This window comes from Sipha flava, unplaced genomic scaffold (assembly GCF_003268045.1).
Source record: "Sipha flava isolate LNK unplaced genomic scaffold, YSA_version1 330_pilon_pilon, whole genome shotgun sequence".
Taxonomy (NCBI): domain Eukaryota; kingdom Metazoa; phylum Arthropoda; class Insecta; order Hemiptera; family Aphididae; genus Sipha; species Sipha flava.
Genome location: NW_020273020.1, coordinates 437,772 through 581,950, shown reverse-complemented (window position 1 = coordinate 581,950; position 144,179 = coordinate 437,772). Strand labels below are relative to the sequence as shown.

General features: G+C 29.6%; 7 protein-coding genes across 15 annotated transcripts in view; 3 read left to right on the top strand and 4 right to left on the bottom strand.

The window, feature by feature from the left end:
• Nucleotides 1-10,695: 10,695 nt before the first annotated feature.
• On the bottom strand, nt 10,696-25,602 carry LOC112687095 (trichohyalin-like). Its single transcript, XM_025559643.1, has 9 exons — nt 25,432-25,602; nt 25,127-25,359; nt 22,824-22,967; nt 22,601-22,766; nt 14,435-14,615; nt 12,926-13,104; nt 12,683-12,859; nt 12,391-12,600; nt 10,696-11,477 (listed from the first exon to the last, which is right to left on the bottom strand). Exons 1-9 carry the CDS (start codon nt 25,468-25,470, stop codon nt 11,376-11,378), a joined length of 1,431 nt encoding a protein of 476 aa, XP_025415428.1. The 5' UTR covers nt 25,471-25,602; the 3' UTR covers nt 10,696-11,375.
• A 14,232-nt stretch (nt 25,603-39,834) lies between these two features.
• On the top strand, nt 39,835-40,811 carry LOC112687086. The gene is made up of 2 exons (XM_025559627.1): nt 39,835-40,004; nt 40,619-40,811. The coding sequence occupies exons 1-2, from the start codon at nt 39,835-39,837 to the stop codon at nt 40,797-40,799; spliced, it is 351 nt and encodes a 116-aa protein (XP_025415412.1). The 3' UTR covers nt 40,800-40,811.
• Nucleotides 40,812-43,249: 2,438 nt separating this feature from the next.
• Nucleotides 43,250-45,182, bottom strand: LOC112687093 (2-(3-amino-3-carboxypropyl)histidine synthase subunit 2). Its single transcript, XM_025559642.1, has 7 exons — nt 44,930-45,182; nt 44,744-44,856; nt 44,453-44,673; nt 44,181-44,393; nt 43,851-44,110; nt 43,661-43,781; nt 43,250-43,575 (listed from the first exon to the last, which is right to left on the bottom strand). Exons 1-7 carry the CDS (start codon nt 44,993-44,995, stop codon nt 43,331-43,333), a joined length of 1,239 nt encoding a protein of 412 aa, XP_025415427.1. The 5' UTR covers nt 44,996-45,182; the 3' UTR covers nt 43,250-43,330.
• Nucleotides 45,183-47,509: 2,327 nt separating this feature from the next.
• On the bottom strand, nt 47,510-74,548 carry LOC112687085 (trimethylguanosine synthase-like). The gene is made up of 4 exons (XM_025559626.1): nt 74,282-74,548; nt 73,368-73,455; nt 72,965-73,269; nt 47,510-47,672 (listed from the first exon to the last, which is right to left on the bottom strand). Exons 1-4 carry the CDS (start codon nt 74,546-74,548, stop codon nt 47,640-47,642), a joined length of 693 nt encoding a protein of 230 aa, XP_025415411.1. The 3' UTR covers nt 47,510-47,639.
• Nucleotides 74,549-75,677: 1,129 nt separating this feature from the next.
• Nucleotides 75,678-76,913, top strand: LOC112687084. The gene has a single exon (XM_025559625.1). It carries the CDS (start codon nt 75,678-75,680, stop codon nt 76,911-76,913), a length of 1,236 nt encoding a protein of 411 aa, XP_025415410.1.
• Nucleotides 76,914-100,695: 23,782 nt separating this feature from the next.
• Nucleotides 100,696-144,179, top strand: part of LOC112687089 (gamma-aminobutyric acid type B receptor subunit 2) — a 466,487-nt gene continuing 423,003 nt past the window's right edge. For 2 of the 3 annotated variants that reach the window (XM_025559633.1, XM_025559632.1), the window contains exon 1: nt 101,212-101,282. Coding sequence is in view for 1 of the 3 variants with exons in the window: in XM_025559630.1 (XP_025415415.1) it covers nt 101,130-101,282 (153 nt within the window). In the remaining 2 variants the exon portion in view is untranslated. Of the gene's footprint in view, nt 101,283-144,179 lie in introns of all 3 variants that reach the window. The other variant, XM_025559630.1, reaches the window with a different exon arrangement.
• Nucleotides 116,893-144,179, bottom strand: part of LOC112687091 (UDP-glucuronosyltransferase 2B9-like) — a 48,002-nt gene continuing 20,715 nt past the window's right edge. For 6 of the 7 annotated variants that reach the window (XM_025559640.1, XM_025559638.1, XM_025559639.1 and 3 more), the window contains 5 exons: nt 140,265-140,504; nt 139,687-139,866; nt 132,688-132,919; nt 120,536-120,755; nt 116,893-117,514 (listed from right to left, as the gene is read on the bottom strand). In XM_025559640.1, the coding sequence (XP_025415425.1) occupies nt 117,262-117,514; nt 120,536-120,755; nt 132,688-132,919; nt 139,687-139,866; nt 140,265-140,504 (1,125 nt within the window). In that variant the 3' untranslated portion in view covers nt 116,893-117,261. Of the gene's footprint in view, nt 117,515-120,529; nt 120,756-132,687; nt 132,920-139,686; nt 139,867-140,264; nt 140,505-144,179 lie in introns of all 7 variants that reach the window. The other variant, XM_025559641.1, reaches the window with a different exon arrangement.

The window sequence follows — 144,179 nt, the reverse complement described above, 5'->3', positions numbered from 1 at the left end:
TCAATATTTGGTTTGTTTTATATTGCAAGGGCATTAAAATCGTTTATTATATTGTGAATCAAGTCTATAATTTGTTTTTATTACCACTAATGCAGAAAACTCTGTTTCACATAAATAAGTGGTTGGATATGGTAATAAGACTTTATTTGCTTCTCTTCATATAATCGATATAATATTTTTGAGTTGAGTTCAAAACTCTACCAGACTCATCATAGAAAAATCGTCTTTTAAAGTTTTATTGAACTGAAGATCAAAGTCTTCCTCCTGAAATCCATTTATGTCACCATCAACTTCATGAAAATTAACATTAATTGGATTTCTTACCCAACTATATTTACATTGTTCAACGTTTTTAGGTATATAATGGTTGAGTTCTTGTTGTAATTTAGCCATTTAGTATGATAATTAGTATTTTCAGTGTGCAATTTGTCAATTATTAAAATTATATTTTATTATACGAAAAATTAAAAAAAAAGATAAAAATATGTAAATTATTAATTTTTTGGCCACCTACCGTAAAAACTTCCGCGATCCTGTTTTCAGTTTCGATCCCAAGTTTGGGAACCACCGGTTTATGGTGACAAACAATCCGACAATAAAATAACCGGAGTTTATTATCATAGGGGTTTTTATATAAAAACAACATACGAAATCATAAATAATATGAAAGGACACAAATTAAGGCGAATACCAACTGGGTTATTCGTTATTCGTTCAATAACCGTCGAGTGCAGACTTTTTGATAAATCTACATTTTTATTAAGATACAATTGTATATCCGAGCAGTCGCGTAAAAGTATCGATATAATAATTCGTACTGAATATTTTTATTATTATGTCTTTATTTTACACGGTGATTTTGTAAATCTCCTACTATTGTTATTGCGATGTTAATACGTTTTTTGGAACTAAATGTTTTTTTTAAGTTCCATTAACCGTTTCGCTTCTTGAAAATATTACATTCAAGCGCGAATCAAGTGTTGTAAAACCTGGTCGTAAAATTCTATCGTTGTACTTTGAAATTTAAAAATACATATTAAAAATTAATTTCGTTCGATTTCATGGATAAAATTTCGTTTGTGTAAATCGGCTGGGTTCGAACACATTTTTAAAACGACTCCCAGTGAAGGTCGGTGCATACGAATTGCATGATATGTTATGTTTATAACCTAACCTAACCTGATATCAGAGGCCAACCGTATAAAGGTAATATATATAATATTATTTACCATCGTGGCGTAATACGTAAACAGTAATATTATTGAATAATAATGTAGCGACAAAAACAATATCAACATCAATTCAACAACAACAACAAAATATAACGGTTAAATGATTTCACCTAATTTCAATCATACGCACGTTCAGTTATATAAATATAACCATCCATTAATAATTAACTAATTTAATTTTAAAATTGTATAGGTTAGTGTATGCTCTTGTATACCTACTGGCCTATTCTGTACTTTTATTTCCAGTGGCGCCGCCAGGGACGAGCTAGGTTGAGCCATGACCCTACCTAAAAATGCCTGCCCCCCCAGTTACCCTACCATTGGTCTGACCTTAATAATAATAACATACATATAGTCATTTTTTACAAGCAAAATTATTTTAAAGTAGTTTTTTTTCATAGTTCATTTAGCATTTTAAAATATAATAATAAGCAATCATATTAATTATTACTATTTTTTTTTTTTTGTGGAAATCTTATTTTTTGTGACTACCCTATAATTGCTGGATTCTTTTTGGCCCTACCTTAAAAAAATTTTAACGCCGCCCACTGCACGCGTCCCTGTATCCATATGCAAGACCGGACTCCGTGCTTGGCATAAATGGGTCACCGAGACTCGAAAGATCGCGGTTGGTGTGTGTGATGTAAGTAAGTAGGACGTGAGTAGGTATAATCATTGGTTTCGCTAATGTTCAGAGACATAATGTTGTTGAAATGTCAATAATGATGATGATAATATTATATGAAACGTACTTCATACTCCTCTGTGAAAGCATTCTGCGCAATGGCAGTGAGCGTTTTTATTCGGTAGCCAATAAATCTATCGCCCAGTCCATATATTTAATGTTATAGCACCAACGCGATCACTTATTACACATTAGGAGAGCTCAATTTAAATGATCAGCCACATCTTGGCGTCAGTCCTGTACAATCGAGAAAGATAATAAGTATAAAGGGATCTCGACTACATTTCGATAACAACAGCCTACACACAGCTTACGATACCTGGTCACTGGATTTTCTTATATGATTATCCTAACCTAATCTGAGTATTCCCAATCTCTAGTTCTTCCGGTCGTATCGACATACCTGCACTGTATTCAGACCCGTCGCTACGGCACAAGTGAATCAAAGTGTTGTTCTAGAACGGTATATAATTTTAAAGAAATCGAAGCGGCAAAATTAGATAAATATCGACAACAGACGACAATAATTACTGTTATGCGTCTTTACTATTATCTTATTAGTCCCACTAGCTCGCTGTGACTGTGAATGGTTACAGAATATTATAATTCTTACAATGTCTTTAATAAAGAGTGAAAATTTAATTTTAGCTTCAGGGCGAAAAAATCTCACGGCAGGTATCATTGAACTATATTTTATCTTTTATGCATCTGTTTAGTAGTTGTTTGATAGTATTGTTTGTAGTTGTTTAATTAAGCGTTGTGTAATATATACATCTCACATACCTTCCCTCCACACGATTCAGAACGCACGTGCGACGGGTTACGATACAATAAAGGTTATAGCTGGTTAGGATATTTGTTAAATTAAATATAATTAAAAATGTATTACGAAATATCGTCCGTGACGTGTAAGAATAATAATAATCATGGTAATAATACGATTTCCTGCAGCGTAACCGATGTGCTTTTGATGCATTTCTGACTCCCGTTGAATACTAAATTTATTTTTCGATTCAATGATCAGTGTTTTTTTTCGGACACTTATCCAGGGGGGAGCTGAGACCCCAAGGAAAATTTCCAAAGTCTCTTCCCCGTTTAAAAATGTTAAGAATATTAAAGAAATATAAAATATTAGAAAAATGTAATTTTAATATCATTGCGAATGACCCACAACCATCAAATACGAATCATCAATATACTTTATTTATTAAATTATTTTTCCCGGAGGAAATCAGTGATCAGTAATCGCATAGACAATATTTTTGGGCAATAAACAAAACGGTAGATTATTCACTTCCAAAAAAAAAATTCCGAATTAGGTTTCTTTAGAAAAGGTAGAAATAAAAATGAGGTTAAAAGATTATGTTTTTGATTAGTTTTGTTTAATGTACATTTAATACTAGTTGACTGACTAGTTGATTATAACAATTGCAATTTCATATTTTCTACATAAACAGTTGATAATGCGCGTACAATTGAATAAAATATATATACTCGTTTACCATTATTATTACTTTGGATCCAATATGTAATGGATTATATTACAATCGCAGTTAAATTATGTAGGTACACGTATGTTTTGGAATTTTCATTTTTCTTTTAATTTTCTACGAGAGATGCGTACCTATACGGTATTTATTACCGAACGAATGTTGTACCGATAGACGACGCGGTGGGAAACGGTGAAAAAACTGAGTATAGAAAAAAAATGACAGTGAATTTTATCAAAACGGTCAAACAACAAAAGTTGCCTCACGCAGGACCGCGTCGACATTCGATGTACACAACGGTATATAATGCACGTATCGATTAAATAAGAAACATATTGCGTGCAGTCAGTGCCGTATTTAGAAATTTTGCGCCGTGACGCAAAAAAAAAAAAAAAAAATGGCGCCCCTCTAAGAGGCCTGCCCACGGAAAATATAAGAGATAGATCCTCATGAACTTTTAAGTATTCTAAAATCTATGCTATTTTTATGTAGTAGGCATGCCACCGCATGCCGAACGCGATACCATAATACGCCGTATTGTTATAAATAACTTATGTTTATTGACATTATCACAACAAATTTGGGAACTAATATTAGGTATATTGCTATAAACACATTAATAATATTTAATTAAGAAATTGAATACATTAAAATTAATTTGTGATACTGTTTTTAAAAACAAAAAAAATAATAATTTCTAAATAATTTTAAAAGTTCAATAATTCACAAGTGAGCAAATTTCCGACCACAAAATTTTGGCACCCCCAAAAAACTTGCGTCCGGGGCAGTTATAGCCAGTGCCCCCCCCCTGTAAATGCGGCCCTGCGTGCAGTGCGTTTTATAATCTACATATACTATTGCAGCATTTTGTTGGCAGCGCTGTTCGCTGTTGTGCGCGTACGCAAGCACGCAAGTGCGCCCAAAGGATAAAATACCACCCGAGACAAGATTAATATTCTAAGGGCCAACGTGTATTTAAAAATACATGAGAACAAAATCAAATACCATAGAAATCGGTACTCGGGAGAATTCATAGTTTTAAGCGATATGCAGTCATGTGTAAACATTGTAAACTAATAAATACGTTCGAGATACATTTATCTAAAAATATTATGAATTTTACTAAACCGCATAGATGGATCTCAGGAAAATTATGTTATAATTAATATGTGTGGTATTAAATGAACAATAGTTTTGAAACAAAAATTCCCAGTAGTGATAATGTAAGTGACGAACGTGTTTTTTAAATCGTTTCAAAAGCGTACACTCAAAGTCTGGTTTTGTCGACGTACGATTGCAAAACGTAAGCATTTATTTTACCACGCGATCGTTCGCTGTGCACGTAACTACTGCCTGCGGTGAGCGAATGCGACCTCCGAAAATGGAATCAAACAATAAAGATTAGATGCATACGCTACGAATGACTGTTTCGGTATGATTTTCTTTCGATCCTCAGCACTGGTAACGAATTCGTTCAATTCCGATTCGAATGCATTCAGTGGTGTTCGCGTAAGATATACGGTGTACCGTATACTGCATACCGCATACCGTATTCAATCGACATTCTTTTGAAAACTCACGGGTATATTTTACGAGTATATTATATATCAAGAGTCGAGAGTTTCGCGGTTAAGTATTAAATGTAATACGTTTTACCGGTTTTGATTTGGGGCTTATTTCGTAATTGACCTTTTCCTAGAAAAACTAGCGTGTTTACTATGCATCTATGATGGTATCATTTTGTTTAAACAATTTTAATTTCTATTTCTGTAATAAATAAAAGACACTTTTCCATCACCACCATCTAAAATATTCAGTTATTCATCGGCGTGATGGTATACAATCCTAACGAAATCGATGGGAACTTTACCGAATACAATATATTATCATACACATATGTTTGCATTTTAGTCATATTTTTTTTCTACAACGTTTTTGTAAATTTATTTGATTACATTTTTATACAATTGCACGTGCCTTCCTGTGGCTACAACGCTGTATCGAGTTGCATACAATAGGTCAGATACCGTATAACGCGTTATAATGCCTTTAAAAATGTACTACACCAACATAATCACAACATTATTTCCGCAGAGCTCGTTTAATGAGATCATTAAAATATATTACGCAGTGGCTTTAATAAATCGTTAGTATCATTATTGCGAAATGAGATAGGTACGTATCGAATGTAAGTATGTTTTTTTATCCTATTATTGGTGTTGCGAAATATTATACGTTCAGAAACGGACTCTGTACAGTAATTGTACGTCTGTTATTCAACCAATGGATCAAGGAGAAATAAAATGTATGAAAACTTATTTTCGAAAAAGTTTGGTGCTAAAAATGATCAATAATATTGAAACAAATATTAGTGTATTAAATGGTATATAACTGATTTTTAAAGGGAAAAACTCTTGGGAAAAAGTATCAGAGATTACAATTCATAATTGTTTTCGTCATGCTGGTTTCAATAATGCAATACTACAAAAAGCGATCCAAGAAGAACAAGAAGAAAACATAAGTTTCTTAGACATAAATAAATATGTTAACTTTGATAATTATGTACTAACTGCAGAACAATAACTTATTTCTTCATTCATTAACAAACGCGAAGAACACTAGGAAAATGATAATAATGAAGAAGCTGATACTTCCGATGAAGATTTATCTATCAGTGCAGTGTTATATGGCTCTGAATAACGTAAATCCAAAAATAAATTTTGAAGAAGTAGAAAAAACAATAAAGCGTGATTTTTATACATATATCTTCAATCTAAAATAACATTTTTTTTAAAACAATGATGTAAATTAAATCCTAAAATAATAATTAAATTCATTAATTTAAATACATAGATAATTAAATGTTTTTATCTTTACTTTTTTTCTATATCAAATATATATGTAATAATATATGTATTTTTTCTATATTGAAATTAGCAATTTTTTTCGTTATTTTGGTTATAATGACAACCGGTTATTATGACCTAATTTCTTTGATCCCTTGAACGTCATTATAAACGTTTTCTGCTGTATGTGATTTGTCTTTTCGTCAGTAGATAACGGTGGATTTATTCGGTGAACATATTAACAGCGTATTTAGAACAAATTCGGGGACTTAACCTTGCATCAATATATTCCCCGGAACAGTAGATGTTTGAAAAATGTATCGTGACCCATGGTTTATAATTCGCATACGCCACTGCATGAATATAGAATACATCGTAAACATGTTTTATAGGTTTTTATAAAATATTTTCCAGAATTTACATGTATATGTTTATTTGTAAAGGACAATTTTATTTTCGTAGTATTCATTAATGGTGGCGGTGACGGTGGTGATTAAAAATCTTTCAGTGTTCTGAGGTCATATGGTGATAAGGAATATGATGCGTTTTGCAATTATTAAAATGCGTTCTTGTATAAAGGATAGCAAATTAAATCATTAAAAACCTGTATAATTCATATAGTCGTAGTGCACTGCGTAAAAAGAGTGTCTTGTTAGAAATTTTTAGGAACTACTACTGGAAAAAAAAAAATTAAAAATGATGTGTCTATAATTAATAATTATACATAAAAATTAGTTACGTTATAAATTAGCATAACACAATAAAGTTTCACTATTTTTATTTAAAAGTATAAAAATGAAATCAGGATAAAAATGAGATGCATTTTCAATGGAAAATAAGAGTTCAAAATTGTTCGAATCAACGTCTATTTTTTGCACTAACAACTTCGTTTGTCTTACATTGAGATCGGCAGAATCATACTGGGTGAGAGGAAAATGTCAGAAAATATTTTAGTAAAATATATTCAAGTAGAGATTGATGGTTTTATTTATAATTTTTTTGTTTCGTAAGCTATTATTACTAGATGATGTCCAATTTTGGATTTAAAAATATGTGATGATAATGATGGTATTTATTTTAAACTGCCATCGTAGTTTTTTTTTTTTTTTTTAATTTGTTTACTGTCCATGGTCCATATGTGGCTGAATAACAAAGTTACAATAGTTACTGCTATGTCCGTCGAGGGTTAATAAAGTGAGTGTATGTCTTTGTTAAAAAATGCTAGAAAATATCGTTCTGTCATTATAATTCGTTCATAATCTTTTTAATTATAATTGCATAGGGGCAAGACATGTATTATGAGTATTTATACGAAATTCGCCAAATATACTTAAGCGTCATTTTCGTTTTAACTGAGATAATTCATGAACAAAATGTCTTGTTTGAAATAATACTTTCAACTTATACAATATTATTTCCGGTATAGATGCATATATATATATATAAATAGGTATGGGAAATCATTTACGTTGAACAAGATTCCTTTCTCATTTATCAAACCCATAGTAAATTACATAGTAGGTACTTGATTTTGTTTACAATCAAAACCGGTATATACTTCAAACACGAACAAATTGATGACCTACATAAATGGAAGGTAAGAAGACATACACGCATGTACATTATATGTATTCACTTAAAATCAACGTTATTTTCTTAAGTTTATTTTGTCGCAATATAATTTTTTTTTTTTAATCTCAACTCAATGAAATTTAATCTTATTGAAGAAAATAATAGTAAAAAATACAGGTAGGTACACGTATAACGATAGTCAATGAAATCTAACGAATGCTTTCATCGATGATTTGAGGATATTCTTAACGATTAATGGTTCCAGTGATTTGTAGATTTATTATTTTATATTTACGTACAGTAAACAACTATTAATAGAATAAAAGATGAACAGAATAACTCTTAAGTCAAATTTTGTCAACGTGCTCAAGGATGCTAAATCTTAGAGTTTAACAACAGTTGTGTGCATGTGCATATGCATCATATTGATATTTGGACATGTGGATCGATTATTAGAATAATAGTTTATTTTAAGACTGTAGTGCATATGAAAGGCACTATTGGTAAGGATTATAGTCGCAGTAAACGGTAAGTGATTCAATGTATAATATACATTATATATTATTTTATAGTATAAAACTGCACAACTCGACTTTGATCTTTGAATATATATCTATATTGATAAATAAATTCGCATTGGCGTGCATTTAAATTTACTAAATTATTTACTATTATACTATTATTGGGTTTTGCTATTTATTATGTGAAATATTTCAATTATCGAGTTTGGTAAATGTTTGTTAAATGTTTTTAGTTTGGAAACTTTTTTGTCGTTTTCTCACCGACTACGTTTTTCTCATTAGTCATAAGTGAAAATATAAATATAAATATAAAGAAGATTTTTAAAATAAAATTGAGTGTTTAGTAAATAGTCAATATCAATGAATTTATTTAGTTACTAAATGATACCAAATACCTAAAATTAATATAAAAAAAATTAAATGTTAATTATTTTCATTCTTTAATAATTAATATTTTTTCGTAATTTTCAGTTTAATATACTAGAAAACCATACTATTAGAATAAAACAGTCAAACTAATATACGAGTATATATATAGGTATATATAAATCAGACTTCATAATCGGACTATTCGTATTAAACAGTCGAAAGTCTTCGCCGACAAGTCAGTCTAGGTAGGTCACACAGCTTCGAGACAATCGTTCGACGGTAATCGCACGGTTATCTAAATGTTTAATAATGTAATTAATTAAAAAAATATTGATTATCAATGGTAGTACTTAGCGATATCATATTTAAGTGGATGCGTTCTCTGTGATACAACAGAAAAAAAGTCATGTTATTATTATTTATTAATCTCTTTTCATTTACATTAAACTTGTAGAGTAATAATTGTTGTAATTGTTTTTTCTTTATACTTTGCTAATAATTAGCTTATGCCATTATTTTAAATATGTTTATTATGTAAATATCGCTGAAAAAAATAATATAAGAAGTATTATGTTCAATGTTTAGTAGTTGGGTGTGGAAAATGTGTTAAATTGAATGTTAGAAGTTAAAAAGCATAATAGGTGAATAACATTAATATTAATATATTTGGTTGTTTATAATTATACATTTGAGATTATAATAAGTATACAAAGATTTTTATGTGACTAAAAAAAAAGCATTTATTGGCATAGAAAAGTGACATCCATCGAAATATTTTTTCTATAAATGATTATTAGGTATATCAATCGTTGTTCTTAGTTGACTACACGCTGTATCCAATCTCATGTTTTTATCACATTAATATTTACACAGAATAAAAGTCGAAAAAACTCACAGTATCTCTTAAGGGAGCACTACGTACAAAACATGAATCTTTTCGATGGGAAAAATTTTCTTCTTTCACTTTTATTTTATGATATTTTAGTAAAAACATAAATCATATTATAGTAGTTATATTATTTTATCACAACGGTAGAACACGAAACTTCTAACCAGGAGTTATCACTAACCGACACATGTACAATAAAAAATATTTTGTATCTACCTTTTTTTATCAAAGGCGCAGTAGACACATTTCTTCTCGAAATTATTTTATACTATATCTCTTAATTTTTTTGAGTTTTGACACTTTTAAACTGTAATACTAAACAGTTTAAGAAAAATTTCCTTAGAAAATTGACTATTATCATTTTCCCCGTAGTTCTTCAATCGTTTTCAAGTGTGCTAATACCATAAGTTGAAGTATTTCAATAACAATAAATATTTTAATCATCATAATTTATAACGTAAAATTTAAATTTATGTTCCATTGTATTTATATAGGTATATAATATACGACAGGTATAGTATATGACAAATCTGTAAAACTAATTAACGTTAAAACTAAAAAAAGAAAAGTAAAACCACGTCAGAGTTTACACCGTAAGAATACTGTTCTAGAGTGGAGTCTATATTTAATTTTTAGTTTTCCCTTAATGTTGTCAGTAGACTTGAGGCAAATAAGTGATAGGTAAAGCGTTTCTTAAGTACCGTTTTACTATGATAATTATAATATTATATTCATTTTATAGTATTGTGTATTTATCAGTACTTTCTGTATGTACGATTTCGTTTGGATGCCGACCGTGCAATCGATAAATTTGCGAATGCGAATACCAAAATGGTTGTAAAAATTATAGAGTTTATTCTGGGAAGTTTATGCTTCATACATTTCAGCGTGTTGAATAAATAATAATATTTATACATGAAGGAACAAATGTGTTTTATTTAAGATAAATATTAAAAATTTACTACTATGTAACATACTATTGTATCATACAAACAAAATTAAAATCAACGAAATACAAATATTAATGGTTATAAAAATACGAAAACAAAATAAAAAAATAAAAAATAATTTTAAATACATAAAGCCGATCGTAATAAAAAAAAAAAAAACTTTAAATGCTAATTTTTTTTTTCGTGGTAATTTGGTGCGAAATGTAATATTATAATGGATGTAACTACAATTGGTGTTGTACTAGAGAAGTACGGAACCATTTGAAAATATTGCATCGCTGGGGGTGCAGTGATCCACTTTTTGAGATTTTCTGGGTGCAGATTAAAATTCTGTTTTGAAATAAGTTTTGGTCAATATCGATGACGACGCTCATAGAGACTTAAGTTTTGGTATCAAGTTCATCAAATGTATATTGTGACACACGAAAAAATTTAAAAAAAAATTCACTTTATATGTTCTTTGACTGTTGTAATGATAGTAAAACGAACTATTCAATATTCGTTCTCGGTTTTTATGATGAACCCAACATTTTTGTTGCACTCATTTTTTCTTTTGCTATAGTGTACATAATAAAACCAATGTATATATTGTCCATATTTTAAGACCAAAAGAGAATAATTAAATGTATGTAGCTTATTTTATATAAATGTCGTTTATGTTAAGGCTCGTGTGACTAGGCTGATAACGTCCATTTTTTCAACACTTGTGTTGACTAATCTATTCATAATTGATGTAAATTACCAAACATATTTTGGAATCCCTGACAAAAGAAAAAAACTCTACATTCGCCAACCGATATTAGTATTAGCTAATCGTGAGCCTAAACTTGTTTTAATAATTTTTGAAGTAGTTCTTCTTGTTCAGCTAATTCCATCATATGTTTTCGATGATTTTCCATTTCGGTGATTTTTTGTTTTTTCCTGTGAACATTAATTAAATATTAAAAAACAATAAATATATTTCCAAGAGGAATAATATGTAAATTATATGAGTATAATTAATTTCAATATATATTTTAATAAAGTAATCATGTATGAAATATGACGATGCGATTATATTTTACACAAACGGTCAAGTATTCGTAGAATATTCAAAATGTATACATTTCAAAATAAGAAATTGGCATTCGTGGATTACGCACAGCAATATAAACGTGCTTACAGTGGGTACGAATATTGTTGGCATTTATAATACAATCGAATTGCTATAACTCGAAGTTGAAAGGGCTGAAATTGGCTTCGATATATCTAAGTCAAATTTATCAAAATTATGTCAAGATTTTGATTTATGTAATGAAATTTAATTTTAAAATTGTATGATAAAAAATCGTGATGATAATTATATATACAAGTATTTTCATATTTATTTAAAATAATTTGTTATTAGTTTTTAGTTCTTCAGCTGTTTATTCACTAAGTCTTCTAATTTACCTACGACTTTGAATATTGAAGTATCCACACCTTCGACAGATGCAACAATCGTCTAACAGTTTAAAATGATAACATTGCTTGGTTTGCCGTAATCATATTTAATGTTCTTTGAGAATCATAATTTCGGAATCACTATTGAAATTATATGATTTCATTAACCAGTAAATACTTATGTTATTGTGTATTTGCTAATAATTAGTTTCTATCTACTCGTTTACTATTATAATTTTACAATAGAGAAAATATAATATTTTTATATAAATACTTCGATAAGTTATGTGTCACAATTTTATATTCGAGACTTAAACAATACATTGAGTGTTATGAGAATTTCTACAGTAATAAAAAAAATATTGAGTTATCACGATTTGACTGTATATCTTTCACCATTATGGCACTTACCATTATCTTTTTTCTGGTGTTAATTTGATCGTTTAAATATTTTCTAATCTGCCATTTGTTTTGTTTTCTCTTTTCGGACAGTTCCTTCATCTCATTTAAATATTTTTCGCGATCTATCATCGACTCTTCGTACGTCATGCGATTTATTTGTTTTTGTTGTTCGATCAATGCTTCGCGTATTTTCAATTGTTCCATTAGTATTTTGTTCCCTTCCTATTAACATAATCATATTAATGTTATTCTGACACAAGGTAACTTTTCGCTCTACAAAGCTTCTAAAAAAGCAAATTCGAACCTCTACGCGTTTCCGTCGTGATTCATAATTTTTGCGTTCAATGGATAATTTCAGATCATCTATTTCCTTCATTTGTTTCATCAATATGTTCGACATTTCATTGTTTTGCTTTCTGCGTTCTTCTTTGATCATCGCGTCGTGCTTCATAAACATCTCGTTTTCACGTCGCAACTGAATCTATAATAATATTATGGAACATTGCATTTTTATTTAAATTTAATAATTTGGGTTGCGGTTTGAAACCTTTGCTTCACAGTCATCTGTAGTGTTCTTAGTAAAATTATCCGGATTTGTGGTTGCAAACGTATCGTTTAAAGTTGATATCGTCTCGTTCGGTTTTGAAAATAATTTCATTCGTTCTTCGATGAACTGTTCGATTTCTTCTTTGTTCCGTTTCCGGTTTTTTATTCGTTCCAGTTTTTCTGCAATAAAATCGACACTATAATTTAGATATATGTATTCGGACATAGTATTAAACTTAAGCATATATTATTTAGCTTAGCCCTCTCAAATATTTTAATATTTCAAAATCGAAACTTTGTTAGATATGTTATTCGCTGTTTTTATAATTATCTGTTCATTTTTTTTGAAAATCGTAAAATAAGAAATAATAAAAATCTATTTATAATACCATTAACAATACCAATTAGTTCGACTACTTGTGAAAGAAGTTTCACTGCAATGAAAAAAAATAAAAATGTGGCTAAGGTTCAACGAATTTTCAATACTATATATTGAAAAAAATATATCGAAAAATATAAAAAGCGATGATATTTTGAATATCTTTGCTGATACAAATAGATATGGGCGCTTGTAAATTGCACCCACATCAAGTAGGTAGTAAAAATACTATAGTTAATTGCGCCCATAGCATCTGCCAAGTAACCTCATATTTATAATTTTATGGATAAAATATTAGATTTACAATCTGAAATTTATATAAAAATTAATAGTATAAATGAATCTTATAGGTTCATATATTACATTTGTTTCTACATTTCAAAACACCAAATCAAAAAAAAATTTAAAAAAATGGAAAAAATTATTCAACAGTACAATGAAAACACTATTATGAGGGCTGAATATGTGAAGATGATGTCTCATTACTATGCAGATAACTTATAACTGTATTTTTTATTTTTCACCTAACAAAAAATATTTAAAAAACTATAGTTAATAGGATAATATTTAAAAAAAAAAATTAATTTTCTTATTTTTATTAATTATTTTTTTCATTTCAAGTAAACAAAAAAAAAAAAAAACATTTTTGGAGGACAGTGATAGTCGCCTTTTCGTGGTGTCCTCTGGGTAATGCTATATAAAAATTATATTTCTGTTAGGCGCAATTTACTATACAAAAATTTGTACCTGAAAAATACCAGGCGTAATTTACTACACAAAAATATATACCTGAAAAATACCGAGCGCAATTTATAATTGTTTCTCTTCGTTGAGCGCAATTTACGTTTGCCCATAGATATTTGTCATTAAAATAAAGTATTCATTATTTTTAAATATGCGTTATTTAGTGTTTTTTTAATACAATTTAAACATATCTATATTTTTAATAGTAATAAGTTTTACTTGTGCATGGAAAGGGATTGTGAGGGAAGTCCCTGCGGGTTATTTTACATTAAATTATTATAACCCCCCAAAAATTTAACCAAATGTTCGCCTATTATTTATATGTTACAAGTGGTGTTAGTTAGGTGTTTTTATTACAAGTATGTTAAACATACTTTTCCTACTCACCAAGTTCTTCCTCTTCAACTAATTGTTTCTTTAACATTATTAAATCATTACGTTCGATATTTTTCAACTCTTTTTCTTGTTCCCGTATAATTTCTTTTTCTTGTAATTGTTTATGTAATTCATTTCGAAATTGTTCTTTTTGTTCCAAAATTTTGCGTTTTTCTTGTTCTTTTTGGTGAATCTAAATAAAACAATATTACGATGCAGTTTTATTTATTTATAAAATACATTTTCAAATTTAAAATTTAGTATGATATTGTAACTAATATTTTCAATAGTACGTAAAATTAACAACAATTGCATACAAATTTTCTTAAAAACTATTGGAAATAAAAAAAATATATACAACATAAAAAATATAATATAATAAATTCTAATATCAATAATATTATTTTATGAAGTTTGAATGATGAATTTGTTTGTATCGTAGTGGCCTTGATACCCGAGTATCCGGGACTACCCGGGTACCCGAGTACTCTAGTTTTACGGGTATTACCCGATTTACAAAATTTCGGGTACCCGTTATGGTTTGTATACTCATTACCATCTAGATAATTGTGTAATGTATAATTTAATACTGATTACCTCTTCGGAGTTAAGACTTAGCTAAACCGTTTACGTATATCAAAAACTTTCGGGTAACCGAAAATTTTGGGAAATGGGTACCCACTACCCGAAAACGTTCACTGCCCTCAAAATCGGGTATTACCTACATCAAATCAAGAGAACCAGTACATACGTATAATATAATATGCAGCATTACAATTTGTATGATTTACTTATATATTAGCATTATTAGCACAATAATTAATAGCCTAAGAAATAACGTATGATATTATCTCGAATACTTCATATTATCTCATATGAGAAGTGACAGTTTTGTGTTCAGTGGAAAGGGAGGTTAAGGGATAAGACTCAATTATTTTCCTTTTAAATGTGTTCATAATACAACTATAATTTATCAAAAATTTTATAAATAGTAATTTTATGAGTTAAAAGCAATTTGAATGGCTTAACCATTTAAGTCGCCCTGTAAAGTTTTTTGCTTCATATCACAATCACTTAATTATATTATTACTTTTAACATCCCTAACCTCTCATTGAAAAATCCTGGGCATTACATATTTTATGTCGACACTTTGTAACAAATTTTATTTATATACATATGAGTATACAACCTATTGGGTATCAACATTATCGTAAACACTTTCATACGTTTCTCAACAGAAGATTTAGTTGTTGGTACATGACATTAATTTTTGGAAGATTTTACTCCTTCGCATTTAAAATATTAATCTTTCAGCTTTTGATTGGTATGTTGAAAACAAAATTACAACATGTACACAATTATTTTTATTGGCTACTAACCATAACGAGTTTCTATGACGTATTAAATTAAATTTTTTAACTAACAATAGTTCGTATTTTGTCACATCAACAGTGGAGTCGAGAGTGAAAACATACAAATTCCTTCTAATATTTCTTGAAGTCATCAGAAGTTTCATTAATACTTAAAGCTTCAAGTTTAAGCGATTTTAAATTGTCAGTTAACTATTTTCTCCATATCACTGATCAGTGGTCGATTTGTCGAATTTTGAAATAGCGGATTCGCCAGTCATTGGAGATAGTTTATGCAGACATATGTCGAGCAGATATTTCTACAAGGTAAGGTCGTTTAATCTTATTTCAACCCTTTTAAACCTAAATTATTAAATATTTAATAAAATAATTATTTTTAAAAACATTTTAGTATGTATTTAATGGTCAATTTTTAACACTTTAAGATTTTAAAGATTTTGAAGATTTTTGGGTCAAATGAAAACAAACAATTATTTTTGTAATTTTTGAAAAATTTAAGTTGTATAAACCTCAAGTATTAATTTATTTACTAAATAAAAAAATTGTTTTATTATAGTATACTATACTCATAAGCGAAGGAGACCTGTATTTAAGGGAGTGCCTACTATACTTTTGGACTTTATATTTACAAAACATGTAGGTATATTTAATAAATTATTATGTATAAATAGTTAAATAAACATAAATCAAATTTTTTATTCAATATTGTGATAATTAGTCCCTTGAATATGTTTTATTTGAATCTAGTACATTTTTCTAAGAAAGCTATAATTATTTATGATTTGTACTCTTGTAGTCAATTTTAATTGAAATAATAAGTTTTTGCACTAAAATTTAGTTTTAGTATTTCTATTAAAAAACATAATTTATTTTTTTACGAATATATAAGAATATATAATATTTAGTCTATGCAAAAACAGTTAAAATAAGAAACACTTACACTCACTTTTAGACTTACATCTTAGGGTTCCAGTTTACTACATTTCGGGAGATGCTCGGGTACATATATGACTACAAGGAAAACTATCTAAAGCGGACCCTGAATAAAATAAAAAACTATTCAATACGGAATTTTTCTATGGTTTTGGCACGTTCTATAGTTTTATATAGACGCTGAACATTAATAAAACGTAACCTTCTTAACGCGGGAACGGAACGATTTTGTAAGTCCCATGCAAGTAAAAACCTTGCATAAACCGGAAAAATGACGCATGTGTGTACTATAAACCAAATATAAGGTATAAAATATAGATATGTACATCGTTGCATGTTTATCGTTAAATAGTGATAAATAAAGAAGATAAAATTGTTCTATACATATTCGTACAATATATGTACATCAGGCCCGTATTTAAAAATTTAGTACCCTCGGGCATATAATTTATGTCCCCCCCTCCCAAATAAATAATAATAATATAACACTTATTATTTCGTCCATAATCGAGATTCTTTATTATTAAAATATAACTTATAAATGAAAATCGTTTAATACTTTTTTTAATTAACAATTTATAATATAATAAAAATACAATTTTTTTTTTTTAATTTACAAATTATAACATAATAAAACATACTATTTTCTTTTTTTATTGTTTTTTTTTTTCATTAGTTACATCATTTTTAAAATTAATTTTGTTAAAATATTTTGCCACCCATGAGACTTGACGCCCCCGGGCATGTGCCTACCCGTGCCCCCCCTAAATACGGACCGGATACAACATACAATGCATATTATCGCATAAACGATTCGAACCAGGGGCGGATCTGAAGCTTGGTTTAGGGGGTGGCGAATAGGAATATTATGAGTGATATATATAAAACACAATGAATACTTTACCGTAATTTCAGCAATTTAAGGAAAAATAAGTACAACGTTTATATTCACTGTAGGTATATCTTTACTTATAATTATAAAAATTTTAATACTGAAAAATATTTATTACAATAATAATTTAACATTTCTTTTTTTTTTCATTTGCAAATCTATTAATATCATTTTCTACCTTTACAAGTCAGTCGACTTTGCCTATCCGTGATCTTAACAATGTTTTTAATCTAAAAATTAATAATAGTAGAAATAAGCAAACATGCAAATCCTCATAGACACCCGCGATATATTATAATACTGTGGGATTGCTCGGTCGTCGGTGCAATAAGCACGCGACGATCACCGAATAGCGTACATAGAAAATACTAAAATACTAATAATAATATCACAGGTACACAACTTAATGTTTGATGCTTTAGTTAATGATTATAGGCTATAGACATGAATTAATTTAATATTATTATTAGTCTTCATGGTTATGGCTAATATAGTAAACTATTATTTAATATCATGATACTTTCTGCTATGGTCACGAACTAAAATAGTATCTATAGCTACTTAAACAATGATAAACATAATTATAATTATATTTTATTTATTTTTATTATGTATATAAAAATACTAAATAAATCTGTAATAAAAAAAACCCAGGGGGGGGTGAACGCCACGTCGCCCCCCCCCCATAAATCCGCCCCTGATTCGAACTTTCTTCTTTGTAACTGAGAAACAGTCATACACCAATAGTCGTACGTACACTTTTAATTTTATCTTCCGTTCATCATATTAAATATAAAAATGAAAATATAAGTGTCTATGAAAAATATCAATTGATCTATATGAGTATAAAAGAATAATTGAATAATTCGGAATTTTTCCGTTTTATTGAATAAAGCGGAAAACTGCTTAAGCGGAATTTTTGGTTGGTCCCATGCGATTTCGTTTTAGACAGTTTTCACTGTATACTCCGATAACTGATAATTTTGATTTTGCAAGTAGTAATTGGCTTAAATTTTGTCTATGATTATACAAAAATAGTTAAAGCTATAATAAAATGTAATTAGTTTTTTTTTTATTTTGAAAAATACAATCTGAATAGTTTATATACAATAAGAATTTATTGATATTATTATTTGTTATTATTTTATTTGATGTTATATTTTTATTATTTAATAAGTTAAAAATCAATTTAGGAACTTCAATTAATTCAAGTCTTTAATAATTTTATATCGAATTTAACAAGAGTTGAAGTATATTAGCATTTATAAATCAAAGAGAGTGAGATGTGTACGTAATAAATTATCTTAATACATTATAAATATATTTCATAATAAATTTATGAGATAGTCTTTCGCAATCACCCCTTATAGAGGTATAGAAAAAAAAATATAGTCTTTCCAGTCTGGTTCGTAGGGCTGGGTATGTTTTTTGTCTGGCGTCACGACTTGACTAACCCTTCCACGAGGACCCACCTTGACGTGGTGGGGGGGGGGCTTGCATCCCTCAACAGTTCTGAGAACTATGCCAACGGTAGCTTACTACTAACAGGGTCTTCCATGACAAACTGAGGGTTGACAAAGCGGTTCTCAATAAAGGGTAGGGCGGGCTCTCAGCCTCGGGTAGCACCCGTCCTAGAGGAAGGAAAATCTTAATCAAAAATCCCCTGGCAGTAGGGTTAAAATGTGTTGAAGGAAATCACTCGAAAAATCACAATATGAGTTACTATTAGTCAAGTATTGTTACCACCTCAGGGATTTCGGAACCCCAGAAGTCGGCAGTAGTGGGTGGTTCCGGTGTCAAAATCGGTTCCAACGTAGCGGGTCCATTTCGGTCGTCATTAAACGACCGCGAGGGTACGGGGATGACCAACCAGGCCCCCGTCACTTTACCCATTACTGGTGCGAAGAAGAATTGCGGGCCACGTCGACGGCAGCGAGCAGCGAACTGGTCACCAGACGTGACCTTCATATCGATCACTGTCTGAAAAACACATGCCACCACCCGGGGTGGGTATTCCCAAACAGAGCGTCCATTTTTCGGTGACCAAGAAACCGAATCTTCGAGGACCAAGATACTGGGTGAGAACAAGTACGCGGACGTCGGCATTCTGACGCCGCCCCGAGAATTTGGAACATTAAAGCACTGGCTGAGAATCGTAAGAGACCATATGACGCGTGCTAAGACCGCTTCCACCTACAGTTTCTCCAGTACGTTTCCATCGGGAGCCCCTTTGATGGTTCCACCGCATTGAAGTTGCCGAAACCGTCGACCACCACTCAAGGACACCAGAACCCGGGGCCCCTCGACGCCGAAGCGAAACAAGCCGCTTGGCGGTTCCAGTGACGACCTGTTGCCGACAAGGTGCATTTCTCGGTGTCCACGTGCCCGAACGTGTTGGCCGCGCACGTGGCCCTGAGGTGCGTTTTTGGCACGGTCGTCGACCCGTTCTGCAGCGTCGGCCGCCTGGCCGTTCGGCTGGCGCGCACGTGCCAAAAGGTGATCGCCGTGGACAATGACCCGGCCAAAATACGGTTGGCCCGCCGGAAGACCGCGGAGCTTGGAGTCACCCACCGGATTGAGTTTCGGGTCCGTGACAGCTTTGCGGTGTTGTTCGGAGTAATATTCAACGTTACTTCGCCGCCGTGAGATCGAAACCGGCAGTTCAGTGCCGAGGATTTGTGCAGTCACCAGAAGGGCGGACTATCCGGCATTCTCGAGATCACCCCCGTTGTCGTTCTCGACGTGCCCAAAACCCTTCACTTGTCTCAGACTGTGGAAGTTTCGAGAGACCATGGTTTTGGGTGCGTGGAGATCGAACACGTCAGCGTTGAGGGATGGAAGAACTCCTCAAACGTCGTTCTGTACCTATAGAGGTTGAGCAAGGGCGGGGGAGCGATCCAACCGACCGTCTCAGAAGTGCTGTTAAATCCGAAATCGGTAGAAACGCTACAGAGACCATATGCGTAATCGCATGTTTAATCGACAATAGATGGAAGACATCGTGATCCAGAATATTTTTTTTTATCATCAAAACATTCATAATTCTAGTACTGTTTACTTATTTTTATTTTTTTTTCCAGCGACACACGTACAGACATATCCAACCGGTAGTCTCGGGGGTGAAATTAGACCAGAAATCTATTTCGCCACCGAGACTATATGCTTAGTTGGCTCTTTTTTCTTATTTTATACATTTTTTTATACCTTTTGTTGTATGGTACTACTTTTTCAACTACTTAATTTAATTCGTCAATTTTTTGGTTTTTACCCTTCACAGGGTTTTTCTTCTTTTATACAATTTTTATAACATATTTATTTTTTCATATTACTAAGTTTTTTTTTTTTTTTATAACAATTTTCACTTTTTTTTTATATTTTCATAATTTTTACTACATTGCCTTTTATCTGTGTAGAAATTTTATACTTTTATGATGTTAAAATAAATGTTTAAAACTACTGTTATGATAAAAATTGAGTATAATTGTTATTTTGCTATGATGGTCGAATCGAATCGTGTTGTCTCTTAATTTAATTTTTTTTTTCAGTTTTATTATTGTAAAACTTTTAAATGTATGCCAAGCTTATGGACCTGAAGTTGGCTCCCCGCCTATATCGAATCAAATCCGGAACTATCCCCAAATTTAATAACCTTTTAGTAATTACTTGTAACTACCTAATGGTCTTGATTTTCGAGATTACTCAATTTACAAAATGTTGGGTAACCGTTATCGATCGGGTGCCCGTTAAGGTTTTGGTTTTTACCATCTAGATAACAATTAAAATCTGGCCTTTTATTCCAAATGGTTTGGATTTTAATCGTTCAATGTTAATTTAAACATTTTTTATTTATGATACAAACTTTAATAGTTTATTTTTAACATTATAATAAATGTTATCCTTGAAATTTTAATTATTTAACTATATATATAGTATAGTGTATATATATATAGTATAACTATATATAAATTTCTTATTAATAACTGGCTTATGTAATCTAACCCGGGTACCCAGGGGTATTACCCACATCAAATCAAGAATACTATTGTATCGTCTTTACCACGTACAACATTAACCAATATACGAGTACTCCTAGTGTTGGATTTAAGAAATTTAACGACTGGGGCTAATAAAAATATAGCATTCTTACGTCGGTGGACGTACGAGGTATGTTCATGACTTTTTTATTTTTCATAAACTTAAAGAGACCCTTATACTTAACTGTGTCTTGAACAAGCATACTCACTTGCCCCTCCCCCATATCCTATACTGTCTACATATACCTTATGTACAAGAGTATGTACTAAATATTAGTTTATTATTCATGAATGATTTTTGGTAAACTATACAATTAAACACGTTAAGATTTGTATTTTTACTACCTACTCTTGGTTTTATATTCAAATTTATATTTTTATATTAAGTAACCGTTATTAACTTTTATTAATTTAATATTTTTAACCACAAATACATTTAATAATCTACATTACTTGGATAGCAAGACCAAAGCATAAAAACAAAAAGGTATATTTTAATATTAATACTGTGTTCCTTAACTAATTTATTAATTTAATATTTATAATATATAATTTCACACGTTTAGTATGTAAAAGTATCAAATACAAATTATTAGTTAATTATTATTACATGTATCGAACAACATTATTTTGAATTAACCAATGTTCTTATTATTTAATATATTTTTTATTGAAACTTTGTGAAAGCCATTAAATTAATCCCTATGGTTAAAAATATTGGAAAAGAGTACCTAAGTAGTCCAGAATCAAAATTTAAATTTTGCCTCCCTATTTATAACAATTACTTTTGTTTTACTATAACCCCCTTTATAGTTTCAAATATTATAATAATTATAAAATATATACCTAAGTATTATTAATACACAGAAAAAAAATTGAGAAATAACGTTATTCTATTTTCTCATAGTTTTTTAATAGTATTAAGAAACATAATTAACTAGAGCATACCTGAAATTTAAGTGATTCTGTGTTCTCTAAATTAGCCAGCTCCCTTTTTTTCACTTTTTGTTCTTTTGCGATCATTTCTTTTTCCTGAATAATTTTATAGTTAAATTCAGCTATTTCTTTTTTACGTTTAGCAATAGCTGCAACTCTCAATTCGTCAGAATTTACTCTAAAAAAACCTTGCTCGTTTAGATGAATGAATATAATTTGTATTGTTTATACAAACATGAAATGCTGTAAACGTTTTTCTTCCACTATTTTACGTTCTATTTCATCTTTTTTTGTTTTTGACTCATCAATTATTTCCTGTAATTCTTCTGTGGATATTTTAGAAAGCTCTGGTTCCTTCTCATCTTCTATTAAATCTTGTCTAAAATATTAAACAATTACTTATTATTTCAGGACTGAGATTTTAATGCCCAAAAGTGCCATGTAATATTCATGCTATAAATATTAGCAAAATATTCAACAAAAACATACATTTTAGTTAAAAAAAAACAAATATGTTTTTTGGGAATGTATGTAAGGTAAACTTTTAACTGTTTAATTCATTTTACAACTTTTTTTTTGACTTGAAAATATTGCCGGAAATTCCTACCGCAAGTATAATGCATAAAATAAATACCGTATAGTAATCATTAAGGCCCGGATTTTTATGTAATAAAAAAGTCAAAATATGTAAATATTTATGTTTTTATTTTTGCTAAAATATGTATTAAAAACGTAAAATATTTAACAAAAAAAAATCGGTATTTTCCATTAATTTTTAATTATTAATTAATAATTATTCATTTAATCATCTTCATTTTGTCTTCTTCCGAACAATTGGATAATACGTACATTTAAAGATTTTCAAATTTTAATGTATGGCGGTTAGTTTTCAAAGTCAACTCGTAACGGCTGAGGCTGCATTCAACATTAACCGAGATTAATGGGGCATATTTCATACCACATACATCGGATGGTGTTACTTCAATATAATTTGACATATTTTCATTTATATTAGTAAGATTATACCTAATAATTTAATTTTTTTTTGTAAACCAACGTATTACCCAGTACGTAGTTTAAATATTTTTTATTATAACTCCGGATTCTCCTTGAACTTAATTTCATTGAATTTCTGCATTTTTCACTATCGCGAGACTTTCAATTATTGTTAGATTCAATGTTTATAATATTTTATTATTTTAACCAAGAAAAAATTTTTTTTTGAAAATATATGCTAAATTATTTTGCAAGTTATTAATTTACGTAATATCAGAAGTAATAGCAATTTTAGTATCTGAATCAAGATTTGAAATATCTTTTTTCATTTAATTCCAATATAATAATTGTAAATTAAATAAAAACTAAATTGAAATGATATGAAAATGTGAAATATTTACAAAATATGTGAAAATATGTAAAATAAAAAAAATAAATATATTATACAACATTCTATTAGAATCTATCAAAAATCTAAATGGAAAATATATATAATATTAAAAATAAAAATTGTATTATCTTTTCTTTTTTTTTATCTTTTTGATACTCGTACACTTAATGAATAAATTTGTTTCAGAAGTTTCAGATTTAAAATAAATTAATGACAAAGACGTACATTATACGCAGTTCATAAAGGCTCAAGAATAGTTTTAAGTAGTACTTATTATTATTTTTATTTACTTTTTTTTCAATTATGACATGAAAAATAAAATATAGCTATAAAAAAATATGAATAAATAATCCATGTTATTTCAAAAATTATTCATGATTTTTTTAAGTAAGCGTTTTTAAGCGCATAATTTTAGATATTTTGTGCATATAAATGTATATTTTTTGACTTTTTAAAGTATATTTCAAAGTATATTTTGTCAATTTTAAGTGCATAAATGCATGCTTATTTAGGTATTTTTTAGAGCATGTAATTATGAACCCTGGTAATCATGTTTTATACTTGATAAAATAATTTAATTTAATTTTTAATATCTACGTTTATTAAGTATTAAACATATGTATATAGCTATTATAGTTTAATTTTGTTGTACTTTACTTACGTTCTTCACTAATTGTTTCACATTGTTAATTATCATCAGTAATTATTATTATAATACTTATTATGTTTTATCTAACAACTCGTATTATTATCTTCACTGTATTAAATGAACATTTCATTGTTAAGGTTCACTAACGTTACACGGCAAAATCGAAATGTACATTTTGAACGAGAAATAAACGTTATACGTGCAATAAAAATATAAAATCAAAGTGAACAATTTAAATTTCGAACTATTGAAATATTTACCAAGTACTTTAGTAGGTAACAGTTGAATTGTATGGGTTACGGGTGTCTATAACTTTTAAAGAACATGAAAAAGACAGAAAGGCTTCAGCACCCCTAGTTTTTTCTTTGAAATTGCGTTCCTGAGTAAACTATCAAAAATAGTGTAATAAGATCATGGATGAATTAAATTATTAAATTAAACCTAAACCTTGTTTATTTGAATATTGTGTTTGAATTTTATTTGAATAAGTAATCGTACATACTTCGGACAGTCTTCTATAAACAAATGTTCATTGGCTTTCATTTCATCATCAACCATTTTTTTTATTAGATTATAGACACATTTCTTATCAGCCATGTCGATCATTTGGATGTGTTGAGTATGTCTTTTTATGCTTTTAAAATGATCTTCAGTTCCCATTTGATGTCTTTCAAGACGCATTCGTTCCATGTCACGAATTCGAAATTTGTAATCGCTTATCGGTTTTTTGGCTAACTATGATAATTATGAATATTACACAAATGTTTTACTTCGATGTTAAAAATATAGTTGCGCATAGGTACTTACTAATCCGTATGTATAAGCCTCAGGTCTATGAAATTCCATTGTTTGTGTTCTACAATTATTGACCGGAGTGGCGAATTTTTAAGGTTTTCCTTCGCATACCATTGTAATTTAGTTTTGTGTGATGTAAGTTTTTATGATAACATTTTAAATATTCTTCTTATTTTATTCTATTCTCACATTTGAGAACAATGTTGTTTGTTAGATATTTAAATAGTTGCCATACCAATTAAGGTTTGTATATTCAGTTACAAAAAGCTACCCATAGCAACATAATAGAGTGCATATACTCGATGTTTAAATCAATGATAAAAAAACTCAACTAGTACAACGAAAATAAGCTTTTACAGTAATTAACGTTCAAAGCAATAACTTTTTTTAAATCAATATCCCCAGACTAAAATGGAAGGATGCCAATGATAAATAAAATATCATAAATTTATTAATATTTAGTATACTTTCTCGCATCAGTTTCATTTTTTATAATATTTGGAAATCATTGTCCAAAATGGAAACCAAAATATATTATAAAACCTCAATTCAATTATTAAGAGAATAGAAAATTCACCTAGATATGGTTGACTTTTGATACTCAGTGGAATATAACATATTTACTTATATTTTTATGCAGTATAGAAACTATGACTATTTTTTAATACAAATTATAAAAATTTATCAATTAAAATGTTCAGCTAACTAATCGATTTACAACTACAATATAAAATAGTAATTCTTGTATTAAAACCATAAATTTGAAATAAATTTCCTAAAAAATTTTAAAAATATTAAGTCCTATTTTTTTAAAATGTGTTTGAATTTTAAATTATAAAAAAACTGAATGAAAATCACGAGAAGCGGCAATATTTTTTTAATCATTCATATATATTTAATTTTTAATTTCAATATACAAGGCTTTAAAACTAAATAAAAAATTCTAATTTTTCTTTTTAATTAATGAAAAAAATTACACAAAAAGTTACAAAAAAAAGTTTGTAAGCATTAGAATAATAATATTCAATTTAGCGGAAGTTGGATAATTCATCGAAATTCGTTGGGTTATTCGAATATTGATACGAATTTCGATTAAACGACTTAAGTTTTTTTGTGATCTAAAAATATATTTGTTGGTGGTTATTACATGAACATGAACAGAATGGTTCAAGGTATTTTCCCCGAATGACGTTTTTTTTACTAATACATGTTATTATATTATATGTATGAGGAATCTTCATGAAATGATCAATACAATCATAACAATTAAAGCCTGTCAAGTAATGTAAAGAAGAATAAAAATACAAAAAAATTCTGTTTTTTTTTTTTTTGTATTTTCACTCTTCTTTTTTTACATTTTCAAAGAACTTTTAAACAAGAAATTACTTTTTGTTTTCACCATATCAAAGAGCATCTAAAATTCCATCCTTTTTAAAAAAAAAAAAAGTGAAAACATGATTTTTGACAACTAAGCCCCCTTTTCATAGACACATATAGACAAGTATTTTTATGTCATCTGTAAGGAAAAATCTGTGAAGAAACTTGTATTTGATATTAAGCCTTTAGTGTATAAGTAAGTTAAAAAAACCATTTAAACAGAGAATACATGAAATCATGCATTCATAATAAATTCTACAACCCTTTTAGCATGAGGAAATTAAGATTTTATAATTTAATTATGAATAACACAAAACGAATTTTGACCGAATCCAATAACATGCAAAAGTATTTAATTCACAGACAAGCATTAAGCATGAATTAATTGCATTATACAGAAAGCAATGATACCACAAATGTTTTACTGGATATAATTGAAGTTATATAAAAATAATTATCGATATAATCATTCAATTAGAGTCTAAAACAGTGCCGTAAAAACCAGCTGTGCAGAATGTATATTGTAAATAGGCCCCGGCATTATACTTCATTATGAGGCCTACAACTGGTTACGACTGGATTTATAGGTTCGACTGGCATGAACATATCAATATTATTTTATATGAACGAAAACAACGTTAATTTCTAAATCTAGTTGTATCCCTTGCCCCGCATCCTTTTAGGTAATGCATATTATGTTTCCATTTTTAAATCATATCGTAAATATTATAAAAAACATATTATGAAAATAAAATGTAATAGTTGTAATAGTTTTCAAAATAAATTTTTATATATTTACATATAAAATATTTATTTATTTTTTCTTGTATAACATGTTTTTAACGATTACACGTCTTAATAAACTTTTATTTTTTGCTCCATAGCATACCCTAAGTATTATGTATAATAATATACGTAGAATATAAACAAGGCCGTATCTAGAAATTGTTTTCGGGAGGGGTCCAAAACATGTATATTGTAATTTTATTGAATTTAGATTTTAACTTTTGATATTTAGTTAATAATAAGACAGAAAAAGATTTAATCTTCTTCTTTTATTAAAATAATATCAAATTTTCATATGATATTATGATATAAAATTAAAAGCAATCAATTAACGATTAATTGAAGCTAAAGTCATTTTTGACTGAAAATATTTATGTTGATATTAAAAATAAGTAAGTATTTTAAACATTTGTAAAATATTGAAGAAATTTAGGGGGGGTCCAGACACCTTGGACCATTGCACAACTTTATTATATTTAAATATAATAAAAATAACGGTACTGGTATATAGGAACAATATTTAATTGTTTGACAAAAGTAAAGTTAATTAAATTCCAATTGATGCTCTGACAGAGGTTCTGCTCGTTAACACTGATACAACAACATTGCATACTTATTAAAATGCGTCGTCCAGCCGAGGGCTCGCTACACTCCAATATTGGTTCGGCTGTATTTTGTAATATATACATAAATATATGTAGGTACGTGATTTGAAATTCTCTACCTAGTACTACTAAAATCTCGTTTTTCATTGTAATATGAGATCGTTGCTTTCTGCATAGTGCCATTTTTTGTATATATTCAATAAGAATCAATAAGTATTATTTTATAAACTTTCCATTGGTACTTGATTAAGACTTGTGCTTGTAACAAAGTCCGATGAATCATTCCACTGCAACCTACTCATCATCGGAATACATTCATACTGGAATTTTATTCTTATGATACCGATGATGACATCTTATTCGCCAGTTACTGCATCCGATGTGCGAGTACATAATTCTGAAAATTAAATTTAATATTTTGCGTTCATGAAAAAAACCAAAAATTTCAGAGAACAACAAGTGATGAAAACATCCCGATCAAAAATCAATCAAGATCTAATAAAAACATTTGGCTCGTTGTATCGGATCGGTTGATATCGACTACGAGAAACTTAAATCCAAAAGAAAAAAAAACATTTAATGTTTTAGACGTTGAAGTTTTCTTTCCCGAAGGAAATTGCGATCGCGTAATGCTTTGTTTTAGAAAAATTGTACAACTCCTCCAAAGGACGAATTTTGTTCAACGGTATTTGAAATGTATATGCGCGCGTTTTACGATTCGTTAAGCTAAAAATCTTCTTTTAAGGTAGGCATATACTCAGGGCCGCGTTTAGGGGGGAGGCACTGGTTACAATTGCTCCGGGCGCCAGTTTTTTTGGGGGCGCCAAAATTTTGTGGTCGAAAATTTGCTCACTTGTGAATTATCGAATTTTTAAAATTATTTTGAAATTATTATTTTTTTTTATTTTTAATAACAGTATCATAAATTAATATTAATATATTTAATTTATTAATATATATTATTAATGTGTTTATAGCAATATAGCTATCAGCGAACCAGAATATTATTAATATACCTAATATTAGTTCCCAAATTTATTGTGATAATGTCAATAAACATAAGTTATTTTTAATAATACGGCGTATTATGGTATCGCGTTCGGCGTGCAGTAGCATGCCTACTACACAAAAATAGCATTGATTTTAGAGTATTTAAAAGGTTCATGAGGATCTATTTCCTATATTTTCCGTGGGCAGGCCCTTTAGAAGGGTGCCAATTTTTTTTTTTGCACAAGGGGCGCAAAATGTCTAAATGGGGTACTGCATACACTATGCATTTTAAATGACACTCAAGACCAAGACCGGATTAAGCACCTATTAGGCTCTGACACTGAAATTTTATATTGGCCCTTTTGACAAAACATGTTTTATAAAGCTGCCGCTATGCTCGCAGAACTATACACTTTTTGTAACTATTTTATAAATTGTCAATTGCATTATACAATAATAAAATTAATAGGTATATACAATTTATGTCTATAAAACTACTAATTTTAGTTTGATAAAAAATGTGTATCAGTTTAAAATTGTTTGGGTCCCTTTCACTTGGGTACCCGAGAGGGCCCCGGAGCTACTGCCCAGGCTAGACCTCCCCTTAATCCGGCCTTGGTCAAGACTGACAATGTATTGGTAAGAATGTTGTAGATTGACAGTCAAATTTTTTGACGGACGAATTTCATTCATGTTTGATTTTTTTCTGTCATTCGAGTAATATTCCTGAATGATAAGGCATAGGATTGATTGATGATTTATTGGTCAAAAACCTGTACACCAATAATCACGTACACGTGCGAATGTGTGACGCCGTGAAGTGCGATTTTTAATTTTTATTTATTTTTATCTTTCTAAAATGTCGAATGGTAAAAACGATCAAGACTTTAGGCACGATTTCATACATTTACATAGAAGTTTACCAGCTGTGTGGAAAAATAATTAAATTTCAAATTGGTGAAATCAACAAATAAATTGATTAGAACAATTAAACTGTGCAGAAAGAATATACACACAAAGACTGCGTTGAATAAAAATAAGAACCGTCTATTTTGATTGACCATAGATTAGTTGTATGACAATCATTAGACATCAGTCGAATTGTCATTCAAGACGATTGTCGTTCATTGATTCGTAGCATATTCCCGGCTTAACGTAAATATGGGGAGTAACCGAATTAGTTCCCATTTGGCCGAATTGGTTCCCGTTTAAAAATAGTATTTTATTAGGTAGAGCCTAATTGGTTCCCGTTTGTGTACAGGTAAAATAATTTTAATTTTCAACACAATTTACCTACACTATTAAAAATTAAAATCCAGCGGGCAAGTGCATAGAGAGCAAAAAACAAAATTTTAAAAGCTATTTGTATGAAATATAGACACAATTATTATATCGATAAGATGGAGTATAGAAATATAATGGACTATAAATTACTAGAGGCTAGCAAATTACTAGCAAACAGGAAAGAAATAACAAATACTTGGAAAATTGTATGACTGAGTACATTAATGAGAAGGTTACGAAAATTGAACATTTAAAGAAAGTTAGCTTCAAAATTGCAAATCAGTGGTTTTAAATTGTATTTATTATATATTATTATTTGTATTTAGTACATCTAAGTGATGACTAGTTGAATTCCCACTCAACGATTTAAAATTGTACATATTTTATAATTTTTTTTTTTTTTAACACACATTAATGCATATTGTTAACCAAGCCTACTTTAAAGTTGACAATCCTAAGCCTGTACAATTGAGACGGAAAATGTGCGTAATTAAACGGAAATCAATTATATATACCTAATAGATATATACCCATATATATATATTAGGTATATATATATTATATACCTAATAGAATACCTTTTTCAAACGGGAACCAGTTCGGCTAAATCTAATAAAATACGTTTTTCAAACGGAAACCAATTCGGCACGTGGGGTTGGAGCTCGGGAACCAATTCGGTACCAGCCTAATGATGAACTTACACGTTAGACCACTGCGCGAAGTTGCCGTCGGCTGTACACGTGCACGCCGAGCTCGAGGCGGTCGTTCCCACGGTGCTGCTACGACCGTTCGGCCCTGGTACGGCGGTGCACCTCAACTTGGCCGTGGAAGATTCGACTGAACCGGTCGCCGTGGGCCGGACACCGATCGCGGTCGAACACGGCTTTCCGCGAGTCGTACGATCGCAGTTGCACCGGCAACGGCACGGCGACATTTTCCGCGTCGTCGGTCTCTCACGCAGCGTCTTGCTGCGCTCGGTCGGTGCTGTCGAGCTGCGCAACAGAACACGGTCATCAATACATGACGCACACGTTAGACGGTATTTTTTACGCGCCGAAACGTGTACGAGTGCAAACGTAGAAATCATCCCCCATTTTTAACTCGGTGGCGTGGCCAAATTGGTGGGGGGGGGGGGGGTCTATGGGAATCGCTAAAAAATTTAAAAATTTAAAACTTTACAGCTATCTATATGTGGTGGTAGGTATTCAATACCTATAATACTGTGCATCGGTCGCGAATTCAACTTCAGAGTCAAGACTTGTCGGACTCACATTATTATCTATTCATAGAGACATTGAAATTTCGGATGATCGAATAATTGATACATATGTTAACAGCGGAAATACTTAAATGTTATAATTGTCACTTAAATTGTTTGTTATTTAATAATAAAATCAATTAAAAATTTTAAAAATTAAATAGGTATTGTTATTTTTATTCATCATATTATTTTCATGTTTATTAAGTAGGGGTTTGTTTTATTATATAAAATGTTTGTCTATTATATTGTGTCCTATAAAAAAAAAAAAATGAATGCTATTTTTTTTTAATTTTTTTTTAATAAGTGTAAAATAATTTATTTTATATTACTATAAAATACAATATCCAAAGTATTTAAAGTATATAAGAGTATTATTAAATCAATATAAGTTAAGGGTTATAGAAACCAAAATCTAAAATATAACTTTGCCATCCACATGTTAAACTTATAGAAGAACCTATCTAAACCACCACTGTGTAAAAATTGATCAGTCCTTCCTCCCCTCTCCCAGAAGAAAAATCCTGGCTACGTCATTGGTTAAACTCAGTAGAAAAAACATTTTAAGGTACGTTTTCCTCGGTGCGACTTCCGAGATGATCGTGTAATGATCAAAATGTTCGACTATAGTCGTTCCTATTTTGCTCGGAGCATCTGCGATTTATCGATTGTTCACCAGTTAGATGTTTTTATTCGATTTTATGTCGTTGTAAAAGAACGCTGTTTTTTTTAAAAAAATTCAGAATGTGTTTGAAGTAGTCGTAAAAGATTACTTAAATATCTTTTGATTGAGGAGATGGACGACGATGACAGAATACTTCTTCATACGTATATCGTGAAAACAACCAAAAAACACTATATATTCGGACTCTAAAATGAAGAGGGACTATTTCAAAAATTGATCAGTACTCACCTGTATGAAGACAATAAAAAGTTCTCCGAATTTTTCCGTCTCTCTAATTAACAGTTTGATTTCGTACTGGGATCAATGAAAGACGATATTTACAAAGAATCTTACAACCGAATGTGTGTACTCAGTGACACCCGATTTTTGTATGTAACTTATCTTTTAATCTCTAAAATCTCATCTCTTGTTTAATTATTTTCGAGAGGAATTTCATCGTCGGCATTAAAAAATGAAAGAGCCATGATACACGTGGTTTTCCAAGTGACATATTACTCACAAGTCACAACAAACAGTAATAAACGTTAACGATTGAAGATTATACATCCTTCTTCCAAACGACTATTCAAGACGTACAATCGTAGTTAACGACTTTAGTGACAGTCGCTCGAAGCAAAATAGCTATATACGATATATGCATATAAATAGTGCGCAACGACCATCGCTGACTGATTATCGTGATAATCACACCGAGGAAAACGTACCCTTAGATTTTTAGTCTTGGATTGATGGTTAAAAAGATGTATGTTGTTACCGGATCGTAGTCATGGAGTGTTCATTCGTCGTGGCAGAGTGTTTTTCCGTCGCACTCGGCACCGTCATTGAACACTCTTCCGTGATAGTCAAGGAATCTTTACACGTTACGAATGTGTCGTCTGGTATCTGAATAATTTCTTTTTCCTCGGTTTTTTCCGTTATTTTCTGTTTTGCTTTTGATCAAGCTGCAATTACACGGAAAAATCATGCGGTGAACGATGTATCATTTGAATACTGTTGTACGCCACAAAAATAAAGTCAAGCGCAAACAGAAATGACAAAAAATTCGGATTCCTCCAGAGTTAAGTACCTTTCACGAACAATGGCTGCCATTTTCCTTTTTGGGCCGAAATGGGTCCACGTGTCGACCAAACCTCTTCTGACTTTATTCCTATTTCCAACATAACCGATTGGAAAGCAGTAACATAGTTCAAATGTGCAAAGAAAGATTAACATAATGGTGAAAACTTGAACCAACATGTTAAACGATATTGCCGTACGATTGTTATATATATATATAAGTATTATTATTAATCGTACAGCTAATATTGAAAATATGTCAAACGGAATTCTAAATGAAACGTAAATGTTTATACGATTACTTTGCTTAGAAGAAAAATAAATCGAACAGCTAATATTATCAAATGCGGATTTCAAATGAAATTAAAAGTATTTTAAAAACCGTTACCATTTATGGTCGCTGTTTATTTTATTCGAAATAGATTTTGGATAGCAACCGTGCAATTGGCCAGTTATTACATACATAAACAATGTTATTTATGTAAATTAGATGAAATATAGGTAATATAGCGTACATTTAATTGAAATTTGTACATGGTCTAATTGTTTACTTTGAACAGCGGATAAGAACTCTTTTCTTTTACCCTTAAGCAAACTTTTTATTAGTTCCAAATTGATTGTCACATGTCGGTGTGTTAAATTAACCATATGTCAGAGAGTAGTTTCAAATACTTATTATTAATATTTCTTACATTATTATTATTTACTTTTTAATATCTTTAAATATTATTAACAAGTCAAACAGGAGGAATTGTGTTTTATTATATTATATGATCATTTTTTCTACTTAAATTTAAAAAAAAATAATGATGTGTACTTATATAAATTATAATAATTATAACTGGGTCTGTCCTACATTTTGATCCTGGGCGCGCCTCTGATGCATTTGATTCAAAGCACTTAACACTAAATTCCGATGGCCATACACATATTCTACAGCATAATTACTACTACTTGTAAGCGCTACAGGCCATAGGTTAATCTAACTTTGGCTTCCAAAACAATTCCTCTCCACTCATCCCTATCTTTAGCAATATTTATCTAGTTCCTTATACCCATTTGTTGTAGGTCTTTCTTTACTTCGTCTATCCATCTACTCCTTGGTCGTCCTTGTTTTCTGGTTCGTTCCATTCTTGCCAACATTACGCATTTGGGTATTTTTTTCCTCATCCATTCTTTCCACATGGCCCAACCATCTGATCCTGCCTAACTTTATAAATTTTACTATTTTTTCGTCTTCTAGAATCCGCTCTATTTCATTGTTGCTCTGTATCCTCCATCTTCTCTATTCATTCACTGCTCCATGTATTTTTCTTTCGAATATCTTTAACTTGTTGGAATCTGTTTTTGACATTGTCCAAGTCAGCTCCATAGCAGACTACAGGTCGAATAAGTGTTTTATATAGCTTCATCTAAGTAATTTTCGTTAGCAGTTTTGATTTGAGGAGTTCGATATTCGCAAAGTATACTCGGTTGCCAGCTATAATTCTTCTTTTAATCTCTTCCGACATGTTGTGACTGTTATTAAGGGAGGATCCAAGATACACGAACTCTTTTACACCCTCAAAATTATAATGACCAATTGTAATGTTCTGTACTCTACGGCGCGCCTTCACTGCGGATAATCTCATGTACAAGGTCTTCTTTTCGTTAATTTTTAAACCCATCATTTGTTCTTTATATTCAATATCATGGTAAGCTTCTCGCATGCCATTCTCGTTTCTTGCCATTATTACTTAATCATCTGCATAGGCGCAGATTTGCCATGACTTGTTTATAATGCTTCTTGTTTTAATCGTATCATTTACAGCCTCATGTATAACATTATTGAACAGTGTTGCTGATAAGGTGTCACCTTGTCTAACTACTGAATCTATATTAAATGAGTCGCTCATTGATCCTCCTATCTTTACTTTTGCCGTTTCATTTTCTAGGGTCATAGTCGTAACATAATTATACTCCAATAATTTTATAGAACACCGTCTGCACTAAAATTTTAATTTCTTTTTCCGACTAAAATATTAAACTGTTACAGTCCGTTTTTATTAAAAAATCTATATCAATCAAGTAAACACGGAATATGGAACAGCAAACGAGGTCAGACTGGTGGTCTATAATTATTAATTATCATTTGTGTATATTAATAATTTGTAAGGTGCTGAGGCACAACCCGTAATCGAGAAGTGTGGTATCTGTATTGTGTATATTTTATATTGTATGCATCATCAATAAACAATGGTAGCAGCGGATAAGCTTTATTCACATAGAGCCTGTCGGTTAAAAAAATAATATTAAATATCAAAAATAATAAAAAAATAAATAAATAAGAAAATAAACAATAAAAACTATGAATTATTCGTATCAGTTCATTTCAAATGTTGTATTACATTAAATTATTTCTGATTTCAATACCTACAGCCAATGTTGGGATTTATCTAGATAATTTATCTCGATAGATTTTTTGTCATTTTTTATCTTATCTAGATAAATAGCGCTGTTATCTTATAACTTATCTAAGATAAAATTTTTACTTATTTAGAGAATTTTATCTAGATAATTGTCTGAATTCTTGCCAAGATTAGAGTTATTTTTATTCTTGTACGGAGACAAATTCAATAATTAGAAATCATCAAAATCGGTCCAGCCATTCTTGAATTATAAATTCTGTAACTAACCCGAATTTATTTTATATATATAGATTTTGTATTCATAATTATAATTCATGTATTATTAAAATAAGTAATTATTATTTCTTGGTATGTAATTTTGTTTGTATTTTCATGTCGGGAAAATATTTTTGGTATTTTTAAACTTCATTTCTTATTTTCCCATGGAAGTTCCAAACATAGTAGGTATTTGATTTTATTATACATACGTAACTCATACGCTGAATAGTCAATACTTCACTCTTGGAACTTATAGAGTCGCAACTACTTATAGAATAATAAAAATCATCAAATTAAGATTATATGGAAAACAATATTGTTAACTTAAAACAATCTCTTATGTATTCTGTATTAATTCTGATAATTACAAAACAATTTTTATTTATTTATTTATTTTTTTTGTGTCACATTTTAGTAATTAACTATCATTAAATATTGTATATTATATATAAATACTGTTTAATGATACACTACATTACTACAATAAACATTAAACACTTAAGTACCTACTGATAATAATATGATTATAATTGAGTCTTCATAGATATTATTACAAATATGAAATATTGACCAAAAAATAACATTTTTTGAAAATATATTTTTTTTATCTAAATAAAAATTAAATTATCTTTTATCTTTATCTAGATATTTTAATTTTTTTATCTATTATCTTTAACTAGATGAATTTGGACATATTATCTTTCATCTTCATCTAGATAAATTTTGCATTATCTATTCCCAACACTGCCTACAGCACATAATATCACAATGAAAACAGTGTTTTAGAATATATTTTTCGATTATCAAATCAGCTTCTTATTTTAATTTGATTCAATTTGACACAAAACATTTATTGAGGACGCCACACCCTCATGTATTGTCTCCGTCTGATTAGCATTTCCAAGATTTCTACTTCTGATATATTCCAGGAATTAATGTTAAGATTAAAATTATTAGGAAGGTCGAAGTTAAAGTAATTGGTGTTTAAATTTGAATCAATAAAGACAGATGAGAAGTAACTGGCAAATAAATTTAAAGTTTCTTCAATAGTATTCGATTTGTCATTATCAAGGAAAACTGTTGCAGGAATATTATTTGAATTTGATCTAATTGATTTAATGTACTTCCAAAATTATTTTATGTTGTAATTCATGTTAAGCTCTAAAATAGAAATGAATTGATTATGAGCTAGTACCGACAAGTTTTTACATTTTTTACGCAGATCAGAAAAGGTGTCATAATCAATAATAGAGTTAGTTAATTTATATTTTTTGTGGGCTAATTTTTTCAATTTTTTTAAATTTCTTAACGATTTATTTGACCAGATAATATTTTGTACAGAGTTGGAATTCAATTAAATTTTTGGAACAAAAACATCAAAAGAATGAGGTATCATTTCATGAAATTTTAGAACAGATGAATCCAAATCAATTGAATTAAGATTCGACATAAAATCTAAGTCATCAAGAAAAGAATAAATATTATCAAAGTTATAGGATTTAAAATTATAAATGATAAGATTGGTTGAGATTGAGATTTAGTATTAGTATTAGTATTAGTATTAGTATTTACCATTAGTAGTACGAGCCTCAAAAATTCAATCAAGTATTGGGTATCAATTATTAAGTATTTGTAAATTTGAAAATATCAAATCAAGAGATTCATTTCGAAAATTAAGTACATTATTATATTGTTTAAGATCCAAATAATTGACGAAGCCGTTTTTAATAATATTGATAGCTAGGTTATCAGATAATTTCTTATCTTGGGAAGTGAAGTTCGATAAATTAAAATCAACTATAAGTAAAATATTAGTATTAAGATATAAATGCATAGTATTTTCCACAGGTTCACAGAATTGAGCATAAATATTATAAGGAGAATTTGGAGGGATTTAAACACAGCATAATAGGAACTTTGTATTTCTAAAAATTAATAAGACAAAAATATGTTTAATATTTGGAACATCATCCGTGAGAATTAGCTCACATTTACAACTGCTAACAAAACTTCACCTCCTCTTACAGAGTAGTCAGTCAATCTATCAGATCTGAAAATGTTATAATTAATGAAACCTAATCCATTATCACTTATACAACTATTTAACCAGGTTTCAGATAAGAATAAAACATCGGAATTACAATGGTAAACTGAGTTACGAAAAAAGTTTAATTTAGTCCTAAGGCCTCTTACATTTTGATAAATGACGTGCTACTTTAAAAATGTCTTTTTAAATTTTTTTCTTTTACTAAAATTTTGGGAACTCCTCTAATAAATTTAATAGTTAAATCAGGCTCACTTGGAAGACATTGATTAAGTTCATTACGTAATTTATTCATGGAGTCCCTTTGAAGTTGAGTACGGTCCGAACTGATAGCAATTTGAGATGGCGAATTTTGACGTGAAAGCTTATGCTTACACTTGATAACATCGAACGCATCAGCAGGCGAGGAGAAGATTATTTTTAATGGTCGTGGCTTATTATCATTACGATAACGCCCGAGATGAATGAACTTCACTGGCATCGGTCTAGCATCAGCTTCAGAGATAATTGAACGAATACAATTATTTACTTGTTCTAGATCGTGAGTAATACGGACTTCGACCTGGTTAGATTCATTTTCAGTAACATAATAAAAGATTAGATTGGAGACTCGAGTGATTTGATTAGCAATTTCATTAATTATAAAATCATTGTCAAATTATGTGGTCGTATCTGTCGGCTGGAACTTAACTTTCAAATCTTCAACATCAGTGAGAAGCTTTTTTATAAGTTGTTTTAGATCGGGAAATTCTTTCAAACCTTGATCACATGAAATACAAAAATATTTTGAATTTCTGTTCTTGAGTGCAAGACACTTTATTTCGGTCACAGAAAGGCCAGTGCATTTGTTATAAGCAGGTTGAAAGCAGCTGTCATAGTAAATTGGACAATCCAAATCAGCGAAACAAGAATTATACACAAAACAAGTTAAGGTAGGAGCCATTAAGTGAAATATTAAACAGAACACAATAAAATGAATAAAACAAATTTAGAACAAATTTGGAAAAAGATACGGAAAGATAAGAGACCGAAAATTTCAACATAGGTCTACACTAAACAAAGGTCAACGAGTAACTTTTACATACTCATAACACGCTTAAAAATGTAAATAACGGAAAAAACCGACCAAAAAAAAACACTGATAATGTTTTTCCCTTAAAGTTTGATTATAGGCCAGTTTACTCTAATATTAAAGCTAACATCATTACATTTGAATCACTGAACGCAAATTTGCTATGTTGTACGTATGTCAAACGGAGATAACATATGCGAGTGTGACGCTCTCTTAAAAGTTAAAATAGTAAGAAATATTCTGAAAACCATTAGAAAGAGATAAGAATATTTAAAATGTTTACATGGGACTAATCTACATACAATCTGGCTATTATAACGGTTGCTACACGAAATAGTTTTTAAATAAAATTACGAAGATAATCAATGGTCCTAAATCGAGCGAATCGTGTTCTTTTAAAATACATTTAATTTGTTTTGACGATATTAGTTGTTCGACGTCACTCTTTTATTTCTTCGCAGTTATCGTACGGTGAAATACGTTTCATTTATAATTTCATCCGATATCCTTAAATAGTTTATGCTATTAGCTATTCGATTTGTTGATCATATTAAAGGCGTATTTTAATCGTACTGCAACAATATCGTTGAATATGTTGTTTCCCGTGTTCGCTTTAGTGTTCATTACTCTCCAAGTACTTGCACCATTTTGCTGCAATCCAATTGGCTATAACAGTGATAGCGATGAAGTACAAAGAAGTTTGGCCAATACGCAGACCTATCCCGGTGATAACAGAATAATAGCAGTCGATCAACACAAAAGGTAACTCTGGAATAATAAGATTTTTTTTTTTGGAAATCGAGAGGCCGTGTGAAAACGGAAAACTGTATTTTTTTTTTTAATAATACCTGTAATTTATTTACGAATTTATGGGACAAAAGTCATTACGAAATATAATATTAAGTTTTAGGTGTCATATGCAGTAATAATAATAAAATTATTTTGAAAAAAATAGAAATAATATAATAATGAATTAATTTTCCATCGGCCATCTTTTGAACGATTGTGTAGCTAAGAGGGGGAAACGAGATTTTAGCAATGGCTCGATCGTCATTCTACATGCGCAAAACTGGCACTTTATCTCGCTGGACACGCTGAAATTATGATTTCTACAAATGACGTTTAGAATTATAGTACGAATCAAGAAAATCTATAATTAATATTCATATATGTATTATAAGGTAATAATGTTTTTTTTCTTCCAAACTTAAAGATCGTATTTTCTTTCCCTTATGGTAACCCATAAATAGTATCGCATTTGTATATTTGTTTTGTGTACAACTTGCTAAATAAGTCTGGACACGCCTATGGTCGAGTGCCTATTCAAAAAGGCACCATTAACATTAATTCTTAATGACTTTTTCGTATACTTGCAGTAGAATGTTCAAAACCCAAATAAGAAAAGACGAACAAAATCGACAAGAAGACATTATTCAGATACCAGATGATGCATTCGTAACTTGTAGAGGTGGGTGTCCGACTGAAGAAATATGCTCTATAACGAAACCTAGTGCGACAGAAAAATACTCCAAGGAAAAATTTTCTACAACCCATTGAGGATATAATACGTTAGCGCATATTGTCGCATGTATTTACAAACATTTTATACGATAATAAAATAATGTGTAATAACTAAAGATTTATAATAACGGATTTATATGCACAATAAGTCTTCAAAATATGCTACAAAATATGCATTTATTTTTAAATATACACTTATAATTACAGTGGCGCACACAGGATTTTTTTTTTCGGAGGGGGTCAAGGTAAAAATATAACACATTTTACAATTAACAAAATTATGGAAATCCTTAATATATTTTGACTATTTATATAGTTTAAAAATATTTTTATCCTCATCTACGTAACTTTGTTAGCGGTTCCTAATTAGCTCCTAATTTACTTTAGGCGTTATAAAGTTATGAACGAATAATAAAAAAAAAATCACTAGACACAAAAACTGGGACAGTTTTACACTTAAGAATTATACTTATAATTGGATGACAATGACTGATCGATTTCCATAATTCCGTCAAGTTCAAGTGTTCAACTCTATCATATGAACTTATTATTGTTAATATATTAATATAATTTATAAATATATATACATATATTTCATATAAGTATTTTATTTTATTTTTGGCGATAACGACCGGTCTTCATTTTATCTTTATCATGTGGATGTGAACGTGAAAATATAAAGCAAAATACTACTGTAGAAAGGTTATTTTCGACATTGTGACGTTTGAAAACTTATCTCAGAAATATCATGGCAGAGAATCGTTTAAACGGATTAGTAATATTCACAGGACAATTGAAGTTAACCCAATATAATATATATTATGTATTTTATTAATAATGTTTAATATTTTGTAGGTATTTGTTTAAACACAATAAATTGATTAATTTCATTGTTTCAACATATGCTATATTTTTACAAAGAATAAGTTTAAATTTGCTGAACCCCCCTCCTATAAAAATTTCCTGGATACATGCCTGATGTAAACTTGTAGGAATAAGCTGAGCTGGCGGAAACAAACCAAACTGCTGAGATCCGTCTCTGTTGATGGAAGCTGACAGCTATCGCATTGAAACGGGAGTCGAAAAGGTTGACCTTTGGTACCTGTTGTTTCATTTAAAATAATTGTTGTTGTTTATTAGAATAGTTACAAGATGTGTTATTGTTAATTCTTGTCATGAAATCAAAAATAATGTCATATTAATTAATTATTATTAATTCATGATATAATAACTTATAAGTCATAGTTCAAACAATAATTTTAGGTTTTTAGGAAATTTTTTTTTTACTCGAGGGTAAAATTCTGCCTTTGCCCCCCTTAAACCTAGGTACGGAAATAATTACCTTCGCTTCCACCATGGAGTTAGTGCCTATGTATGGCGATATGTTGGTAATTTGATCACTAATCTAATTTAGAACCATCTGTTTGATCAACCACTGTATAAAACAAATAGTATATAACAATATTCAAAAATAAACTAATGAAATTATTTGAAGTTATCAAATTATTGATTTCTACTTCTATAGTTATCCAATTAATTTATAAAAAATATTTATGTACACATATGTTAATTAAATATATTAATTTATACTTTATCTTTTATGGTAGTATTTTTAATTCTTGATTTCTATAGTTTAAGTTGAATAATATGTAAACATTTTTACTATACATATCTTAATTGTCATGGGCGATAAAAATTTTAATTATACAAAAATATTCAAAATATAATTTAAAGCTTTATTTTATAAAATACAATTAAAACAATTTTGTTGAAAAAAACATTTAAACTATACAAATAAATATAAAGTTTACTATTAAGCATTTTTAAAAACCAAGCTGAGATTATTCAGTATAATTTATTTTCAACTATACGTTCTTGGACTGAAATACATTCTTAATATAATTCCTTTAGATATATTAAACCAAGTTTAAAATATATTTGTGTAAGTTCCATTCATAATCTATTATACTTGTACAGATTCATGATAAAATGTCATTAAATCAAAATTATAGTGCAAGACAAATATTATGATTGTCTTATCATCTAAATATAAATGAAATCAGTATTATGTTTAAATCTTTAAATATTGGGTCCATGAGAATACATGCTATGAGAATTATTAGCATATTCCAAAACTGAATAATATTTAAAGACTCCACAAAATTGGAAAGAAGTAATTGTGTAATTCACCTTTACAGTTTTCAAATTGTTTTCATAGAGATCCAAAAATATTTTTAAGACAATCATAGCTAACTAATTATAATACCGTTCCCTTTAAATTTGACTTCAATGTACTATCAACTATTATAGTAATTTGTATTCTGCATCTAACCATGGATAGTAATTAGTAATTAATATAGTATAATATGGTTCGGGGAGTATAAGATTCGAATATTGAACACAAGAATTTATTAATACTTTAATACAAACAATAATTATTTAAATAGAAAATCCTATACCAAAATTAACATAATATTTGAACACATCGTTTTATATTGAATTATAATATAAAATAAAAATTATACTCCAATGAGTATCAATAAAAATTTTTTTTCTTTAAAAAGCTCTTAGCTACGATGATCCGTATCAGAAGTAGTATAACCAGAACTTGGTGTTCCTTTTCTTCCTTCTGCAGCTATTGAAACTGGTGGTCGTGTATCGTGTGGATTGAGACCCATCCATGTTCTATTTTGAGTAACAGTCGATAAAGACATATCAGTTCTGATATTTAATTCTAAAGAGGAATTGCTTTCTTCATTAATCACCGAGACATTTCTTAATTTGTTAGTGACTAAGGATAAATCAGGTATATCTAAAATGAAAATAAATAAATATATTTTAATAATATTAATATAAATTAATAACTATTAATAGATAAAATAAAATATTGAACTGACTATTTGAATTATCACTCTCTAAAGCCATTTCAATGTCATCAATATTAACTATAGGTTGCATATATTCTTTTTGATTTTCTATTACTCCTTCTGCGCATGTTATGTTCACAAAGATTTCAATCTACATTTGTTTATAAATGGTTATTATATTATTGTTAATAATTAATCATTATGAACATAGTATTATTACCTCAGGAAAATTGGCCAACTTAGCAACATTGGGACGACCGACAGAAATAATATAACATTTTTTATTTGCTTTTTTACATAGACGCTTAACTTTGTTGATACGCTCAAGTAAATCCTGTATACTCAAACTACATATAAGTATTCCAATGTGAGTGGCATCTTTAATCTTTTCTTTGATGTAATGTCTTTTCTTTATCACCGATGTTAATGTCCGCTTTATTAATTCATTACAACTGCTTTGGCAGGTATATACATCACACTCTGTAAAACGCATTTCTTTGAATTTAACTCCACAATTATTGTTTTATACTTGAATTAATGTGTTTCTCACCATTATTCTTCAATATAAATCTATCAACATTATTCATGTAATCATCGTGAATGATATAAATAATATTTTTGTAATTTAAGTTATTAAACCGTCTACCGAATAATGTTGTGTATTCATTATCGGACATATTGTTGGCAACATTTTTATTTTCTGGTAAATCCAGATCAGACAATATAATTGATTTCATAGATGATAAATGTTCAGCCAAAGAGTCTAAAATGAACAAAACTTTGTAAACTCTAAGACAATAAGCAACACAATTTTTGATTAACCTCGAAGATGGTGATAAGCCACATCATAGAGCAACAGAATTGGTTCTTCGCACGTTCTAAAAGTCTCAGAAATCAGACTTACACACTTGACAAGGTCTAGCGGTTGTCTTGGTAGAACATGGTACACGGGAAGGTGATTGTTCGGCGTTAGACATGTACGTCCAAAATGAACGATACAGTCAGCGGCTACGTGTTGAGCAGCCGTTTCATCGACACAACAACTATAAATTATAAAACATTAGGATATCATTAGTAACACGAACGACTAACATAATGAAGTTCAAGGGGTACCTGCCGTACGACGTGTCGCCGAGTATGTAAACACGGTAACCCAACAGCCGTTCGAATTCCGACGATATCGATACGCTCCGTTGCAACATGTAGTCCGGCAACTGAACGCATACCTGCCGGGCAAGCATAACGAGTAGGTAAAAATGAATATCAATACCGGCTATCCGGTCGAGGCGGAGGACTCACCCTTTCGAATTTTCCGTTTTTGATCCACTCGGAGCACAGACGGATTTCCGCCGAATCGGATTCCATCGCACGCCGCGGTTCTCACTGATTTGCTTCCCGATCAGATTGTTCCCGTCGCGGTCTCCGAACAATATCGTAACGATTCCGCCAACGTCAATCTAACATTTACATTCCCATCGGTTTCCCGTTTACGGCGATCGACACACGTAAGCGGTGTCCGCCGTCGCAGAAGCACATTTCACGTCCTGATAACAGCTCGCCGATGCCGTACGTGCGTTATCACGTTTCAACGCATAGATAACGGTTATCTGGTGTCGAAATCAGCCGTGCGAACGAATACCGATTTAACGCGCCGTTGCGAACGAGTTTGAAAAACAGAAAATTAAGGTAAAGGCGCACTGCAATTATCATTTAAGTTCATGTACAAGGCAGTGCCGCAAAAACCGCAGGGGCAGCAGGGGAAATGCCCCTGTAAAGAAGCCTCTTGTGGTTGGTTTCGGGGCCCCACTTGCCTCTAAATAATTTCATTATAATAAATTACATAAAAATTATTTAATTCATTTATTCTTATAATTATACGATTGTATATTTTTCTTATTTTTATTAATTACAATTTTATCAGAACGGGGCCCTCCGGATCGCACATTGAAATACTATAAGCTATAGTATTGTTATTAATATAGTAATTAATATTGCTATAATATAGTGTTATGCAATGAGTTATTTTTATACATACCATTGGGACCCCCAAAATAATTATTGTAATCGCCGTTCGTGGCATATTCATATAGGCATGTAGCGAGCTAGACCCCGTCCCCCATCATTGCTTGGCCGATTGTTTGATTGTTTAACGATATTCTCATAGTCTCATCGTTTTTACGTCTTAAAGATATTATACCTAATTAGTTATTAGCAAGGCTAAAAAGTTCCAAAAAAATGCTTTAAAAAACATCAAAATATGCGGTATAATGTGCATTAAAAAATTGGAAAATAATTGCTTAAAAAATAATAAACTGACTTCTGACTAGTGTACACTGTACAATGAAGTCGCATGCATGCAGATGTATGCAGTATTATAACGAACAGAAATAATATTGTGTATAAGCTGATAACCTAATGGTTAAACATATTTTTTTTACGAATAACATGTGGTTATACAATTTCTTTATGTCATGTTACAAAATATTAATACAGTGGTAAATTTGTATAAAAATAAGCACGAGCCGGCGGTGGTCATTATTACGAGTCTACAAGTTGTATACAACGTTTATACAAATTATACTGTAACTAAGTTTGCAATCTGGTGAAATCAGGGACGGCTCCAGAACCTTGGTTGGGGGGGGGGGGCAAGTTATAATTTTACAAAATCTTATAACAAAAAGAAAATAATTTTTACAACACAAATTCAAGTCCTCTATTTTTAAAATTGGCAAAAATATCAATAATATGATCTATTTGATCTAGAATATCTACTTTATGATATATATTAATTAGACATAATGCTGATAGTCTATCTTCAATCATCCTTGAACGAAGCCAGGTTTTTAGTCTCCGAAGTGTGGAGAAATTCCTTTCAACCGTCACCCTATGGCTCTATCTACATACTTGTGTGTGTCGTATGATAGCCCATATTATAATATGTATTTTTTGTTAACAATTTACATTTTTTTATAAATATGGTATGGGCTTAGGAAGGGAGCCGTGGCACCTAGGGCCCCTTTTGGAATCGCCCCTGGTGTTGTTCATTAAGTATATTTTTAAATGTATGCACACGTCAATTTTTTTAATCTTATTTTATAATCTTTAATTATAACTTATGAGGTAAATACAAAAAAAAAAAAAAATAACCCGATACATTAAAAATATTCACGTAGAATTGGATTGTTAAAAAAAAATTAATTAATTAAAACTAATGTTTGATTAAAAAAAATGTGTCATTAGGTTCTGATCTCTTGAAGTCAATTGCACTCAGCTATCGAAAAGTCGATAAGCAGATTGCAAACTAATTGTAGGGAAATTTCACTGATTTTTAAATGCCTAGTCCGGCACTCCGTTGTTGAAAGAACCCGATATTAAATCGCAAACAACCTTAATACTATTGATTTTCATCATATTTATTATACATAATGCGGAAACTGAACATGAACCCATGAATATAATAAATACAATGAAAGTCAATAACATAAAGGTTAGGTTAGAAAAAAAATTTAAAAAATTAAAAAAAAAAATTGTGGCGACGGTGGTGGTGGTTGTGATTGTGAGTGCCGTATAGTATACATGCTCATACGCAGTAGCGCCAAACTTTTAAAATTATACTAAAGCAAAATAAAAATACAACGGTCTCAAGCATCCCAGTGGTTACAAGCCTACACTTTTATTATGCATAGAAAAATAATTTGCGCTTTCAAATAACAAGCATTAAGCATGATTCATACTAGTCAGGCACATACCGTACTGTTACGTAAAATAATTTATTATGTATTTTAATTTAGGAGTTCACATTTGAAAGATTCCGTTCTGTTCATATACGTACCGATCCGACAGAGTTCGTCCGGCATTCCTCGTGATATTTCTCGCGATGTCAGAATATTGCAAACAACAGATTGGCCCCTCAGATCCCCGGCCTGACTTATGCGTAGGATTCGGCGCTTCTACATGCATAAACGGATCCAGGAAAGGGGAAAAAATTACAGCTGTCGTACCCTGAACTTCACAATAGATCACCGCTCATCGCCTGACTCGACTAGACAAAGATTAATCGGTGATATAGATGCCGGTGATGATAATAATTACTCCTATATACAATTTTCCTTTATTTATAACTATTTGCATGCAACACATATCTAAATTCAAATAAAATTCGAACAAATATAATTCTTAAACATTTTCAATCCTCTTATAAATAATATGAAATTACGTATTTTTAATTAAGAATATATACTTCAAATTCTACATAATAAATCTACATTTCCAAGATCAAATATAAATGTTTATTCTTCGTACTAAATCTATACTGTCAAGATTGTATACATCAGCGGTTCTCAAACTGTACTCCGCCGAATCCTAGGGCTCCGCGAGAAAAGTCTAGGGGCTCCGTGGGCATATATTAATTAATTGAATTTAAATATTATTATATTTCTTAGTTATTGAGGAAAAACACTGGTATGATTACCTGAATTGCGCAACGAGTTATACGTTTTAGTAACACCAATTTTATTTACAACTAAGACTTTTGATAAAATTTGGTTGCTATAACTTCAAAACATGGCTGATATTTTCACAAAATTAAATTAAGTAAATTTATCAGTAAAACGTAAAATGATAATTTTCACAGCTAATGACAAAATCTGAACTTAAAAAAAAATTAAATTTTGAACTGTGTGTTTTCCTCAATATGAAATATTAATAATTATTGTTGTCTTGAATATAAATTCCTGATTTTCGGGATGCCGTAAATTTTTTTGAAAACATAAGGGCTCCGTGGACAAAAAAGTTTGAGAACCACTGTAATAACTTGTATAAACATGTTTTCAAATCTTCCGAGGGTCGCCCGTGACGCTTTCCGATTTTATTTTCTTACACCACGTCTGTACAACTTACATTAAACATAATTACAGCAAAAACTGTCTCTAAAACGTATCCCAAATAAGCGGAAGCCTTTCTGCAAATGAAATTATATTTTCCTCACTGATTATATTGCGAATATTAACGCGTAAGATATGCGGGGACTCTGTACATGTTATATGCAATGATATTAATATTTATTCATTACGCCGTAAGACCTTATGTTTTCGTGCAGATGATATTATTCAAAGTCGTATCCATGCTTCTGCTTTTGCGGAAAAATATCGTATGCTCGTTCAACATTTTTTGAGCAAACGAAACGAAAAACTGTATCGGACTGATGCCAGGCGCAGGTCTTTTTGTATTGTACCGGTATGCAACAATATACGTTTCAAAAAATTCGATTCAAGCCGTCACCTGAAAGTGGTGTAAACGGGAACAGAACTTTTAATAAAAGAAATAAAAATCAATTCGCATATTGTTCAGGCGACTAATTCCTAGGCTTAACGTATACTATGTATATAGTAAATACGTTGCTGCAGCGAAAGACCGAATACTACACAGGTTGTCATCAATCATCGGTGAATATCTGTTGACGTTCGACAAGCCGGTTTTTGAACGTCTGGGTAATTAATTCATAATACATATTTTTAATAATTTGGCATGACCCTATGATTTTATCAATTAAATCAATTATTATCAATGCCTATTATTAAACAACATAATGTTGGCGAATGTTGGCTTATGAATGGAAGACAAAAAAACATGATTTATGTTTAATAATAATCATTTTTATTTATTAAAAATATAAAACACTATGCACATTCCTATGCACATTATGTCATTAGGATATCAATATATGTATGTATATACAATGTATATTTTACATACATATAAACTTTACATAAAAAGTAGTGTAAAGGAATCACTCAGTGGTAACAACTACGATTTATAATGACTTACAATAGTAAATGTCGATCCCAATTCCGTTTAAGTTTGCGAGGAAGGTTATCGGGTACCTATATACGTTACCATGTTTCGAATAAGTAGATTTTTAATTTATCTGAGTTTTGCATTAAATCAGTTATAACAATTTACCGAAATCGATGATAATTTAAATTTTCAAATATTTATGTAGTTTTAGTTCAAAAGTAATAGTGTTTGTTTTTTGTTTTTTAAAGTATTGAGTGGAATGAATGTGTGAAGGTTTGGCAAGCTTTCAAATTTGTATGACATTTGACCAGACGGTATTATTGAATAATATCATTAAAACTTTAAGATTAAATTTTAACCAAAAGTATTTGGTTTTATTAAGGACAGGTATATTTTGATTTCTTGGTTTAATGGTCGGGTATTTCCAAAATGAAGCCAAAAAGTGATTTGTAAAGGGTTACTTTTGTTTATTTTAATCTTACAGCTCTTGCACCAGATATCAATAAGATTTAGATGTTCTTGAAGATGTTGTGCTGGCGTATTAATGTCTTTGTCGGTTGATAAAATAGTTGTGTCATCAATAAATAAAGCTAATAGTATGTTATTAGTCTTGGGATATCAGCGGTAAAAATGTTACATAAGCCAGATGAAAAGTCTTTGCCTCGTGGGACTCCTGCTTTGATATAGTAGAGGAGATTAATAGCATTTCCGTATTTAACCTTGAACTTTTTTTTTTCTAAATAAGCTTTGAGCATTAAATATATTAGTGTTGACAACAATTATTTTAATTTTTTTTAACAATTATTAAGATAAAATAAAAATGGTAAGAAAAAATACCTAATAATAATATCGAAAAAATAAACTGTATGGATCTGTTTAAAACATATAGTATTTTTATAGAATCATTTGTATATCATTATATTATACAATTTTTATCATATTAAACATACCACATTATGCTATACATGACTTGTGTGGTTTCAGATGGATTAGTAAGTTTCTTTAAGACTTCTTTAATAGACAAGAAAATTATACCATGGCAATGTAACGTGCCGTATTAACTTCCTGGATCCTCAAAAAGAAATGTTTAATAAATGTATCGAAACACAATTTTTCTAAAAAAAAAAAAAACACTAAAATTAAAATTGTAATTTTAAAATAAAAAACATAATAAATGTCAGTTAACTTTCCCTATATGAAACCAATAAACGTATTTAAAATATCGTTACACTAAAAAAAATATAATTACAACAAAATTCCATAAAAATATAAAAGTTCAAAGAAAGTGTGATTTTTCAATTAAACAGATGAAGTAGTGCATTTGTATAACTGTACATAATCCGCATCGTTATACGTCAAATTTATCATAATACAGGCTTGTTTTCGTGTGACGAGCAGAGAGTGAAATCGGCCGAGCATTATGTCACGTATGAACTCAAAGATAATATACTCAATATACTCAGCCCGGTAATCAGATGAGTAAAATTATCGGGCGAGTGTATAGAAACTGTTTCTATTCGCTGGGCCGAGTGACTATTCCAATACCAAAATGTACAGCAATCTGAACCACCAACCGAACGAATTAGTTGTGTGAATTCAGTGACATCATAACCTGTGGTTACTGCGGTGTTCTATAAATGCAGTATATTAATTTGTATGATTGAGTTGTATTGTATTTAGTGCTAATCCACTACAGCCAATCTTGATGTACTTATTCGCTTGTAAACATATATGTTATAACATATATATTTCACAATGAAACTAAAACGTACAGTGCTACAACAGCCGTCTTTACCTCAATGCATTCAATTAGAAAATACACTAGTTGAAGACTTTTACCTTAGCGATGCAGTTGCTACTGCCGGTTTCACAAAATAATAAAATTATTCGGACTAAATAGTGAATTATTACCAATAGATCTTTCCTCGTTCATTTAAATCATGTCATTCTTATATTTAGATAACAGTCATTACCGATTTTAGTTTAAAATACTTATATAAATTATTGTAAAATATTTCATGAAACGTTAACGTTTGCTGCACCGAAAATAGATTCGTAAAAATCCTCACTAATCGTTCAAACACTTTTTAACCATTCTTAAGAATGAAAGATATAATTATATCTAAATAGCTTTAACCATTCATGTGGAGCTGATTATTTTTCCATATGATGTCATGTTCTCAGAATATTTTCATGAAAAGGGATATAAAAAAATTTGAAAATTACAATAGGTACTATATTAGATATACATTCTAAATTCTTGTAATTATTGTTACTCTTTCTTTTTAACCAATAAAAATTATTTATACTAATATTCACATATTTAAAGCTACATATACATTTTTCTGTATTTTTGAGATCAACAGAAATTTTTCCATGACTGATCTTTAAGACAGTTATAAAAAAATAATCTTAAACATTGAAAAATTATAATAGTTATAATAAATTTAGTATTTACTTTAGTCATTGTGTTCCTCATGCAGATTTAAAGCCTTTTCATTTAAGAAAATTTATAATTATTAGTTAGAGATTGACTAAGGGTAAAAATTTGAATTAGGTAATTAGAAAAATTAAAGAACTACATAAACGTAATATCTACTGCTACCGTAGGAAATCATTTACTTTTAATTATGACTGCCATATTCTGAATTCAGGAAAAACAGTTTAAACATCCATGTTAACGTAAAATTTAACAAGTTTTTTAAATTATTCATGTTCAATTTTATTAGAAAATAAATAATAAAAACATAAATAAAAAATGAATCCAATGATGAATTATGGTCATATTTCCATACAAATATATAATTCTTATTTAATATTGTTTTATTTAAAAATTGTACAAATGTAATTTAACTCGTTAGATACCTAATTATTATTTTTAATGTATGTTCTCGTATAACACATGAAAAAAGTAACAACATTATTAATTTCGATAAATCTTTTTGTCCATCGTATAGGGTTTAGGTCACTATTAGCAAAAGTTACATAAATAATTTCATTCTTGGCAATAGATTAACACTCAAGTATAAAGAGAATAAGTGCAAAATAAACCTTAGCTGGAAAAAGGAAAAGTAATAATAAATACATAATAAAAATAAAACCCTAAATATTGAATAATGTATATTGTACACTGTATAATATAATATAATCACAACGGATATTATACGGAATACGATACAAGTGTATATATTCCGTAAAGTCATTCGGCAACTGTTTTCATTGCCGCACTGAGAACCACTCCTTGACTTTTTTGAATGTTTCAGGATCAACGAAATTATAAATGTGATTAACCGGAATTATGTTCAATATCCTTCTTACTCCGTAAATTTGTATAATCTCTAAAAATAATCTGACAAAATTATCAATCCGGGCGACTGGATCGGATCTTATACACTTTTTCGTACGACAACAATGTTTTTATAAATCAGACATACCTACTTAAATTAGGTTTTTTTTTTGCCAACATTGCTGTTTCTCTATACAACCAGAATTATTTTTTCCAAGTTTCGTTATTTTTACAAAATAAACCGTTTTCAAGTCAAACGTGGAATTTTCAATGATCTTTGCCGTGTTTTTCTTTAATACATTTTTAATATTTTAATACATAAACGTCGGAAAATTCATGCTATGTGTTATTTATAAGTAATTCTTATTTAGAAATCACCATTTTTTCTGCGTTCACGTTACTTTTACAATTGCATCTATTTATAATACATGGATTTGGAGTGCTTCTTATTACATATTTCTAACTAATACGTCTAGAAGAAAAATAAATACACACATTACCTATTCCTCTTGGTTATTATTTTTAAACTTTAGTTCTTTTGCAAGTAGTTAATACAGTGTGTTCAACGATAAAGGTAACACAAATATATTATTCTTGTATGTATATTAATCTTGTATGCAATTCGGATTTTCTGTAATGCATAAAGGACATAAACTAGCTCCGTTACGCTGGCACCCGCATATTAAAAATTTGACCCGAAATTTGCGTCAACGATTGTTATATCATTAACATTTTTGTAATGGATTTTGTAGAATTTGGGAGGTTGCACAAATTAAAATTTTGTAGTTACAAACCTGTACAAATGATATAACAATCGTTGACGCAAATTTCGAGTCCAATTTTTAATATACGGGTGCCAGCGTAACGGAGCTATACAAACTGACATTTATTTTCGATAAATTTTAATTTAAAAAAAAAAAAAATCCACGCATGCACAACAAAATAATTTTTTTTTAAATGGCGCCCCCCATTTTTTTAGTTCAAATTTGAATTATGTGAATTTTTTCAAGCAATTTTGACCTTTAAAGTTTTTCTCTATCTTAAAAATCGACTGATTGGGAACGAGTTCAATTTTCAATTTATTACATTTGTATTTATCGTATTTTTCAATAGTCTACTTAGAGTTTTACAAATTTATAAGTGATTTCGTATGAATTTTTCTTAAAAATTAAGTGTACTATCATAAGTACAAGTAATTTGCATTATTTCTACAGAAATTTTAATTCAAATTTCTTGTAAATTGTATAATTTTGGTTAATTAAAACTAACACATATTCTATTATTTTAATTCAGTTTTAAAACAAAATTAGGATTTTATTGAACAATTAAATTATATACAGGTGAGTTTTGATTAAATTTTACAATTCATCTTAAAAATTGCTCGAAGTTATTACGATTATTTGCATGCTTCACACCGTCGCAATACTTCTCTGTGTGTCGCAGAAAGTATTTGTTCTTCGGTTTACTATCCACACGCAATAATTATTTTATTTTTCAAATCTGGAAGATCATTTGATGGGTAAGTATAGATAACCGTCTTCAAATGTCTGCATAAAAAAAAATTCAAAGATGTCAAATCTGGTGATCTTGGCGGCCATTAAACTGGCCCACGAGTGTCTATCCATCTATGATTAAAAGTTCTCTCTAAATATTCGCGAACAATTAATGCGTTATGCGCAGGTGATTTAAAATTTCTGTAGAAGTAATGCAAATTACTTGTAATTTTGATAGTACACTTAATTTTTAAGAAAAATTCATATGAAATCACTTATAAATTTGTTAAACTCTAAGTAGACTATTGAAAAATACGATAAATACAAATGTTATAAATCGAAAATTTAACTCATTCTCAATCAGTAAATTTTGAAGATACTTAGAGCAAAACATTAAAGGTCAAAATTTCTTGAAAATATTCACATAATTCAAATTTGAACTAAAAAAATGGGGGGGTGCCATTTAAAAAAAATTATTTTGTTGTGTGTGCGTGGATTTTTTTTTTTAAAAATAAAAATTTATCGAAAATAAATGTAATTTTACAAAAAAATCAGAATTGCATACAAGGTCATGCGTTCGAAATATTACCCTTATCATTGAACACACTATATTAACTCTCCCGAAAAAGTAATGACTTCTTATGTACTATACACCCAACGTGCTGATTAATATTAAGGTATGTTATTTTCGATTTTTATTTAAAAAAATACATTACATCTTAAATGTACACGCCCACGTGGCATCGTCTTCTTACAGAATTCGTTTTTATCGAGCATAAAAAATAAACAAATCTCAATTAACTTTATTTATGAAATTTTTAATCAAAATTTGTTTTTGAATAAATTGTTTGGTTTTAATCTTATTAAATTATCATAAATATTAGAGTGAGAACATTAAAAAATAATTTATAATTTAATTATTTTTATAAAATTATAATATGATTTTTTTAAAGAGTTTATTTTTTGAAAATGGTGATTGTTTAACTCATTATTTTTTTTGACTATATGATTTTAATATTTTTCTTGATTAACAAAAAAATGTAAATCGGGTTGAAATTCCTGGAGAATTAAAATTATAAGCAGTAAACTTAAGTATACATGCAGATAATATTATATTTGAGATACGTACGCAGGTTACAGTCTTAGAATCATGAGTATCCTAGGTCAGATTGTAGAGAACGTTAAAAAAAACATTTTCGTCCGATGAGTTTAATTAACTTTGCGTGTGCCTACAGAATTAAATTGAAAGGAGTTTGCCGTGCGGCCAACGATCCTGTAAAATAAATGCATTCCAACGGTGTGCTCCACGGATTCCATATCTAGGTCTCGTGCAGTGCGAAGAATCGTCGGCCGTATACGTATTGTACTGTAAGTAATGCAGGACGCACAAAAAATTTTCTCTTTCCACCCCGAATCCGACGGATCGAGTGACACATAATTGAAAAAAAATAAAATAAATAACTGGCGTCCTGCCCGTTTGCAGACTTAGGAGTACCTACACTCCGATGTGCATCCTCACATACTAGGGGATAGCGAAGAATCTCTTACGAAACTGTGCGATCGTGTATATCGGAGACGTAAAAATCATCACTTGTAGTAACCTACATAATATGTAACATTTTACATTACAATATTATGTAATAAATGATATTTAAGGTTCGATAAATATTATAGTTTATTGTTACCGTCAAATGGAAAAGGTGTAAGTGTAGTGTTATTCAACCTTTTTAAAGCTACTACCTGAGAAAATTTTTTTTTCAACACACCTCCTTTTCTTGAAAATAAAAATAAAAAACGGTATGTTAAATAATAAATATGAAACAAGTGATATTGTTAAAACTGTTATACTTGGAATAAGGCCATTAGGTTTTAATATAAATACTCGTGAATGAACATTTCCATCACTAAAAACTTGCTCATTGCCCAACTACAACCTTAAAACATTTCCATGTTCCTCATAATATCTTCACCGCTAACCGAAGGGAACGTTGGGTTAGGTTTACGTGGGATATTGTCTTGAAACTGAGAATCACTGCGACCTAGCCTAAATTAATTTTATCATCACTCCACGCACCACTGCTTTGTATTAAAATTTTGATAAGTGAGTCACGAACTATGGCTTAGAAATAGAGTTCGGCAAACTAATACCTAGACCAGAGGTCTGAATCATGAAGGGTTAACGCCTGCTTCAGAGGTGGAGAAATATATTTCTCTAATATTAAACTTATACTTAAGCAATTATAAGCTGCATATCCCCAGTCCCCCCCCCCCCCCACCACGGACTTTCGACTTCAAATTTTTACAGTCGTTTGTGTTTCGTTTGTGCTTGTTTGTGCTTTTATTCCCGTCGTTTGTGCTTAACCCGTTTCTGAGATGTTAAACATTGAAGGAGGGAGGGGCCTAAGGACATGCTTAATAAATTAAAAGTATATTTAAACACACTTTTAGTGTATATTGTTTTATCAACACATTTTATAAAGTTAACTTAGTATATGTAAGTAACCAATTTTTTATTTATTATCGATCTGTTCATTTATTCCAAGTTTGTGCAGATTTGTGATCAAATTTTGGCAGAAAATTCTGATTTGCTTGGGTTTTTTTTCATATTTTAAGTAATGACCCACATAATTTTTTTAAAAATGAGTTTGCATACAAAATAATAAGATCTTTTCTCTTTGTTTATATTTGAGAAAATCAAAACAATACGTTCATTATTGAAGGATATCTATTTTCCAATTTATAAATGCCAATCACCTTTTTTAAATTAAATAACATTCAAACAATTATTATTATATTATTACCTTTTTACACAGCATATATTTTTATATATATATTTATATAATAAAATATTTTTCATATGACAAATTTTCTTAGGTATACATTTTAAAAAAGTTTTAAATTAAAATTACAAAAAATATTTTATTAATAATAACAAATTTGATATAGGTATAAGAACATTTTAACATTAATTACAAACATTAAAAAAAAAAAAAACAGATATTATAATAGGTATTTACGTAAAAATTAAAACGTATGAACATTTTAACTAAAAAATAAATGACATATTACAGTTTTTAAGTTTTTGAATAAAATTTTAAATTGCAACATAAATTAATTATTTGAAGTACATTATTTAAAATGCTTTTTGACTTATTCAAATTATACAAATATGCTAACATTAGTAACCTAATACTTTTTTATTTAGTGTACAGTATGAATTAACAGTTAACCTTTGTGGATGCTCTTACGTTTCGTATGAAATGTAGTTGGTCATCACACCGTTCCCATGTATTATTAGTTTCCCTCCAATTGTATGTTACATAATGCCCAATTGCATTAATGTTTTTTGGATTTTGGTATTATGAAATTAATAATACCTCTGAGTGTGAATTTTTTATGTAGCACATTTATTGTTGTTGGAATGTCACTCAAAATGACAATTAATTCAAAGTCTAATTTTTTTTCCCCAACTCAAGACTTTGGAAAACAGGTTCAATGAAAAAATGTTTTCCAAATGTAAAATTTGTTTTGAATACTGAATTACATTATTTACATTTTCGTTCTGTTCCAAATACATTTTCGATGACATCCAACATGAAATAAATATTTCCTGCCGGTAGATTTGCAGTAAAAGTAGTTGAATTTTTAACTATTTGATTGCCACATTGTGGACATTCATTTCCTTCTTTATATGTTGGGTATGTTTCAAATATTTTTTGTATTAGGAATTTGGCAGTACACGCAGCATTTAATATGATTAATTCATCTGACATTTCATCAATTGATTTAGATATAAAATTTAATAAAATATTTGCTCGTTTTTTATAAATTTGTGAATTAATTCCATCTCTTATTGCATTTGATATTAATTCAAAAAAATAGATTTGTTGAATTTAAATTGACGAAATCAGCATAAACATCACTATTAACATAGGAACTACATATCAATTGAAAAATACTGTCGAAAGTACATGTATTTGTGACACAATACTCTTTGTTATTGATTTTAATACTTTTGAGATTCAAAAAATTTCTGTTTTTAAGAAGTCCCACTACTTTATTTTTGGTATGGCTAGTATTATTAGAATGTAAAATTGATGGGTCTTTATCGATGTATGTTCTTTTTTTTCCCCCAGCTTGATATCCTAACCTTTTCCAATTTTCTAGTATACTGGAATCATCATAATGAATAATGAATATAATAATTACTATTGATAATACAAAAATCATATGTTTATATTTATTATTTATAATACGGGACTAGTCAAATTCAAATTTAAATAGGGTAATATTTTACCTAAATATTACCTTTGTAATATTTTTATTGTATGGCAATTTTATGATTATTTTAAATAGTTTTTGTTTAGAAGTTTTGAGTGTCAGGATACATTCAAATACAACAAAAAAAACCAACGAAAAAATTGTGTGTACTACGAACTTATCTACTGTTTATTACTGATAACTAAGGAACGAATTTAAATGTAGTACAAATACAAAAGTATGTAGGTACATAAATATGGAAATAATTTATAAAATATATGTTAAAAACATGGAAATATCTGTATGTGGTAAAAAAATTTCAATTTCTGTACTAGTACAATAAAATTGTCGAAAAAATATATTAAATATAATAAAAAAAAAAATATATATCATATTATGTCCGCCATTAAATAATTAAATTATTTTTAAAATTGTTGAATGTTAAATATCGCTTAATAGGCCTCAAAATGTTTTTAAAACGACTAAAATAATCGTTCCAAATCAACCGATACGATTGGAACATATTTAAGCGCATAATATCTGAAGGCGATAACTCCAAAATGTTTGTAGGGTGTCTTTCAATTAATTAAAATCAATAAAGCCTGAATTTTGTTCTATAATGGTAAGATTTTCTTTTTTATAATAGGTACCTCCTATTTACTAAACTACGAGTTTTAATTTTTCTATCGCTGAATCGAAAATTTGCAGACTATCAATTATGGAGACACATTTTTTGTTTCAAATGTTACAATTGTACGCGTGATTAATTTGAAATTCAATGAAACGACAAAAATATAATTTTTCAATGATTCATTATGCACAACGTTTCGGGCTTTTCCGATGTCCGTAGAGGTCATAACGAGCTTGAAGCGTATACCGAAAATATGTTTCAAAACAACTAACGAAAACAATGGTAATCAATCGATAACCGGCGGACAACACGTAAAGCACGGTAAACCGACCACACGTAACACCGAGTTGCGTTCAACAGCCGTTCAACGTTTCGAGGTTTGCAATGTTTCGCTGTCGCCGCGCGTCCCGCGCGCTTCGTTATTAAAATGATCTGGCTCGAAAACACTTGTCATGCGAGACAACGGTAGCAATGAGTAAACATCGAATATTAACAGCGCCGAAAGCTTTTCGTTTGTCTCATTTGACATACCGCATTGACGTTGAACGTTTACGCTTTTACGCTTCTGTTGATATTTTCATAGATTTCGTCCGAACGCGAACAGAAATGGACACATTTGTATTCGAGTACTTCATTGAAAGGATACTGAGAGTGGAGAGAAGCCGACGGTGGACTGCCGTCGACAAGGTTTCCGCGGGAAATTCGTCGGAAGCAACGAGCTGAAGATCGAACCGGCAACGGGCAGGTGGTTCGCAAAGTGCGCCACGTGCAAGCGCAGACGCGTGTACTCGCGCATGGTGCGGTGCTTTGGTACGTTCGAACGCGCGTTGGTCTCGCGCATGTTAGCCTGCAGCTCCCCTGCGCATCCCTGCGCACAGTTGTAACTTGTGAATTTCCGTGTCCTTGTAACAGAATGCCAATGGTACCACGAGGGTTGCGCGATTCGGGCGGCGGAACGCGGAGAGGACTGGCTGCTCTCGGCCGTCGTTCGTTTCGTCGACGCTTCTACCAACACGGAACCGACCACGATCGTCGGTACCGCGGTCGCGTGGGATTCTGGTACAGACGTTGACGATGAAAAATCGGCCGTCACGATTCTCACCGACGAGGTTGTAGTCGGCACGGTGGCCATGGTCGTCGACACCGTGGTCTCTTGGGGTGTAGCTACCGACGTGGACGATACGGATTCGGCCATCGCAGTACTTGTCGACGAGTTTTCAACCGACATGTTGGCCGTGATTGTCGACACCGTGGTCGCGCAATGCACCGAAATCGAAGTGGACGACAATTCGGCCGCCGCGATTTCTACCGACGAGGTTGTAATCGACACAGTGGCCATGATTGTCAATACCGTGGTCCCTTGGGGTGTAGCTACCGACGTGGACGATGATGATTCGGGCGCCGCGACGCTTTCCGTCGACGAAGCGGTACATCTCGTACCGTCCGCAACGGTAGACGACAACTCCAGGACGCCGCGGTCTTCGGTGACAACCGACAAGGACGAGGTAGAAGAACCAGAAGTCGCCGTCGTCGTCGTTGCCTCGTCCAAAATCGAAATCACTACGACGGACGTTCACCTCGATAACGTATGTACATAAATCATTGATTTCTTATAATTTCTTAGATATCACTAATCGTTTTCTTCGTAATTCTACGTAATTTTGGTCAGAAGTATAACGCGTCCCGAAGCGGTTAGCCTCTAATATTTTCGTACCCGTTACGACCGTCACTCGTGTTAAAAAAAAGACACATAAAGTACAGTCTATGTTTTCCAGGATTCGGAAAAGTTAGTATTTAATAAGAACGAAAATTTAAAAAATCATGAAGATAATGTGAAGATTGTCCATGTACAAAGAAATGAAAGTATTACGCCAGTATTTAATGATGATAGATATTTCGATAAGGGCGATACACCAAATCATCCGTCTGATAATTCCATTGTGGAATCCAGTGGAATACAAAATATCCAGACAAAATGTGTAGAAGGTAAATTTTCAACTGATAATTCTAAAAAAAATTACTCTCTGTGATAATACAGATATTTATGTTCAGTTACTATACCAGAAAAAAGTGAAACAGATGTTTCATGTTCTCATGATGTAGAAATTATGGCAAGAAAAATGATTTCGACCGAAAGTTGGAATAAGTCAACCAATAGTGTGAGAATTCGGTCTGACCCGAGCTTAAACATACATCAAAGAAGATCACAAAATATGAAAAAAAAATAAGACTTTAACAATTTTAAAAAATGGTTCTTTACGTTCTCCTTCTGGAAAATTGAAAAGTTATATGGTTAAGAATTTTGGACAAGTTATACTGTGTAACACGTGTGTATTCGACTCTGTTACATTAATATTAATGGTAGCATATTGCGATAGCATTAACTATAACACTGCGATTGGTGGTAAAGAAAACGTTTTCTTGCAGTTCATTACTGGAATAGTCAAAAATGGAATTTCTGCCAAAGTTTACTCGACCCGACCAGAAATACTGGTATAACTATAATATATGCATAACAAAAAAAATGGTACTAATTATAAATAAATTACCTACTTTATATAAAGAGAATCCGATCTGAACAATTGATAATATTGTTGTTATATTTTCCAAAAAATAATTTATACAATTTTTTGTTGATTTTTGCAAAAAATTTAACTTAAAACGATTTTTAAAAATTGTTGTGAGACGAGTATTATACTATGATTCTATCGATTTCTATAATTAGAAGAATAACGTATGAGAATTTTGGTTTTATAACGTGTACATTTTATACAGTTAATGTAAATAAATGAGATTATAATATGTGTTCATTGTGATACCAAACAAGTTATAATTTTTAATATAATAATCTTTCAATATCAATTCTATTGTGACTTCGAAAATCACATAATAGATTCTATGATATTCTATGATTCTATGATTCTATGATATATTATGATATAATAATCTGTGATATACATCAACTAAATAAACTTATATTTTTGTTAACAGATGAAGTATTTACAACCAAATATAGATTATTTAGATTATGGTGCGAAATTGGCTTCATGTGAAACAACGGTGGGAAATGTTATTAAAGAATTGTTAATACAATTACCGACAGTAACAGATAATATTAAATGCTCGATTCCCACAGGTACGAAGAAAAATCCTTTGTTTTCGTCGTACATAACCATACTTATAATGAATGGGAATTTAAATTTATTGGAAGAAGATATTAAAGCAAGGTTAATGGTTGAAACTTCCAAGTGTCAAAATACAAATCGAAAAGGAGTAAATTGCAAAGGCATAAAAACAATTGAACCAATAATTTCAACAATACATTTATTTATTGAATTACTCAATTGGGAAGGTATTTTACTGTCACCGAAACATTTTCATATCATACAGTTATTTACAAAAATATTATTAAATGTAATTTCAGAGAATGCAACCGACCAAAATATCGATTCTGAAGTGGCCCAACAAGTTGTAATAAGTTTAGAAAATGTGCCTCAAATCGTGAAAGTGAATAATGTCCAATACCATCTAAGAGGTATATGTTCTCACGCGCATGAGGTAAACGACAAATAAATGATATAGGACATTACCGTGCCTATTGCAAAAGAAATAGTGGAAACTAGGAATTGTACGACGACCAACGACCTAAGTTCATTACGATAAATTCCAAAACTGAAGTTCCATGCGAATTATTAATATATTCAATACAAATGGAAGATGGTAAACTGCGGCAAAATAAATCTTTTTTTAAAAGTCGATATGTAAGCTGCGGTAAAAAAAAAATTATGATTATACAATCTGTGACAAAACCGAAAAGATACATTATACAAACTGCAGCAATTTATTATATATATCTTTATACATAGTACATATACATATCGTTATGACAACCTATATACACATTTATCGTTTAATTAGGAATAATATGTGTTAAGACAGCTACTAGTTTAGAGATTCTTAAATTATTAGGCATAAAAATAAATAAAAAACAATTTTTAAAATGGAAAAAATATTATTATTATTAAAAATTATTTTAAGATACCTTAATAGGACGTCACACTCATATGTTTTGTCTTCGTCTGACATACGTACAACATAGCAAATTTTCGTTCAGTGATTCAAATGTAGAGAAGAAAGCTTTAATATTATATAATAATATTAGATTATTAACTGACTTATAATCAAACATTAAGGGAACAACTTTATCTGTGTTTTGTTGGTCGGTTTTTTCCGATATTTTAATTTTTAAGCGTGTTATGAGTATGTAAAATATAACATTTAAGAAAACATAACTCGCTAAAAAATTAAAATATTCGAAAAAACTGACCATCAAAGCACAAACGATGGGAATAAAAGCACAAACAAGCACAAATGAAGCACAAACGACTGTAAAAATTTTATGTAGAAAGTCCGAGGTAGGGGGGGCGGGGGACATGCATCTGCAATTATAACAATTTCCAGCTTTTCACTAATTTATTCTTAATTCGATTATTTTTTTGGTCTAATTTGACTGGACTAACACGCACTTAAAGAAAAATCTTATACTAAGAATCTCGAAAAGTTAACAACAATAATTATGTAGGTACCTCACATATCTAATTTTCGATCTTATAAGATATGAACTGTAAAGTTATTCTAAGAATAATTAATACTAGTAGAAAAACATCGAAGAATATAATTTTATTTTTATTTCCAAAGGTTCTATTTAAAGTTTGAACTTAAATGTAGTAACATTTATTTAATTTTCAGTTTTTGTATGGATTTAATAGTTTCTATAAGACTGTGGTATTATGTCTTCCGTTCTCCGTCATATTATTTGTTTATAATTTGTAAACGTTTTAAAAAACAACTATATACTAAAAAAATTAATATTTTGAGCAAAGTTCGTTATAATAATCTTATAAGTATATACGCATACTTGTATATATATGTCCTCGTATATAAAGGTATGTTGTTTCTCATTGTTCGGGGTTATCTTCATAAGTACAGATTCAATTTAAGCGAAACTTTCACCGTTGACTTCTCCTAAACTGAAAACCTAATAGGCGAAATAAACATAATATCTCAAAAATCCTCAAGTATCTTTTTATTCGAACCGCCTTTTCATTAGTTATCAGAGATAACGGTTTTCTAAAATTTGAATTTTAGTGGTTTTTACAGCAGCATAATTAAAATATTTATCATTTATTAGCAATAGTAAGTAGTTAATAATTTTTTGCATTACGTTGAAAATACTCGAGCTTATTAAAAGAACCTTGTCTGAATTCAAACTTTCCAGTTCATTTAAGATTCTTTATTGTTCATTTGTGCATTTTCACTTGAAATATGGTATATTATTATAGACTCCCAGTGACCAGTATAACAAAATTGATTGAGTGTAGCGTAAGTTATTAAAATATTCAGTCTATGCCCTGCAGATCAAGTGTCCACTGTATGGCTATTTGCGTGTGCTCCAGATACTCAATTTATCTTCTGATAGAAGAGATCAAATGCATCTGATTTTTCTGGATAAATTAATTGATGGAAGTCTTTGGGCTCTTGACTTGCTGCTGACTTTCAACTTTCGTATCGCTGTTCTTAGTTCCCGCTCAGTATATTCTTCATCCTTTTTTGTTCTACCAATTATATGTTAAATTATCTTACCTTTTGAATGATGAAGTTGGCCAATGAATAACTTTCTATTTTAATTACGATTTTATTTCCATTATATTTAATTAAAATCTTTATTTATAACTAATATAATTACTTATTTATTCTTGATTAATTTCTCATTTTTATTTTATAAACGGTTTAATTTTTATTTTTAACAATACTCAATATTCATGAATTTTTGAATCTGATTATATGATATTAATTACTTGATATTGTATTTGAATCGGGTTAGTTTCATATTGTCAATAAATAAATAACAAAATATATAATTCGATGACGCGTTGATATTTTCCTAACCGAAAAATTTTAAACGTACGCGATATGGGATAAACATTGAAATATTTTTTTATTTAAAGTATGATTAAATTGGATCGAGAATTAGTATAAATAATACTTACCTATCTCGTCTGTTTTTATCAATTCCCTTCTTGCACAGTACACGAATACATATATATGTATATTATAGTATAAGACGTAATGTTTCCATGGCGTGCGTCATTGTGAGAGTCTTTTATGTATTTTTTCGTAGAAATTGTATTCTGAAGTGTTACAAATTGACGCTATAGAGTTTTATCAGTGGCGTATCTAGATATCATTTATACTTGGAATATTTTAGTCATTTAGGTATGCTCGAATGATTTAATGTCACTAAAATAACAAGAATGAGGTATACTAAGGTATACTAAGAAGTCTTTTCAACAAATAGTTTCGTTAGCATTTTATGTTAACGTTTAAGCGTTACATTTTATAGATTACGTTTTACTGTACATTTTCTTGCATTTAAGCTAGTTCCTAGTAAAATGTATTATTAAATAGTTGTTAGAAAATGTGGATCCAATTACTCGTATCATTAAGAATTCACGGGTAACCATAAAGAGAAATGTATTTATATATATCGGCTTCGGTAGCTTAGCTTTTTTTTATTTCATAGTTAAATGCACCTAATTTTTAATGTTGCAATAGTTTGAAGATGAACAAGGTTAACGTCAAGTAGGTAAGTACATCGTACGCGGAGGTTCATGTTATTAGATTTAAACGAAGGAAAATAATGTCGGCACAAACGCAAGACATAATCTCTTCGCGGTACGAACTTTACTGTCCTCGTAGATTTTCCCAACGCGCTTTTTTTCCATCACATTCGTCACGCAGTCGTCGATATAACGCTCAAGTGGTGCGCCAGCGTTTTCACTCATTATTCTTAACCCGTTCCACTTACAACGGTCCGAAGTTCACGTGTCCATCGGCATGGCACGTAAACTCAATGATCAGTTTTTCGTTTTTCGTCAGTTTGATGGCGGTTTTAGATTTGAATTCATAATGCTCACCGTTCGACTCGTTGGTTTCGTTCGCCTTTCGGTTTATCTCAGCCCTTTGATATAACTCAAGGGGCGTATTGAAAGTACGGCACAAACTAAAATCGCAGATAAGTAAACCGGAATATCATTTTAAAAATAATGATCTGCTTATATTGTTATTGATCGTTTACGGTTTTTTGTTATCTTGGCTGTAGTATTCTTCCATTACCGATATTGTGAAGTTTTGTTTAATAACAGATTTGTGTCAGTTTTTTCATTGTATATCATATCGATCATTGTACGTTATAAGTGCTATTAATAAAATTAATTTAATTTAATTAAATCGTTTCAATAAAATAATTCGTTATTTGGAAATTATCCGAACGTTGCTACATATTAATCTGATCACATTTATAGGGATTTTAACAAAAAAAAGTTAAATTATAAAAAAAACAACTTGTTTTTTTGTAAGTATAGCTGACCGCTTGGATAACAATACAGATGTGTCAGGATCCGGGAAATCATAATCATCATCTTACATGTCACATATTGTATTAATCACAACTGGAAGCACTGTACAATTTCTAAACGCTTTGAAAATAGTTCTACGTATATTGTCTCAGAAAATATCTGTGTTCATTTTAAATACAAGTAGTATAATATTATTTAAAATCTATTAGAAAACATTAATATTTCAACGTTTCTCTATGAGTCGGTAGCGGTAGAACAAGATGAAAACCACGACCTGCACGTTGACCACAATTGTTATACACGCGACCGGGAACGGAAAACTCAGTTTTAGAGGACTAGTTTTCAAGACTTCCTATTCTCCGAGGACCACAGCATAATGCACATATAAAGTAATAAATGACGGCCTGCTATATTACTAACTTTTGGTTGGTGGTTTTACGTGCAATGAACTTTTCAGAAAAACGTAATGTGTATTTACTAAAATCAAAAAAAAAAAAATTTCAAAAATGAACCGACCAAAAACACAATTAAAACATATTTTTGTGAACGTATGATATCGATCACGTGCCCTTATTACCATTGTCACTAATTATATTTTCCTAAATCAACTTACGCGCATAAATAACTATATTTTAATTGGTCATAAAACACGTAGCAAGAACAAAATAAAAATGACTCATAAACGTTTATATAGTCGTATTGAATGTTTCGTGATTGCGTGACTTGTTACTTATTACTTGTCATAACCCAAAGTAAATCGTAAATCGCACAAATAAGAAAAAAAAATATATTTATACAATAAACTGTATTTTTTTACGGTAAACTATTCAATTATTAAATTTAGACATAAAATATATAATATCTCAATTAATTTTTTGTTAGATATTTTGCAGATTTTCGATGTTATAATTAAAATGTATAGTATATTTTTAAACGTATATAATATATATGAAGTAATTTCAGAAAAAAATTAAAAACCATGTAATGAAAAAAAAAAAAACGATTATTTCTACGTTAAAAATTTAAATTCTAAAGTAAAATCGTTTATTTTAAAAAGCAGGAATAAAAATAACATTGAATTGATTAAATATATTTTAGTTGAAAAATAAATTCTTGGAAATAGGGACTATTATAAAAAACCGTCAATATTCTTGTGTTCTACCCATTGGCAAATATATAAATTTTATTTGAATAATTAATATTTATAAAATAAAAAAGAACAAGTAGTAAATGTACATATTGGGTGAAGATTCAACAATATTGATTAAATATATTCGACACTCTCCCGTACTTAATTAGACTTAGTTCAGAAAAGTATTTTATTTTATTTCAGTGTTTTCATTGTATGGGCTTCATTAGTTTAAGAATACTGTAAGTTTTATTAAAAAAAAAAAAAGTAAAATAATAGATAGTAATAAAAAAGTACAAAATTTGAATTTCTTATTTTAGACTAGCAAATTAAATAGGAAACTATTAACTGGAATTAGAGAATGCATAGTTATTTGGTAATTATCGTTTTATCAATGAATAAACTTTAAAAAGATTTAATGTACTCGTAATAATGTCTTATTATAATAAGTTTTTTTTATGAATGTCAGAAATATTTTATGCTTTGTTTACGTAGAACGGAACTTATATCATCGTGAGAGTAAATCATTTTTGTTTGTAAACAAATTATGTATGTTATTAAAAAAAACACCGAAATTTTGATATCATAAAAATAATAGATTTAGGGCATTAAAACTGAATTAAAATTACTATTATCTAGTAAATTTTCATCTCTCCTAGTTTCACTGTAATATTAATTACGAGTGCTTAATCGTACTATTAATTATAGATGTTATCTACATTAACAGTTATATATATATATTTGATAGTCATAATCATGAAACGTTAAATTATTTCAGTGACAACACTTTGAATTAAGTTATACCTAGAAGTCAAGTTTTGCTTAGCTGTGTTTTCTAATTAATGACCTTTCATAGGTGAAAACTTCCTTCTATTGTCTTTAGTCTGTTTAAACCCTTCACAAAACATCAGCTTATTCCATTGATAACGATTTAAGAGAACATGTACAACAATTTAGTTAACCCAATAAAGTTATCGATTGATTATTATTTTGTTTTTACGGAATTTAAGTGACGGGGCCTTATTGATAATAATTATAATCTGATTTATAATTGAAGGAATTCTTATTTTTCAGTAAATATATATCAAATCTTATGGATATTCTAATTTAAAAACAATTTACCAGTTGACAAATAATATTTAAGTTTGATGATCAATTCAATATTTGATGTTAATCATAGCAATGTTTAAAAATATTTGTTAAATTCTTATCATAATATTTATAGGTATTAAAATCGTATTATAAATTACGATTTACGAAAGTTAAAATTAGAGTAGAAAAAATTTTTAGTCATTAAGAAGAAACATAATGTTAATTAAGAACAGTGATGGATTTATAAATTAACAATAACAGGAAACATTTTAGTTGAAACCACTTTCTAAAAAATACCTAAGTTTCTTCTAAAATACATATCATTAAAGTGTTTATTATTATTTTTCTATAATTTTTTTTTTTATAGAAAATCACTTTTGTAAAATGCCATGCAATTATTTTTAATAACGCATAATATTTATCACAATATTAACGAATAATAGGGGCTCCATCGGTCTCGGGAAAATTATTAATTTTATCACGTGATACATTGAGCAGTTGGCATTGTATGTTATTAAGCTCAGAATATATGGCGTTTGGTAGGAATACACGTTTTAGGAGTCTAACGAATACTTTGGTTTTTTCCTTGTTCGCTGTGAGCCCAGATAACATCTTCCTTTCGGATGGGTGATATCTAAGCATGAGGTCTCTTTATGTGTCTTGTGACTTTCCATAACGAATAATCGATTTATATTTTGCAGAGAGACCACATAAGTATGATTTTAACGTTTCATTTTTCATTTCTTTGATTTTACCATGAAATTTTATCATGCATACACGGTTCCATTCGATTTTATCTGTCGGGTGACGTGTACTATGCCATACTTTTCTCGCATCTTCTCGCATGAATCTGGTACCTAAATATTCAGTAAGCTCTTTTTCATCTTCTTTAAATCGTAGTGGACAATATACAGCATATATTAAAAGATCATTATTGCTGTCATCGATACAGACACTTAATTAAAATTAATTAAAATGTACATACAATTATGTACGGTTACATAATTTTAAATGTAAATTTTTTATTTATTATTTTAATTAAATGTTCAAAAATTAATTTTTTATTTTTCTTAATTTTGATTGCATATTTTTTTCTGTAATGTATATTTTAATACATATACTACATATACTTGTGTATGTTAAAGATTATTTAGCGCATATTTGGTTGGTTATTAATGCATATAAATCCGCCTTATAGTGATGAGGGTTGAAATTTTAAGTTTTTTACAGTTTTTCTCCGTTTTACTCACAAAAAGCATACACCATCAAATGATCTGAGGTAAAGCAGTAAAATAAATGGAAATTATTAATACAAACACATTAATTATACGAAAATAGTTTATTACTCAAAAAAAAAAAAAAAAAATAAGAAAAAAATTTCAATTAGTAACAAAAAATAAAGTTGTGTATTATTCATAAACATGCATATTTAAGTGAATATTTTGTGTCCAAAATTTGGTAGGACGAAAATGATCTAGAAAAAAATTATTTTTGATTAATAATAATAACAAAATATGTTGTTCCTCATTCATTTAGCTTACGTTGTGCCTTACATATTCAATAATCTAATTTATATCAGGTTTCTAAAAATTGGGCAACCTTATTTAAATACGTCTTGTACATGAATTTGTTCTCTGTACGCAGATGCTCGACTTGTTGTTTATTTAACGCTAGGAAAGAGAAAACAAAATTAGCATACGTGTTACCGATTTATGAGTATATACCAGGGGTGGCCAACATGACTATGTACGCGAGCCACATGTATTAATAAAATTATATCAAGAGCCAAATTATCTAATGTGTACTTTTATACCACAAAAGTAATAAAGATAGCAAACAGCCGATAAACATATCAAATTACGAAATATGAAATTATATCGTTTTTAATATAGTCTGTAGTCTGTGTTGAATAGTCCTATTGTAAACACCTCAATTTTTTTTTGTAAAATATTTGTAATATTTAATAATTATATTTGTAATATTTTACCGATACTTATTGCGAAAGTTAGTTACAATGTCAATTTCTAATAAAGCGGTTAAACGTAAATATGAAGAAGAAAAACGGGAATTTAAATTAGAATGGGAAGAACTATACTTTTTCATACAGAAAAACGATAAACCATTTTGTGTCATATGTCAAGTTACATTATCACAGTTTAAGGTTAGTAATTTAAAACGGCATTACGAAACCAATCACAGCACATTTAGTCGAGAATTTCCTATTGGTTCTGATTCGAGGAAAAATAAGCTATGTTCGATGAATACCACGCAAACAAAATTAGCTTAATGTTTAATTTTTTAATTTATTATTCATATTAATTAATTTTTTTTTTTTTTTGATTTAATCTATATTCTATCCACTATAATACTAAAGCCTTAAATAAATACAATAAAAACATTTTTTTATAAATGTATACAAAAAAAATTTAAATATTTTGGTTTTTGTAAATAAGACCGCGAACCGCATACAACTGTGACGAGAGCCGCATGCGGCTCGCGAGCCGTGATTTGGCCACCCCTGGTATATACACTGAAAGTTCTTTAGTCACATAGATTATCCAGTTGCACCAATTTCGAAGTTTGAAACTGGTATTCCTCGTACGTGAGTATCGTTCTAAAAACAATAACACATTGTCAACGTAAAATAGTCGCTATTACTTATAAAACAATTGAAATAATTTAGTACGAAAAAAGCCTGGAACTTTACTATGGGAATCTAAAATGAAAGTCGAAATGAACACGCTTTGAATACGTCTTAGGTACTTTTAATAACATGGAGACATAGAATTTCAACGTCATCCGTGGATGATAAAATACTTATAGCAGAAATGGTAATAGTATTGTAATACGTAAGATAGAGGTTCAGACAGTTAGGTTTTTTGTCGATCGATACACTTTCGTATTGTATTCGACTGAACCCCTCGTCCATTGCCATTGGCAAACACTGCAGTGCACGGAAAAGTCAAACGAAAATAAAATGTATTAATAAATTAAATTTATTTTTATGTAAGGCGACAGATTTCTACAGGGCCCTCACAGGGGGGGGGCTGATGGACCCTGAGTAAAGGGGCCAGTTGAAATTTATTTGTAATTTTTGAAATTTTAGTAGAAATACTTATTTTACATTAAATAATATTGTGAAATAACATTATATATATATATTTAGTTATTTCGATAGTTCAAAATGCAGATTAATCAATGATTTCCTAGAAATTATCTTGGTTGCTGTTTACGTCTTCCTTATCGCTTATAAGTAATATTAAATTATTATTATCTCGAATTACCTAATGAAGAATTGGAATTGAAAACAAAATCACTTGTACAAAAATACAAATCTGATTCATCTGAAAATATGTGGCAAAAAATGCTACATCTGAAAACTATATATTCTTCAACATTTCAAAAAAGCAATGTAATGTCACTACTCGAACTATTAAATTCCATTTACGCGAAAAATGAACAAACAATTTTTGTAAACGTGTGTATTAGTCTCGGAATATTTTGTACTATTCCAGTGACTGTAGCAGAAGCAGAAAGATCTTATAATAACTTGGGAAATTCACTGAAGACGTGGCAAAGAGCCACAACTAATCCATGATAAAATAATTAATATAAAATTATTAAAAATATTTATATAAAATTTATTTTATCATGAACTAATCGAGAACGATTAAACTCACTTGCTCCTTTATCTATGGAGAATGAATTGGCTTCGACAATCAATTTTGACGATATCATTACCGAGTTCGTAGTGCTCAAAGCCCACAAAATAAAATTTTAACTTAAAAAAAAAATAATTAAATATAAATTAAAATATACTTCTTTTGTTTTTTTTAATTTAAATAATATTGTAATAAAAAAATAAAATAGACATTATCAATGTTGAAATGCTTATGAATCTTGAATTCGAACTGGTATAATAAAAAAACAAATATTATTCCTAAAATTGTCATATATATGTAGTAAATTGTATTTTTGGAAGTTTTATAAAGAGCCCGGACAACCATTTAGTATAGGGGCCCGTAATTGTATGTGGGGGCCCTGGGTTTCTATATCATTCTTATCACTTACAGTAGGTATTTTAAAATCCCGTAAAACTAATATTGATTTTTAACCAATATATGACATTTTTGCTGTCCCGGGGGTCGATATTAAATATTGTAGACGTCTCACGTTGTTATACATTTATGTATTATTATTATTATGTTATGATATCGCGTAACGCGTACTTGGACTTTATCTATATTCTTCGGTACGTGCAGAACCACCTTGGACGCAACCGCACGTGCCATCCGAATAATAGCTGCCATGCCACCAGTTTCACGTCCACAAAGGTCTCTGGCATCAAACTTTGCCTGCTTTTCGTACCCGGGACCACCCCACGGCGGTGAGGTAACAACAGCATCCACCTTGAGGTTAGCGGCCACCAAGAAAGAATTTCCCACCCGAAAATCTATCCGGTGGGCCACTTCGTAAACCTTTGCGTTTTTCTTGGCCAAAGCTATTTTCTTTGGATCCAAGTCGATGGCAATAACTAAAAAAAAATACGGAGTACATACTGGCTGCGTAATCGTGTGGAAAAAGATTCACATCGTTAGAAAACGAATTCGTGTAGGTTATATTATAACTTACCCTCGTCGAGTATAATTCCCTCGTCAAACCTTGAAAATAGTGAAAACCGCAGTTTCCAATATTTATAGATGTGGTTTAACGTCGATTCCTGAGAAAATAACAATTCAATCGGTTTAATATCTATGGACGTGAATGAACGATTGTGCATATGCTTTCGATTGATTTATTTATACGTGCGTTGGTAGTACGATTTTAAATGTTTTATTTTTTTATTTTTTTTTTATAATGTTCGCTTCTTTATACTTCGATAATTATTCTTATAAATACTAAATAAGATAACTCAATTAAAGAGGGTCGGGGATGGTGATGGTCAGAGGTGGATAGGTAGTTTTTTTGTTACAGGGAAATATTTTAATGAGGCCACCAATATGAAAAAAAAATTTTCTTTTAAAAAATGTATTATATTTACTCATCCTAATTTAATTTAACTAATTGAACTATAAAAAAAAAAAAAAATAAATTTCCATGAAAAAATTAATGGTATCGAGAGGGCCACCGACATAATATAGGGCGAGGGCCCACAGGGAAAGTCCCTTTTTCCCTATGGGCCTATCCGCCCCTGGTGGTGGTGTTAGTGGTTTCTTCTATCGGGTTGGTCGTAAAAAGGAAACTGCAATCGACCGGGCTTGACGAAAGGGATGAATAGAGTTTGACACTTATAATTTCAAACAAAAAATTCCGGAAATATGGAACACATATTGTTGTTCATTGATATGATAAGCTACTACTCAAAGAAAGACGCGCGTATACATCGATAAGATGACCACCTCCATACAGATTTTTACTGTAATTCTATAAGTTTTTCGAGATACTCAATGATTTTTATTTTCTCTTTTCGCGTCACACATTTATCGCGGGATGAAATCATTACTAGAAACCTGCCCTAAATCGGCCGGTACTATAATCGTTCTCACCTGGCTATCAGCTTTTGACGAGTTAGGTTCCGTACTGGGGCAAGAGGTACTATCGGCCGTCGGTGTCAGGGCTGCAGGCTCTCTCACGGCTTTGTCTGCGGGGACCATTTGCGCCATTTCGTCGGCCATCGTCCGCATCCTATTTTGCACCACCGCGTTACACGTCTGTGCGAGACCGTTCACGTACTCGACGTCGACGCCTAACGCAACATGACACGTGGCCACGTCAGCCGTCCACGTAAACGGTCTCATCACCGGACGTGACATCGCTAGTGGCCGGGCTCGCCTGGACGTATCCGTCCGGGTACGATACCTCAAAATGGCTACACACGACGTCAAGTGTGGCCACTCGAGTGCGGTCGACTGAAACTTCGATGGTGGCAGTGACGGTTGCAGACACTTCGTTTGTCTGCGTGTCAGTGTCGGCTGTAGTCGCCGGGTAGCGAAGACGATCCGAAGGGATCTGTCGTCCGTCTTGTCTCTATTGCAGTGCTCCGGCAAGTCATTTCCGATGCGCGAAACCACGGCGAGCTAAAGCGGGAAAAGCGTGAAGAAATGTGTGAAAACATTAGTAGATCGACCAACACTGTCGGCATCTCTCGCGAATCGAGAGATTCAACCGTACTTTCACCATAGTCGTCCTCTGTCATTGTGCTCCAAAACTTTGGCCACCCGCAGATGATACAAAACACTAATAAGGGCCACGCTTCCGTATCCGAGATCGCATCAGAACCGCGACGGCGTTCAAAAGCGCAACGACGACCGGAACTGAAAAAACAATACGCGTCCTACATTCGGTCTCATGTCGGATGTGATAGCTTCGCGCGGCAGAGGAACACAATCGTTACGATTAATTTTATGATATAATCGTGTTGTTCCATTTACCTCGTTGTCGATCCCATTTTTTTTGGATATCTTGGTATATTAATCAGGAAAATGATTTTTGATAGTAGTGTTCACATAAAGCATGAACATTGTTGAATGATTTTCGTTTGATTTGCAGTTATAGTTTAGTTGCGATATATTTGTCTGGTAACGTTTAAAGCCAGTTGCATAATCAATATTGTTAATGGCCAATTTGGTAAAAAAAAAAAACAACTTGAAATTAAATTGAGAAACTAAATAAAAACGAATAATAGTATATAAATGAATATAGAACTAGTAATAGGGGTCCCATCTAGAGATGATCAAAATTGGTCTTGGTCTTTCGGTATCGCAAGACTCTTGCTGCAAGATCAAGATCAAAACCAAGACGGTACTGGTCTAGTAAGACCAAGACCAAGATTAGGCTTGCAAGAACAAGACCAAGATTTTTCATGTTTATAATTATTTCAAAACGTTGGCTGGTGACAAAGGTAAGCCAGAACTTAGTAATTTCTTTCGTCAAACTCGCGAAATGACTGCCGAAGCGTGTGGCGTAAGTCTTGCTTGTGTTAAACGAGTTTGCGCTGAAGGGAAAAAATCATCTGTGGGTGAAAATCGACAAGATGCCGAACCTTCTTTATTTAAGTCTCCACGAAAAAGTTATAAACGTGCCAAACCTATGACCAACTTAGACGATTTTGACAAAGAAGTTGTCAGAAGAACAGTTCATAGTTTTTATGATAATGGTCAGTACCCAACAAGTGCAAAAATAATGAGTGCATTGCATGAAAAAATCAATTATTCGGGTTCACAATGGTCTGTGCGACATATTTTGCGTAGTTTAAATTTCAAATACAAAAAATGTAATGATGGGCGTAAGTTTCTAATGGAAAGAAATGATATTGTTTGTTCTCTGGTTAAATTTTTGAGAAAAATGAACGAGTTCAGACGTAATAACGACACAAGGCCAATAGTTTACTTGGACGAAACATGGGTAAACCAAAACCATACGCGAGGGCACATATGGCAAAACTCCGACAACACCGAAGGATTAAAAGTACCCATTGGAAAGGGCGGTCGGCTTATTGTGTGTCACGCTGGGTCACCTTCATTTGGTTTTGTCAAAAACTCAAAACTGGTTTTTCGTTGCAAGTCGGGATCGCAGGTAGACTATCATTCTCAAATGAACGCGACCATTTTTCATGAATGGTTTATAGATATGTTGGGCAATTTAGAAGAACCTTGTATAATCGTGATGGACAATGCCACATACCATTCTACCTTAACAGAAGATTACCCTAAGGCAAATACTCGAAAGGCAGATGTACAAAAATGGTTACAAAACAAGTCTGTGGACTTTTCTCCAGTAGAGACATTAAGCGAACTACGTGAAAAAGTCAAAAAGTCGATGCCAAAGGAAAAAAAATACAAGCTGGACGAAATTGCACTGCAAATGGGCCATGAAGTGGTAAGACTTCCTCCTTACCACTGTCAATATAACCCGATTGAATTAATCTGGGCGCAAGTTAAGGGTAAAGTCGCGGAAAAAAATAACACCTTCAAAATGTCAGATGTAGAAATATTAGTAAATAGTGCTTTAAATGCAGTAACAACAGAAGATTGGACAAAATGTGGTGAACACTGTAACGAAATTCAAGAAGACGATTTGATTAAGGAAGGTTTAAGAGACGAAATTTTGGAGCTTATTATTATCACAATTAATCCTGACGATAGTTCTACTGACGAAGACGATGATGAAGATGATTAAAAAATTGTATTTTATGTATTATTTGTATTAAATATATTATTTGTATTTTATTATATAAAAAAGTCTACATTACGTCGTTTGAAATTATTTTAGGCGGGAAAACAGTTGGAGTAGCCCTGATGAAAAACGGCCACTTGGCGCGCATCGATCGCGGCTCACTTTTCGCCTCGTGTACTATAGTTAATTGCTACATTCAAAAGCTTATCTTATCGCACGTTGATGTGCTTGAAAAATAACCAGCACATTTGTCGACCGAAATGCGTGGTATAACGAACGTTTGTATACATATATTTATATTATATAAAAAAAAAGTGGTTTTTATAAATGGAATTTAAAATAATTGATAGTAATAAAGGGGGCAAGTGTTTAATATTTGACGATTTTAAGTATAGAAATTATTTAATTGTGAACATTACATATAAATATTACATTATTACATTATAAAATGTGTGGTTTTTGGTTACAAGAATTTAAAAAAGTGTGCGGTTTTTGGAGTCGTCGAAGACCAAAACAAGACCATCACTGCAAGACTCTTGCAGTCTTGCAAATTTTATTTATTATAAATGTAATAGAAACTTACAAAGTTAATTAAGAGTATGCTAGTAAATTAATTCATCAAATAGGTACAAATACAAGTAAAATAATATAAACATAATATTTTAAAATGCAGTTTTAAACGAGTACCTATAATAAAAATTAAATTGTTTGATTGTTTTATATTATTAATATACAATATAATATAGGTAATGGATTTTGGTTTCATCTTAGAAGTCATAGTAAAAAATTTACACAGCTATAACAAGTAGATATTTAGTTTTTTTTTTATATTTAGTGAAAATAGCAAGAGTATTATAATAGTCTTGCGCAAGACCAAAACCAAAACCAAGACTGAGTTTGTAAGATTAGGACTAAGACCAAGACTGGGTCTACAAGACCAAGATTTTGAAAGTTTTGGTCTTGGTCTTATTTTGATCACTATTCTGACCGGTCTCGGAAAAAGTAGTAAACCGTCTTAAGACAATTGAGTTAAAATAGCCATGCCACCCATGAATTACAATTCCATTGTCATGAAAATTAGCCATAAATCTATATTACATAAATGGGTAGAGGTGGAACTAGGGGATGGAAGATGGGGATTCATCCCTGGGCGTAAAATTTTAGAGGATGTCATTTTTGTAATTATTAACAATTAATTTGATATTTTTAACTTTGTTAAATACTGATATCAGGTTAAAACTCAATAAGTATGATTGTATATTAATTATTAGAAAAAAAATTTTCGAGTGGAGTATTTGATTATTAGTCTATGAAAAGGTGTAATTCTAACATTTTCTCCGGGCGTAAAAATCCCTAGTTCCACCACTGTAAATAGTTACATATTATCATTGCATATAGAATTCTATTATTATTAAAATTATTCCTTAATCGATGTTATTATTAAATTAGATTGATATTATGAAATATTATTGGATATGAGAAGAAATTTAAAAGTTGATTAATATTTTTTGATGACTCTTTTATTGAGATTCAATAGGTATTTTGATTAACCTGTTCATTGTATCGTTTTATTTGTTTTGATTTTAATAAAGATAAATATTATTGTATATTTATTTTAATGTTTTGTATCTACTGTATACATTTACTGTTTGTATAATTTTATAGTTACACTTTTAGCTGCAGTAATTATTTTTATTTTTCATACTGTTATTGAACATTAAAAAGAATACTTTTTTTAAATTCTATTTATTATTTATGATTTGTACGAAAAATTAATAAAAAACAAACCATACATAAACTACCGTAAATTTGATATTTGAGTACTTAAAACAATCCCAATAAAGAAATGTAAGTTTTTCTACTTTTTCATTATCATTAATGCGAATTACGAACTGCTGTAAATTATTAATATAAATATGACAAATAATCATTAAACATTTTATAAATATTTTTATACTACATATATATTACATATATATAATAAATAATAAATTAATACATATAATATTCCAATGTATAATTTCATGTATAGTGTATAAAAAATTCTGTATAGTGTTTCCCTATAGTGTACATTTAGTAATTTTTCGCATATGTCCACTATGTAGAGGTTTACTCAATAGTGGATAACTTTCTTTAGTGGATATTTTTTAATTCCCCGTGGCTGTCCACTATATAGAGGTTTTTTTTAACCACTCCTGGTTATAAAACTAAAGATTTTGAGCGATAACACGATGTACAAACAGGATTTTTTGTTTAATTACTGTACGCTTTTATTTTCATATCAACTATTGGTTTAATGTCATTGGAATTAATCAATGTTATATAAACAAACGTGTGCCGGGATTATCCGCCGTCTCACCGTACATACAATTAATATTTCATGTACTGTAACTACAACAGTGCACGAGTTTCTGGATTACAACAAAATTTTAAATTATTGTTTACCGATAGCCAAACCGAACAATGTTCTGGTGATTACGATTTTTGATTGGATGTTTAATTTTTAATTTTCAATTTATTATTGTTGGGTTTTACAACTAGAAAACAACGGATAAGATTCAATAGAATCAATAGAATTTAATAAACATAAAATAAATGCATTTCGTAAATTGAACCATTACTCTGTACCGTGTCAGGAAAGTTTCTTTTAAAAAGGAACTCGTTCTCGTTCCTCGTTCCTGTTGTAAAAAATGAAATATATATCCGTTCCTTGTTTCTGTTGCAAAAAAGGAGCGCGTTCCCGTCACTTAAATTTTTTTTTTCACAATCTTAGCGGTTATCAATGATGTTTTTTTTGTGGAAAACTTTCAAACCAAAAATGATTGGTTAATTTTTAAACTCAAAATCTTTCCTAATAGTTAGTTGAATTTTATAGGTGTCAGATTTTGATTTTTGCTCATTTAAAATATTCAATAAATGCGCAATGAAAAACTAACAAAATGTGACGGTAAAATAGGAATTTTTAAGGAGTCCCAAGTTTTAACAACATTTATTTGATTTATTTACATTTTTTTTATCACAGTATTACAACACTGGTTTATATAATCATATTAACTTAACATTATTAAGTACCTTGTATGCTTAAATATCAGATGATAAAAATATGAGTTGGACATAACGCCTTATCAGCGGTAATCAGTGATCCCAAATGAAATCAAATAAGTATACCTTTTACCATTGATTTTAGAACAGACTGTTAATATTTTATTACCAAGACTAAAATTTGATAGAATATATATATAATATATGCTAGAAAATAATATCACTGAATATAACATGTTTCATTTTTTTTTCTAACGGAAATTTGAGTTCAAGTTCCTCGTTATACTTGAAAAGGAACGCGTTCCAAGCTTCGTTCCTATATAAAGGACGGGATCCTTCCCAAAACTGCTACTGTATTATATGTACCTTTGTTAACGAAGAACTTCCGAGTTAGTTTGTACGTCTGTAGTAGACCAAATGTTGATGTGAAACGAAAATAAACTGGGCAAATCACGGTGCGAATGGTGAATGGTCAAAAACCGAGAGGCGAACGTTGATTATGATAAAAACATTGCAAATGAATAGCGTAGTCTAAGCGTGTCTCGTCGTGCGCGTTATGTTCATTGTACGTTTTTAGTACGCCGAGTGGTATTAAAAACGTTTAGTTATTATACTCATATGCTCAGCTAGACAGGTTTTGTATTTTACAGCATAGATGAGCCGTTTTAATTAAAATGTAATCAAGAACGGGCAGTATTAATAATAGTTACAAGGGGTCGAATTTTCTAATTAAAAACTCTAGCGAACCGTAGTATAATGCTCAGCATGATGTTAAATTGTACAGTTAATACACTATTGGTTTTTCGATAAACAGCTATTACTTTTGTTTCAATTTTTTCCGTACGATTGATTATCATATCATTTATACACACGTGATAATCATAATACCGCCAAGGGAAATAATAACTTCTAAACCAGACCGAAAAGAATTTCGGGACAACTAGAAAATTATGCAATGGATGGGATGAAGTGGTTCAGATCTAGTTTCTTTAAAATATTTGACATTTTCAACGAATCACCTCCAGATGTTAATAAGTAAGATTATCAATGCTAGCGTTTACGAAATCGATGGTCAACATACGAAATACGTGTTCGCTATTGAGTTTATAGATCTGTAGATTAAGAAAAATAAAATAATCTTAAAATATAATGATAATAATTATGACCAATATGAGTCATTTAAGAATAATGCATATAATATCGATATAACGTTTTCTTCATGATTTCATTCGATTATAATTCAAATAATTAGTAGTAATTTATAAAGCAATTAATTATTTTTAAGTACGTGAAACGTAGTGGTTTTACATATAAAATCTGTGGTATTTATATATGTAAAAAGTTTTGAAAAGTTGCAAGTGTATTACTCTTCACCATGTGTTAAAATATTTAATAGTTTTATTTTTATTTTTTTACGTAAATTAATATGTTGTAAGAAATATATTTTATATTATATATTATTATTTTAGTTAAATATTTTCGAAATTTATAAAATTCAAAATAAATAGTTTGCTTGTAATATTTAAATTCTTGAAAATATATTTTCGTTGGTTATTTAACCAATATAACATATGATAACCAATTATTCATAGATGAAATTGATATCAATAGTTGTTATGTATTAATTATTTTGCAATACAAATTTATGATCTGGGTTTTATTATCCGTCTGCGCATTTACTGTATAGGTCAAACTTGTTATTTCATCGTAGCTTTAAGTATACAGCCGTAAAAAAAACGTACCTCCAATTTATTCTCTAGAATGCTTTATATTTTTAAAATTATTAAATATTAATTTTCTCTGTATACCGTTAAGTTAAAAGGTAAACAATAATAACGTCTCCTTCTAGTAACGTTGTTTTAGGCAAATGTTATTTATATTTAAGAATAATTTGTATGTGCTTCGATGTCTACCTAAAATTTATAAGTTTTTTTTTTATTTTGGTTGAATTCATATGAACCATATGGCATATTACGATGAACAAAAAACAAAAGCCTAGGGCTAAATATTTGGAGACGTAATTAGATGGTATATTATACCATTTTATTTTTTTGTTAATTTTTTTTATCATGTTCCTAATATGATGTAGAGAACACAATGAGGTGGTATGTAGAACAGAGGTCTTTAAAGTACAATGGTAGTGCTTTATGAATTTCGTTCATATGACCCATTGTAACACCAAAATACTTAAAAAAAAAAAGTCAAATTATTGTACTTGCCTTTAGTATTTGTTTTTAATACTAGATACAATGCTTATTTTTAAATTGCATTAAAATGTATATAAAATATATCTATCAAATAATATGAAAACAAAAATTAATTAAAATAATAAAAATAAATAATTTTTGTTAGTTTAAATAAGATTGTAAAAAATGAAATAATGGATGTACAGCAAAATTTGTTATAGTGCTGAGATGTTAATAAAAAGGAGTGCTTTCTGTGTTTTCGTGTACAATGTACATACAATTATCACTATGCACACTAATACATTATTTTATACATAGGTATATTATAGAGAAATAAGGGAAACAACTTAAGCGTACATTTAATTATATTGGGTTAATGTTGATAAAAGATTGTGTCAGAAGGTATATAATAATAGACGTGCGCTCGACGAGAAAAAAATAATATTAATAAAACACGGGCGTTTATCTTCTTCATAAAATGAATTCAAGTGAAATGATATATGCACATTTAAATACTAAAGGGATTCGGTATGGGAAAAGAAGTAAAGGATAGTTGACACATTTAGTAAATAAAAAGGAGAATATGTAGAAAAAAATACAATAATGGAAAATAGCGAGTAGTCAGCGGAGCGAAAAAAAAAAAGGAAGAGAAGCAAAGAACAATATTTAATATCATAGAAATAGAAATAATTTAGCTCAACTCCGAATGAAATATTATTATACGCTGCCTACCGTGATTTTATTCGCGGAAACTTGCAATTTAGTCGCATCACAGCCATAAGCCAGGAGTTAAACTGTACACCGTTCATCCGACGGATAGGACTTAATGTTGTGATTGATTGATTAAGAAGTCGATCGATTCGCAAGACGGTGCGTAGTGCGGGGGATAATTTTCCGTGCAGATATTTTTTAAACAGTGATCCAGTTACACCAGATAATACCAGTTTCGCGTGCCCACGTGCTTTGTGTTATTGCGTTCCGTTGTGGATACGCGTTAGATTACGATTGTACTACTGCAATACGATTATATACGTACGCAGACCCAGGGCGGAGATTCATTCCCGGGCGTAATATTTTAGAATGTGTAATTTTTGTAATTATTAACAATTAATTTGATATTTTTAACTTTGTTGAATACTGATATTAGGTTAAAACTCAATAAGTATAATCTTATATTAATTATTAGAAAAAAATTCTTGAAAAGAGTATTTGATTATTGATCTATGATTGGGTGTAATTTTAAAATTTTCCCCGGGCGAAAAAATTCATAGTTCCACCTCTGCGCAGGTCCGTACTGGTCCACCGGGACGCCGAAAGTTTCCCCGTTGCGCCCCATGATAAATTAGCGCTTTTTTTCCCACCTTCATTTTTATATCATTAAAATATTGACTTAATGTGTATATTTTAATACATTATACAAACCATATGTTCATTATGCATAGGTGCCGGGGAGATATATTTATGTAAATAATTGTTTTGTTATCATTGAGGATATTATTGACCATGGAGGTGACTTGTAAAATCTGAACACCGCGTTTGTTGCACACGTATAAGTACATTGATTAATGTTTTCCTTTTGGTTTTTCTACGGGACACCCGTATTACGAAGTAAGTATATAATTATACAATAATAACTATGAACCACTCTTACTCGGGTCCACTGTGGTGTCCCTATACGGATTTAGTCTCTTTACATCGCAAAGTTATAAATGAACAATGGAAGCTGGAATGGGATTCCTTACCAGAATCCTATGCTTTTGGTTATAGGTCATTATTTAAAAACATCCCTAATCGACCATGGTTTCATTCCCTAAAGATGAGCCGTGCAGCCATAGCTAAATTCACTAGATTACGCACGGGCCATAGCCTATTACCACACCACTCATTTAAATTGGGACTCAACAGTAGTGTGTGTTGTCCTCTACCCAACTGTGGTGGAGAATACTGTGATTTCCATCACCTACTCATTAACTGTCCATCTCTATCCATCCAAAGATCTCAACTAAAGATTCTCTTTTTCATCTCTGGTATTAATTTTTCCCTTATTGATGCTCTTTCAACCGACAATACCAATATAATTAAACATACGCTAAATTTTATCCTGCAATCAGGTCTCCGAATTTAAGAGTGTGAGCTTTACCAACCTTAATTTATTTCGAATTCATGAACATAATTGTCGAGATATCATAATGTAATGTTAAAATCTCATTAAAAAAAAAAAAAAAAAAACTATGAACTACATTCTAGACGGGTGTATACAAATACGGATCATAGACACTATATTATAGTTTATAATATGTATATACATTTCGGTTTCAATATTACCATTATATTATAATGAAAAATGATATTTTTTAATTTCTTCGTTGAGCCATCGACAAGTGCATACGAGTTCGATGGTATTGTAATTGTGATATTGTAATATTGTGTTCGTAAGACGTAAGTATAATTTTTTTTTATTTTGAATTAAGACCTATTAACAATCTGTACTCCTGGTACAATAAGCTTAAGAGATATTCGAATTATAATAATAATAGAATCAATACAAATCAATACAAACGAATATGTAACCCTATTATAATTTATTATGAAATCTTGAATTGAAGAAACTGTCCAGCAACGGCACTTCGGCGAGGAATTTTTTTTTTTTTTTGATTAACGAATAGACCTGTGTATTATGCTAACCAGTCTCTGGGCCACTTGTACTGGAGTCTCCTTACCGTGTTACCCGGAAGGGAGTGTGATGGAATTTAAAGTAGTGATTTTTTGCGACTTCATTGACATACGGTATGTTCAGGTCTGAGTGCAGAGTTTCGTTAGAGACGTACGGAGGGGCGTTAGTGATGAGACGAAGAGTTTTTTATTGGACTACTTGAATTTTGTTTATGTTTGTATTTTTAGCAGCTCCCCATAGCTGAATTCCGTAAGTCCAAATGGGTTTTATTAATAGTTTGTACAAGTTAATTTTTGATTTTAGGTTGAGGTTTGAGGTTTTGCTCAGAGTACTGCGGAGAATAGACAGTCTTTGATTTAGTTTTAGTTTGGTCATGTGAATGTGTTTGGCCCAGTTGAGTTTTTTGTCAAGGTATAGTCTTAAATATTTAACCGTGTCCGAATTAGGGATGATTTCATTATTTAGTGTTATTGGAGGAGGTTGTTGTATTTTGAGGGTAAAAGTGGTATTGACTGATTTCGATTCGTTTATTTTTGTGTACCATTGGAAGTACCAAGGAGAAAGTAGGTCGAGATGATTTTGTAGTAATGTCGAGACAGTTGAGGGGTCAGAGTGAGTGGAATAAATAACTTTATCGTCTGCGTATTCGGCAACTGATGTATCAGGATATATCGGTTGATCTGCGATGTGTAAGTTATATAGTGTGGGAAATAGAACTTCAACTTTTGGTACACCAGCTAGGATCGGAGAGATGTTGGAGATTTCTGTACCCGAGCTGACTGCAAAGGAACGTTCATTTAAATAAGATTTTAGAAGGAGGTAGTAAGAGGGAAGTAGGAATTTTTTTAATTTGTATAATAGTCCAGGATGCCAGACTTTATCGAATGCTTGTGACACATCTAAGAATACGGCTGAGATGTATTGTTTTTTTTCCTGTGAGCACGCAATGGTATCTGCTAATCTATGAATTTGATGTATAGTTGAATGTTTTTCCCGAAATCTGAATTGAGAATTGGGGATTATTTTATTTTCAGTGATAATTGGGTAGATATGTTTTAGGATTAGTTTTTCCAATAGTTTAGAGAAGAAAGGAAGTAGGCTTATTGGACGATAAGAAGCTGGGTTGTCTGTTGGTTTGTTAGGTTTAGGTCACATTATTATAATTGAAAATTTCATTGTACTGGAATATATGATAGTTTTAAGATTGCATTAAAAATATGTGTTAGCTGAGTAATGGCTTTGTTTGGAAGTTTGCGAGCTACTTCAGCCGTAATTAAGTCGTATCCTGGTGATTTGCCCAATGGAAAGTTTTTTATGAAAGTTTTGATAACTGATGGAGAGAAGCATTTAGGAGGTAAGGTTAGAGGCAGTGGACTGTCTAAAAAAGTATTGATTGTACTTATAGGGGGGGGGGGGGGGGGAAAAAAGGGGGGGGTGGCGCGGGGGGGGGGGGGGGGGTAGTAAAATGATTTGGTTGAAACACGGCTGCTAGATGATTTCTAAAGGTTTCTGCTTTTTCAGTGTCATTTATCGCCCAGGTTTCGTCTTGTTTTTTTAAAGGAGAGATGGTTGTTTTATATTTTAGTATTCTGCGTGTGGCTCTCCAGAGTGAGCCGTCTTTTTCTGAAAGTGAGGCTGTATATTTGTTAAAATCTCCGAGCACTGTTTGCCTACTTCTCGTTTAAGTGTTATGCATAGGTTGTTGTAAATTCTTTTATCGGAGTGGTATCTGGTTCTTTGCCAGGTTGCCGTTGCCCTTCTCTTTTGTACAATTAGGTTTCTTATGTGTGAGGACATTGTATGATGATTTTGGTTGAGGGTGGGGTTTGGTGTGCAGGCAGCTGATTAAATTGAAGTTGTTAGATTGTAAACAGCCTTGTCGTTGTCATTGTTTGTTTTTAGGCGAGTTCTTAAATCAATTTTATTGGATAGGCTAGATTGGAATGAATCCCAATTTATTACACCATTGATTAATGAAGGTCTAGTTGGTTTGATTGGAGGTTCAGTGTTGACTATTAGAAGCACTGGGGAGTGATCTGACATTGGGTTTTGGAGATTTTCAGTTGTAAAATTTAGCCTGTTTGGTATTTTAGTAATAAAAATGTCTAAAATATCGGGACGTTTTCTTTGCAAGGTTCACAAGCTGTATCAAATTGGAGTGGGGAGATAGTATGCCTGGGAGGGCAGTATGTTGAAGTGATTATAATAGGTGTGTGATCAAGTGTGATTTGAATGGAATTTGCTTGAATGTGTGATTCATTGTATGGAGGGAGAGGATGAAAAAGAATTGAGGATTTGATAAATATAGCTGCACCTCCATGAGCAGAGTCATCGGGGTGATTTGTGTGGAGAAAGGTGTAGCTTAGTATGTAAATTTTATTGCGAGTTGTTAAGTGCGTTTCAGATAAAAGGGCAATATCTATGCGCTTTTCGTGTAGTGTTAGTTGTAGGTCGTTAAGATGGTTATGGAGGCTATTAGCGTTCCATCGAAGTATTAGTAGTGATTTATAGGTAGGTGAGTTACTTGTCATTTTGTTGAATTAGTTTATTTAGGACTACAGTCAGGAGAGAAAGAAGAGAATTAATGAGCGCTTTAAAATCGTTAGTAAAATTGGTTAGCATAGTACCTGTGTCCAGTTGGTTTGTTTGATTATTAGGTGGCTCATGATTAGAGGTAACATTTGCATATGTCTTTTGTTGTGGGGTTGGTGGTCGGGTTTCGGTCGGAAGTGCTGTTGCTTGGATATAGTAAGATTGCGTGTTGATTGTAGGTTGTTGGTTTATTGAGTTTGGATTGCGGAGTTTTTGTAGATTTTTGTGTATTTGGCATCCCTTGTAATTGGCCGGATGTTCACCATTACATAATACACATTTAGCAGGTGTGTCTCGGGGTTTTGTGCTAGAGGATGTGAGGTGTTGAGCAGCACAGTGTACGCATCGGGGTGGGTATGAACGGTATGCTTTTGAATGTCAATATTCCTGGCAGTTTCGGCATTGAATGATAATACGTCGTTTATAAGGTTCCTCGACTTTTATTTTTGTATTAAGTAGGTTGTTGACCTCGAAGATGTTATTGTTTATTTCGGCTGGTTCGAGGTCCACGAAGAAGAGGGGTAGTTTGATTTTTTCGAATTTGCTAAAGACGTTTGTAACTGAGCGTACGGAGAATCCTATTTTATCTATTGCGGTTTTAATTTCGATTGGAGTGGTAGATGGATAAAGATTTCGTATGACGATTCTGAATGCTTTGTTCTCTTTCATTTTATACGTGTGGAACTTGGCATCCGCGTCTTTTAAAAAATGAATAATTTTTCGATATGCTCCCGGGCTGCTAGGTTGAATTTTTAAAGTGTTTATTGTATCTTTAACTGAGAAGTTTTCGGGACCAACTATATCTATTAGTTCAACTCGGACGCTTATAAAATCTTTGACACCACGGACTATTATAGGTGGTGGAAGTGAGATTTTTTTTTTCTTGTTATATACTGGAATTTGTTGCGGGAATTTGGGTGTTTGTTCTTAGTTCCATATCGTCGTTCATGGCAATTGGAGTATAGCGATTAGTTGAAATAAATAATTGTTTGGTTTTCTTACTCCCCTCTTTCCCAGTAGACCTGGAGAAGGATAGTAGTCGTTTGGTTTTTTTTTTTTTGACCATTTTAAAGTCATCTTTGTTTTTGTTTCAAAGATCTGTGGTTGAAAAGACGGAATCACTTGAGATTCTCTGTATACGTGAATTGCCGCTAAGTACAGTTGATCGGTTTTTATCATAATTTTGATAAGTAGTAGTGTCGCTAGTGTTTCTTTGAGTTGGCATAGTTATCGGTGGTGGTGCGCGATTTTAATTGACCTTAATTAACTGGCCGCCGGATGGCAGTCTACAGATAAGACGACAACAGGCAACGGTTACGTAATATAATGCGACGTCTGTGTTTTGAAATGAAATTAATACAGAGTTTTACGGAGTAAAAGACAACGTTTAGCGTAAACGTGCTGGTGGTTATAATAAAAAAAAAAAAAAAAATAAAAAAATTGAACACTATTGAAGACTATTGACAATAATTGCTAATAGAGTCAACAGATAACACGGTTTTTGTTTTATTTATTATGTCGTTGACGGCAAGAGCAGTATTAGAAAAACGGGATGGAGCAAGAGCATATCGCGTGCGTATCGTTCGGCTATCGGCACGAGACTGTAAGTATAATTAAAATTATTTTAGAGGTCGTCCCGGGTGTATTATGCACTAATCGATAAGAATGCAGGTATTTACCTGTATAAAACGTCGTGATTAATCGCTCAAAAAGTTCGAAAATATAAGAAAATATTGTATATCATCTAATGCGTTAGTTGAAATATGTAAACTATATGTTCCTATATTAAACAGCCAATCCTCAAAGTAGAACTTATTTCTTTTGCTTCGTCTTGGCCATCAATTTGTAAAGTCGGTTTACAGAGTGCGTATGAAGATTCAGGTCAAATCGATACCGTTGATGACGATGGATGGGCTAATGAGTACGATTTAAAGTGTAATAAAGTAAAATATTATAATGCATGTTTATCATGCGTATTGTGTATAACCACTGATTATAAAATGTATTTCTCATAATACACAGAATTGTACAAAATATATAAATATTTACTGATTCTGTCTCTAACGTGTGAAATATCTAAATCTCGAAACTAAAATTGTTAAAAACATGATTAAGGTTCACTATTGTACAAGACATTTTAGAATCATTATTCGTAACGCAGTGTAAACGAGAAATAGTAAATCAAGTTGATAGAGATCAAATCATAAATGCTCTGTATTTAAACAGCAAAGAAATATAACGTCTACTCACATATTATGATAAAATTTAAGTAAGTGTCCTTTGTTTTAAAAGTTTTCAAAAAAGAACTGGTACGGTTTGTGTTTGAATGTAAAATACAAATAAGATTATTAAATCTAAAAAGTAAGTGCGCAATTTATTTTCTTAGTATTTTTACTAATGAAATATATTATTTCGTTTGTTATCTTGTTAAAAATATCGCAAAATAAATCATGATCTGTGTTTAACATATTTAGGCGGCAGTTTGTTAATAAAGCAATTAAGGGTAGATACCCCTTTTTTTTTTTTTTGAAGTAAATACATAAAAATATAGTTGGCGCTCTAAAAAATTATTTTTTCTTGCGACCCTCGTATAATGTATACTTCACTAAAACATTGTCATTCCCGGTATATCTTACCACTGGCACTAACACCACGAATAACAGTTGAACCCGAAATCAAGTAAACACGTTGTTTAGAAACTTTAGAAACTCAACAGCAGGACTGTTATTTAATCGTATTTCTAGAACAGTTGAAAAAAAATCAAGCCATAATATGCGAAAAGGTATCGTGAAGGTTTCATATTGAATTGGCCCAGCTTGCCTTAAATTATTCATTTAACCTTTGTAAAACAGAACTACATTTATTTAGGTCTATACGATAATGTAATTTTTTACCATAATAGAACTATTATTCTTCACTTTACTCTGCCGTAGCACAAACGCTAATAATGTTCAACAAATATTACAAGACTCTACGAACAAACTCATATCCTGGTCTAAGATATTAGGTTTCCGTTTCTCTCCTAAGGAAACCAGTCTTATAATCTTCAGCTAAAAGATAATTAGAAATAAAATCCGAATCAACTTCGGAAATCACGTTATTGAAAACCAATCCCAAGCCAAAATACTAAGTGATATTATCGACCACAAAGCGTCATGGACTCCTCACGTACTCAACATAAAGAAATCTACTTCCTCAAGACTAAGGATCATAAAAACTCTTGCTCACACCTCATGGGGTGCACATCTCAAGCCCTTATAAAGGTCCACAAAACTTTTGTACTCTCAAAACTCGATGACGGTGCTCCAGTTTTCTCAACAGCCAAATATTTAAAAATTTTGGACCCGATTCACAATGAGGGATGCCGCCTCTCCATTGGCGCCTTCCGCTCGAGCCCCATCAAAAGCATTCTAAACATTTCAGGTATCCTTCCCCTTCTTTCTTGACAGGAAGAACAGATGATAAAACTTTCAGTAAGAATGTCAAGAATCCCTCAAGGCCTAACTCATCGCCCCAAACATATCTTCAACAATGTGTATATAAAATACGAGCTAGAAAATAAGATTCCATATGAACATTTTTGCTCTGTCCTCCTTGGAAATTCAATATTGACATCTATCTTGACCTCCACCGTTTTCCAAGAATTCAACTTGCCCTTCCATATATAGAAATTTATTCAAAGAGTATTGTTCACTCCCTCCTCATACCCACATATACACGGACGCCTTTAGCATCTCAGGAAATGTCAGCATGGTCATCTTATGCAAAAAAGATATAATCTAGTGGAAACTCTCAAACAAATACTCAATATGTACTGCAGAAGCTATGGAAATTCTTAAAGCTATTGAGTAATCCTTTTATAAAGTAACAGACAACAATATTATAATATTCAGAGACTCACTATCTACCTTAACCAGCCTTTGACACCATTACACCCCTTCCGACATTGTCAGGAAAATTCAAAACACTCACATCAAAGCACAACAATCTGATAAAAGAATTATTTACATCTGGATTCCCGGCCATATTTTTCCGGACAAGGTAGCCAAACTCGCTCACTTTTCCCTACATGCTCTCATCTTACCCTGCTTCTCCTATGAAGACATAAAGAGAGCAATTGAATATGACACATCACTCTTTAGGTAGATGGAACGGAATGAATTGTCAACCAAAATCAACGAAGTCAAATATTCCATCCAACCTCCTCTCTTCTTTGCCTATATTTCAAGAAAACATGAGAGATACATTACTTACTCACTCATATCTAATGAAAAAATAAGAACTCCCAATATGTGCTTACTATTGAATACCCTTCACTATCAAGCACATACTATATCGAATACAGAGAATATGATATGGAGAGAAGACACTTTCAATTTTTTGACCATCTAGTCGAAATATTCAACCCTGATCCCACCAACATCTACAAACTCATCCAATTCCAATCAGAAACACAACTAATAAATTAACTGTAATTGTAACTAGTGCTAAATACTCTGAACTCTTTTTCAATGTATGCCATTTCTATGAGTGTTTTTTTCCTTTTTCTTTTGTTTGTTATATCTATTTAGTATTAGAACTGTTATTGTAATGTATATATATAATCATGTAACTTAAATATTTTGTCTAATGGCCATAGTTGCCGCGGGCTCTCAAATAATAGTAAAAAAAAAATAAAACTATTATTTTACACACATATTTTTGACGGATATTTTACTACTGTCATATTGGAATTAGTATGAAATTATCGTATACGAGTGTACCAGTGTTTTTCAACCTTTTTGGAATCGCGACCCCCAATTTAATTTTTTATTTTTAATACTTAATTAAACAATTTTAAAAATTTTGTAGAGGTTACAAATAATAAATAATAGAATATGAAAATTTTTTGAATACGTATATTTAAATAAATAAAAAAAAAAATAATATAAAAATATATAGGTACATATTAGCAATCTTCTTTTTTTAATAGGAAATTCGTGCTTGAGTATTTGTAACTATAATTTCTATATTAGGTTTAAATTAGAAACGGCTAATCTAAAATCTGGTTTATTTAACCAAAATTATTATTAAATATTATATTTGTGACTAAAATTATTAAAACAAACGTAAACGGTATGAGTTACCAGTTAGTATATGTTTTGTCATAAATACTACATCAATATATAACTTTTACTAAAAATGAATGGAAATTAACCAGAAATCGAAAAAAAATTAATACGTAAAAACCAAGATTAAAAAAAAGAATACCGATATTTAATACCGAATTCGAAATTGGAAAAAATAAATACCAGTATTCGAAAACAAAAACGAAATATAAAAGAATAAATACTGATACCCAAAACCGAAATCGAAATCAGAAAATTATTTTTCGGTTTCAAGCCTTGGGTTTTAATAGGTGTATTTGGTCCAGGATGAACAAAAGAGCAGTGACGTAATGAAAATATCTTATTGATAGGAATTAGGTGAAAATATATTCTCACATGAATAATTTTCCCTGCGCCTCTCCCTGTAGTATACAACACATTATATAATAAGAACGGTTTACGGTAAACCATATAAAATAAAGATATTTATATTTCATAGGTGCAACAAACCTTGATGATTTTTTATACTATGGTGCAATTATAAAAGTATCACATTCAAGTTAAAATTTGTAACATTTTACTGCATGAAAATTAAATGATTTAAGATTTTTATTAGAAAAAAAGAAACATTACAATTATGATTTACTATCAATCTTTTTTTCTATAGTTGAACAAAAACGGAAATGTTATACATAAAATCAGAAAATGTGAAATTTTGCACGCAACGAATTTTAAACAAATCATTGTTTGATTTTATCATTAGTTTGCTTGAATAGTTTATAAATATTTTATTTTTTTTCAAGAACCTGAGTAAAATGTTGATGATTGTAGTTCTTTAAATGAAATATGTTTTATTGTGTTGGTGTGTAATTTTTAGTTAAACATCAGTTTTTGATTTAAAGTTTAAAATTTTATTTACTCCTACATCACAATAACTAATAAGTTATAATTTTATTACTAATAAATAGAGCTCGGATTTTAAAAAGTTTTATTTTTTTTTTTTTTTGAAGGATAAAAATCTAATTTTTATACATAAATTCGTTTTATATTATTCTGATTCTAAATAAACTAATTTTTTTTCGCTTATTTCAACAGTTTTTATGTAAATACTTTTTATTGTTTTTTTGTAATTGTTCCAGTATGAAATTGTAATATATTTATTATGTTATAATAATACATTTTTTTTTTTTAATTATTATGAGATGCATAAGTACGGTTCTTAAATATGTATGGCAGGTACAATGTATGTCAATCATGGAATACGGACTACAGTTAACGGGTAATATTTGTTTTCGTTTATCAGAATTATTATTAAATGTATCAGACGTTCGGTTAATTGTAATGTTATCGTCGATAAATATCAAGCTAAACATACGTCTAAAACATAGACCAGCGGTTCTCAACTTTTTTATATCCGCGTATCACTTAAACATTATGAAAAATGTTTGTGTAAAATTTCATTTAATAACCATTTTTTTTTTACTTATTAACAAATAAAATGATCAATGGCGAATCCAAGGTAGGGGTAATAGTGTAAATAATCCCCTTTGAGTTTATTATATTAAATATTATTACATTTAAGTTCTAATTTTACATAATTGTTATACGACCACAAAAGATAAAGATCAAAAGCCTATAGTTATAAAAAACTTAATATAAAATAGATACAGGCCCGTTTTTAGGGGGGGGGGCCGGGTAAGCACATGCCTAGGGGCGTCAAGTCTCAGGATGGCAAAATATTTTAGCAAAATCAATTTTAAAAATTATGTACCTAATGAAAAAAAAAATAAAACAATAAAAAAAAGAAAATAGTATGTTTTATTATGTTATGATTTATTTAATTTGTTAATTAAAAAAAGTATTAAACAACTTTCGTTTATAAGTTATATTTTAATATTAAAGAAACTCGATTATGAACTAAATAATAAGTGTTATATTATTATTATTTATTTTTTCTAGGATGGGGGGCATAAATTATATGCCCAGGGGCGCCAAATTTTTAAATACGGGCCTGAATAGATACCTATAAATTTAATAATAGCTTATAACGATAATAACATACCCAATGAATTACGATAAAATATCAATCAGGACTTCATAGTATGACGGATTGTACGCACTATCTCGTTAAAACCACAGATATACTAATGAATAATAGTCTTGTATTTTTATTTATATTTTAAATTTTATTCTGTCGCGAAATTGCTATGAAATTGCTATGGTAAATTAAAGAAATAATTGCCTTTTTTCTATGGTTCAACCAAAATAAATTTTGTTTTCAAGCAGAAATTAGGTTCTGAGTTGAGTGGCCTATGTGATATAAGATGGGTAGAACGAATCTTTAATATTTTTTGATGATAATTTATTACAAATATTACAGGCTTTAGAATATATAAATGTATGGGATAATGTGACTTCTGCTTTAAAATCAGATTGCTTTATTCGTTGCTTGACATCTACTGATTTTATCATGATTTTATAATTAATTTAATTTTTACGATAACACATTCCATAAGTAAAACACTTCAAAAACAAAGTTTGAATGTGAACACCGCCACTAAGTTAATTAATAATACTAAACAAATGATATAGAATGAAAGATGCCAAGCAAACATTACATTTAATAGGATTTGGAAAACCATTCTAGACATTTCAGAAAAAATTAATATCGTTCCTTGCATGCCAAGATTTTTAGTGAAACAAACTTCTAGGTCCACCTTCCCGTTTGATACAGTTGAAGATTATTATAGAAAAAATACGTTTATCTCATTATTAGATGTCATTATTTCAGGTTTTAACCAAAGGTTTTTTAAAAATACCGTTCCGATAGAAGTTTGATCATCTTTACTTCCACACAAAATATGTCAATTAGATGCTGAAGAACTACAAAGAGTAAAATCACATTCATGGTTTAAGTATTCAGAATTACTAAATTAAATTGTAAGTACATACAATAACGAAAGTATATTCAAGTTTGAAGTTGAACTATGGAAATCCAAGTGCAAGAGTCATAATACAATGTACAATGTATTGGATAATATAAAACTTTTGAAGTCGTGTGATGAAGACATCTATCCAAACTGCAATTATTTAATTAAGATTTTGTTTGTATTACCTGTGACAGTGTCATCGACAGAGAGGAGAGACGTTTTTCTACCCTGAAAAAGTTAAAAGTCTAGTTGAGAAATAGAATGAGTGAAGAAAGATTAGTTAGATAAGCTCTACTAAATGTACATAATGATGTCGAAATTACGCCTAATGAAGTAATTGACCAGTTTGTTAAGAGCAAAAATAGAAAGCTAGCCTTAATTCTTTAAAATTTAATTTAATATTTTTACGTATAAAAATATAGTCATTGATACCAGTATATAAGGATCAATTAGAAATGGTGATATTAAAATGTATGGTATTAGGTATGAGTAGTATTTGATGGATACATTTAAATTACCCTCCCCCCTTGATGAATTACTGGATCCGCTCCTGAAAATCAAATTATCTAATATATATATATATATATATATATGAATTCTTTTTTTTTTATGAATTTATTGAATTTAAACTAGTAAAAATTAACGTGACGTAAAATATTTACAGTAGTTATTAATTAAAATTAATATGAATGAATAATTTAATGAGACAGTTTATGTTGTACGAAATTATAATACTCGTATTGAATAAACTACAAATAAAAAATAAATGAAATAATAAACTAATAAAATAATAAACTACGTACTACTAGTGATATCAAAAAAATATCGATGTTTTAAGTTAAAAAAATCGATGTTCAACATCGGTGTTTAAGTTTCGATATTTTGCATCAGTGTGTCATGTTTACCGATATTTTAATTTCGATGTTTGCTTTATTTCCGATGTTCAAGGATATTACACAAAATATTTTTATAATTTTTCATTTGTAAACAATAAAATATATACGTCTAATTATAATTTAATATTAACTTGGTTAATAAAACAAGTCAGGATGACTGTATTTTGATCTTAATTTATAATAATATAGTCTTATCGCTAGAAAAATAATATAATAGTCTTGTATTTCTGTAATACCTAATTATAGAAATAAACTAAAACATTTCCCAAAAATAAATAAACGAAACCAGTTATATGGAAAATCGGCATCAAAATTGATTATTTTATACAACTTTACCGATCAATTTTGCCTTCAATATGAATGACAACATTGTTTTCAATTTAAAGTAATATATAAACATTTTTATTATAAATTACGAATTTATTGTAATTATATTTGATTGTGAACTTTATTTATTTAATTTAGATTACATTTTTTTACGCAATGATTTTTTTTTAATCTTTCTAATAAATAAGTAAATAAATTGGGTTGATTGTGTATGTTTAAATTTTAAATGTTTATAATTAATTTAGCTTGTGGGCTATGGCAAAGAATAATAATTATTTTCCTATAAAATGTATGTTTGTTTTTTTAAAAAAACATCGATGTTTTTCTAAATACATCGAGTTCTTGACTTCGATGGTTCTTTAATTTATTGATATTTTCACCATCTATGTTTCGTTATAAATAAATCAATACATTGATACATCAATGTTCACGAAAAATTTGCCATCCCTACGTACTACTAATACGTCAATATTAGCTCCATATTGGTAACTTTAAAACTTAAGTTGTTTTCTACATTCATTTTATTAAAATGTCGTAGATATTTATAAAATAAGCTAATATCAAATAAACCAAAAAATATCTAATGATAATAATTAGATAATAAGGGCCCGGATTTCAATGCAAAGTACGTATTTTTTTGGTTGATCATACATAATGCTCACTATGAACATAATTCGTTTTATGTAACGAGGGTTTCAAAGCTACAAATTTTATTTTGCATTTTTCAACGTTTTTCTTTTTTAGTATTATTGGGTCATTTTGTTGGTTTTTAATGCATATTTATCGGCACTGCTTTTTATTTTATAGTGTCATTAAAGCAAAAGCTGACTATGGTTCTTCCCTATTCACATCAGCTTCCATTTGTCACAGGAAAAAACATAACTCGATTTTAAACTCTTGCTTACGTATCATAATGGGGGCTATTCAATTCACCCCATCTCCAAGTATGGAGGTGGAATGCTCGTGTCCTCCTATAAAACTCCGAAGTAAACGATTTGCAGGTAAATTTATTTTTAAAGATATGTCCACTTCCAATTCTACACTATTTTCAGATTTTTCAAGAATTAAAAATGCATGGAAATACGATGCTTCAGTCACAGCATCATTTTCTCACTTTTCAAGCTTAGCTCTCCATCCTCAATCTCACTTGCAAATCTACGATAAACCCTTCTCTGCGTTAATTTTCAATCCACCTATTATTATTTCTCCCAATCTTCTCGGTCACACTCCAAAAACCCTAGCTTCCTTTCCTAACATCCCTCTTAACTCCCTCTTCTCGGATTCCAATTTCCTAAACTAAATTCTTGTATTCACTGACAGATCTGAATCTATCCTATCTTCAGGATTTTTTTTTTCATATCTCCCATCAATAAATCGTTTCTTCCAATATCCACCCATCGGTATCTTCATTTACTATCGAAGCCTATATCATCATTCACGCACTTCAATTTATTTTTTATAAATTCCAAAAAATTTATAATTGTTTCCGATTCTCAATCATCTCTGCTTTTTTTCAATCTTACCCCTTCAACTCTTCTATTTCTCCACTCATTCTGATGATAAAATCTCTAACATATCAAATTTTCTTAACACAGAAAGCCGTAGAATTCCTTTGGATTCCAAGTCACATTGGTATCTTAGGTAACGAAACAGTTGATCGACTAGCCACATCTACCAAAAAAATAACTGTTCCTTCTTCAATAAAAATAGCTACATCTGATTAGCTTCCCATTTTTCAAAAAACTCTAAAAAAAAGTATGGTCTGACCTTTGGTCTTCCCTTCACCCTTACTTCGCTACTTGGCACAGATCTATATCCTCTTATATGTCTAACTCTTCTTGGTTCCGTGGTCTGGACCTACCTCCACATCGTCTCTTTTTCTCATCTCCGCTTTGGTCATAATCTTCTCCCTCCTCATTAATTTCTCCTCTCACTTAATTCTCTCCCCTTTGCACCCTCCACAACCATGAAGTTGTTTGTGATCGTCATCACATTCTCTTCTCTTGCCCGTCTCTTCTTCGTCTTCACAATTAATTACTCTCACAGCTCTCTTCCTTAGGTTATACCTTTCCTGATGTAATTCTTCTCTTCAATTCTCGATCTTCCTTCGTCATCACTCTCATCATCCATTTTATCTCCAACGCTGGTTTCCTCATTTAAAATACTTTACTTACTACGAATTGTTGTTATCTAATTAGTTTAGCATTAATCATTTATATTAGTATTACTATTATTTTATTTTATTTGTAATATCATTTTTTTTTCTTCTTATCTAAATTCTTATTTTAGTTAATTTTTGTTAATGCTTTTTTTATTGATGCTTTTTTTGAAACTCTTTTATGTTTTTTTTGTTAATTATATTGCTTTAAAATCCGAGCCCTATTAATAACATATTACTTATTTTATGTCAGTTGTTATAGTATTACTTCTTTTTAATAATTTTTTTCTACAAAAATAGATTTAATATAATGTTATATGATAATTAATTAAAAAAAAAATCATAGCCACACACGATTTTTTTAATTTAAATTTTATCATCATACAATGTACAAAACAATAAAATTTAAAATAAAGAAAAAAATATAAAAACAAACGTATTATTATTTTTTTATAATCAATTAATATATTACGATTTAAATGTATTATACATTCATAAGAATAAAGTATGAATAATATTTATGTTATATTATTTTATTACAAGCATAACTAATTAAATAATGTTTTAAATTGTTTTAAATAAATGTTTAATAATTTACACTTAAAATCTACCTTGCTCTTTTGTGTAAATTGAAAAATTCGGTTATCCTTTGTTATTGATGTCACTATTTTATTTTTTTTTTTTAACGGGAAGCTGTTTGTGTAACTTTATTATAATTAGTATTTGTTTAATATTTCAAATATTTGTGATTTGAAAATATTTTTTTTTATCTATATAGAGTTGAATCACAATCATTAAAAATATGATAATATACATTCAATAAATATAAATCAGACCATCTTTTAGGATAGCTTTTAAAATGCGATGATTCATTATATCGTCTTGAAATTAACGCAAAGAACACGACTAACATAAAAATAAGGAAAAATAATCAGATCCAGTGCTCTGTAGAGTTTTTCGTGTATTTTTCGGTTTTCTTTTTATTAATTATGCATGTGATGAATTCATAGCAATGGACCATTAACAGATCTGTTAAGTTCACCATATAAATTTTTCATCATGCCATCTAGATTGATCATTCATCGAAAAATTATAATGATTACAATTATAAGTGATTATTACAAATTGAGCGAACGAACATTAACTAAATAATTTAGAGCGCGTTGACGTATAATATACATATTATGTACTCGAAAAATCAGAGGTTTCAAATAGGAGATATGCACGTCTCCAGGACTACCTCGGGCTCTCGATTTAATGTCATTTTTTAATAATACTTCCTATGTATATACTCAGTGTAAATAAATATATTAAAGAAAGAAGTGTTGACTTCAATCAAGCGTGATAAGTGATTGCTAGTTCACTGCGAATCGATTCCGCGTTGATGAAGTGATCGGTAAAAAATAAAAAAAAAAAAGTCCCATCAGAGTTTGTTGTACGGTAATATTTTCGAAAAGTCGTGTTGATCGGAAAAACCGGTACGGACGTCACCGACGCGCGCGGGACGGTGTACGAGATCGCCCCCCGCAGGACACATCTCTGAGAGTCTGCCGAGACGTCGGACCAACGGGCTGTCGTGCGAGGCGTCTGCGACGGAGACAGCCGGCGCGGCCGGGCAGAAAACGCGAAACGTTCCGGTGGGCGCGCGAACCCATGACGAGGACGAGTACGACGCGAGCGAGCGGAAAGCGCACAGTGGTCACGGCAGAGCGCGCGAGAGGGATCGATGCGCGCGCGGTAGCGGCCACCGTGCGTGCGCGATTCACCCTCCGCGGGCCGCCGCGGTCGTGGGACGGGATGGGGGTGGGAAACCGGCCGGTACGCGCGGAGAAGCTCACCCTCGTGCGCGCGTGTACCCGCCGAGTCGCCGCCGCCGCAGCCACCACCACTATCGTCGCCGCCGTCGTCGCCGTCGTCGCCGCCGCCGTCGCAACCCCAGAAACGCGATATCGTTCGGTCAGTCGGTCGGTGAACGCGCGGCCGTGTACGCACAGACGTCGACGCGCGATACAAACTTCCCTCGGACCAACCCGACCGTTGTCGTCGTCGTGATAGTGATATTTCGCCGGCGGTTTTTTTTTTTTTTTTTTTTTTTTTTCCTAAAACCCGTTTCGCTGATACACGCGCAACGACACCACGGCTGATGGTCGGTTCGGGTTTTTATTTTTAATTTTAATTTTTTTTTCCCATCCGTCGTGCGGCACTTCTGCGTAACGCATTCCGGTGCCCGTCGCGGACATGGGCCGCCGCTGCAGTCGCCACTGCGGCCGTGCCGCTCGTCGTCCGGCGGCCGGACCGCCGCTGATCTCGCGTCCTGTGGCGTACAGATGACTGCTGCAGGCCATCCGGTAACCGGCGATAGGACAAAAAGACGCTGCCGCCGCCACAAGACACCGCAGACACCGCGATCGACCACGGCGGAGACGCTGCCACCGCCGCGGCGTCCGTGTCGCCACTGTTACTGCTCCGCTACGTGCCTCGTGAGTACCAACACCACCTCTGCAACTGACAACGCAGATTCGTGCGAAAATATTCTTTGAATAATAGACCCCCCCTCCCCCGAGTTTTTTTTTAACCCCAGCCACCATGCGTGATCAAGACACTTGTACATAATTTAAGTGTGTACGGTTCACTGATGGTAAACACTAAAATTATAAATGTCTTACTAAAGTTCGATTGGACGTAGTAGAGATATCTGTAAAATACTTGTCAACAAATACCATCCACCCGATATTCAAGCGGGTTCTAAGCTAGCCTAGGTATGACAAATATAGATTTATTTTTATATTAAATTGTAAAATAATCTATGATTAAAAGAGGCACGATTTCGAGTGGCGTTATTCATGATTTATTATCTTCGTACCGCGGTTTCTAAACGCTCATAAATTAGATGAACGATCGTAGATTGCTTTACAACATTCGTTTTCTTCAGACCGAATTCGCTCCTCTGGGGTTGCAGTAGTCAGGAAGCCAGATATTTTTGACGATGGTATCGTATCTTCCTGTACTGTCCGTGGAATCCTTAAGTTATGGATTATTTATAGAATTTCAAATAATTCTAGTTTTGGGGTACTTTTATACTTTTGCAACCACTCAAATGTGTATAAATTACTACCAGGAAGAATTTTATCCATGGTCAAAAGATTAAAATATGACTTCGAGAACTTGTATAACAGAGGTCCACCATCCTTTATCGTGATATCAAATTTAATATACGAGTATATAGTACCCAACAATACATCATTTTTCCATAAGTTTAAGTTCAGTGACATGAATTCAAAGTTTGGGCTACTAATAGTAATTTTCAAAGTCCCTTTCACTCCCAATCCAACTAGTATAGAGTAAAAAGATCTAGGATTTATACCCCTTAAATTCTTACTGAATTAATTTTATTAATTTTTAATTATCATTCCTTGCTTATATATACCTTACTATAAGATCATTTAATTTAATAACTAATAATATAATAATTTTACATTTAAGGCTTTAGATAGTAAGTATTTCGTATGTTTGTTTATCATAATTTTTAAGTCAAAATATTTTGTCGTAATTTATGTTCGATATCAAAATTAACAAATATGGACTTAATTCTTCAGTTTGTCAAAAACCAAACAAAATGAACTTGCATCTCTTTACCTGTAGTGTACAGAATAAAGTCTAGAAATATAAAATTATACGTATTAGTAATAACCAGTATAGTTGTAAAATAAATTTACTTTTTACCGTAGAATTTATATAAATATATTGTTCAAAACTTATATAGTATTTTCACTCATTGTATAGATAAAACATCGTTCAATTTATATAACAAGCTTATACAATTAAAATTAAATTCTAGTAAGTTTTTGAGTTATATAAAATAGTTTAGTTAAAATGAAAGAAATTTCATAAGGTATATAAGTATTGATAAAATATAAATATTACATAACTTCTGGGTTCGGGTCAGCTAATCACATAGGCTTAGGTGCGACCGTACCTTTTGATCCCGCCTTTGATTTAAGTTAACTGAAATCGATAGATAGCTCCCGTTGAAAATGCTGAACAAAATAAATATTTAAATACCGCCGCGTTTTGAAATTTAATAAAATTCACTGAATCATAGGTGGACATCGACGAGGGAGGACTTAACCCCCCCAAATATTTTAATAGTCCCCCTAAAATCGAAAATCTGTTAGAAATTATATTCGTTGTTTTTATAATTAACTGTTCGTTTTTTTAAAAATCGTAAAATAAGAAATAATAAAAAACTGTGTACAATAGCATTAACAATACCAATTAGTTCGGCTACTTGCGAAAGAAGTTTCAGTGCAATGATAAAAATAAAAACTTAGCTAAGGACATCGTTGGTTCAAGATAGGTTTAGCGATCTTTCATTACTATATATTGAAAAAGATATATCGAAAAATATAAAAAGCGATGATATTTTGAATATCATTGTTGATAAAAATAGATATTTATCATTAAAATATGTTATTTAATGATTTTTTAATACAATTTAAACATATCTATATTTTTAATAGTAATAAGTTTTACTTGTGCATGAGAAGGGGGTGTGGGGGCGAAGTCGTTGCAGGTTGTTTTACATTGAATTATTATAGCCCCTCCAAAAATTCAACCAAATATCCGCCTATGCACTGAATACGAGTTCATAATAAATCTGATTTGATGTTTTATACATTTTATATGTGTATTTTGATATGAAAATTAAAACATATTTTAAATTTTGGATTAATTGTATGATTATGAAGAGTTTTTCGTTTTAAAAGATTATTCGCGTGTCCACAGTTAACCATTAATTATTTACTACACGTGATTTTTGATTCTAATGTGAAAATTTATACTAGTGTTGTTACATTAATTAATTTTTGTTTTTTTTTTGTTATTAAAATAATGATTAAAAGCAATTATTTTTAAGACATTTTAGATTTTTCTTTAATTTTTTTAAACCTATAGAGTTTAGGATTGATAAAACCCTCAATCATTAATTTTAAAACATTCTATACAATGCGAAGAGTCTGTACGCGTAGTTACAATAAAAATAGAAAATTACTTTGTATCTTTGTAAAACTACGAATGGATAAATTGTTATGATAGTTGTACGAATAAATTGTTTTGGTTTAATTAAAAAAAAAAAAATACAGGACTGTATAAAACCATATCTTTAGCTGTATGAATAGCTAAATTAATTTAAAATGTTATCTTTTTATCAATTATTTAATTCGATTGCTTATAAATTAGGTATATCCTCGTACATTTTGCTTAAGATTTCGTAGTGTAATTGAGATGATAGATTTTTATTTTACAAATATTTTTGATTGGAAGTTGTTATAACCAAGTAAATACGGTCATTAATAGTCTTGATATATATTATCTGTTTACTATGTTAAACGCGTATCATATTATTTATGAAATAAATGGTTTGGTTTAATCGTTGGTTCAGTAAACAATGTAAACTTAAATTCAAAAGTATTTTTTATTACGTGACTGTAAATATCATACATCTAACCACGGCCGTAATTACTTTTTTTCTCCGACCTTGACACTTTTATGTAAAAAAACTATATAATTTGCAGATTTTTCGTTAATTTTTACACTCATAATTCAATAGTAGTCAAGTGTAAAGGTTAAGCCATTTAAACAACAATATTACTTAGTTGCACGCGTTTTTTCTTTATACTACTATATAGGTTTTAAAATATTTAAGATATATGATTTCAAGCACGACATCATTAGTATACTTGCCTATTATACCAATTTCAGTTTAAAATTTATAGTTACACATTTTAAAAAAGGTCTATTCAAAAAACATTAATAATTGAGTTGAAGGTATTTCAATTAATTAATTAATTGTTTCGATTGGAAATAAAATTACATATTTAAATAATAACCTTTTTTATAATCAAAAAATTTTGTTTGGACTTGTCTTTGGAATTACAATTAAAAAGTATGTACCAATATTAAAAAGTTTAAGTTAATTTTATTTATTTATTTTTACAGAATATATATTTATAAATAACGTGTATACATTAATTGTGTTTTTAATTGGATATTATGTACCCACGATAAATCAATAAAAATTATGTAATCTCTTTAATTTATTATTTACTTAAATATATTTATTATAATTCTGGTTTAATATTATTATTTTATTCAAATCAACAACTATGATTGTTCATATTTCCGTAAAAAAACTGTGGTACCTGGATAATATTTAAACAAATAATTAGTATTATCAAGTACTTTAAAATACCGAAAAATCAATAATTACTTTGGTAATCTTATTGTAAAATATTCTACGAACGAGTAAAGACAACTGACAAAAACGATAAATTTTATACTCAATATTATTCGCATATAAAATTAGAAACCTAAAGCTTTTTTTTTTCATAAGAAAATATGTCCTCTTTATGCTTGAAAACGATCAAAAAGTATTAAATATTATTTCTTATTTACAAAATATAAATTAAATCTGAAGTTATAGTAATGATTAATAAATAATATAAAAATTCTTTACTAGTCCTAGAATCAAGATATTTTATCTATAGAAAAGTTGTTTACGGTAGTTGTTCAAATTTTTAAAATATAACTTTATGGAACCATATAATATAACTTTTATCAAGTTTGTATACATTTTAAATTTGTAGTGGGCTTACATATAGTTTTCATCTGAAAATATGAATGCCTACAAACATAAATGAGAATGAGTTTTCATAGAGATTTATTAGATGTTTTTATAGAATTTTCTTTGTATATTTTTCTGCTAACCTTAATTCAATATATTTTTTGCAGTTGTATTTTACTATTGTATATATTTTGTTCATATACAATTAATGTGTATCTTTGACTTTGTGGTTTTATAATTTTCTTTATAAATATATTTCCTAACGAGATATTATATGATGCATATTGACATCATCATATTTTTATATAATTCCGAAAGATATATGTGTGTAATGTATATTATATTTTATTCTAAGAATCTAATTTTGTAATTCATAGCAATATTAAATCATAATCATACTACTTAATTCATTGTATCCTTGTGCTCAATAATATTTTTAATGCTTTGAATTTCAGTAGTTTTAGAATGGTGATTCTTTACTTACCTGTTATGCTGAAAGTTGTTTAGGTATGAGTTAGTTTCCGAAGATGCAAGCAACAGTATTGTTTGTTGATTGTTAGTTCTTAATCCGTCCAAGAAAGTTAGGTCCTCTCGGTATTACTAGATTTCATGCGCGATAAAGTTCCTCTCCACTATACTTCAGATTAATATTTTAATGCCTTTGCACAAATAAATACTTTTTGGGTAGTATTATTCATCTATTATCCATAGCAAATGTTTATAATACAGTTTAATTATTAAGCTGTAAACGGTTTGGAAAATAAAATAATTAAAATGCTAAAAAACCGTCAGTTTGATACAAATTATTTTAAAATGCAATAGAACGAGCTAGTATTGTAACATTATTCGTGTAAATCTACCTAGTTTAATATAGTATTTCGTTTTGAATTATATTCCATGTTTTTCCTTGTATTATTTACTTGCACACTTACTTAATGCTAAAACTCGATTATGAACTGAGAATATCGAGAACTCTTACATTATACTGATGATACTCTTTCAAAACGTTTAAAACATATTTTGAAACTTGTGTAAGACAAATTAGATTAACAGCTATATTAATCTTTTTAACAATAAATAATTATCTTATACGAAGAAAACCTAAGCCCCGATTGATGATTTTAGAAATTGAAATATTTAATATGTAAATAAATAAATAAATATTTTATGTATTATAAATAAATAAATGCTACGCCTCGAGTAAATTCAATTTGTAAAGTACGAGTTTCGAATATTAAAAATTCGACCGAAATCTATTTCATCGTACTTTACAGATATAAAAATACTCCAGGCTAAGCATCTATTTATTTCTATATATAAGCTATTTGTTTATTTATTTATATATTAATTAACGAGTATTAATCATATAATAATTTCTTATTTCTTTTTGTTTTTTACTATTTTATTATTGAAACTCATTAAAAGTTTAACAAGACGCTTTGATAGAAATGTTATGGTTCACTGGTGTCGCAAGAGTTCATTGGCCCATAGGAGCAATGTAGTTATTAAAAAATATGAAGGGATAAAAAAAAATTATAGAATCACGACATCAACCCGACTGTCAAATCCGTATACCATCCTAATGGATGTTTAAGAGTCTCTGACATGCCTAAATATCATATGATTGGTCGGGGGTGCTTTGGTTTCAATATTATTCTTATACCTTTTTTAACGAAATGTATAGGAATACCTATTTTGAAATTTTTTTTCCCAATTATTTGTATATACATTCTGAATATGAATTAAAAGTACATGTAATGTAAGCCTGAGAAAACTTGTTGTGATTTATTAATAATATCTCTGTAACACTATCCTCAGACGAATATCGTTTAGAGATATAATGTGTAAAAAGTATACTTTATATTTAATACTTAAAAAATACCATTTTACACTAATCTTTAATGCATTGGGCTTTGGACTGCCATTTTCGTTTAGTTTACTTTTTTAAAATTGTTTCTTAAATTTGATCTAATTAATAAAACTTGTTTCGTATCAAAATATTACACTTTACGTTATTAAATTACTTATTTTATTTCTCTAATATTTCTTAGTGACTCTTTTATTATAGCATAAAACTTTAAATTAATTTTAAATCTTCAACAGTGACAAAAAAAATCGAACAAATGAGGTTAACAATTTAACAATAATTATTTGAGACTGAATTCTACTATTGGATATATTTTTCTGTTCGTGTAACCTTGGCTATTTTAGTATTGAAGAATCTTTATCGATTCCTTGATACTTATCTTGAAAATTATAGTTATATCTCCCTCTACGATTGAACTTTGATGATGTTACTTTTGGAATGTGCTGTAGTATTTAAATATTATTTCATTAACGTCTTATTCCATCATTTCTCTTTTTAGATAAAACTAAATAATTATTGCTTTATCTCATTTATGATCTTCTGTTGCATCCATAATTATTATATTATCCATATGTGCACCATTACCACATATTTTATTTCGATATTCAAACCTGTACAGAATTTTTTACCTCTTTTATTTTAGATTAAAAAGCAATATTGATAACCACCACAGACATTTTGTCTCAAACAAGCTTTAACTGGACTATTTCTGACATTTTAGAGTTGTATTAATGTTTACATTTAATAATTTTGTACACATGCTTACATTAGAATGGCAAGTCTTGTTGATATTTCCGAGTGTCATTATCACGAACAATAAACTAACACTCGTTTTTTTTTTTTATCCAAAAAGAGTCGTTAGTTCTATAGCCATCATAGAGTAAGTCATATTAATTGTTAAAATTTAAAAACTGATTCAAATCATCCAATTTAAATGATTATTCTAAACAAGTAGTAGTCACCAGTCTATACTAAGTTCTGTGTGTTAAATATTATAGTAATTAAGGTCGAAAACAATACACCTTTAATATTCGAGAAAAGTATGACACTTAAAAATTAAAACATTAGTAAAAAATTGACTATGATAAGTTAGAGAGTTAACTTCTAATGGATTCTCAAGCCATATAATACTAACATAAACTTCTTGTTTTATCAAATGTTATAGAAACGCTGGGTATAATTTTCAAGTCTTTAATAGATTTTTCATCATAACGGAACATTTACTGAGTTAAATAAAACAGGATATTCTTAAAAGTATACATTTGGGGTTTATTTCTGATTTAATATAATACTGCAGAAAACTTTTGACGTGGGTTCACTATACGCGTAAGTTTGATCATAAAAGCAGACGAAAAGAGAATACTTTATTGTAAAACCCGCCATACGATACCATAGCTTTGTTTACTATCTTAAATACGATCACGAATTATCATTTACTGCCATAGGAAAATGCGTTTCTCCAATGTGTGCTGATGTTATTGCTGTGGGACGTACGTTTAACAAAATATATAACTATAAAGTATTATTTCAAATTGATCACAGTATTTTTAATCAAGCCTAAATTTTGTTGTGTTGAATCTTCATACCAAATTATATGTATAAACTGCTATATATTACATACTCGTATGTGTGTGTAGGCGTCGAAGAATTTAGCGGATAGTTTGTTGTGAGTGACAATTGTTCTCAATTCATTACCAACAACTAACTGTTCTTTGCCGGGGCATTATTTTTAAACAAACTTTTGTTTTGGTTGTTTCACAAGGTATTCACAAGGGTAATTGTCTAGCTTATTCAAGTATTATACTTTCACACAGTTTATTGTTAAAAATAATTTTTATCAGAACCGAAAGAATTTTTTTTTAATCAACTTATTATTTTCAAATAACGGTACTAAATATTTAAATAGTCGCGTAGAAAAAATATGATTATTTTTATATAAGAATCATAACATGGTAAAAAAAAAATGCTATTTCATAAAACTGTAGGTTAAGTGAAATTATTCATTTGAGTTTTGTATAAGGTAATGGATCAAATTTTTATAAAGTATTTTCTCTCCAAAAACCAATTTATTATGTTTACCTTTAGAGATTTTGTATGAATATTAAAAAAATATTTGGTTCATAACATTGAATACTAAATATGATACAGATATTTAATACAAATTTCAGGCTCATAATAATATAAGCTATAAATAAATACGATATAAATACAGTATTCCACTACCATAGATTATTCAATTGCTTAATATACTAGTACAACCAACTTTACCATATGCATTATTAAATGAGTATTTTGTTCTTCAAATAGTTTAAAAAACAAGTCATAATAAAATATACATTTTTAAAAATGAAAAATGCTTAGGAACTGTAATATTATAGGCAAGCCACATCTTAGATAATTCGGTATTTCGCATACCAAATGTAGAAACAATGCAAGTATATTTATGTTACTTAATTAATAAATAAATTGTCGTTCAACAGTCGAAGTGTTTACCGTGTGTGTAACTTCTATGCATATCATAATAATATAACTATTACGATTAAATAATAGTTATCACAATAAAAATATTTATAACGATTAAATGATAAGCAGCAATCTGGTTTTGAAACGGGAAAGTTACTAAGTGATGACATTGATGCGAGAAATATCCGTGAACGTTTCAGCATGAGATATAATCAATCTTTGTTGTATAGTTGGTATATTATCGCATATTTGTTTTTAAAATTAATTTGCAAGTCATCATACTCCTAAACGCTTCCAAACTTTCCAAATGTCATTCATTAAAATGAAGGTATTAAACAATGTTTGTTACTAAGATAAATAAGAAAATTAAAGTTTTTAAATATTGCTATGTTTTACTGCAATTTATAAAAACTAAATAAAAATTATATTTTGCAAGTCAAGAATGAGAATAAATTAAGTGTGTTTGTATAACCGTTAGTAATCGTTTCTAGCAAATCTGCCATGGTAAATTTTAAATTGTTTATCAGCAATCGATATATTTATTAACCTCCAGTTATTATTGAAATTAAAAAAAATATTTATACTTTGTTAAACATACGAGTAATGAAGTTAAATGTCATTTAAATAATATTAAAGCAAGTATACAATTGTATTGCTCATTGATGATAAATATAAATATATTTATATTTATATTACAAACGAGACAAACCTATTAACGATTATTCAGAATGTTTAGTACCAATGTTACGATTTGCATAAATTTAATCATTCTTTTCTTTTATTATTTGATTATAATTTATTCAACTAAAATAATTAATACTGTATAAATTTAATAATAATACAAGGCGATTATTTTAACATAAGTTCTAAGAGTTATCTTGGAATTATAAGTAAATTGAAATAAATTTTTTTAAGTGTTCGGGTGGCTGGGAGATAAATTTACTTCTGAGAGTAATGTGAAGTTTGTTTTATTTAAATTTCAAATGTGCGTATGACGCAATGTCATTGTAGGAAGTATTTTGATAATATATTTTGTGTGAAAATTAAACATTGTCAAATTACTTTAGTGATAGAGATCTTGAGTGTTTTTATTGTAAAATTTTTAGTAAAAACTATTACAGTTAAATAATTAAAATATTAAATTTACATAAATAATATATAGAATAATATTAAGGGAAAGATTACTGAAAATAGCAAACAAAAATAATTTAGAAGAGTTCAGCCTTAAATATAACGAAAAGACAACGATAAACAAAACATGAGGACAGAAATCACCCATTGGGGACACTGCCTGATAATAATATTATGACATTAATATACATTAATTATTATCATAAAATAATATTAGTGAAACATAATAATAAAGATAATAGTAAAATAGTGTTAATTAAATATTGTTCGAAGACTTATTAAAGTTTACAAGTAACAGTAAACTTATTCAGTGATAAAATATGTGATAAATTAATGAGGTCGAAAAGAATTTTTACTACGGGATAAGCTGTTTGAACAGCTTTAAGACGGGAAATAAATCTCCTTATTAATATCGAAAGTTCTGAAATACATTGAGAAAACTACTTATTTTCCAAAGAACTATTAGGTAGTAGGATATTATTAGAATCAGTGACGGAAGCATAAAACGCCAAGAGAAGGTGAGAATGAGTTTGTTAAGAAAAAACATTTTGTGACGTTTGAGAAATTATTTATATTCTGAGCAAATTTTTTAGTTGGAATTATGATCACTCTCGCAATGAGCACATTTGGCTGGACTGCTTTTTCTATGGTGCAACTGTCTAAGGAGTGATTTCTCCCATATTTAGAACAACGTGATGGCAATAGTTAACGGTGTGTCCGTAGCTTTGACAATTTCAACACTGATGTTTTTAATAAATATCGGTGGAGCCTTGATTGCCATGTTAATGTTAAACAATTGATACGTTGATAACATTAGAAACGTCACAAGAGGTGTCGAGTTTGATTTAGTTGTACTCTTCACTGACTAAGGCATCGAAACGATTAGGCGGTACTAATAGTTTGGTTTTTTTTCCCTGTATGAATAAGAGAATTAAGTGATTATGGCAGCAACCGTTTGGGTTTGGTAGTAAGTGAAGATGATATTCTATCGATCTTGAAAGTAAAGACGCATTCAATAATATATAATACCATAAACTGATTACATAATTAAAATCGCAATAACTGAACGGGGGGCAAAGTGTAATCGCATGGACATACGGCTGAGTTATAAGTCAACACCAGACAGTAATCTTGAGTCATAAACTAAGTGTTGTGGTTTGATTTATTTTTTTAGTAAATTATTAACTTATAAGTTACAGCCTATGAGATATTGAAAATCTGACACTATAGAACCACGAAAGTCTCATTAGAGCTCTTTAGTTTATTTAAATTTAAGTTGATACTTCGATAAAACTAAAAAATAATAAACAAAATAAATTAGGTTCTTCAATAATATGACAATATGATGTACTAATAAAAAAATAAAATCTAAGTTTAATATAAAATGTATTATAAAGAGAATAAACGTATAACAATATATAAAAAAGGAATAAAATAAATGAATAGATTAAAAATATTTCGAAGAAAAAAAAATGCAATTTCGTAATCTTGATTTATTTAAATTAAAATTCGAAAAGGATTGATAGGTTTATTTATATCTAGTAGGTATACTGTACGTAAAATTATTATACGAAACAAACGTCATACATCAATAATGCTTTGAATACAATTTCAAAACGTCTGCGGTCATGTTGCAGACATAAAATGAAAATACACGTACGACATTTTTATAACGAATAGCTCAAGTATGCATACAAAAAAATTATAAATATTTTAATTTTAGCAACGCTAAGACGTGGGTAAATGCGTTTTTTTTTAATAATATAATAATATATATATATATTTGTTTAGCAGAATTAGTTTTACAAGTATAGGTCATACATAAATATATAGGTAGGTAATACTAATAATAATAATAACAATATCCTTGTTTTGATAGACAAAAATGTTTAAAAGGTAATAACAACATGAATAATAATAAATTAGTAATAATGAAAATTAACAGTTATATATCGACTTCTACAAAGAAGTAGGTTATAGTATTATTAATACAATTACTTAAGCCGCATCCACACTATGTAACAAAACGGCGAACATGCAACGTGTATCAATTTGACGAACTGTTACTGTAACCTGTTACATGTCATTTCCATTTTTCTATTTATTATTAAAATTGATAAATGTATAATGTTACACGGCTATGTTCGTCAGAGCGTCCAAACATATTGTAACGTGATCGTGTAACAGCCTTTGATGTTTCACCAAAACACCGTCAATCGGTGGATCGCCGGTTTGTTACAGAAGTATGATACAAGTACGCCGATTTGTTGCACACGATCATTGTGCGCGAACTCATGTTCGCCGTTTTGTTACACAGTGTGGACGCGGCTTTAAGATTGGTTTACTATTCAATAATTAAGTATAGATACATGAATATAATAATAAAGATGTTTTATAAGATTTGATTGGATATAATTGGTTTTGAGTTATTGTAGTTTACAGTTATGGGTTATCTACCGTTGTATTCATAAAGTATATTATACATCAAATACCGAAGTGTAAATGTGTAAATATGTCCGAATTAAAGTATAAAAAGGATAGTTGATACGCTGTGTTTATATATAAGCGAATCAATGGTTTCTGTAGTTTTAGAATTACATTTTACGTATTACGTAAATTCTTCAATACCAGTTTTTCAAATATATCATTGAGTTATACACTGTTTAAATAGGTTTTTTAACATTTTATTATAATCAAATTCGTATAAATCAACCATCCTTGGTAGTATTGTATTATTCGGGATACTAAGATTCTGAACAATTTCGAGAGAAAATATATTTTTTTCTGTAACCATTGATTGAGGTCATGCGTTTATAATAAGTGTTTTGATTATTTTAAAATAAAATAAAATATTAACTAATAGAAAACCATATTTGAGTGATTAGTATTTCCTTAAAGTAACTCAAGAATTGACGAGAGTTTCTTTGAATTATTCTGATTTTCGAATGTCAGAAAAATGAACGAACTGTTTTTTATAATTATTTACATATCAATTCATCTTATAAATTATATTATGTTAAAACATTAATTTATAAAAGCATTGTAAGTATATGTATTCATTTTTATCATGTCCATAATATATTTTTTGTTTAAAATGAATAATTAAAAACAAAAAAAAAGTGCTAGTTTCATTAATTATTGTATCTTACTTTGGGTATCGCAGAAAAATCGTAGAAAAAAAAATTGTAATTAAATATTAAAATTGGACAGAATAACGAGTTTTGAAGGGTTGAATGCATTTTATCTAACTAAGATAGCCTATAAAGTTTGTTGCTCGTTTAATCAATGTCAAATTAAACTATGTTATTAATAGTTTTATAAAGAATAAGTGTTCAATACATTTTATAATTAACTAAATGTCTATAAAACGAATTTTTTTGATTGAAAATGTAAAATATTATTTATATTATTATTATTATTTTTTTATATAATTTTTTGTTAAATCTTATATGAGGTACAATTTCTATTAAGCAATCGAAAATAGTGCTAAATGAAGGGTTTTTGTAATAGGATTAGACAATTGTAAAATTTAAAAAGTTTTATTCTCGAATTTTAATTTTATTTTTGAATAAAATAACACCGAATAAATTGTATTGTGTTTAAAATAACCATGTTTACATTTCCAGCTTTTGATTTTTTTTTTTTTTTTTTTTATTTAGTCATGTTACAGATGTTTATGTTTGTTATGTTGAAAAAATCTAATATTTTGTTATAAATTGTATTTTTTTTAAGTTCACTTGAAGCTTTATATATATATATTATAAATAGCTTTAAGTGAATATTTGACACCGGCTAAGTTACGGTTTCTTCCATTTGATCACCTATTGGTTTATTTATCATGCAATTATTGTATTTCTATTAAATATCTGAAATCATTTTTATAGTATTAGTACATGAGTATTTCAAACTTTCATAAGTATATTTTTTGACATTTTAAAGATAAACCGAAAATATTTTTTATCATGATTTATTTAAAAATATTTATAAGTTATAATACTTCGATATTAAATTAATTTGGATAGTTCATAGAAAAGTTTAACGGAGGACTGCGCTACACTTTAAAACAAGCCAAGATCTGTCATTGTGTTTTTAATTATTAGGTACATTATTATTATTTGTACGGTACATTTTCGAACACCTCAAAAAAATATGAAAATTAAATTATAAATGATAAAAATACTTTTAAAAAATGCACTTTCACAGGTATAACAATAATTTTTAAAAATAATCATTAAAATGTTTTTTTATGTTTTTTGCATGTTATACATTTTAATTCATTTTTTAAAGTTTGATGTTAATAATTCAAGTCAATTAAGTTAAAAAAAATAAAATGTTTCGCAATATATTGAAATAATTTTCTACATGGATAATATTTTGTGTGATAAGTATATAATTAACAATTACCGAGTAAAATGTTTATAAAAGTCACATGAAATAAATATAGAGTTTTTATTTATATCGGCAATACATCTGCCACCTGGAATCATGGTTAGAAAATACTTCAAGAGTAGAAAACATGGTCAAATTAGGTTATAATATTTTTCACATATATTAAACCTAGGTCCTATTTATTGTTAGTACAAATTGGTGTGAAAGCATACAATTTAAACACGTAATATCATCTTGGATGAAAATTGAATATAACAAGTTTGATCTTATAAAATTAAACACGAATTATCCTCAGACATTTATGTTGAATCCATTATAAATGAACCGTGTTTATGCATGACGTTAGATAAATTTAAGATAATTAATTATAGTATAGACAAAAAATACTTTTCGCTGATATAGTGGAAAACCATTTTACAGAAAACTAAGTTAAAATCAATTTTAATATAATTATACAAATTGTAATTTATTATCGTTCTCTTAATGCAATTAATGACTTTCAACGTGGTGGTATTAAAGTCAACTCAATCTGTTTGTGTACGCTTATACCATAAGCCATATATGTGTATACCATAACACGGTTACTAATGTTTTTATTCGAACCGGCATGAAAATTATAAATTAACTAGAAAAAATACTAATCAATAACTTATTGCTAGGTATGTATATAATTCATGTATTCTGATAAATCTCGTTATTTTTCTTCACGTATGCCCATGTTTCCGTATTAAAGTTTACTTTGCAGCAGCCGGTTGATTACTTTTCTTTCGGAAGTGAATAATTTTCTGTCGGGTCCCTGGATTTACTACTAGATCTCGCACGCATAAAATTGCCATTGATCGCCGCAATGTGCCCGACTGTAGAAATATTTATATCACGCAAGACGGTGACTTAAGTTTCAACAGCAATCGCATATGGTTTGTGTAGACACACAACCGTGAAGTTCTGATGCAGGGAACACGCAGGCATGTATCAATCATGCCGAAAATCACAGGTAAAGAAAAAAAAAATTACGGGATAGGAAAAAGGTATACATCAACTGTGCCGATTCATATTGGAGTATAATATTGTGTGTTGATTGCGGTAATCGATTCCTACATAAATATAAACGTGTATAATATTATAGCCACTGATTTTAGAACTTCCAAATTAACAGTATTGTACATTTGGTAATGAATGAATTCGTGATACGTGTTTAAATTTATAATGGAAGTATATTAAAGTAAACGTTCTAAAGAAATTATTATTTACCAGAATTATACATTTTTTTGTAAAATATTTACCCGTATGACTTTTCAGTTAGGTGATTAAAATCTCTCCAGTACAATTTATGTATACCTTTTTTATATCGACGCAATAGATGTATACTATACAGATTCATTGATGAACACCTGAACACGCATAAGATCAATGCCTTTAAAATTATTTCAAAGTGTTCGTTTTTATTCACGAACATAATTGTTTACAACTAAAACTACTGGAAATATGTACTTACATATTATTATTATAGCACATGACCAGACATGGAACATTTATTTGGTGACAATTAAAATATCAAAACTCGTGTAAAAGGTAATTAAAAAAAATATAAAAACATTTGATTCTGACGGACATAATATTTGAAACAATACATGTCATATTTATTAATATGGATGCCATTCGAAGGATATAATATCAAAACAGTAGTATAATACAGTAGCGTTCCTAGATAATTTTATAAGTTGGGGGACGATCTTATTACATGTATTCACATTTATGTATTTTCCTAGTGTAATATAAATAATAAATAACAAAATGTTGAAAAAGAAAGACCATGAAGGGGACTGCTTCATTCGCAACCTTTTCCTATGAGAGCGCTCCATGCTGTGCCCGAAAAGATATGGAAAAATATTATTTGTAATTTTTTTTCTTTTATACATTTTTCGATTATAGCTTATCGATTCCGATTAATCACTCGGCAAAAGACATTTTAATACCGACAGGTCAATTAAATTAAAATTAACCGGTACAGTGCAATGATAACGCGTCCTGTCAAGTACGCTATGGTGACTGCGACCACGGTTAGCACGGCGACAACGTCCAGTAAATAATGCTCATACCATTGGTCTTGAAACGCTGGTTTGAGCATCAGCCCGACTTGATGTTTGGCCACGTATTCGATCCAGTACACGGCTACTTCCAGCGGGTCCTTTTCTCGATCCCGGTACAGTTGCGATAGACGTTCAGCGTTTATCGCATATCTGCGAAGATGATCAAGAACTTATTAAACACTTTTATAAAAAATTGATCATACCACAGTTTAGGTGTAAATCATAATAATTTGTTATTAATATAACCGATAATTGCTGTGAACGAAAATACAAATAAACGTGTTATTATGAAAATAATAACTATACCTACTTAAAACGTGAAAAAAATTATGCATTATAGTGATGTTTTGGGGATGTATTTTATCACTTAGTTCGTTTTCTGAAATTATTACATATTGAAAAATATAGGGTTTTAATTCATCGTTATCGAATTTTGATAAATATATTCTTTAAGGTATACTTAAAATTATTATACCATATGATTATGACGTGACATTTAATTCGGCAATTCGTCCTCCTTAATAATATAACTTCACTAATATATTTGTACATAAAATAGTGAAAAGATTTTATTTTGTTGACAAATTAGGTTCTTTTAAAAATGCGAAAAGTATCTTTGCTCAATACTTTTACGTTAAATTAAGTATGAACTCTAGTATGACCATAAAACACAGGGGTAGCTAAATATGTATCAGGTAATTTATTTCTTTTGAACTTTTCTTCTCTGCTGACATTGTTCCAACATCGAACTTTTAGGAGTTAATTTTTCAAGCTTCGTTAGCCTCCATGGTTATTATCATCAACTTAGTACACCCGTGATCTATTGTGCAGTTGTCTATGTGTTTTTTGCCTTGTGGTTAAAATTTCCTTCTAACGTTAGCTAACAAAGTTTTATAGAAGTTTTAATAAATACACATTGACGTAGAAATCGTATGAGATAAAATCAGATATATATGTATGTATATCATGTCAATAAGATCACAGTATTGAGTTTACTGTCTTTGTATTTGAAAGTAATAATAAATATCCTTTCAACATAAAAAACTATGCTAGAATATTGAGTTCCTATAATTAAAGTCTAAGTTAATATATTTTATTACAAAGAAAATCGTCGTGAACTCAAAATACTTTGCTGTGTTAATAAAGTTCTTACTTGAAACCGTTAATATAAAAAAGATTATTAGGAATACTAAACTAAGGATATTGGTGGAAAGAAAATAATTTGAAATTTTAAAAAGAGCAAAAATCCGGATACCATGGCGATTATTCTTATCAAAACGTAGCACTGAGAAACTCGCAATAAAAACAGTATCTACGCATAATAGACAATAATCATATAAAAAAAATTTGTTTAATATATTTTCAGAAGATTTATTATGACTCAAAAAATAATTTCTTTTATTATAATAAATTATTCAGTTTGAGTTATTTTCAAGGGAGTGGCTTAATGACAACTTTAATAGGGTTGATAAATCTTTTTCTGTATCAACGTTCAAGAATTTCGACAATTTTTAATAATACGAAAAAAACCGATTACGAATTATCTCATACAACATATTGATATTCCTATCAATAAAAATTATTAATTATAATTCTATTTATATGTTAATCATAATTCAACTTATTAGTTTTCTTATTTATATTGTTACTATAGTAATGGAAATAAACATCGTGATTAGGAAATAGATAATTTATTATCATATAGTATCGAGGTATATCGTCAGGCATCTCGAGAATTAATGCCAGATAATCAGATAATGAGTGATAATTTTTATATATGTAATTCATCAAAATTAATTTTTTATTTTGGTAGTGTCAGTCTAGAAAAATGTTTTTTCATTAAGTGTTTTTTTACGTTTTTTATTTTTTATATAAAATTATTCTATCGGAGTTTAGTTTTGTTGCAATAATATTAATTCTAATTAATTCTAATTATAATTATAATTAATTCTAAAAAATTCTAATATTAATTCTATCATGGTAGTCGGCTGTCGACTGCTCAGGATGTTTTCATTGCTTTTGAAACGAAATGTAAATCGTCAGATATATATTTAGTAATGTATTGAACCACTTTCGCCATGGGGATGTGGAAATTAATTTTCTTATAACTTCATTTACCGTCGAAAATAATATACATATTTCATTAAGGGACATATACGAAATCCAATTACCATATTACATAAGGAGGGCACATTTTTATCATAAAAATGTGTATTGCACAAGATATTTTTTCGCTTCAAGTCCTGTCTTTTGGGTGCTTAAATTTCAATATGTAGTATATTTGTTCTCTGTAATTTTATTTGTAGAATAATTTGACAGAAAAGAAAAGTATAATTTAACTAATTGACGATGTGTTTTACCGCTTTTGTTCCGTTCCGCCATTCGGGTTAAATCATACGCGATTATTGCCATTGTACTTCACACGCACGTATATACACAGTGGTGTTTGTATACATTCGTTATATTTGTGGATCAAAAATGTGTCATATTTATTTGAATGCAATGCAACAGCATAACGTTTACTTCTCAATCACCCCTATCGACGTATAAAATATTTGTTATTCGAAGATTTTCGTTTGGATAACAGTTTTCAGACGAACAACGACTATATCCTAATAATAATTATAATAATACGAGCAAACAACTATATGCTCTATTTAACCACGCTGTTGTGGGTGTAGAAGATTTTGTGTAATAATTATTATAAATTCTGTTTTCTCCTTTATCCGGTCGTATGGCATATCCGTGGTCCGTTAAATTATATCTAACTACTTACCAACTATATGTGTGGTAATACAAAGGTTTTGCGAACACATTCCAATCCGATAAATCCTTCCTTCTCTCACTTTATCTATCTTTCATATACTACAAAAAGCATACTTCGTACGAGGAAGACTATGCTTTTGAGCCTAAAAAAATTTTGCGTTTATCGATAGTTTTCTTGCTGTTACAATAAAATCAATGTTATTATAATATTAAGAACTGATTAAAGCACTCGAAAATTTTTTAATTTTCTGTGTTCCGTCCGTAGAAATGTAGTGCATATTTTTTTCAAATATCATGAATTTCTGTTGTAGAATAATAATTAACTGATAAAGTAATAAGCTTATGCTAATATCGTGGTAGCCAAAAATAACTAATGAATGCTATATACATAATACTCACACTTACTTATTGTCTTCTAACACGGTGGATATCATTTTATAGGCAGTACGTTCGTCGATCTGCTCGAGTTGTAGCTTTAGTCCACATTCGTTTTGGACGATAAAATTTATGTTTGAAAACTGATCGGCGAACATAGGTATGCCGATAATGGGTACACCCGAATAAAGAGCGTCCTGGATTCCCATCAGGCCACCGTGTGATATGAATAGCTTTACGTTTGGATGATCTACGTATAGTGGAACAAAAAATGGTTATTACAAAATTTTAGTTCAAGTTAAATAAACATAAACGTACAATATCATAATATTCTTGTGATACTACCAATCTCGTGATATGTGTGGTAAGTTTGATTATAAAAAAAATATTGTTCGTGTAATATCGAAAACAAAGGTCTAAAGAAAGATGCGCACCAAATTTAAACGTGATTCATGTTGATATAAATTTACATATCTCATAATTGTATCTGTTTTCATGCAAACAATATCATAAACCATCAATTGTTTTATAATATCCACTTGAACTCAATTACAAATTAAAAAAAACGATTCATTTCTATTGTATTTTATTTATGTAATTTGGGGATTGACGTATACATTTTTAAAGATTACGAAGGAAAATCCTTGATTTTCTAAAAAACCATATGAAAAAAATATGAAAAATCATATTTTTTTTCCTCTTCAAATGTATTATGAAGTACGTAAGTTTTATTAAAAAATGTAATGTCATTCTGACTTCAAAGTATTTTTATTTATTTAGATTTTTTATAATGATTGCATAATATCAGATATGTATGTACTCAATGTAATGTGCATATGTATCACGTGTGTTCGGAATAAAATTTATGAAAAAAAAAAAAATATACTCAACTATTATTGAAACAATTATTTACACATACTCATATTTTTTTCGACGAAAATATATTATCATATATCAGAGGTGGCCAAAATTTTTTCAGCCATGATCTACTAAAAATCTACTTCACCTTTGAAGATCGATTTTCTTGAAAAAATGTTTTTATTATTAAATAATAATAATTATTAAGAAATATCTAAATTTTATCCATTCCAACAAATATATCAATAATTATAACTTAGTCGTAATTTTTTTTAATTAATAGTCTCTACCATTTAAAATGTTTCACTTGTAAGAACAATACCTACGAAGTCTGTCACTATGAACTAATTGGAATTAATGGTATGCCATTCTTAGATGGAACTATTATTGCAAGTTTTATTATTTTTTATCGATCCTTTAAATTTTTAAAGAATTTTTAATACATGGTTACCCGCACGGTTATTGTTTTCCGTAAACTTATGTATTTATTGTAGTGTAATCGTCATTTAATTAACTACTTATAAAGATTGTGTCCTTGAAAACAAAGTTAGTGAAGGTATATATTATATTCAAAGTAAATATTATTAAATTAGTAAAGGTAGATGGGGAGAAATAATATCCTTAACGACGAGAAGAACGAGCAGGGGTAACATTAGAGGAATGGTAGAAGAAAATAATATCATTTAAAACGAATATTGTAATGATATTTACATTATTACATCTAAAATGTCAAAGATCATCGTAACACATCTCTAAAAATGCAATAAAAAATTATACCATGTAAATAACAACATATTATTCAATATTAATCTTCAGTCAAATAAACAACAACAGCAATCGTACTTTATAATACTATAAATAACCCCGTAACCAATGTAACTTCAGTCCGAATACAGACTTAGGCTCCGGCTAACTATTGCCCAACTGTGTTATAATAAAGTGCAAGTGTTGCTAGTTAAATAATAACAAGTGACTGTTAGCTATTTTCATTTGAGTACATTCATCTTTTTTCTTTTAACTTGCTTATTCTTTGCGCTTTGTGGACTTTCATCACAAACAAACCGTAAGATCCTGGTCTATATATTTTATAAACTCTATTTAAGAGTTGTTTGTGGTTGTTGAGGTTATTCTCGAGTTATATTTGTATTCATTTTATGTTAATAAAAAAATGAGAGAGCCAACTAGTTGGGTACCACTTTGTAATGGAGAGATTTTTAGTGGTTCGTTAGATATAACTCTTTAGTGGTAAAATCCTTCACATTACCTTATAATGAAATATATAGACCAGTATCATACGGTTTAGAGAAATAACAAATATAAAAGGCAGGCTCAGGATTCTGCAGTGCTATGATTTTCCAAATAATATTATTATAATCTATATTTTATTACGGAAAGAGATGAGCAATAGGGTCCTTTAGTTTGTATATATATTTGTATATGTTTATACATTACCTTACCTATTCACATGGAATACTTATAATTCCTAATGAACCTTTTATTATATTATATTTATATTTAATTATTATAATATTATAATAAATATATTTCTTACCTTTATATTGAAAGTATAAGTCTCCTGACTTCTTTACTTAGTCTATGTGATGAAAGTCCACAAAGCGCAAAGAATAAGTAGGTTAAAAGAAAAAAAATGAATGTACTCAAATGAAAATAGCTAACAGTCACTTGATATTATTTAACCAGCAACACTTGCATTTTATAATAACACAGTTGGGCAATGGTTAGCCGGAGCCTAAGTCTGTATTCGGACTGAACTGAAGTTACATTGGTTACGGGGTTATTTATAGTATTATAAAGTACGATTGCTGTTGTTGTTTATTTGACTGAAGATTAATATTGAATAATATGTTGTTATTTACATGGTATATATTTTTACTGTATTTTTAGAGATGTGTTACGATGATCTTTGACATTTTAGAAGTCATAATGTAAATATCATTACAATATTTTTTTTTCTTCCTCTTAGCTACTGTATAAGCGGTAACGATTTACAATGAAACCAGGTGATCACTTTTTGTTTATTATACAACATCTAAGTAATTAGATTTGATTTGCTTACAATTGAAAATCAAACGATAATAATTTATACGATCCTTTATCAAGTGTATTATAAATAATTAAATTTATCCCGATCGGAGTACCCAGTTCAACCGTAAACCAAATTCGCATGGTAGTTCGTAGTTCGTTTATAATTATAGGATATACAGGAACTTATTATGAATTCGTAAATTATAATATTAATTATTTACTGTGGTTATATTGAATAAATAAATAAATTAATTTTTTTAATTTTTTTCTAAATAACGTTTTATGTCATTAATATTATACTTAAAAAAAGAATTTGTAAAAATAACTTTTTTATTTATTTATTAAAAAGAAATTTGTATCAAATATGTGCCTAAAATACTGTATACAAACTTTAAGTATAAATCCAAAAAAGGTGATGTACATATAAAATATTTTAAGCATATTTTAAAAAATTATTATAGAATAACAATAATCTATTTTGGAAAAGAGATTTTAATTAAAACCCCGTTGAGGGATAAAAGTATTTGTATTTTTACAACTTTTTTCAATGAATAATTGCTACGGTTATGTAAAATGTATTTGTTCTAGAATTGTAATTTAATAATGAACAGCAGAAAATAAAAATATATCTGAAGAACTGTATAGAATCACGAGGAAATATAATGGTAATAGTTTTGTTTGACTCAGTTTGACAAGTCCCAAGGACAAAATCCAAATGTATTTATTTTCATAGGTTTTGAATTTATCACTATAAATCAAAATACAGAATTTGGTTCAAGAATTATTATTCAAAAGAACACTTTCATATTCCTAGAAGAGTAATCAACACACAATAGGTGTATTTATTATTTATTATTTTACTTATTTTCTTATCTCTTAAAAGTTATTAAAAAAAGCTTATTAGTTCGGAAATGAAATTTTTTATGACGCATATTACATATTAAATTTTTTCTGATTTAAATGTAAATATTATTTTATTGAAATTTTGAGGAACTTAGAATTTTGAATTATTAAATAATAAATCTGAAGCAAGAGAAGTTATATAATTATTATTATATAATAAATATAAATAATTATTATTATATAATAAATATAAATAATTATTATTTTTGTGGTTGGTATTTTTATTTAACGATTTCAGAATTATTCATGGATAAAGAAAATTTTTCATGGTTTTTTTTTTTTTTTAATAAATAAAAATAAATTAATAAAATCAATCAAATAATGTGATTTTAAATACAATTGATTAGATTATTTTTATTGTCATATGAATTTTTGAATTTTGGTAAAATTTAACACATCAAAATAAAATTTAAAACTCAAAATATTATTTATTGATTAGTATGCAAAAATTGTACAGAAAAAAATTGGTTTATTTAATAATTTAATGAAAAAAAGTTCTATCTAACCGGATGTAGAACTATGGGTGAAATAATTCAGTTATAGTTGATTTTATGATAACTAGAAAACTTTGTTAATGTGAAAAACTTTATATAAATTTTTAAAGTGTATTTTTATTTATAATCTTACTTGACCTCATAGGACAGTAATGATATTGAGTTTTTTCTGCTTTATTTACTTGTGTACGTTTTTCGAACGTGAATAATATATTTTGCAACTTAAAATATAAAATAATTTGATTGTTCAAATTTTAAATAAATACATTTTTTTTTAGATCTAAGGTTAGTTAGTTAGTTAGATCTAAATCGTATTTAATTGTTTATAATCATTTTTAATTTAACAAAAGAACAGTTGCGCCACCCTAGTAATGATCATTGCTCATTTGAATTTCACTGCCTCAATGACTAATCAAACCAGAATGCGAAATTATTTTAAATAATATTTCTACGTATACACAGCAAATTCAATACTAATCAATAATTCCTCCGGCAAGTCGTGCATACGTACACTTATTTGAAACAACAATACAAGGTACATAATAGTGTTGAAGTTTAGTACCATAGAAGTTTATTAACCGAGCCGAGTATTTCACATCATAGAACATTGAAATCGAATCGTTCTAGCGTCAAATGAAGTATCCATTTATTTGAATTGTGTACATACGCAACAACTCCCTCGTTGTACACAATTTAATAATCAGCATTTAAGTTAATTATTAACTCGTTAACGAGATAAAGGAGGAGAAAATGAGATATGTAGATAAATATATAGGGATAGAGTGAGAGAAACAGAGAGTGGCATAGACATATTTCTAATAGCGATGTAGAATAATATTTTTTATTTACAATAAGCTTAAACGTTATACTTAGGTATATCATAATCAGAGTTGAACTGTAATAGTAACGCGTAACTTCCTGTACAATTATTTAATGGAAAATAATATGTTACAATACATTTCAAGTATACAAAAAGTTGAAAAAAAAACCCATTGGACATAATTATTTGTGTATACATGTATATGTTTCAGTCATTTAGTCGGTTTAATAAAACATTCGGGTCATGCCTGTTGATTTTAGCATGAATATTATACATAATAACGGTATTATTTCCATGCATAAGACAATGAATTACGTATTAGATCGTTTTATTCGCTTTCAATCATTCTTAAATTCTAAAAAGTACTAAGAACATTTTTAGGATATTGGATTAAAATATTTTACTTTAGATATATAATAAAAACACGTAGTTTTATTATAGGGTTCTAAGTGGTTTAGTTAGGAACTGTTTTGTTTTTGTTGACTGATCACTCTCAGTCAAAGACATAATAATATGTATTAGAATCACATAGACTCATGGAAAATAAATATTATATTATGATAATAAAATAATAAATATTAAATCAACAAAATCGACTATACTTTCAATTGGCATAAATACTCGCACATATTAAATTATGCATGGAAGATATCTAACACAACGAATAATTTAATGCACCAAATATTATGTCGAGTCCTGATCACGATGCACATAATCGTATTAAGTTCTACAAATTACGATGTTTCAAATAAAATGTCTAGGAAAACGATCATGATAATGAAAGATAAGCGATGATTTTTTTTTGCTTCATCATTTTCTTAAAGATATTGTAAATTCAATGTTACACGTCAACTACTGTTGTCTAACACATGCGCCACCGGAGTTATATTAAAGAAATCGGTTGGGTGAAATTTTATGTTCTGGTACCTGGAAAACATAACAGTAATACAACATTATACTCGAGAATAAACTTCATACGCCGCAATCACCTGAAGAATATAACAAACGTTATTTGTGGAACCGCTCAATTTGATTTAAGGACATCCGTTTGAAAGCGCTGTTTCATTTTATATAATACACGAATGTGCAGGCATCTGTCAATGTGCTGCGTCTTGTGCCTCATTCGATTTTACCGTTCGTAACTTACAATCGCTTAAAACCATACTTTGTCAGCAATACGTATAAACGAAGTGGTTGTCAATCGGCGTGAGCTTTGCCAGTAAAGCACTGAAATTCACGGAACTTTGACGGGATTTTTCCAGGAATATTTTGAACAACAACAATGATTCGGAGTTGGACGGGCGAACGGTGAGATTTTGGGAAAGAAAAACGTTGACAGTAGAAGTATTTTTTTTTTTAGTTTATCATGCAATAAACAGGTTAGTAGAAATCGGTAATGGAAAATTTTCTTTTTCTGAAAAACAGTAATAGTGTCCGTCAAACGGTATCTTGTAAAAGTATACACTATTACTGTTGCATTGGAGTTCGCAGTAAACGAAGTTGTTAACTAAACCGCATAGAATTCGATTGAAACATTAATTCTTTAATTTTTTTAAGATATTACCAAAATAAAAGTTATACAAGGAGTCCATTAAAAATCGCCATTCCTGCTAATTACGTGCCCAAGAAAGGAATCCCTTCCCTGATGAAATCATCGGAAATTCAGCCGTATACAAAAAGTTACGATTATTTAAAACATAGAGCTCAATTCATCTATACCCCTATATAGACCTCAGTCAAATATTGACGTTTGACTAAATATTACGTGTTGTATACTCGTGGTTTTTTGATTGATTCGTATGATATCACAAATCACGTGTTGAATTCATCGACGGTTACCATTCAGTCTGAAAATAACGGAATGAACACGATCGCTTTTCACTGACTATTTTCATTATTGTTGTATATAAATATTTTGTCTATAGACCCCGAGTGTCCTGCAAGATCTTAATCGAATAAATGCATATTTTAACTACGTAGTAGTTGAGTGCATGTTTTAGTTTTACGATTGCTCTGTGCTTATGAGAACGAGGTCCGAAAATTACGTTCGAAAACTTAATTTGTGGAACAAATAATCTCCGAGGCTGAACTAACAAGTTACACCGAACTGAAAAGGCTAGCTTAGAACTGAGAAGAGTGGAGAGCTAATATCCAATTACAAAATTAACCTTAAGGGTTGAATACCAAAAAGAAAGATTACGTTTATAGGTGGACATCCGGGTAAGGGATGCAATTTAGTAGTTCTCCAGAACTGACTAAAGTCAAACATATATCAGTATCAACTTTTCACGTTTATGTCAAGATAAATGGTTATATATTCAGTATTTTCTTTTGTTATGTCGTTTGATCAGACGATTGACCCGAAAAACATTTTTTAAATGAATAAAGTTTTTCCAATGTTGACAAACGATTTGAAGAATTACTATGGATGAGTATCATTACGAATTTCATTTAGCAAGCTTCAGAATTTCTTAAAGTTTGTAATTCATGGTTCAAAAGTGTAATATTTATCAACTGTTGATAATTCAGAAGAGTTATTGTTAAATGGTCTAACTTTTTTTGCATAAAAATTTCTTCAATTCTTTTCTGAAGATTTTTGGTGATTAGTTTTATAAAATTATAAAATATACATATAAAATTCGCTATGATATTACATTAGATCGATATCAGAGATAATATATATTATATATTATAAGACATTCGTTTAATTTTGATGAAAATAATCTTTAAACGTTAAAATTGTTTTCATATGTGAAAAAAAAAAATTAAAAATAAATAAATATGAAGATAACCCACAATAATACGCTTTAGATTATGGAGTCGGAAAAAGCAGTCTCCTTTTTATTCTATCCTTTGAATTACGTCCATTACAGAAAGCGATAAAGCATCAACAGAAAGATGTTTCGTGTATTTTACTAATGAAATATTAGCGTTCTATCCTTTTACTGCAGTGACGCCAAAAATGGGGCTTATATTATATAATATAATATTAGGGTCGAAAGATAACGATTAATATATGTCTTTAATGATGCGACAGAGATAATATGCACAGCACGTTTTCGTACATAAGTATTTACAGCAGTCTATTTGCTTATGCTGTAGCCCTTATTTTCAGACTAAATTTGAAAACGCTATGTTTATATGTATATAGATGAGTTTAATCTAATATCCGATTAATGATAACAGCTTAGGCCCCATATTATATGAATAAAATGTCATCAAATTATTAGGACGAGACATAAAAATGTGAAAAAAAATTCGTTCAAAAATGTATTTGGAATTAAAATGAAACATTTAGAAAATTAATTTAAATCTATGATTATTTATTTTATGTTAGTTTTTACTAAGATTATTACTTCAAAATATTACGTTTGTTAACAATATGTCGGTTTAGGATCCCATTATCCTTTTGTAAAAATAAAAGATTCAGAAATTCTAATCATCAAAAATGTTATAATGATAATATTCGTAGTTCTCTGTAAATAATAATTCTGCTCGAGGATGATGTGTAATTAGAAAAAAAAAACATAAATGAATAATGTTATTTAAAGATAAAAAAAGAAAAAAATATACTGTGATTTGATTAGAGTTGAAATGAAAATATCGGCTTTGAGAAAAAACATCTGAAACTGTTTATAAATATTTGCTAATTCGAAAATTATAATTGGATTTATTGCAATAATCTTTCTCCTACTATAAGTAATTTTATTATTTATAAAAATTATATGTGACTTATCAAGGTGACTGTGTTGTGTGTAATACAAGTAAAAAATGCTACTGTTCCTTAAACATGTGAGTGTGAATTGTACTCATTAAGAACTATCACCATTTAAATGAAATTTAAGAAATTTGTAGGTCAAACACATTAACGGAAACTTGTGTTTAAACATTTAGACCATATCGTAAATCGAAATCGTTTTGAATTAAGTTTTTATGTAAAATAATATTATTATTATTATTTTTAATTTTCCATAGAATTTGTGTTATGTGTAATATAAATTGTTCAGTGGTCACGTAATGGTTAAGGTGGTTAATCAGTGACGTTGCGAATGGTGCAAATATAACTACATAATATTATGATTTCAAGCTTGCACCGCCTACAACAGTCAAAGCAAACGGTTTAAACGTGTTAATATAACATTTATTTTTATGTCGCGATTTGCAATTGTAGAAAAAACGCATTATTTTCTTTTTTGCAAAGACATAATATTATTTTTATTACTATATTATATGACATTATCTTTATGTTGTATAATTGATCAGGAAATATTTATTATTTAATTATAACTGTTGTAAAACGTGGATTTTACCATTTTAATGATCAAACAAAATAGAAAATAATAAATATGTAATATTTTGTTATTGAAAAATATGGATTTTCTTTCGAATGATTAAAATACAAAACAATATATGTTATTTTATTTATTTATATAGTAAAAACTATATTCAGCATTTTCGAAATATCTTAAGTTTCGCTTTTTCAACGTGATCGCCCTGTGTAAATCTTGTAAACCATATTCATAATGTACTTCAAGACAACCCAGGGCCGCTCTTAGGGAGGGGAGGCTTGCGGAGCCCATGCCCAGGGCCTCGCGCATTGTAGGGGCCTCGCACTTGAATGTTAAACTTTTTTCGGAATTATGAATTGCAGAAAAAGATATATGATATAATGTAAAATCATTTATATCATTTTTCAATATGTAATAACTTTTATTGCTCATCGACCGACAACATTATCTCATTATATTATCTTATGATTATTATTTATTATTTATGAACGACCGTGGTGGTTTTTATCTTATTGACACGTGCCATTCAATGGTCACACGAATACCCATATCACTGATGTAGGGGAAGAGCGGGGTGTTTCGTCAAAATTTCTAAAAATATCAAGTATAATGAGTGGTACGATTGCTGTATCTCGCGCGTCTGCTTGACGAATACCGGATAATCACTAGTAAAGTTCTTTCGTTTACGTATAAACGGGCTAGTAGTTATTATATTATTAAAACCATTGTATTTATTTTTTTTATTAAATTTGAATTATTTAAATTGAGTGGTCGTGACCGTGATAAAAACAGAACGTTTTTGAGTGGATCTGAAAAGAGAAAAAGACAGGCTGTTAAAGAAAAAAATGAACTATCACAACGTGGCTCTTTAAATAAATTTTTTAAAATAGAAACATCTAATGACAGTGAATATTTAGATAAAAATTTTATAAGTGAAAATAGTCACTCTCATGAAAATAATAGTTCAGCTAATATTATAATTCCAAAAAATAAATCAACCGTTTTTGAAAGTAATAAATATAGTAATAGTATTTTTGGTGACAGTAACCAATCCAAAAATAATGGAACTGGTGAAGAAAATGCCGAAGTGGAATCTAGTAATGAACACAATATTGAAATTAATAACACTGTACAACTCGACGATGATATAGGTAAGTGGCCTGATATTATGTCTGATTCCGTAAGAATATTTTTAGTAAAACGTGGCCCTTCAAATTATTTAAAAAATTTTGATTTCCCATTAAATGAAAACGGAAGGAAATTTAATCCAATTTATTACCAAAGAACAATGTCAAATAACGAAAAAATTCTTATATATTGGCTTGTATATTCAAAATCAAAAGACAAATTGTTTTGTTTTTACTGTCGATTATTTCCATCAACTTTGTCTACTTGTTCCAATTCAAATTTGGTCACTGAAAGTTTTTCAGATTGGAAACATGTAGGAAATCGATTAAAAGAGCACAAAATATCTCATTATCACATTGTTGCATAAAACAAATGGTTAAATTTACGAAAGGGCCTTGAATGCAATACAACTATTGATGCAAATTTTCAAAAAAATATTAATTCCGAAAAAGAACGTTGGCGTGATGTTTTAAAAAGAATTATTTCCTGTATTCAATTTTTAGCGGAAAACAATGGTAAATTTTTGGGTCTTATTCAAATGATTGCGAAATTTGATCCTATTATGGCCGAACATTTAAGGAAAATAAGTTTCAATGAAATTCATGATCATTACTTAGGACCTAATATGCAAAATTAATTAATAAGTATTATGGCGAAAGAGATAAGAAAAGAAATAATTGATCGTGTGAAGAAAAATAAATACTATAGTATTCAATTAGTTTGCACTCCAGATAAGTCATAAAGAACAACTAACATTAATATTACGTATTTTTGAGGTATTATATAATAATTAATCCAGTATTCGCGAATATTTTATACGTTTTATTCATGTAACTAGTACAACTGGAATTAGTTTAATTAATGAATTAAAATCACAACAGAACTTGGCCTTGATTTAAAAGATTGTCGAGGCCAAGCGTATGATAATGGGGCAAATATGATAGGACAGTATAAGGGAGTACAATCTCGAATAATTTCGGAAAATCAAAAAGCCTTTTTTGTACCATGTACATTTCACAGCTTAAACTTGCTACTTGGAGATATAACATCATCCAAAAGCGAGGAAAATTAATTTTGTTTAAATTTATATATTTGTATTTCAATATTCTACTTTTTTTTATATATATATATATAAACATCAATAATAAAGTTAACGTCTAATATTATAATAATTTATATAAGTAAATAATAAAATGTATTATTTACTTTTTGCTATCGTAAAATTAAAAAATTATAATTATAATAAAATATTTTATTTATAATTAAGTATTTAAGTAAAGGGTGAGAACTAGGAGGGCCTCGCAAATCCTAAGAGCGGCCCTGAGACAACCAACGAAATATCTTTAATCGCATATTAAACGGCCATTTTTAATAAGATTTGGCATGAATCCTTGTATGAATTAAATGTAATTTAAACGTGTTCCTGAATTATTTTTTTAATTAGTACAAAATTTATTCCGAAAAAAGAGGATATCTTGATCGGAACAGGGTTAAATAAATTAAAATTATGAGATGACAAAAAAATGACGAAAGTAATGACATTTTATTAGAAAGTCGATTCTTGTATTGCAGTTGTCGTGGGATCGTAGACAGGTACTTACGGTCATCACGTTTATGTGTGTGTATGTGTGTGTGTATACTTACTGAGCACGTCGAATTGAGGCATCCACGGCACGAACATGACATTGTCAGACGGGACTTCCGGCCAAGGTGTATCGTCTTCCCATTTCCACAACACTTTGTAGCCCTTTAGCTGACTGAACGCCCGAAACATGGCCAGAGATCGTTCCATCGGCATTGACGCACCTTTAATTATGGAACCCATCGAAAAGTAAATAACGCCTCGCTCGGCGCTCGTAACAAACCGTTCCAAATCCTGTACAAGATGCGTGTCAAATACATATGATATTAGGTATGTATAGTATGGTGCAAAAAATACTGAGTAAGATATATAAGTCATATAATCGCATTATTATATCTGAATTTCTGAGAAGTGTTTACATTTAATATCAAGTTTTGTTTAAAAAACTATGAGGGGATAGTTTTTTTTTAATTTTTCAATAATTTTCCGAATAATGAGAAAAACGGAGAAAAAATTACAAAAAACTTAAAATTTCAATACAGATTTAAAATCTTACCTCTATTATTATTTTGTCAAGCACTAATTATTTTTTCGAAGTCTGAATACACAATTTCGAACAGAAATTAATTGAATTAAATAAATTACAGAATGATTGCTCCAACTATTTCAATCATGAAAAATTTCTGGGAGAATATTTTATTGGGTTATAGATGGTATAATTTTCAGAATATATTATTTATTTTAACTTTTTTTCGAAAATGTGGATAAAATCATTTTAGTTTGACAAAAAGTCTTGATAATTTAATACTAAGTTTCTAATACTATTTAATAATGAATAAAAAAATAAAATATAGAATTTAATTTTTTTTTGGAATTTAAACAAAAATTAAATGTCGATAAAACATTAAAAATCATAAAAAAGAACGTAACTTTTCGTTGTCAACAATTCCTAAATTATTAAATTTTTATCTAATTATTTTATTCTAACTTAAGGTTTTAAAATTAAATACATCTAAATACAGTTAAAAACAAAATAATTGGAAGGTTACAAGAATAATTTAGAAGCGTCACAAAATTAAATTTTGACGAAATCGAATATTTCAATGATATTTTATTAAAATACATTAGTTATTTTACTAAAGATATTTTTTAGTTGTGTAATATTTTCATGAATTCTATGTTGTTTATAGATACTTGAAATTTTAAATTTTTCCATGTTTTTGTTGCGATAGTTAGAGTATTAAAAGTTCAACCAACGTTATTAAAAAATTTAGTTTTTCTACTGTATCAATCTTATTTAGAAATATAGACTGATCTTCCAGACTTCTTTCATTCAGTATCGTTTTTTTTTTTTTTTAGAGCAATAGCACATTAGGTTCAAGTTTAATAGACTAATATAGCCAATATTCCTGTATCTCACCCAACCATGGTGTTTCACCTGGCCAGGAGTCTCATCATTCCATAACGTTGTCGTTTTATATATTTTTATATTTTTATTATATATTTCATACCAATAGTAAATAATTATTTGCAAGGGTTTAAATTTTTATTTTAAGAAAATATCTTAGGAATGGACGGTTTTTTAAAAAATGAATTAGTTTTTATCATATTTTCAACGAGTTCTTATGCATTACAAAAAATTTGAATTAAGTTTTGAATAGCTATTAGGTAATTTAATGTAGAGGGTTAGTTATAAATTATAACAGTGATGATTATTTTACTAGGTTTTAAAATTAAATATAATAATTATATCATTAATATGCTTGCTTGCCTTTTACGGATATTGTTATGGTTTTAAAATGGCAATAGAACTAAAAAGAGTGAACCCCAATCCGTTGGCACTGAGTTTTAATCTCCGTATATTTACCGTTATATATCGTGGTAACCGTTAAAACAAGACAGATGTCGTTCTTATCGAAAATACTATGACTATCTATAATTTTATTTTTTTGAGCGGGTGTGTTTAAGAAAATGTATTCGCTTTCGTATAATTTGGATGAACTGGAAAACAGTGTTAGTTATTGATAAAACGACATGAACCTCGATATCGGTTTTTTGCCGTGTACAGAGTAATGAATTTCGGGTGACGTTTTTTTTGCCTTTCTCAGTCAAAATGTATCGCAGTCAAAGATCATTCCATCCAAAAAAATGTATTGTTGAAATAGATGACTCCGGTAACGGCGGGATATTCTTTTAAAAGAGAAAGAGCAGAAAAGTGAAAGACATTTTTTTAAAACTAGCACTAAACGAAATTCTATTAACTAATAAAAAACAATGTGCGAAAAACAATGAGAAACTGAGAAAAATGAGGTATATCTATATAAAATACAAACGGTAGGCATAGATGATATAAAAAAAATAAGATGGTCCAAGATAAAATGTTCCGACAGTGAGCGTAACCGATGGAAGTGAGAGGAGGTAAACGTCGCAAGTAAGCAATTAAAACTATAAAATAAAAACTGGGGTTTGATGTTAAAAAAAAAAAAAAAATAAACAAAATTGCGTTTGAAAGCAAACTTGTGTAAAAGAAACGTAAAGGATCGCCACTTGAGTCTGAAGATTTATAAGAAAACATAATAAAACTGTTAGAATGACGATGATGACAACAACTACTTGTGCAATAATCACGCGATTTACCAACGGTATATAATAATAAATTGCTAATATTTATTTTAGAGCTTTAATTTTTTTCAATTTTTCTCCCCGTTCATATAATGGTCGACGTGTTAAAAACAAGACGAATGAAATGCGCTTTATAATAATCTCCATCACCCGGTGTAATGGTTATTTGTCGTTCTCAGGATTCGGGCAAACAACTTGATGGACACTTGTTTTTCCATTAGTCTGGAGTAGCAGTGAATATTAAGTAGGTATATATAGAGAACTTCGTGCTCAGTTGCCGTGTCGTGGCGTGATTAGCCGTGTGACGTGTAATATTTGCTTCGTTTTGCCGTTGTTACACCGTATATTAACTATTGTTCTATATTATGGTGATCCTTCGGGTAAAAGAAAGAAAATCATGCGTGCCGTTGGCCGAAAACAATAGCGCCGTCAGTTAGGTCGGGCTGTAAATATTGAATGATATCCGGGAAGACTGTGAACGGAAACCCATAACGGTATTTGTTTATCTAAAATGAATTACGTGACTGGCGTTTTAGATTGTTCGATACAATTATTCACTACTGCAGTTATACAAGCGTTAGTGGTGATTACCACAAAAATAAATATTGCCTTTTTGAAAAAAATTATAAGTTATTGTAAATTGAGAAAAAAATCAAAAAAAAAACAATCGATTAGTATTAGATCAGATTTAGATTGAACAAATACAGTTTTTTATACTGTCCAAACGTTTTTGCCATCGTATGCCTTACAACGATAATGAAAAAACGAACAACGGAAATAGGACTAGTGGAATTAGATCAAGAAATCATAATTTCCCTCCTCTCTATCCATCACTTTTGCTAGCCTACTAACAACGAAAGGTATTTCAGTATAACAAGGTCTATTGCGTTTCTAATAGTTTCTAAATTAATGATATCATAAACACCTATTATAATATATTTTGTGATTTTCATCGAGTTCAATTCCAGAGCTCGCGGTTCCAAGTCCAACCGACATAAATTTATTATCAAACATTTGTAGCTGTACTTGTATAGGTTGTGTATGCAAGTATTATAACTAAAAAATTGAAGAACAGTTATAATATTCATACTATTAACATTTAAACAATCGTAATTTATAGAAATATAGTTATTATACGGGTTATTGACGGATGAGAACACGATAGTAATAATTGGTAAATAAAATAAATTACAAATGGCTAATTAAAATCATGTATAGATTAGATAAATTATTTCATTAGGTATTATTGTGTACGTGAATAATAATATTTGATGTTTGTAATCATATTAAAGGATTTGAATTTCGATTATTCGAATAATTACCAATACTAAATAATGTGTGCAATTCGACGTATTTGGATTATTTATAACTAATACGTACGTATCATTAAAAGTAACACTTGGCTTGATATAACTAATAACAGACATAAAAAAGAATGATACAACAGATACGTCTTGTAATAAAATTATTCAATTTGAGAATGAACTACAATATTTATGGTGGTTAAAATTAGTGTTGTTCTGAACTATTTCTATTATATAATATGTAATTATTGTTATATTATTTTTTAATTGAATATAATTACTGTTGAAAGTATTATGTTTAACATTAATTGATTCGAAAAATAGTGGTAAAATGTAATAAGGGTAACGCGAATAATAATTCAAGAAATAATTCGTATATTTTAGCGTGGTAAAAAGTTATATATCATGTAATATACATGTTCACTATAATTAATTGAAATGTATTTAATATATTGTATAAATACGATTTAAAACTGATAAAAAAACTAGTAATTATACTACAACTAAAATATTAAATTATTATTTTTATATTTGAACTATACATTTTTTTTGGGGGGAAAAAATACTACTGAATGAACAGGAAAAGAACATCAAAAAATTGCGTTTTAATTTGAAATACATTCAGAGTTCTTACTTAAATCTACAAATATTCATATCTATTTCAAAATCACACAACCATCACTACTAACTTAAATAAAAATTTCAAATTTTAAGAATAATTTTTTTTTCTAGATCATAACAAATTATTACTAAAATCAAATGTACTATTATTATCATCGTTTATTTTTATATTATTACTAGGAAATAATTATTGCACAGATTTTCTTTGAATCCATCAGGAAATTGAAAATTGCTTTTCTAAGGAATTCTCTTTGATAAAGACGTAAACCCTACGGTTAACCTAATTATTATCTGACTATATTTATTTAATTTGTTAACCTTTAATATTGTATTGAATTACATATAAAGTAATATAATAAATTACTTGATGTGCTCTTCAATAGTAAACATTTTTTTACAATCAATATATGCAGTGTGATTGTTGAATTTATCATAAGTTTTTAATAATACATATTATAAAAAAAAAAAACGATATTAAAGACACCGATTAGTAACTAATTAATATGACGCGCAATCCTGGAACTTTGAATAAATCGACATTGAATGAATTATAATTTTGCATTGAACCATATTTGGAGTTCAGACTTCGGAGACGAATGTGTTTTATTCGGATTTGGCCGAAAGTGTTTTACATCAAAATAATAATAATAGGTAATAATATACCAAAGAACAATATACATTAAAGGGCAGTTTAGAAAGCTGATGTATTTTGCGTATCAACAGATAGGTAATCAATTGCGTGGAACATAAAATGTTATCTCCCCTAAACAGCCGTGTTAAAATTACTGACTGCCTTGATGCCTGAATCTTGCCTCATATTTTGAAATCAGCCGAGAGAACTCGGTGTGTTATGATGGGCGCGATACGACTGCGCGTGCTTATTATCGGTGGTATCTTTTTAAACTTACGATTGCGCGCGCTACGTTATTTTCAATTTCATGCAACGTTGCCAAATTTAAATACGGTAAATATTAGAACTGATCCAATATCACAATATTATTTTCTATACTCGATAGTGCCAATATCGAATGAAATTATGAATTATCTATATTACAAATTCCTATACAGGCGTGAATACACTATAATCACGCATATGATGTCGGTTTATGATTTCAATTGTATCAATCAGTGTTCATAATTTTTTTAGTTTAATGTTTTATATAGATTTTTTAAAATGGAAAATTAAATGCACCACATGAGTTCGGAAAAAGGGAGAGACTTGTTAGTAGTGAAAGGACACAAATTAATGATTAAGCGGGCAGACGGATATGTCAGATGGAGGTGCTGTAAAAAATTGTGCCTCGAAACGAAGCGAATCAGTTGTACGGACAACCTTTTATACGTAAATATTCGAATGATCGATTGTAACTCTAATGTTATAAATCGATACTAAATAAATAACTTAATTATTGTGTTCAATATAAATATACGAGTAATATACTTATTATAATTTATTAATCTGATAATGTTGGAACTGTTTGCAAAATAATATTGTTTCAATATACAGAACTTCTAAAGGGAATGATCTATCTGATATATATTTGTAATATTTGTATGGATACATTTTATAGAATTTAAAATTAAAAATACAATTTTTAATTTAGAGAAAAACAAGAAAATAACAAGATTAAAATGTAACAGTTCCTGACAAATGGGATGATACACGTCTTGTTTCGTTATTATCTGGTCAACGAGACATTAAGCTGAAAAACAAGACGTTTTGTAATTGGTCATTCTATAGTAGTAGTAAACTCTAATTTATCTGACTAAATGTTGGAAGACCGATTTTTTTTTTCTATCTATTGAATACCCCTAACAGCGATTTGGTAACCCATGGATTTTATAATACCTATACAATACGATATTAGTTTTCGACGTCACATGCATGAATAAAGTTTATTTATAAATTACATTCAAGCCTATCTGAACTAAGCGGAACTGACATTTAAAAGTTATTCAAAAAAAAAAAAGTGTATGAGAAAACAAGTAGTATATGGCAAACGTACTGTCTCGTGCAGGTATGAGAAACTATTATATGCACACGTTTTTTAAAATCTGAGTGGAACGAGTGACACATGTGAGGTACTTTTTTACACTTAATGTGTAGTACGAACTACTATTTTTTGGAACAAAAAGGAGCGTGCAAGTTTTATACTGCTTCATTTATATGTTTGAAGTAGAGTACTGTACTTTTTGGGACTTCGAATAGGTGTAACTTTAGAAGTTTCTAGTGGCTTTTCAGTAAATGTCCGAGAGTTTCCGAAATGAAAAAGGAGCCATATGTAATCTGTGTCCATTTTTACGAAATATGTTTCACACCTTTTTTTGGTTTTAACTTGTAAATTAATTATTAGATCATTATTAGATCAAAAATGATTAACTACTAGTTCAAATATTTATACGGATATGCACACGTTTGTTTACGAGTATTTATCTAGGGAACCATGTCGATTTAGTCATCACTAGTCTAAAAATTGTATCGATATTAATGTCGTTTTATATGATGTCCTTTACTTCTGATAGAGGTTTTGGACTTTTGTAAGTGCATCCTCCGACTTCAATGATACCCGGAGGCAATGGCCGTGCAAATCCAAACGCAAAATGCGTGTTCATGATGACGGCATTTATCATACTCATGGCTTCAGATACTGTTCCATTCATGTCTCCCAGATATTTGTTGACAATTTCTTGAGCCTATAAATCAAGCAAGTAATATTTAAAAGTGGATATTACTATAGGATAATTTCGATGGAGTGACTCCAGTAGAAAATGTTTGAAAATACAGAAAATGTGTTGATTAAAGTTATTTTAACAGAAAAAATATTGATTCAAATTGGAACGATCGCAATCCGATTAATATCGTATAAACTTTACACAGCTTTGTTATTCTGCTTTTTTCATAAAGTTCCTTCGTTCACATGGACTGTTTATTTCTTTCGATGTATGGACCACAAATAAACCATTCCATTCATCATTCCAAGTCTGACATAAAAGTATAAAATTAAAGCATGGAAGTGGAGTCTTGTGGTGGCCGATGCGTGGAGGGTAGTAGGAAAATTATCAGAACGAAAAACATTATGTGATCCACTTACTTTAGGCTCATACTTGTATTTGTAGTAAATTTTCAACGTCATCAAAATCACGGTGTTTATCAAACGTTCCTTAACTGTCATTCGACTGGTGAACGGCAATAAGTTTAACGGCACGTATGAAGGTGTCGCCACGTCACCTACCATACCACTGTACCATGGGTAGAGACTGGTCGAAGTTATGCCGATGATTGGAGCTCCGAATTGATTAGCAACTAGCGCGAAACAACCGGTGTTGAAAACCTGACCTCGCGGCATAACAAAAAAAAAAAAAACCATTCAAATGAAAATAAATTACAACAGAAAATTATCATTTACAAGGATCGAGGAAGTAAGGTACTGGATAATACGACATTTTCGAGACGGTTAAAGTGCGGAATACGTTTAGTTAACCTGAGGTCGAGAATTTCAATTATTTATATTAAAACTTTTAATATTACTAAAATTATTTGTGTTCTTCGTGTTTAAGTTCTACAAAAAAACAGTTATGATTTCAAATTTTTTTCCACATTTTTCCATAATGTTATTGAGTAATATTTTTGTGGATGATTATGTAAAGAGTATGTTTACTACAAAGAGAATTCAAACTACAATGAATAGTCGTACGCGTACATTCATACGAGAATTCAAATTTAATTCTAAACAGGTACGCATTCTATGCACAATCATTTTTCTTATAAAATATGAAAATTCCATTAAATACTGTAAAAGGTGTTAAAAAATGTTTAAATATACTGATTTTTTTTTTCTTTTTGTAATCACATTATTTTTTTTCACAATACCTACAAACACTAGTGTTTAAAAATATTTTGTAATTGTATTTTGATTTTTTTGGGGTATACACAGACAATATTCTATCCATTTTTTTGGTCGTAAACATCCTTACTCTAATTTGTACATTAATATATTAATGAAAATTACAAATCATTGATGTACGACGATTAATCGTAAGATTATTTTACACTTTGGTATTATAGTATAATATTATGTGTTAATTTTTACGATTCGGTAAATATGCCGGAATAACGTCTAAAACATAAAATCAATTTGATATTTGTACAACGAATAGTTGAATTAAATTTGAGCACCAAAATTTAAGTATATAATATTAAGAATGAACGCCTTATTGATAATCGTGCCTATCACGGATATCGTCGTCGTGTTATTGTATAATGTTCCAATGCGCAGTATAGAATTGGAAAACTTGGATTTTGAAGACATATTAAATGGGGCGTAGCCCGTTTCATACCGAAAGCACACCGAAAAAATGAATTTATAAACGCGCTGCATCATCACCGTAACTTATCTTATCTAGTATAAAATAGGTACCTACTTATAACTTATAAAAATAATAGACAACAAAGATTATTTTTGATCGTGGTCGGTGCGTATACGAGACGTCGACGTGTAAACATAACACGCATTTTACTAAAATGGATGTATTTTTTAAAAACTAAAAGAGACCAAGATATGGTAATGTTTAATAATTATAAATATTATTTTGGTTCAAATAATGTAAATATATGTGCAATTCGTTGGCGTTGTGTAAAACGTTCGTGTTCTGCTACGTTATATACTTTTGGTTATTTTCAAAAAAAATTGGAAAACAAAGATAATCACCTCCTTGTGGTGTTTTTTGGATAACGCTAAATGATACTCAAATATTAAAATATTATAATCATTGCCAACTTAATTTTAAAATGGTCTTAACTACTCTGGATGAAACGGGAATCGTATAAAAATAAAATTTGGGCGAAACAGGTACCTGGGCGTAACGAGCAGGGTCATTTTTGGACGAAACGGGTCCCGCCCATTAAATGTGAACCCGTTAAATTATAACAAAACATTATTCGTTAGTCGTTAAATAACTAAAATGTATACTTCTATTCTTAATACTCTTTATACCCTGAGTTATATATTTTAATGTCCGTTTACGATGTGGATAAAAAAAAAAAAAATGACACAGATATGTTTTCAATGAAAATGGCGATTTGGTATGATTTTTGGTGCGTGATAATCAGTCTTATCCCTTTGATCTTGGATGATTGATTTTTTTTTTTTGATTTTTTTTATGTACTGTGGTTAAAACAACTATGTTATTTTCTAAATAATTTCTTTTTATCAGGTTAAACGATCTCAAGTTACGTCGAAGTTATTCTCCACTGTCAACCAGAAATGTTATCTTGTAAATAGGTAGACTTGCCATTCATCCCGATTTTAAAGGCATATTTCGGTGTCCTTTTATAGAAGCTCAGAGAAAATAACATTTAATATTGTACTATATAATTATAAAACATAAAATAATATTGTACATCATATAGTTATATTATAGTTTTCTAATCATTATATATAATATGATATTATATATAGTGCTAGGATTTCGATGCACTTTGCATTTTTTTCTGAAGCTTTCTGTACGATGCTCGTTTTGTTGCAAATATGTTTTAAGTATTTTGAAATAAGAATAAGAAATTTTATTTTAAATTTTTTTGCATTTTTTGAAGATTTTTGATTTTAAGGTTATTTTTCTTATTTTTTAGGGCATTTTAAGGGTTTTTAAATCATTTTTGGCGTTTTTGAATATAAAATTAAATGTTATAGATTATAGATTTTTTCTACCGGTGGATTAGCATTGTTATGTAAGGTATGCAATGATAAAGTTGCTGCTGAAAAACGTTTTTACCATATAACAACATATATCAAGAGACATATATAACATATATCATATATATGTTTATATAAATGGAATAAAACAAAGAGAAAAAATTGAAGAAGAAAAAAAAATATGTTATGAAGTTTTATTGCCGATACATCAGGTCACACAAATAGGTCAGAATACTTTTTAGATTTAACTAATGACTTTCTTTAATGTAATATTCCGTTAAGTAAGCTCAATAATTTTAAGTTACGTTCATTTTTGGAAAATATTTTAAATGGACAAGAAGGTGCACAAAATGAATTTCTGGATGATCTAACAGCGAGTGATTTTACGTACTTTAAATACTCACCTGTAACTTCTGTAGATTTAGAAAGGAGCTTTTCTATCCACAAAAACTTATAAGCGGAGGGGATTGCTATTTGAAAATCTGAACGCTCTCGTGATTCATTATAACAATAAAAAATAATATTTTATTTATTAATATATAAAGTAAAATAAAATATTTATGTACATGTAATGTAATTTTTTTAAATTTTAAGCTATTTTAAATAAATTTTAACGACAATTTTTAATGCATTTTATGAGCTTTTTCAGTCATTTTTGCATTATTTTAACGTCATTTTTAACGATTTTTAAGAACGTAAAAAATTCCAATCCTAATTATATATAATAATAATGTATTTTTGTATCAGTGAAAAAATATTTAAATTACAAAATTATATACTTATTTTTTTTTCCATATGAATGTTACATAAAAAAAAAAGTCATTCAATATGATGTTCCGGTTTAGGGATTTCAAAATCTGGTATCCCTATAACTATGGGTTAGTAGTGGAGGAAGTTATAGGAAAACGGAGTAAGAGGTTCGTGTTTTCTTTATCCGTACACGATGTATATAACATGGAGGGCCGTTTTATTTTCCAATTTTTTCATACAATTTACACTCATGAACTGTCGGGTGTAAGTACCCGTAATATTATCATTGGAGCCTGATAGTCGATGAGTCTAATATTGGTCGTTGGACCAAACCTAAGCCCGGAATCGTTTTTATTTTTCGTTTTATCATCATCTGTACGTAAATATATATTGCCTTATGCGTTTTATCAACTTAAGGCTTATATTTGTTTTAACATAAAAATATATATTTATTAATAATATTATCTATTAAACTAGTTATTAAAAATGTATTTTATAGGTTGTATTATTTATTTATGTACTAAATTGCTTTGTTATATTACTTTATTATGTATTACCATTGAT

Excerpts from the sequence above, each read along its gene's own strand:
- LOC112687095 (XM_025559643.1), bottom strand. The coding sequence starts at position 25,470 with ATGGAATTTCATAGACCTGAGGCTTATACATACGGATTA. Across the intron at positions 14,616-22,600 it reads CAGAATCACTTAAATTTCAG|ATTCACCAAAAAGAACAAGA; the intron begins GTATGCTCTAGT and ends TGTTTTATTTAG. Across the intron at positions 11,478-12,390 it reads TTAACACCAGAAAAAAGATA|AGGAAAAAACAAAAAATCAC; the intron begins ATGGTAAGTGCC and ends ATTAATGTTCAC.
- LOC112687086 (XM_025559627.1), top strand. The coding sequence starts at position 39,835 with ATGTTGTTTCCCGTGTTCGCTTTAGTGTTCATTACTCTCCAAGTACTT. Across the intron at positions 40,005-40,618 it reads GCAGTCGATCAACACAAAAG|TAGAATGTTCAAAACCCAAA; the intron begins GTAACTCTGGAA and ends GTATACTTGCAG.
- LOC112687093 (XM_025559642.1), bottom strand. The coding sequence starts at position 44,995 with ATGGAATCCGATTCGGCGGAAATCCGTCTGTGCTCCGAGTGGATCAAA. Across the intron at positions 44,857-44,929 it reads AAAACGGAAAATTCGAAAGG|GTATGCGTTCAGTTGCCGGA; the intron begins GTGAGTCCTCCG and ends CTTGCCCGGCAG. Across the intron at positions 44,111-44,180 it reads ATTTATATTGAAGAATAATG|AGTGTGATGTATATACCTGC; the intron begins GTGAGAAACACA and ends TGCGTTTTACAG.
- LOC112687085 (XM_025559626.1), bottom strand. The coding sequence starts at position 74,548 with ATGTCACGTCCGGTGATGAGACCGTTTACGTGGACGGCTGACGTGGCC. Across the intron at positions 73,456-74,281 it reads CGTCAAAAGCTGATAGCCAG|GAATCGACGTTAAACCACAT; the intron begins GTGAGAACGATT and ends TTATTTTCTCAG. Across the intron at positions 47,673-72,964 it reads AGAATATAGATAAAGTCCAA|TCGAGTCAGGCGATGAGCGG; the intron begins GTACGCGTTACG and ends ATCTTTGTCTAG.
- LOC112687084 (XM_025559625.1), top strand. The coding sequence starts at position 75,678 with ATGACTGCCGAAGCGTGTGGCGTAAGTCTTGCTTGTGTTAAACGAGTT.